This window comes from Giraffa tippelskirchi, chromosome 14, assembly GCF_054371585.1.
Source record: "Giraffa tippelskirchi isolate mGirTip1 chromosome 14, T2T-mGirTip1v1.2.pri, whole genome shotgun sequence".
NCBI lineage: Eukaryota > Metazoa > Chordata > Mammalia > Artiodactyla > Giraffidae > Giraffa > Giraffa tippelskirchi.
In genome coordinates, this window is record NC_137288.1 from 45,744,793 (window position 1) to 45,888,971 (window position 144,179).

Below are 144,179 nucleotides of genomic sequence, written 5' to 3' on the forward strand. Positions count from 1 at the left end.
ATTCTTGTCTGGAGAATCCCATGGACAAGGGGGCCTGGTAAGCTACAGTCCATGGGGTCGCAAAGAGTTGGACACGACTGAGCAACTAACACACAGAGAGAGATGCAGACATACACACACATTACCCTCACTGTGATTGTCAGCTTACTTTTTTTTTGGCTGTGCCACACTGCATGTGGGATCCTAGTTCCTGATTAGGGATTAGACTTGTGCCCCCTGCATTGGAAGCATGGAGTTTTAGCCACTGGACCATTGGGAAAGTCAGGAAGTTCCCTCTTCTGCTTACTTTTCAAAGCCTCTTAGCTCACTTGTTGCAGAAGCACATTTCCGCAAAAGCCCACAGTCCACCAGAGCCCAGAACTCTGTCTCACGTCAGCTATGAAGGCTGCTCACACCCGAGATGGTGGCAGTCTGGACTTTGGGGCTCCAGATTCATTCTCCCAGCTGCACAGAAGGGAATGTGGGGAGAAGGCCCCACCTCAACTGAGAGACCTCGAGTACAGCAGGTCTGGAGCGACACCTGAAGTCACCCTGGCTCTGGCCTCTCCACTTTCTCAGCTTCTCTGTTTTTATCCCTGCTTGAGACAGCACATAGCTGGTTGGGCTTGTGATTCAGACAGACCTGCCTAGGAAACCTCCTCTCTTGGCCACTTCATGGCTGGGTGACTGGGGGCAAGTAAATTCACCTTTCAGAACCTCAGTTTCCTCATCTCTGAAATGGGTGCACGATACCTGATTTTACAGTTTGTTTGTTAAGGGTTAAATAAGAACATGGACTTTAAGTGCCAAGCACAGGGCTGGCAGGTGCTGTGTGGTTGGTGAATATTCAGTCCCTTTGATAAAAACTGTGTCCAAGGGATTATCTGTGTCTGGTGGCTCAGGTGGTAAAGAATCCACCTGCAATGCAGGAGACCTGTGTCAGGAAGATCCCCTTGGGAAGGGAATGGCTGGCTACCCACCCCAGTATTCTTGCCTGGGGAATCCCATGGACAGAGGAGCCTGGTGGACTACAGTCCATGGGGTCTCAAAGAGTTGGACACGACTGAGTGAATGTAGTAGAAGTTCTGGCTTCTCACCAAGCTGTCCAGGTGCCCTGGTAAGGAGTCCTTGATTTCATCCTGTCTTCTTGATCTTCACTCATTAAAGCAAACAAAGGCTCTAACTTGCCCACCTTGTCACCTGTGTGCCAGGCTGATTTCTGAGTGGCAATTTCTGATCCTATGGCCTTAGGCATTCCAGGTCCATCCTGGGCTGTCCCCGCTCTGGAGTGTCCTTATTGTTGTGGGGAGTCCCTCCAGAGAACAGTCCCATGGCACCTGAAGAGGTTGTCTTCAACTTGCCTCCAGTGGTCTCTCTTCAACCTCTGGAAATCCCTCAGGGGCAAGCCCTGGGGGTCCCTGCTGTCACCCACAGAACCCAGAATAAGACACGTCTTATAAGATGCTACATGGATCTCAATGAAGGTCAGTCTGGAAGCAAACTGGAGATCTTTTCATTATAACGTTCTGAGGCCATGACCGTATAGCTCCCCCGCTCTGGTAGAGGGGGCCATGCTCCAGCACCCTCAGTGGCCCTGACCCTCCACCATCACAACGTCCCACCTGTGCGTGGACCCGAGAACCTGAGATACAGGCCTCATCTCTGTGCAGCGGGCCTAGTCAACATCCAATAAAGTGATGCCTGTAAGCGAGCTCTGCACTTGAGACCTACAATGTTTAATAGTAGCTTCATCCACTTTAAATCTTTCTGGCCACACATATCCACAAAATGGTAAGATGAAGCATATAGGTAAACAGGTGTCAAAACTAACTCTCAGTGAGAGACTGGCACTGTTGCTTTTGGTATTAAAAACAATCTATAGTTCCTCTGTTTTAGACAACTCTGTACATGAGTAGTATCTTGTTTTCAAGCAAAAAATTTATTTCCTATGCTTATATTAGGGCTTCCCTGGTGGTTCAGCTGGTAAAGAATCTGCCTGCAATGCAGGAGATCCCAGTTCGATTCCTGATTTGGGAAGATCCCTTGGAGAAGGGATAGGCTACTCACTCCAGTATTCTTGGGCTTCCCTGGTGGCTCAGCTGGTAAAGAATCTGCCTGCAATACAGGAGACCTGGGTTTGATCCCTGGGTTGGGAAGATCCCCTGGAGAAGGGAAAGGCTACCCACTCCAGTATTCTGGCCTGGAGAATTCCGTGGACTGTATAGTCCATAGGGTCACAAAGAATCAGACATGACTGAGTGACTTTCACTCACATGCTTATATGGAGGAATTGTACCTCTCAGATTTTAATGCATACAAATGTCCGCGGAACCTTTCTGAGATGCAGATTCTGCATGTGTCACAAAGTCCCAGGGGATGCTGATGCTGCTAGTCCTCAGACCACACTTTGAGTAGCAAGATGGAAGTAGGAGATGATACACAGCACCATCCTCGCCAAGTATGTCTTCAGGGTTCAGTCAGCCCTGTGTTTGCAGACTTTCTAGAATATCTATTTAGAAGTCTTTTTGCAGTGTGGGTTGTCAGAGCTAGCACTCCCTGCTTGGGCAGTAAGAGGACCATGCCCTTCAATTATCATTTTCTTTTCTTACAGCTTTTTGGCTCATCTCTTGCCTTGCACTTGCCCTCCTGGAAGCCATGTTTACATTGGTGCTGACAATGTGTGACCCAGATTTATCATGTGGATGTTTTCCTCCCCAGTCAGGCCCTCAGCTGGGACCTGGCCAGCAACTGTCCTGACAGCCCCCAGATGAACTCAGGCTGTCTCTGGAGGAGGGGAGAGAGACCCTGGACTGCTCCCCCAGAAACCTCTCTCTTTAAAGAATTCCTTCTATTGCTGGACAAATACTGCAATTAATGGGTAAGGAGACTACTTGGCTCAAACCTGCTCTGTCCCAGCCTGCCCCGCCTCCTCACGTGCAGATTGCAAGGAAGACGAGAAGGCTTCAGGGAAAATGAGTTATAGTGGCAGCCAGGGTGTGGGGGCTGAGGGCTGGCCATTCAGCACTGCACAGGAAATGTCTGGGAGAAACAGTTCAGCAGTGAGGGCAGTAAACAGACCTACGTGCTTTTGGGGTATGCAGGGTACTGGCACCTTCTGCCATCCCTGTGCCCATCAGCAAGGCAGGATTGTTCTATGGAACAGTTTGTGTAAGGTAAGAGGTGGCCCCAAATGGGCCTGCTGGGTGGATCACAGAAGGAACAGAGGAGTTTCTGATCAGGAAAAAAAGCCAAGGAAAATAAACAGCTTTGTGTTATGTGTGGGTTGCTTGCTTGAGGGTAGGTTTGACTGAGGAGGGTGGGCGGTGCGGGTAGAAGGGAAAGGAGGAACCCTACTAAGTGTCACTGGGCTGAGGCTCCAAGGCTTTTAGGGGGTGGGAGATTGACCCTTCCTGGCAGGGCACACAGAGGGGTCCAGGGCTTCGGAACAGGCAGGGAGCTTCGCTGGTTTCCAGCTCTAACAAGACTTCACAATCAGGCCACCAGGAGAGAGGCACTCCCGGTCCAGCAGGCCAGGCTGGGGAAACTAAGGTGGAGCGGCTTCCGGCTGTCCTGAGGGGCACGTGGTTGCGGTGGGCTTCCCCACACACACGGCCTTGGGGAGAACTGCAGGGGCTTCAGGCAGCCCTTCAGGGAGCAGGGCCTGCAAGGGGCCTGAACTTGCCCCTGTGGTGGAGGGTGGAAGGGGGCAGAGTCTCAGGATCTTCTAGAATAGTCTGCCTTCTCTCCACACAGGCTCAGGCCGCCTCCACGACTGCACCAAAGGCGGAAGATGGGAAGTGACTGGAAGGCGCCAAGTCACAGGGAGGCTCCAGCAGTGACCCTGGTCCCCCAGCCCCCACCTGGTTCTCCTTTCCCTTTAGAAAGCTCATGAAATGGACAAGAAAAAAAGAGAGCTCTGGACAACATCTTTCGTTCTAAGCCTCTCTCCCAACTAAATTAAAACCAATAAACTCCTCACTTAACAGACCCACAGGTCAAAATAAACTTTTAAATAGTCTTAAAAAAAATAGACCCACAACTTCGTAAGTCTACCTCCTAAATGCCAAAATCCAAACTGCCCCAAACCGAAGAGTGTTAGCCTGACTTTAAGACGGGGGAAGACACAGGGTGTACCCCAATACACATCTGAGCTGGTGGCCCATGTCACCCATTGGATGTTCCTCCAAGGTTGGCAGGAGACTCAAGGTGGATGGACGGCAGGGAGCCACCTGCAGGCAATTTCTAGATGCTAGTGACCTGGCTTCTAAGTAAGGCCTTTCACCTACAGGCCTTCACTGCAGAATTTCCCTGGTGGCTCAGATGATAAAGAATCCACCTGCAATGCAGGAGACCCGGGTTCAATCCCTAGGTCAGGAAGATCCCCTGGAGAAGGGAATGGTTACCCACTCTAGTATTCTTGCCTAGAGAATTCCACGGACTGAGGAGCCTGGCGGGCTACAGTTCATGAGGTTGCAGAGTCAGACATGACTGAGTGACTAGCACATTCAACTATTTGTTGAAACTAAAGTATTTGACAAATCAGACCAAAGAGGTCATGTTCATTGTACCTCCCAACAAAATCATCTCACAACTGAATGCAGCTAAGGAAACCTGTTTGCAAAATATTTAAGACTAAACTTGGTTACGTGTCCTGTCTGCTCTCTCCCCCGCCACTCCTTGAATTCCTCCAACCTGTGACTGTCAGATTCTTTCAAACTCTGCTAAGTAAAGCTGGGTATACTCTGTTCCCCCATCATCCCTTCTTTGGGATGAGAAGCTCCGAATCTGTGTGTGGGATTGAGGTGGAGGTGGTGGCAGACACATCCGTAATGCATGGTGAGGGGTGACTGCTGAGACTTATGTGTCTACACATACACAGGTATAGAAATCATAAAATATTTTAATTCTCTTTTTACAGGGCCACAGGCTTCCTTGTGTCAGGTGAATCCCAGCAGGCACCTCTCTCTGGCAGCTATGAGGTGATGACATGTTGAGAAGCCTCCGTACAGGTTGCCCCAGTAAATCGGTACAAGTTGCAATGAAACCTCTGCACCAACAGCCCTGGGCACATGATGATACTAAGAGTTGCTGCCTCTTTCAGTGACTCAACCTCAGCTCAAGACGCAGTTTGTCCCAGCTGTCAAAAAGTCTCAAAACACCAATCATGTGTCTTAACCCTATTCTGGATTTTATAAAACACTTTATATATATACATATATATATAGATAGAGATAGAGAGATAGCACAAGAAATGTGCCTGTGATGCACTCTAACATAGAGCACAGGAATACACACCATGGAGCCCAACCCCAGCGTGTCCACAGGAGAAAAGTGCGAAGGTTCGATGCGCACATAAGGTGTGACAGTGGAAAGGTACAGAGTGCCACACACCACACCTTTCCACGCAGCCCACCCGACAGTGATCGCTTGTCGCCTCTGTCCCATTAGTGGTGATGGGAGCATGAGCAGAAACTATATGATTTTCTAAGGGCAGAGGATATCCATCTGGTATGGAGAGAGTGAAGGTTATCCAGAGATTTATCTAGAAATAATTGCCGAAGGTCAGTATGACTCCAGGCTGGGGTCCGCGGGTGCGGCTGGCTGTGCAGGTGGAGGCTGATTCGGCATCTCTCAAACACACAGACTTTCACACATCTCCATACACTCCTCCAAGGAAAAGTGCACTTCCAACAGCGGCTACAAAAATAGATTGGCACGCTTTTTTGATACAGTGAGGGAATCTTCTAGAAGCGTTCCCCCTACTTCCATGAATTCTCTTCCCCATCTGCTCTAGAACTTCGCACTCCGAGTTGGAACAGGTCCAGAGAGAAGGGCCTGGACCACGCCTGCAAGGTCTGGGTGTGGCTGCGAGGAAGTCCCAGTGGGGCCAGCAAGGGACTAGTACTCGTGCTGGGGGGAGCCATCTTCTGAATGGGTCTCCCCTTCCTGGTTGAGCAGTAATCAGCTCACTGCCCATCTCATCTGGCCAGATGGAAGACTCCCTGAAAAGTTCCTGGTACAGCTTCTGTACAGAAACAAATGTTGAGAGGAAAAAAAGTTTGCTATGTTGAGTTCTAGTTTTGCATTTCCAGTAGTATGGCACTACCACTCCGGGCTCAGAAGAAATGGTCCCCGGCCCTCCCAGGAGGCCTGTGCTAGGAGCTCTGGACCAGGCGTCTGTAGTGGGGCATAACTTCGTGCTCTGGGAGGTGAAGGGCAAACTCCAAGGCCACCAGCACTGGGAACTCAAAGGCAATCAGTTCTCGTCGATTCAACCGGAACTTCTCTTCCAGTTTCTGCAACAAAACGGAAGAAAACCAAAAGCCTTTTAGCCTTGAAATAAAAATCCTAGGTTTTCTCCATGTGTAGCCTCTATATCCATCAGCCAGCATTTACAGAGAAACCCGTTATGGGCAAGACTGTGGAGGAAGTAAGGGAGGGGTCAGCTGTGTTTCCTGCTCAAAGTCCTAGGGCAGAAGGAATCATACCTTCTGAGGATCCACAGGCTGCTGAGAGCCTGACGTACATCCCATGACTTCATTTAATCCCTCAATAATCTTACGATGTCAGTGGTTTTTAAAATTATTTATTTATTTATCTGGCTGCAGCAGGTCTTAGTTGCAGCATGTGGGATCTAGTTCCCTAGCCAGGGATCGATCCACAGCCCCTTGCTGTGGGAGCATGGAGTCTTAGCCACTGGACCACCAGGGAAGTCCCTGAATACACTGAATTTTAAAACAGGCTTTCTTATAACTGTCCAAGAAGACCAGTGTTTCCTTGCTTTGATGACATTCTACTTTAAAAGCAAGGACATCAAAAAGTCTACAAATGATAAATGCTGGAGAGAGTGTGGAGAAAAGGGAACACTCCTACACTGTTGGTGGGAATGTAAACAGGTACAACCAATATGGTGAATAGAACGGAGGTTCTTTAAAAAACGAAAAACAGAGCTACATTAGATCCAGCAATCCCATTCCTGGGCATAAAACCAGAGGAAATCATAATTCAAAAAGATACATGCATCCCAGTGTTCACTGCAGTGCTATTTACAATAGCTGAGACATGGAAGCAACCTAAATGTCCATCAGCAGAGGGATGGATAAAGAAAATGTGGTACACATGTACAATGGAATATTACTTAGCCATAAAAAGAAGGAAATAATGCCATTTGCAGCAACATGGGTGGACCTAGAGATTGTCTTATTGAGTGAAGTTGGACAGAGAAAGACAAGTAACATATGATATTGCTTGTAAGTGGAATCTAAAAAAAATGTACATTATGTACAAAACAGAAATAGAGTCACAGGTGTAGAAAACAAACCTATAATTACCAGAGGAGACATATATACACTACTGCATATAACACAGATAAATTACAAGGACCTACTGTATAGCACAAGGAACTCTGCTCAATACTTCTGTAATGGCCTATATGGAAAAAGAATCTAAAAAAAGAGTGGCTACTATGTATATGTGGGGGCTTCTTAGGTGGTGCTAGTGGTAAAGAACCTGCCTGCCAATGCAGAAGACATAAGTGACGCAGGTGCGATCCCTGGGTCAGGAAGATCCCCTGAAGGACAAAATGGCAACCCACTCTAGTACTCTTGCCTGGAAAATCCCATGGACAGAGGAGCCTGGTGGGCTACAGTCCACAGGGTTGCAAAGAGTTAGACATGACTGAAGTGACTTAGCGTGCACACACACACAAACTATGAATATGTATAACTGATTCACTTCGCTGTACACCTGAAACTAACACAACACTGTAGATCAACTATACCCAGATAAAAAATTTTTTAAAAATAAAACAAAGATATTACCACTCAGTCAAGCCTACGCCCTTCCCCAAAAAGGAGGTGGCCGAGGTCACAGGACCAAGGTGTGTTGAGCCAATGTGACTAATGGACACTGTTGGTCACAATGCCCATAAGACCCTCGACCATCACAGTGGCTTCTGTGGCTTTTGAGCATAACTTCAACCCTCTTGGTGCCTGAATATGGATTTTTATGGCCAGACCCAATACTAGGGATCTTCAGTCTTGTCAAAGGGACCCATCCCTCTGTTCTAAGACAGCCCAAGATATGGGGACTGACATTTGCTGCAGGAGGGCCAACCTCACAGTCCTGGTCCCTCAGCTGGTACTAAGGATCAGAATTCTCCCATGCAGGGTCACCAGTCAGGCTTTTCTGAGAGACCAATGCTGGCCTGGAGCATGTGCTCCCACTCCAGCGAATCAGGACTCAGGCCACTTACGTCAATTAAATGCTTGACTTCATGCTTTTTGAGGTCGCTTCCGATTTTGGCCGCTAAGAGCACGCAGGCGCCAGCACAAAGTTTCCGGTTTTGTTTGTTCAGTTTTCCCTTGAGGGCGAGCTTCTCAAAGTAGACAAAGGCCATGGCCACTGTAGGCTCCTCCAGGCCACAGTCCTCCTGGGCGAGCTTCCGCATCTCTCGTTTCAAGCTAAAGAAAGGCAGGAAAGAGGGAAGAGTCTTGTTGATTGTGGAGTTTCAGGGGGCTGAAAAGAAAAAGACTATCCTGTCTTGAAAGCATCTTCTCTTTCTCAGTCTCAAAAGGGTGATGTGGAATGGGAGTCGATCTCTGTAAGCAAGATAGTTATATGTGGCCAACACGCTTAAGAGATCAAACCAGTCAATCCTAAAGGAAATCAACCCTGAATATTCATTGGAAGGACTGATGCTGAAGCTGAAGCTCCAATACTTTGGCCACCTGATGCAAAGAGCCAACTCATTGGAAAAGACCCTGATGCTGGGAAAGATTGATGGCAAGAGAAGGGGGCGACAGAGGATGAGATGATTGGATGGCATCACCGACTCAACGAACATAAATTTGAGCAAACCCAGGTGATAGTGAAGGACTGGGAAGCCTGGTGTGCTGCAGTCTACGGGGTTGCAAGGAGTCGGACACGACTTAGTAACTGAACAACAACAGACTTAAGTCACTGGGACTTTGAACCCTTCTCTGCTGGTCAGGCTGTATAGACCATGTCAGTTCAGGGCTGTGGTGAACTCCAGTGGACGGCTGAGGTCTGGAAATGGAATAGAGCCGTTCACAGAGACAGGAGGAAACAAAGGTCATTCCAGAGAGATAGTCACTGAGATAAATTAGGTACTTGGTATCAGCTCTGCTGAAGATCACTTACGGCCACTAACTATGGCAGAAGAGGGGTTCAACTAAGAGTGCAGCAACCAGGGGAGGGAGGCCTGCAAGGGAGGGGATGTATGTATACCTATGTGATTCATATTGATGTATGGCAGAAACCAACACAAGATTGTAAAGCAATTATCCTCTAATTTGTTCTTGTTCAGTGGCTCGGTCATGTCCGACTCTTTGCGACCCCATAGATTCCAGCATGCCAGGCTTCCCTGTCCTTTACCATCTCCTGGAACTCGCTCAAACTCATGTCCATTGAGTTGGCGATGCCATCCAACCATTTCATCCTCTGTCGCCCCCTTCTTTCCCAGCATCAGGGTCTTTTCCAATGAGTTAGCTCTTCTCATCAGGTAGCCAAAATTAAAAATAAATTAAAAAAAAAAAGAGTGCAGGAACCAATCTTCTTATGAGAGTTGCCTGGCCAGCAGACCAAGTATGAATACTTAATTTTTCTCACTTCTTGGCTCGGAACATGCCAGAATCAAATCAGTTATTAGGATACGTACTCACATGTACGTTGGCACGTGTTCCAACACTGTATTTGTGTATAATTTAGCCTCCATTACCACAGACACACAGACACACACACACACATTGAAATATTGCTGTCCTGGCACACAGTCACCACAACACAGGTCAGCTTCTCTCCAGCCCAGCAAGACCGGCAGATGTGGGTCACTGCAAGGCCAATCCAATCTGCTGCAGGGGAAATTGGGGCCTGATTTTGCTTTGGCTGTTTTGCTGATGGCTTACAGATAGGGCTTGGCTGTCACCTCTGGGTGGACGACTGTGGGTAGAGAGTTTTCTCAAACCCTATGATGCCAGCTCTTCTCTGTTTTGCCTGCATTTAAGGAAGCAGGGGACCGAATGTTTCCTATTCTGAGTTTTCCATAACGTAAATTTTACTGAACTGTGAGCCACAGAGAGTATGAAATGATTCCTTCATGAGCAACCTCCTCCCCCACACCCAGATCCTTGTCAGCTCATGTCCAGCCTCCCTCGGCTCTCACACTTCCGGGTGCTGGTCAGCCAGCATCGGACGAGCCTCTTTAATTAGAGCTGAACATGACCTGTTTCACTTCCCCAGAACAACAGAAGAGTTGGCGTACAAAGCATGAGCTCAGGGTGTGCTGGGGGAGGGGCCTGGGGGGAAGTTCGGGGGGGGCCCAGCCCCAATGTGTGTGTGGCAGTTGGCTGTGTCCGACTCTTTGCGACCCTCTGGACTGCAGCCGGCCAGGCTCCTCTGTCCGTGGGATTTTCCGTCCCCACCTACCTCCGAATTTTGCTGAGTGTTAACTTAATGTGAGGGAACTTCTCCTTGAAGGTCTCATTCATGTCCTTCTTGAGATCAGAGGGCTTCACGTAGTCAATCACTGTGGTCTGAAACAGATCAGGCCACACAAGTCACTCCTTAAAATATGGGTCATGGGTCATAATCACATGTCACAGCCATGTGTCACATGTCACAGCCAACTTCTAACACCCCCACCACCAGCTACGGGAAGCCCAGACCAGAGCCAGCTCGAGGGCTCTGCCGGACGCAGGAGCCCGTTGGGGCAGGACCCCTGTAGGTGGATGGAAACGAAAGCCCAGTCATCAGCAGGACCCGGAGATATTTAGAAACCCTGGCCACCAGAGTCAGTGCCTGGCAGACAGTCACGAAGTTTGTGATGATGTGAGCAGGTTCAAGCAAAGAGACTCCATCTTTTGTTGGGTGCCAAAGCCGGGTGAGCCCCCAGCGAGGATATTCCAGGGGCTGGAAGTGGGATGGGGGATGACTGGATCTCACCCAGGGGCAACCACAGCAGCTCTGTTGTTTTCTGCCTTACATGTAGATATGTGCAATGCTTCTTTCCACCTTTTTTTGGTGTGTGGGATACTAGTTTCCTGATCAGGGATGGAAATCGGGCCCCCTGCAGTGGAAGCATGGAGTTTTAACCACTTGAACTGCCAGGGAAGTCCCAGCAAAACACTTCTCTTGAAAGAAGCCTCCCACTGCCAAAAGAAAAGTTTGCAAGTGCCTTCCAGGCACCCTAACCTTATGGAGGAGGAAACAGAGGGTCAGAGAGGTGACCAGTCTTGTCCGCAATGAGGAAGGGTGCACTGCTTTCCTGTTCTGAATCAGACTGAAAAAGTAGTGGTTAGTAGCAGCTGGGAGCAGCTCCAGACGGCTGAAGGTGGAAAGGGTTGGGAACGGAGGCTGGAGGCTCCATGTCCAGTGAGTCAGGCAACTTGCAAAACGTGGCTTAACCTCCCTGAGCCTCACCCTCCTCTTTGCTGCACAAGATAAGAATACCCGTCAGGCTGCTTCACAGGTTTCTCTCAAAGATCAAACAAAGAGAACCCAATGTATCTAAAGCACACTGGAGAATTTTATCGAGAAGACAACGGGGAGACAGCAGCCAACTGGGCTGTGCTCCTGTTCCACTGAGTCAGTGTCTAAGGGTGGGGCCTTGCTCTCAGCACTGTGATCTTGCCCAGGTGGTTTTTATGCAAATCAGATCCTCCTTTGCCTTGCCTGCAATGTTACTTCTGCAGGATCATCTTCCCAAAGTCCCCTGGTGGACTTGCCTAAATCCCAGTCATCCCCCTTCGCTATATACACTATGGCTTGGATAGCCAATCCCCTTCCAGACGGAATCCTTGCAGCTAGGATTCCACACACAATTCCAGTTCCTCTGGGGTGACGCACTGGTGTCAGAAAGCAGGGTGGAAGCAGAGGCTGGGCTTCTGTTCTTTCTGCTGCCAAGAGGAGTGATGGCAGAAACCCTGGAGTCCCAATTTCCATTTCGTGGGTGTGGACCACAGCAGGGCAGCATGGATCCAGAGCTGGCAGCAGTGGCAGCATCCTGACTGTGGAGGTGGCAGGACTGTCATATCTGGAGCTGACGGCTGGTGCACATTCCCCTGGTGACCTGGTTCTGCAGTACAGTTTGGGGATCATTCCTGAAATCCCAACTCAGGCTGTTTCATCAGTCTCCCCAGTGACGACAGGCTGTTAGCACCCTGTAAAAAATGCCTTTCTTCTTAAACTAGCTTGAGTGGATGCTGCGCTTCATAACTGAACCAGCAGACACTGTCTTTGTTGATGGCATTTACCCCTATTGTAACAGGACATCTTTTGGGGGACATGGGATGACAGCAGAGCTGTTTCCCCTAAAGGCACTAATGTCGTCTCTTCACCGCAGCCCTGGGGGCCTCCCACGCCACTTCCTGATCAGCCCCAGCTTTAAAACAACCCAGTGAACAGCAACAACCCAGCCCAGCTTGCAGCCTTAGAGGTGGGGCCAGGAGGGCTCAGGCCATCCCAAGCCTGGACCTCACAGGAGAGGTCACAGGAGAGGTCCTTTATTTTTACATGCAGCCTCGTCCTAGCTCTTGGGGTACAGAGCTAGGGGCTTATTTTTCCTGGCGGCAGGATGAGTGGATGTATACTTGTTTCCATGCTGGACACTTGAGAGGAAGGCAGAGGGAAGGCCAGTGAGCTGCTGCTATGAGACCCTTGGCTCAGTACTTGGCCCCCAGCGAGGGATGCACATGATCGAGCCCTCAAATTCATTTTCTCGGTGGCAGAATTCTGAATCCCAGCTCTGCCACCCGGAGTTGCAGAGGTGGCCTTCTCTGAAGCCTTCTGGGGAAGGTTTCCAGCCACTTGACATCTGGGCACTAGTGCAGGCGGTTTCAGCTCTCTGTGCCTGCTTCTTCCTCTGGCTTCTCTGTCATGTGCTTTATGTTGATGGTTGCAGGGCACCAGGTGTGCAGGCTGCTCACGATCAGGTGCTCGGGGCACACAATCGTGGTGGCTGAGTGGGCGGCCCCCAAAGTGACAGTCTGCTCCCAGGCCCTTGCTCAGACAGGACCTTGCACACACAGTGTGCCTGTGGTCCACTGTTCCAGACCAGCCAGGCACCAAGTAAGGGAAGACTTGCTCAGAGCCCAGGAAGACCCTGCAGTCAGATTTCAGAGGACGACAGGGCTCACTGTCCTCAGCTCTGGTTCCCTCGAGGGAACACTTTCTGGGAACATGGCAGCTACGGCTCCTCTGCATGGTCCTGTGTGTCTTGAGGGAGCCTACGACATCCTCTAGAGGCTGACCTGCCCACATTCCCTCCCCCTCCCGAGAGACAGCTGTCCTCTTCCCAGTGATGGGGGTGAGCCGAGGGGGCAGTACTCAAGGCTGAGTTGCAGTGCGACCCCAGCCACTCACTTGTTCTGGCTCATGTGTGTGGTGTGTGTATGTGTGTGTCTGTGTGCACACACATGTGCACTCAGTCGTGTCCGACTTTGGGTCCCCATGGACTGTAGCCCTCCAGGATCCTCTGTCCATGGAATTTTCCAGGCAAGAATACTGGAGTGGATTGCCATTGCCTTCTTCAGGAGATCTTCCCGATCCAATCCAGGGATTGAACCCTTGTCTCTTATGTTTCCTGCATTGGTAGGCGAGTTCTTGACCACTAGCGCCACCTGTGATGCCGAAGGCTCAGGAGAGAATGAACTAACTGGGAGGCCCGCGCTTTGTTCCAAGTCCCCTCTCCCTCTAACTGCATGGTTTATGAAGACCTGTACTGTCTGGGTTTTGCCACTGCATGTGCGTTCCTAGGAATCAAACTGCTAGTAAATGGGCTGTGGGCCCCTCCTGGCCTGGGACAGAGCGGGTGGCCACTGTGTTCAGTGCCACCAAATTCCCGGCCAGGGGATTGGCCAAGTGTAGGGGTCCTTGTGGCCCCCAGCAGTAGCCAACAGCTGGGCCAGGCAGGCTATGTGAGGGACAGGCAACTCCATCCTTGGTGCCTGCAATTTGCGGAGGATGGGTGAGAGATGGCTTCCACGTGCTTTCTCACAGCAGCCTGGCTACAGGGACGCCGTGTGTGCACAGATGCAGAAAAAAGAGGGGAGGTCAGCTGGGAGGAGGCGACCATTCAAAACGCAGAAGGTCCAGGGGGATGCAATTCAGAAAGGAGCCCTGCTGGGCCTGCCCTGCCGGGGAGAGAGGCAGAGTTAGGGAGGCCACCCTGGGGGCTGATGCCCGCACCCCTTCTGAGATAACAGGCAACAGCTGTTAAGCCACAACCTAGTGATCCAACTGGAAGTGTCTACCACATCTACCGGAGACACTGAGACACCTTTGCTTTATTCAGAAACAAAGGCTTGACTCATCCTGAGAGAAGGGAGGGAGCCTCCATGGAGGAGCTGAATGTGGGCCTGGTTCTGGCCCACGGCAGCTGCCACGATGCCCCAAGGTGAAGGCTTCTCAGGGTGGGGGTAGGGGGAAAGCAGGGGGGAAAGTGAGGCAGCAGGAGTGTGTCAAGGGGGACACGTGCGCCCCAGTAGCAGTACTGGAATGAGGGGCATGGAGCTGACAGGTTGCTGATCTGATTCCCAGAGAAACAACAGAAAAGGTGCTTCCACCTGGGGCCTGGTAGGGTTCTTCTTCCATCCATCTGCATTTCCGGGCCTCACATCTCCCTGGGAATTCTTAGGGCAGCTCTGAACAGATATGCACTTGCAATCAACTCTGCTAGTGCTCGCCTTTGGGTCAGAGGAGCCCCCGGGGGCAGGAACATTCCAAAGGAGCCAGGTTCCAGCCGCAGGGCTGCCTGTGACCCGGGAGGCACGGGGAGCCCAGGGAGCCGTGCAGCCACCCCTTCACCCTGAATCTTACTTTCCAGGGCCTGCGATGCGGAGGATACAGGCAGTGATGGGTGCAGCTCCTTCGACACCTAGAGCCACGGCCTCCACGGCACTCACCCGCCGTCCACGGGGCTCCGAGCCCAGCACGGGGCATCGGAAAGCAGACGTGATGTGCTCGCTAAGGAAAGCAGAGCCCCAGCCCTCCATGAAATCTCTAAAGTCACACACAGCTGGGCATTCCGGCTGTTCTCTGATTACTCCTTTTCCTGTGCTGTGTGCTCTGCGTTCAGTCCTGTCTGACTTTCTGTGACTCTATGGACTGTAGCCCATCAGGCTCCTTTGTCCATGGGATTCTCCAGGCAAAAATACTAGAGTGGGTTACCATTTCCTCCTCCAGCGGATCTTCCCTGATCCAGGGATCAAATCCACATCTCCTGCATTGGGAGGCAGGTTCCCTACCACTGTGCCATGAAGGGAGAGGAAAGCAAGTCACAAAGAAACTTCGGGAATGAGTGCACGGACAACACGGCCTGGGGCTGCATTTGTTGCTATTTCCACCAACCGATTCCAAACACAGGATCCTGGATCTAACCTCTGTCCCATCCCCTAAGGTGAGCAGCTCTTCAGATTCTCTCACTGAAATGAAATGCGTTGCTTCGAGGAGAGCCACACAGGGAAAGCTGACTTCATCAGAATTATACCACCACGTGGACTGCCAGGTGTGCAAAGCATGTCCACAGTCACAGAAACTTCTAGAGTCCTGTCTCCACCCACCTGAGCTGACACTGGGGGGATGTGGCCCCCGAGGTCACACATAGCCAGGTCGCATTTGGATGCACTTCTAAACACTCGCTTCTTAAGACGGTGGTTTCAGAGCACGAGCTGATGCCCGTGTGTGCAGTGTCACATTCAAACTCATAATGTGATCATCGAAAATCTGAGACAAATACAGAGAAAGGGAGCAGATGCTACAACACCTTGGGTGAAACGTAAAACAATGTTTCACATTAATTTTACAAGAAAAAACAAATTAAAAAAACCCCAAACCACAATACTGATGCATGCCGCCACATAGATAACCCTTGAAAACATAAGTGAAAGAGGCCAGAGGCAAACGACCGCATAGTAGTGCATGATTCCATCTTCATGAAATGTTCACCACAGGCAAGTCTATGGAGACATAAAGTACATTAGTGGTTGCCTGGGGCTTTGAGGATGGGGTCGGGTGGTTAAGGCTACGGCGGCGGGGGGGGCTCTTCTGGGGGATGATGAAAACGTTCTGAAATTGACTGTGGTGATAGTTCCACAATTTTGTGAATAAACTAAAAACCACTGAACTGCACACTTTAAAGAAGTAAGTTGTACAATATGTGAATTACTATATAACTAAGAAAGCTCTGGGGCTTCCCAGGTGGCTCAGTGGTAATGAATCCACCTGCCAATGCAGGAGGCACAGGAGACTCAATTTTGATCCCTGGGTCGGGAAGATCCCCTGGAGGATAAAATGATAACCCACTCCAAAATTCTTGCCTGGAGAATCTCATGGACAGAGGAGCCTGGTGGGCTATGGTCCATGGGGGTCGCAAAGAGTCGAACATGACTGAGCAACTGAGCAAAGCAAGAGCGATAAAGCAAATAAAGCTCTTACCAAAAAAAAAAGAAAAGAAAAAAACCCAAACCCAAAGTAGAAAACAAAACCCACCATGATGCAATAAGGCATTTTAACACTTAAACCAAAAGCCAGCAGGCCTCAAAGCCCCAAAGCCCAGTATCTATGCAAGTGAGTGGCGGGGAAGTTCCAGGGCCTCTTCCAATCTCCAGAGAGGCCCAGCAATGGTGTGTTGGTGATGCCGAATTACTTTTCTTAGAGAGGGTCTCCCAAATTAAATAAACTCCAGGCACTCTGAAACCTGGGGGCCTGGAAAGAGCCTTGCAAGGGAGGGGCCCTTGGACCCAAAACTGCTTTAGCTTCTCAATAAATCCACCTGCAGACAGGTAAGTAAGTGCCACATTACCCAGACAGCTTTCAACGAACAAGAAATAAGGAGGGAAAACAGAATCCAATCTCATGGAAGGCTGAGTTAATCTTCCTTTTATTGCTTTCTATTCCCTCCTGCTCAGCATCTCACACACTGTCCTGAAAAATTAAGTTCTAAGATATATTCCCATAAACCTGGGGAGATGCTGAGATGGGAGGAGGGGCTTTTCTGTGAGTCTTTAGAATGCAATATTAAGTAAATCAAAGAACAGGCACTTTACCACAGAGGTCAAGCCAAGGGATGTCCTCTTGAGATGCAAATATGCTAAGTCACTCAGTCGTGTCCAACTCTGCGACCCCATGGACTATAGCCCGCCAGCCTCCTCTGTCCATGGGATTCTCCAGGCAGAAATACTGGAGTGGGTTGCCATTTTCTCCTCCAGGGGGGAGCTTCCCAATTCACAAATCGAACCTGCGTCTCTTGCATCTCCTGTATTGGCAGGCAGATTCTTTACCACTAGTGCCACCTGAGAAGCCCCTGAGATGTAAATACCTACAGATATCATAAAGCTTGTGAGTCAGCTTTCTTTCTGATGTCAAAACAGTTCATGAGAGCTACCTTCCTGAGAGAGGAGAAGGATCCAGAAGTCCATTCACAGAATGTTAATTTTTTTGGCTTTATCTCAGTCAGCTCTTTCACTCACTTTCTCCTTTGAATTGCTCTCCACACCCATAAAGAGGAAAAAAAAAAAGCCCACTACCAACTTGGCTGCCAGGTTCTAATGATAAATAACCACTGTCAAGTGAAACGTAAATTACAGGCCAGGAGGTGCACAGGGCAGGAAGCACTGGTTTGGGGAGCCAGAGAAACCACCACGAAGCTCAGGCCCTACAGGAACCTGCTTGTAGCCAGCAGACTTGACAGGCTTTCTTTCTTTTAAAACAAACTTTTATTTTATATTGGAGTATAGCCAAATAAAAATATTGTGATCGTTTCAGATGAGGACAAACGGACTCAGCCATCATGTACACAAACATATCCATTCTCCTTCAACAAATTTTCATGTTCTGGGGTCACCTTCTAGAAACTTTAAGGCCAAAACCCAGGGACAGCTGAAATCTGATTTCCATACCTGCCCTAGGAATTTTTTTTTTTGGTTCAAACTTCTTTGCGCTTTCACAGTGGCAAGTAGTGGGAGTGACTTGCTTGGATCAAAGTTAAAAAATACAACTGTAACTAGGAATGCAAGGCTGGCTTCAAAGGGTTCCTCTTAAACTTTGTAAATAACAGCCTTCTTTCTCAGCCTCAGGGAACGTTCAACTCTGGAACCCTCCCACTTTGAGGGATGTTCACTGGTGGTAATCAGTGGCCCTTTTATCGTCTATGGAGAACAAATGTGAACCTTCAACTACACCCTGGTTGGTAGACATCACCTCCACTATGACTCAGAAAGCCCACTCCCAGGTATTTACCTAAGAGAAATGAAAATGTACATCCACAGAAAGGCTTGTACAGGAATGTTCATAGCAGCAAGATTCATAATACCCCTAAATGTAAATAATGCAAGTGTCCATCAAAAGCAGAATGGACAAATAAGTGATGGTCTATCCATACAATGGAACCCTTCCTCAGCAATTAAGAAAAACAACCTGCTGATTCATGCAACATGAGTGAATCTTACAGATATTAAGTTGTGTGAATGAAGACAGATTTTTAAAAAAGCACATATTGATAGGACACAATTCTGTTCCTATGAAGTTCCAGTAGAGGCAAAACCAACTTTGGTGACAGAAGTCATAATGGCAGTTGTCTTTGCTGGGAGCAGGCATGATGCAGAATAGGATGGAAAGGAGAGAACTTTCTTTTTTAAAACATTTAATTAAAATGTAAAACGTTTTTTGGCCATGACACATAGCATGGACCTTAGTTCCCTGACTGGGGGTTGAACCCATGTCCCCTGCATTGGAAGCACGGAGTCTTAACCACAGGACCACCAGGGAAATTCTGAGGGAACTTTCTAAATGGACAGATGTGGTCAGAGTGGAGGATAGAAAATTCATGGAACTATATACTTTCAATGGATTCATTTGATTAAAATTATATCTTAATATGAAAAGAGAAAAACAATGACTGCTGCAGAATTTGATGGAGTAAAAGGGCTAGCTCGTCACTGTAAAGGTGGCTTGATTCTGTAGAGGCCACACCAACACCTCAGACCCTGAAATTCCACAGGTATAGGACCACCCCCAAACCCAGAACAGTCCTTGGTTCCTAAACCTGGGCCTCTGCTGGGCTGACTAAACTTAAACTGCCCTGGGGGCCTAGCGGGGACAGGCCTAGGATAGCCGGACCTCAGAGGCCTTGGAGGCTGATATTTAGGGAGGTGGGTGGTGTTGCTCAGACTGTGGGCCTGTGAGGGACTTGCTAGTCCCTTCCCCAAACTCCACAGCTGGAAGCCAGGGAGCCGGGCAGAGGGGCTTGGGCTCACAGGACTCACGTCTGCCTGCAGGGAGCGCCCTGCCAATCACGAGGGGTCACGGGCAGCAGGAACGCTCCAAGCTGTGTCAGCTCTTCCTGCCCACCTACAGACAGGTGACCCACACCCTCAAAGAGGGTCCTAGGCAGCCTGGATCAGGTAACCCCGTGGCTCCTTCCGTCCACCTTGCTGCGTGCGTACTCAGTCGCTTCAGTCAGGTTCAACTCTTTGCGACTCCATGGACTGTAGCTTGCCAGGCTCCTCTGTCCACGGGATTTTCCAGGCAAGAATACTGGAGGGGGTTGCCATTTCCTCCTCCAGGGATCTTCCGGACTCAGAGATCGAACTTGCATCTCTCATGTCTCCTGCATTGGCAGGCGAGTTCTTTACCTCTAGCGCCACCATCCACCTTGGTAGTCGGCGCCTAGGAACGAGCGCAGCTCTCTGTGCATGGGGTCAAGTTAGTGGAGTAAACTTGTCAGGATCATCAGTCTATGGACTTCCCCATGTGTCTGCTTGTGGGTGTGCGTGGGTGTGCATGTGTGTGTTAAGGGTGGCATCTGTTACGGTTCAAAATACCCATTTGACACAAGGTCAACCTCACACACACCTCAGACTGTGGCATGTGGGGCCTCCCTCCCAAGGCCCAGCAGGCCGGCTCCTTCTCTCACCTCAGCGTTCATTTTTGATCCACTTCCTCAGGGCAGCCTTCCTGGAAATCTACATCTAAGCCTTGAGCCACCCTGGCAGTCATTTCCCACCACTTTTCTAAGATGACTCTCTCCTCGCCCTCCTCACTACAGCGACTTGTCTGACTTCTCCACTCACTCTAAGGTTGAGGAGAATGGGGGCAGTGGCTGGTTTTTCCTCCGCTGTATAAGGTAGCACCTGGCCTGGCACACAGTAGGGCCTCACAGTACTGGTCGAATGGACACATTCTATACCTGTTACCCAACACCCAAAATAAAGCGAGCAAACCAAAATCCAACCCCCCAGCCCCAACCCACTCCTTCTCCTGCAAGTTCAATGCAAAAATTCTGGGTCTAGCAGACCTAGAATCTATGTCTACTAGAGAAGAAGTCTCTCGGGAGCCAGGCTGAGGTTCTTTATAACCCTCCACATGCACGTCAGGGCTGCAAAGTAGATGTGCCATATTTTATTAAAGATATTATCAATATCTGTGGCCAGATCACAAAGACATATAGGTCTTCTGAAGCTGATCAGGCAAGTACAGCTCATGAGCAATTTCATTCCCTAAAAAAATGGATGGTTACAGGAAGCACAGGCTACAGACTCAACGTGGTAAACTGAAAAATGACCCACTTGGGATCATAAAACGAGGGTAGGATATATTAATATATGCTGACCTGGCAGGTCATCTAACACACTGTCCAAGAGAGGGCAAATGATCTGTGTGTACAGGTGTGCCCACATAGACTGTAGCCCAGAACCTCGAAGCTCACAATTAAATCATTTAAAGAAAAACAAAAAATCAGAACCACACTGGCCACACACCAGACCTATAAAAGTAAAATTCACGTGGTCGTGACCAACTCTTTGGGACCCCATGGACTGTAGCCCACCAGGCTCCAACGTCCCTGGGAATCTCCAGGCAAGAATACTGGAGTGGGCTGCTATTTCCTTCTCCAGGGGATCTTCCCGACCCAGGAATTAAACCCCCTTAATGGCACCCCGCTCCAGTACTCTTGCCTGGAAAATCCCATGGATGGAGGAGCCTGGTAGGCTATAGTCCATGGGGTCGCTAAGAGTCGGACGCGACTGAGCGACTTCACTTTCACTTTTCCCTTTCATGCACTGGAGAAGGAAATGGCAACTCACTCCAGTATTCTTGGCTGGAGAATCCCAGGGACGGCGGAGCCTGGTGGGCTGCCGTCTATAGGGTCGCACAGAGTCGGACACGACTGAAGCGACTTAGCAGCAGCAGCAGCAGCTCCTTCACTGCAGGCAGATTCTTTACAATCTGAGCCACCAGGGAAGCCCAGACCAATAAAAGGAGTGAAAGTCACTCAGTTGTGTCGGACCGTTTGTGATCCCATGGACTATACAGTCCATGGAATTCTCCAGGCCAGAATACTGGAGTGAGTTGCCATTCCTTTCTCCAGGGATCTTCCCAACTCAGGGATAGAACCCGGGTCTCTCGCATGCAATTTCCTTACTGTCTGAGCCAATAGGTCATAGGAAAAAAATAATCATACATGGCCCTGGTTTTGCCTTTTGTCTTATGAGTTGGAGAGCAAGGATGGGACAGAGGAGCTGGGGCAATTTTAAACAAGATGCCTTTGGCAATTCATCCTGGCTCAGTGTAGCATTTTAGAATGATCTGTGAGCTATTTGCCAAATTATTAATACAAGAGGATCTATGTTGAAAGTATCAATGTGGGCTTGAGTTCTGCCTGGTGCTTTTCTGACATCAGCTACTTGCCAGATGCTGGCCAGATGGACACACTGGGGGGTGGGGGTGGGGGCTTCCACTGCTAACGATAAGCTAAATAGCGAGTGCATGGGCTGGGGTCTGACTCTGGCCTCTGCAGACATAACAGCCTAGAATAGAGAAAGGACCCTCTGCCCACTCCTGGGGCCAGGGCTTCTGACATCAGGCCGGGCTTGGGGGGAGAAGGGAAACAGAGCTGGATGTTTTTAGCTGTACCCACCCATCTGAGCCTGGCAGGGGGTGGTAGGGGTATCCTGGGTCTGTGCTCTCTACCTGGAGGCACACGTGGCAGGCCTGGCATGGGCGAAGGTTCCCACAAAGCCCGGCTCCCCTCCTCCTGCAATACCCTGGGCTCTGCCCACCTCTGAGTCAGGGCAAGTCTGCCCACTAAAAGCACATGGGACCCCGTCAAGCCCCATGGGTGTCTGGAGACCCAGTGGCTGAAGTGGTGGGAAACGGTGGTCAGCCAAGAGCAGAAACCGAATCACCCAAAGGGAAAAACAGGAAGAGCCCGTGAAACAAAAACAGCATGGAAAGGTTTTGCATTTAACACCCACATTGTCCTACTTTCACTTTCCCAGGAGATGATTCTGTCATCCGGAGCCTGGTGCCAAATGTTTGCTCAGAGCGCGGACAGCAGCCTACGGTCACCAAGGAACCCCAGCGAGCTGAACTTGAACTCAGCGCTGCCGGTGATGGGTGGGACTGGTTGTCCCCTACCCACTGAGGTCCATGGACATGCAAACTCAGAGGTGTGGTTCCATCCTGAGCTGGCAGCATTCACACACACGGGCCATTCAGCTGTCTCACGCCCTCTAAAGGGGTGTACCTGGGCCAGGTGGCCGGAAGAATCCTGGATATGATGCATGTGCTGGTCCTTCCCTGAGTGACCCATCCTGGGCAAGGGGCGGAGGGGTTGTTGAGAAGAACCAGGTGGAGCAGTGTTTGAAAGCCCCAACCCCAGGAAGAACCACCGTCCACAGGAAGAGCATGGCACCTCCGAGTTCCCTGAGGAGACTGAGGGGGTCAGCTCCCTGACAATCCCTCCACCACCACTCACCATGTACGAAGGGAAGATGAGAACTCGCTTGTGCTTGCCGCAAGGCCACTGGGGGTCATCCAGGAGATTCGGGTCATAGTCCAGAAAGTCTCCCAGGTCGCTACCTGAGGATCAACGCAAAATGATAATTAGAGCCCTGACCTCCTGAAGCAGAAGTGGCCGGGAGAATGCCTGGTACAAAGTTCGACGGTAGAAAGGCTGGTTTCAGGTTTCTGAGCCCAGTCACATCACTCGCTCTGACCATCGGTAGATGTCTCCGCATGCCAATGAAGTGTGTCCCACCCGTGTGCCCACCACCCCTCCCTGACCTTGGTAAAGGAGTTCATCAAACACTTCACATTCTGACATTTTTTCCATTAAAAAAAATTATATATTAATCTTCCTGACCTGGCAGAGCACAAAACCTCATAAGCATGAACGCTGCTGTGAACACTCACAGATTTCAAAACAAAGCACAGAAAAGGCTCACTTTCTAAACCTACAGATTGAACGAGCCTCAAGTTATCACATGTGAGAAGCACGTTCGGTGTGACTAATTCCGGGCAGGCTCTGGGGGTCTGAATGCACGCAAACCAGAGCAGATACCAGTGCAAACAGCAGTCAGTGACTGGAGGAGGCCGAACAGCACCTGGACAGGCCTGAGGAATTCCACATTCACCTGGAATTTCTCTGAGAGTGGAAAGAATCCTGCCTCATAAAGCATTTTTCCTCCCTGTGTCAACTCCCACAAAGGCTTGTACAGGAGAAGCTGGAGTCTTCTGTCAGTGGCTGAGTAAGCTCACCTGCTGTGAGAGTCACTAAGGGAGTTTTCACACCTGACTGTTCATTTATGGTCCAATTATTTGAAAAAAAAGGCCAACTTAAAAAAAAAAACATTTATCTGGCTGCACCAGGTCTTGGTTGCGACTTATAGGATCTTTAAGCTGCAGCATGTGGGATCTAGTTCCCGGACCAAGGATCAAACCTGGGAAGGCAGAGTCTTAGTCACTGGGCCACCAGGAAAGGCCTGAAAGGCCAAACTTGAGCACTAGGAGAATGTAGGTAAGAAGCAGGTAAGTGGAGAGATGAGGAGCTGAGAGGCAGAAAGAAGTCAGGGAGCCAGGCCTCTCTGCAAGGTGGTCTGGGCATGTCTCCTCCTGGAAGCTTAGGGGCTGGCAACTGAGGCTTCTCATTAGAGAACCTACCCTGTGGCTTGGTTGTGAGCCTGCCCATTCACCAAGGCACACAAGGAGACCCAATGCATGCTGTCCACTGAGGCACCTCCTGTGGCTAGACCCCAGCTTACCTGTGTCGAGGCTCCCCTGGGTGCTGCTCGCCCGGCCAATGGAGAGGCTGCGGTGGCTCAGGGTACGGAGCTGGGAGAAGGAGGACGTGGAGTCTAAGGTGTTTCTCCGTGTTCCGAAGGCATTCGTGGGCAACAGAAACTGGGTGTAAGAAACAGTCTGAAAGATGAAGACAAAAACAGGTCAGTGATTAACCCCCAGCAATGAAGGGGACGACAGAGGATGAGATGGTTGGATGGCATCACTGATTTGATGGACATGAGTTTGAGCAAGCTCCAGGAGTTGGTGATGAGCAGAGAAGCCTGGCGTGCTGCAGTCCATGGGGTCACAAAGAGTCGGACATGATTGACTGAACTGAACTGAATGTGAGGTTTGCATTCTGACCAAGCTGCGTTGCCATGCCAAGTTCAGGTCCACATTCTCACAGCTGGGCAATTCTAAAATCCAAGAGCTGAAAAATGAAATTTGTTTTTGACATGTTTGTGCCAAAACCTAAGCTGGACTGACTTGAGGCCATCCTAGTTTTAATTTATCCCACTCAGTGTAAATATTCATGTTATGGGGCAGAGATAATCATGTGTCTGATAGCAAGGGACCATTCCCAAGCTGCTGGGATGTTGTCTAACTCAGAAGGCATATGTTGCAGTGCTTTGTTTAGTCCACCAAGGGTTGAATTCCAGAAGATCAGACCTCAAGAGTCTCTGATAAGGGCTCTGCCCTCCCCCATCCCCCTGGCAGATGCTGTATCTAGGGTGCTTATCTCACTCCATCTTCTCTCCTTCCCCTCTGAACACTTAGTCTTCAGGAATGAAGCTGCAACACGTATTTTTCTTTTCACCTGCTTGGCAGAGATGTGGCTCATGACGCCAGTCGGGTGCAGTGCGTGTGTGTGTGTGTTAAGTCGCTTCAGTCGTGTCTGACTCTTTGCGACCTCATGGACCGTAGCCCACCAGGCTCCTCTGTCCATGGGATTCTCCAGGCAAGAATACTGGAGTGGGTTGCCATGCCCTCCTCCAGCGGATCTTCCCAACCCAGGGATTGAACTCACGTTTCCTTCATTACAAGCAGATTCTTTACCACTCAGTCACTGGGGGAGCCTGGAAAGCCCCTAAACACTGTCTAGTGGTGGGATTGCTACTCACCACAGTTAGTACATGTTCAAACCACCCGCCACTCCATCCAGGCACACGCATGTGTGTGTATGCGAGATAAAGCAGTTTCCCCTCACTCACAGTTTGTTACTCATGGCCCAAAAAGACTACATGGAAAAATCTAGAAATAATTCCTCAGCTTTAAATTGTGAGTCAGTCAGAGCAGTATGATGAAATCTAGCGCCGTCCCACCCAGGACATGAACCATCCCTTTGTCCAGCGATCCCACCCCTTAGTCATGGAGTAGCCGTTTCGGTTATCAGATGGATTATCGTGGTATCACAGGGCTTGTGCTCAAGCATTGTTTTACTTACTAATGGCCCCAAAGCACAAAGTAGTGACAAAGTACAATTCGGATAGTCTCTTACTGTGCCTAATTTAAAAAGTAAACTTTATCAGCGGTATGTACGTATAAGGAAAAACATAGCATATATATAGGGTTCTGCCCTACCCAAAGTTTCAGGCATCCACTGGGGGTTCTTGGAACATATCCCCTGAGGATAAGAGTGGGTGACTGGACTACTCAGGATGGGCATTCATGGAGAAACAGAAGGGCAGTTATTTAACCCATCTGCACACCTGGATAGGGGGCTTCCCTGGTGGCTCAGACGGTAAAGAAACTGCCTGCAATGTGGGAGACCCAGGGCCGATCCCTGGGTCAGGAAGATACCCTGGAGGAGGGCATGGCAATCCACTCCAGTATTCTGGCCTGGAGAATCCCATGGACAGAGGAGCCTGGTGGGCTACAGTCCATAGGGGTTGCAAAGAGTAGGACACGACTGAGTGACTAACCCTTCCTTCTGGATTGGAGTCACTCACGCACCCAGGCTGCACCCCATGTCAGGTTTTCCAGCCCAAAGGTGGTTCGTAGTCCATCACAGCCTCTGTTTCCTGACCCTTGTGGTGTCTGTCGCACAAGCCAGAGGTCTGGGAGCCAGGTGGCCTTACCTTCCCGTCGGCACCCAGCTCCACGCCTTCCAGGCCGATGATCTCTTTCAGGCTCACGGCTCCCGCTGATTGTCTCCCTCCGTCCAGCTTCAAATCCCTGCAGGGACAAGCCAAGGATAAAGATGCTTCTGTTTGCACCCAAAGGAGCCACGGAGATGTTTACTGTTGGAACACCAGAGTCACTCTCACAATAATGACCAAGGAGGTCCCGCCATGCCTGACAGGATCCTCTCTTTGTCCCTCTTTCAGGGCTTCTTGATAGTTCTACCCACTTTGATGTAACAAAATTACATTCAGAGAGCCTGAAGATAAGAGTCAAGCTCAGTAGCCAGTGGATTACCAAAGTCCCTTCCCGCTCAGCAAGGCTGTCTGCTCTTAGATGGTCAGCTAACAGGAAGCTGGGGGGAGGTCACCTCTCCTTGCCACCCCCTTATTAGACAAGAGGAAGAAATTCTTACCCTAAACAGTTCTCAGCTTTATTACTAGTAATGAAGGAACTAATGCCACAACAGCCACCCCAGCTACCTTACCGGGCCGCTCAGACAACGCCCATCTCTATAAAAGAATAATGTCCAGTACTACCAGCAAGGTCTTCCTTGTCACTCAAATGGTAAAGAATCTGCCTGCAACATAAGAGACGCGGGTTTGATCCCTGGGTCAGGAAGATCCTCTGGAGAAGGGAATGGCAGTCCACTCTGGTATTCTTGCCTGGAGAATCCCAAGGACAGAGGAGCCTGGCAGGCTACAGTCCGTAGAATCGCAAAGAGTTGGACATGACTGAGCGAATAACACTATTACCACTACTACCAGCAAGCATTTCCTAATTTACACAGACTTTCACACATCCTCCTTTTCATTCTTTAAGATCACCCTATTGGACATGCGTTGCTATTATTATCCCATTTTACAGATGAGAAAAACAAGGCCCAGTGCAAGTAACCGGCTCACCAAGGTCCCCACTGACAGTGGGCTGTAGAGACTGGTTTCGTGTCCAGTGCAGCATTTTGTGCAGCATGCTGCCCTGGGTCTGACTGTGGCTCTGCTCGCAGGTAACTGTTCACATTTTCAAGGCCAATACCCCTCCTTACAGGAGCTCTCAGACTTTCACTGCATATTAGAATCGCCTGGGATCTTTGACAAACTACAGGCATGTCTTCAGAGATTCTGCAGGTTCAGTTCCAGATGACCCCAACAACACAGATATTGCAACAAAGTGAGTCACACAAATTGTTCAGTCTCCCAGTGCATATAAAAGTTATGCTTGCACTTTAGTCTGTGAAGTTTGCAATAGCATTATGTCTAAAAAAAAAAAACAACAATGTACAAGCCTTAACTTAAAAAAATACTGCTAACAAATGCTAACCATCATCTGACAATGCAGACTGCCACAAACCTTCAATCCGTACAAGGGGGGGAAAAAAAAGCAGTGTCTGTGAAGCACAATAAAACGAGGTGTGCCTGTATGGTGTCTGGCCCCTGTCCCCAGACGTGCATTCTGATTCAGTTGAATGGGGCGTAACCTGGTCGGCTTGAGTTTTAAATGCTCCCAGGTGATTCGGATTGGAACTGACTTTGGAAGCTCCCTCTTCCAGCTGGGCTCCACATGCAGCCTTGTTAGTCAAAGCCGCCCCAGGCCGGCGCATTCATGCCTTGTGGCCCGGAGGGAACTGCCACACTCTGAGACGTCTCCTACAACTTAAGCAAGAATAAACACCATGTAAAGGCCAGACTCTCCAGGCCAAAGGTGACGCAATCACGGAAAGAGAGAACGAGAGCCAGGTGTGTGGTGGGGAAGAAAGACAAGAGGCTGTCCCTCCCACCTTCTAGGAGGGGAAAAAAAAGTATCTTTTCACTTTGTTGAGCAATCATCCTTGTCTATGGGCATTCCAGGCATGGACTGGCACCCTAATCCTATCTGATTGATGACAGTTTTCAAAAGAAACACCCAAGACTTATACCTAGGAAGAACTGCACTTTCTAAGGTAGTCTCCTTGGGAGGCCATGGTTCTGCCAGAATCAAAAGGTCTCTGCAGCCCCTTTTGGAATCAACACTAACATCACGCAGAATGAAAAAACCAACCAACTCATCCTAGTCTTCAAACTTTATACTTATATATATAGTGCATGTGTATGTATGTGTGCATGCATATATATATATATATATATTAGTGTATATATATATATATATATGTTAGTGTTAGTCGCTCAGTCATGTTCCACTCTTTGCGACCCCATGTAGCCCATCAGGCTCCTCTGCCCATGGAATTCTCCAGGCAAGAATACTGGAGTGGGTTGCCATTTACTTCTCCAGGGGATCTTTACAATCCAGGGATCGAACCTTGGTCTCCTGCATTGCAGGCGAATTCTTTACTGTCTGAGCCACCATATATATATATATAATTTTTTTCTTTTAAAATATTTTTTATTGGAGTATAGTTGATTTACAATGTTGTGTTAGTTTCAGCTGTATAGCAAAGTGAATCAGTTATACATATACACATATCCACTCTTCTTCCGATTCTTTTATATGTATATAATTATTTTAATCTTGAACACTTACCACTTCAATCAGTGTCCTAACCTCTCTCCCCATTGACCAGGTTTGACTGTAAAGGACTTCAAGTACTTCCAAACATCAAACTCACCCCTTCAGGACAGTACAGAACAGGAGAATCGTAAACAGTCAGAAGGTACATACTACTGCATTGAAAGTGAAAGTGTTAGCTGCTCAGTAGTGTTTGCAACCCCATGGAGCCCGCCAGGCTCCTCTGTCCATGGGATTTCCCAGGCAGGAATACTGGAGTATTCTTCTCCAGGAGATCTTCCTGACCCAGGGATCAAACCTGGGTCTCTTGCATTGCAGGCATACTCTTTATCATCTGAGACACCAGATAAACTGCATACAAAGTAATTGCAATTAGCTTGCTACCGAGAATGAGTGTTAGTCGCTCAGTCATGTCTGAATCTTTGGGACCCCATGGACTGTAGCCTACCAGGCTCCTCTGTCCATGGAATTCTCTAGGCAAGAATACTGAAATGGGTAGCCAGCCATTCCCTTCTCCAGGGGATCTTCTCGATGCAGGGATGGAACTCAGGTCTCCTACATTGCAGGCAGATTCTTTACTGTCTGAACCACCAGGGAAGCCCATTGAAAGCCCCCAAATATTCTGAGTCATAGAAATGCCCTGGGGAGGTGTCTGAGTCCACCTCGGGTGCCTCCTCTGCTGGGGACCACACTCCCTGAGGGCTCTGAGGTCCAGGCTGATTTAAGTCACATCACCTTATGAACATGCCACGCCAACAGAGAGCCCCGCTTCCCAGTTATTGACCTCAAATCCAAAGCTGGAAGGACCAGGTGGGCTGGAGCAGAGCGGGGCTCAGCAAGACCATGAGAACCTCAGGTTCCCTGGAGACCATGTGCGCGGCTGCCTCGCCTCTTATGTGAGCCACCAGGGGCGACTCTCAGAAGATTTCCTCAAGCAATAGCAATATTGCTATTAATTAAGGATTAAGATGATGACTGCATAAGGGCCCTAAAAAGGGAAATGCCTTCAGAGCAAGCACCAGAACAACAGGCAAAAGTAGTCGTGGTGGGAAAGGATGGAGTGGCCCAGAGGTGGAAGACCAGGAGGTGAGCTGGCACAGAGAAGCAGAATCTGTATTTTGTTAAAGGACCCACAACATGCTTCCTCAGACTTACTGTTTTCCCAAAGTCTAACCCAGTAAGCATGTGCCTCAAATACCCAGCTCCTAGATAACTGTCTCCTTGTTTCCACTTCATCCAGATGGAGAATGTTTCTTAGGACTGAAACTAATACAAGAGCAGGGAATATCTTTATGGGATGAGAAGATTAAAAGAAATAAGGTGTATTCAAATAGGTCCCTATTAAGAGTGTTCCTGGACACAGACATAGAGAATAGACGTATGGACACGGTGGTGGGGGTGGGGAGGAAGGAGAGAATGGGATGATGGAGAGAGTAACATGGAAACATACATTACCACATGTAAAATAGGCAGCCAGTGAGAATTTGCTGTATGACTCAGGGAACTCAAACCAGGGCTCTGTAACAACCTAGAGGGGTGAGATGGGGAGGGAGGTGGGAGGGAGATTCAAGAGGGAGGGGACATATGTTTATCTATGGCTGAGTCATGTTGATGTTTGGCAGAAACCAACACAATGCTGTAAAGCAATCATCCTTCAACTAAAAATAAATCTTAAAAACTTAAAAGAGTTTTAAGTTAAAAAAAAAAAAAGAGTGCTCCTTCATGGAGAGCTGGCTATAGGTAGGAACGGAGTCTCAGTCCATGTCTGTAGACTGTCTACCTAGCGTCTGATGTGTAAAGATGCTTAAAGAAGTATTTGTTGAGCAGAGGTCAACTGACTTCTTGTTGGTTCATAAAGACGGCACAGATGGTGGGGGTTTTTCCATTGTGCCCCTTTCCATCTGTCTCAATTTGCTCCCAGGCTCAGTGCTTCCCTGGGGCAGCCCTGCCTCTGCCAACTTGCCCCTCGATGCTGGAAGCACAGATCCCAGTTTGCAGAACCAAACCAGCCACTTTCACTCCACACTCCCCTTCTTTTTAAAAAAAAATTTTGGCAGCACCTAGTGGTATGTGGGATCCTAGCTCCCTGACCAGGGATCAAACTCACGTCCCCTGCATTGGAAGACAAAGTCTTAACCACCGGACTGCCAGGGAAGTCCCTCCACGCTCCCACACACTACCTTTCTTGACTCCTCCCTTGGGAGAAATGGAGCCAAGACAAAAATTATACTCTAAGTGCACATAAAATGCAAGACTCCTCTCCATGAGATAAACCCCAAGCCCTGTTTAAAGGAACAGGGAGGACTTCCTTGGTGGTAGAGTGGATAAGAATTCACCTGCCAATGCAGGGGGACACAGGTTCGATCGCTGGTTCGGGAAGATTGCATATGCTGTGGGGCAACTGAGCCTATGTGCCACAACTTCAGAGTCTGTGCTCTGGAGTCTGCGAGTCACAACTACTGAGCCCATGGGCTGCAACTACTGAAGCCTGTATGCCCTAGAGCCTATGCTCTGCAACAAGGAGAGGCCACCGCAATGAGAAGCCCGTCATCGAAATGAAGAGTGGCTTCCACTTGCAGCAACTAGAGAAAGCCGGTGAGCACCAACAAAGACCCAGCACAACCATAAATAAGTGAATAAAATTTTAAAAAATTTAAAGGAACAGGGGTTCTTAGCCTATCCAAGTGCCTCACGGACACTTTGGACCACATGGAAGAGAGAGCTCTATGGGCAAAACTCCACCACCCCTGACCGCAGGAACCCATCTCTGGAGAATTACTGCGCCCCTTGCATACCACAGCCACCACTTTCCACCCCCGGTGCTTCACCTGTATCATTCTACTTTCTAAATAACTACGGCACGCTGAGAATGAAAGTGAGACAGAAGAGACCGTCCACCCTCGACGGCTACTGAGAAAACACACACTGCTCATTACAGTCCAACAGAATCTCCCTCAGCGATGGATGGTCCTCCATCTGAGCCGTCCCACAGGGCAGGCACGAGCCACACGTGGCAATGGAGCGCTTGCAGTGTGACCAGTCGACCGAATAACTGAATTCTTACTTTTGGTTAATTTTAGTTAAAATTTAAATAGCCACGTGTGCCTACTGTACGGGATTAGTAAGTCGGCCTTCCCGAGGTGGGCTGGCCACTTTCTGCCTATTGTCTCCAGGGATGTCTCCGACCCAGGCCCCAGCTCAGAGAATAGTCCATGTTAGGAGCCCTGGAATGAATGGGAGAGAGGCAGGACCCTGTGGACGGAGCCAGTGCAGCAGGTCTACCCTCAGTGGGTAGTGAGGACTGTGATGCCCATGATTACAGGGGACCCATGCCCTGCACCCCATCAGCACCCCAGGAACAGAGCTCCCAGCTGAGATAAAAATTCACATCCTATACAAGGCATAGAGTGGCACATCCTTTTGCCCTGAGGGGTGTGCGGACAGGGGGGGTGGCAGTGGGGGTTTCGGTGATGCCAGGGCACACAAAGGACAATGAGCAACGGTGCTCCCCAAGTTCACAGCATTCCAGGTCCTTTGTGCATCCTGGAGAGGAGAAGGGTGGTGCCCAGTGATAATTAAGTCTGAATTTCCTGCCAGTTTTGTAGAAGGGAGTTTATATTATATCTATTAACTAAAAAGATATTTCTTGCAGACTGAAGCTGCTGCATCAATATTGGCTATATTCACATTTCAGAAACTTCACTGACATGGTTATAAATATCACAACTGCTCTAGAAAAACTGACTGCTTCATGCTGATGGCTGAGGGCACACTTGTTCATTTTTTTCTGCCTCATTTTCAGGAAGAGGTTGTCACTAACTTCAGGGGTGTTGTTTTGGTAGGACTGAATTAAGAGCGCCCACGTATACACATCCACTTACACAGCCATGTGTGTATGGAAAATGAAACATATCTCATCTATATCAATAATGTCATCTCTTTAACAGCTTTTGAATTTGTTCATATTGAGACTCTTGGGATCTTAAAAAACACATCTTTTATAAAGAGGCTGACACACTTCTCGAGGTGCTTTAGCTAAGTGTTCTTATAAGAGTTACTGAAACCATATACAGTCATCCCTCCATATCCCAGGTTCTGCATCCATGGATTCAACCAACCTTGGGTCAAAAATACTTGAAAAAAATTCCAAAAAGCAAAACTTGAATTTGCTGGTGCTGGCAACTATTTACGTAGCATTTACATTGTACTGGGTATGATAAGTAACCTAGAGATGATTCAAGGGGCTTCCCAGCTGGTGCTAATGGTAAAGAACCCACCTGCCAGTACTGGAGATGTTGGAGACAAGGGTTCGATCCCGGGTCAGGAAGATCCCCTGGTGGAGGGCATGGAAACCCACTCCAGTATTCTTGCTTGGAAAGCCCCATGGACAGAGGAATCTGGTGGGTTACAGTCCATAGTGTTGCAAAGAGTCGGACACGACTGCAGTGACTTAGCACACACATACGCAGAAATGATTCAAAGTACACAGGAGGATGTGTGTAGGTTATACACAAATACTATGCCATTTTATGTAAGGGACTTAAGCTTCTGTGGATTTCAATATCCACCAGGGATCCTGGAATCAGTCCCCTGTGGATACCGTGGGATGACTACATTAACAGGAACCATATGAGATTGCTGTTGTCTGTCTGACTCACAGAAACAGCAACTTCATATAGCGGCTCCTAATTTATAGACGCAGCAACTGCTCAGGGCTCACACGTGGGTGTAAAGCAAGCAAGAGACCCATGGCCCTTGATGCCCTGCTGTTTTGGGATTCACGGGTTGAAGTCGACCTCAGAAAGGAGTTCTGAATGATGTCGCTGGTTTACCCAAAGAGAGTCCTCTAGAAACAGCAGTGGAAAAGAATTAAGCAGAAGTCCCAGAGGAGCAGTGATAAAATCTTGATGTTTTCTTTCTAAGATCATCCTTCTGAATTCTCATCAAAATTCCGTATGAAAATAGAAATATCTTTTCAGCTCAAATGCCAGCATTAACCCTCCAGTACCAGGAGACTGAGCTGGATAACAAAACTGCAGTGGAAAGTAATTAAAAGCAAACTGAAGGTGGACATTTCTATTTCTATGAAAAGCCTAGGAGATTATTTTTTTCCCAGGTATCTCGAGAGTTCAAATGTCCATTTATTTATGTTCTACCTGCTTCTGAAAATGAAATGAGGCAGGTTCAAAAATACCAGATGTGGATATTGTCCAAAATTGTATGCATTAAGGTTGAAATGCTGTTGCGTGCACTCAGAGACAAACAAGGCCAATCAGATTACAGAAGAAAACCTCATTTGGGCAGATGTGCGGACAGAAACCACTAGTTAAGAAACCGCGGACAATGCAAAGGTCTGATTCCTTCTCTCCACAGGCCTGGGGGATGCTACAGCTCGGACTAATTTTGCTACAAGAGCTCATTTCTCATTCTATTCAAGTTTGTTAACTTTTGCAGAAGCTACAGGCAAGAAACATGCTTTGAAAACTCAGCACAGATTTTTTTATACAATGTCTGGCCAATGGAGATGGGGAGTGGATGCTGTCAGTTCAAGGAGGGGGAATGGGGAAGGGGGAGGCTAAAACAGAAGATGAAAATGCATTTGGGGACGCATCCAATCAGCAGTTGTACCCTTAAACAAGGAGTAGAAATACAGCCTGGTTCTTTTGGGGGATGTAAACCCCTCCTTCACAGGATAGCACTGGAAGTCATTCAGTGTAGCTCTCCCGAAACCTCCACGGCTGGAAATCCCCTGGACCTCTGTCTTAGTTTTGGCTCCCACGGCATAAAGTGAATGTACATGATTGCACAGTTGCAAAGTCAACCGGCAGAGCAGATGGCCAATCTAGATATTCTGATGCCCAAAGGGGGTTACCCAGGTTGCTATTAACCATACAATGGCCAACTCCCAATTTCATCTTATGTAAATAGGCAAAATGATCTTTCGTTTCCTTTTTTAAAGCTCATTGAGCCATAGTACACGAAACTGATCAAACAAGATTCCCTACTAGATAACAAGAAATTCAAGTGAAGACCCTTTCCTTAGGGAGCATATGAACCAATATTCCTCTTACTTTTAAAATAAAAGGGTTTAACTACTTAATACCTGGGAAGTAGAGGAAAAAATTGTGTGTGTGGTCAATTAACTGTTTTCCATGGCTTTCTGCTTCCAGAGTGGGGATGGCCTTTTATCCCTAGTCATTCCTCTCACGGTGCTCTAAATTCAAGACCTTGGAATGCCAACCTGGAGCTCCACTGGGCACTTGCTCTTTAAAGGATCACAATAGGTTGAACATTGATGTGTAAATAATTTAAAAGCCAATTAAATATTAACAGGATTTCCAGATCCTGCAAAAACGAGAGAGCTTTGTGGTGCAGAAAGCAAAGGTTGAAAAGCTGGATTAGGAAATAAAATACCACTTGTGGGCTCATGTTAATTAAGAGCTCATACATCCACTGGAACTCAACCACACAGCATTTATCATCGTCTAGGAGGTCCTATTTGTCACCCTGTCAGATATAGTACAGCCACCATCTTGGATTGGGTCTGCTCCCTTCTATCGGAGCAGAGCGCTATAGAATCATGGTTTAGTCGATGGAACCACGCCCAGGATTGACAGGAAAAAGTGAAATCAAAGCAGCTTTTAGTCCAGAAGTCCAGCCTCTTTCACACTCAGCACTTCATTGATAAACCACCCCTCCTCCCCACTTGGGTAACTGGCAGACAATGAAGGGACCTTAACACAGCTTACACCAAAATCTTTGTCTAAACGCAGTGCCTATAAACAGCGGGGTGATAGCATGATTCATCCATGAGATCATTCCTGAATCTGTCTCTGTGTAGAAATATGCTTGGTGTGAGGAAAGAAACACAATTTGTGAATGTGCAGTTTTCCACAACGAAAAGAGATGTTTTTGGCGAAAATGGGTGGGGAGGAAAGGGGGATGGGCCGGGAGCAAAGCAGGCAGCACTTAGGCTTGGAGGCCCTCTCTAAGAATAGAAGAAGCTGTTCTCTGTGTTACAAAATGATCAACTCAGGAAGTGGACCCAAGAGGATGACCTCATCTGAAATGCCCCAGTGCCAAAAAGCTAAGCACATAAACACCATGTGGAAGCTGCTATTTTATATCACACCCCCCCCTAGAGGTACCTTGTGCTCTGCTGGGAGGCCATTTTCTTCATCATATAGTCTCTGATACATTTACTATTTTTTTTAAAGTCTTTATTGAATTTGTTACAATATTGCTTCCACTGTTCTGGTTTTCTGGCCAAGAGGCATGTGGGATCTTAGTTCCCCGACCAGGGATGGAACCTGAATTGGGAGGCAAGGTCTTAACCACTGGACCACCAGGGACGTTCTTTTGATACATTTATCATAAAATTAACCCAGTGACTATCATTCAATCAGGTATGGCTATCTGAATGAGTCTGTACCCACACATGTCTCAGAAACTGGTTTCTGCTGGAATCACTAGTTTGGTTATCTTCTTACATAGCTCTGAATCACAAGTTAATTGGATTCATTCCTACTTCGTTTTGGTTGGAGCCATACATATAGAAGCTTCCCAGGTGGCTCAGTGGTAAAGAATCTGCCTACCAATGAAGGAGACACTCGTTCGATCCCAGGATCAGGAAGGTCCTATGGTGAAGGAAATAGCAACCCACTCCAATGTTCTTGCTTGGGAAACTCCATGGACAGAGGAGACTGGCAGGCTATAGTCCATGGGGTCATAAAGACTCAGACGCAACTGAGCACACACAGACACACATATCATACATACAGAAATACCTATGGATGTCCACATGTTTCAGGAAGTAAGAGTATGTGGGCACCCACATCACTCCCCTTATGCACAGGGACAATCCCCGGACGGGTCCCCAGTACAATGCCTGCATCTCTCACTCACCAGCGGGTTGTTATCCAAAAGCTTTCGAGTTGGCCCTCTGGACTCAGAATGCATTCTCTACTGATGCAATGTTATAAATGGCAATTAGCCCACACAGTGCCCTTTTGGCCTGCAAGGTGACTCAACTAGCCCAACAGTACCAGCAAGAGCTATGGTTGCAGGAGCAACAGCTCAGAGGGTGAAAGAGGGTGAAGACATAAGATGAAGCTGCATTTCTCTTGTGGTTTCCTGGTTTGGGGCTGACCCTCCATAATATTTTAAAAGAAGTCAAGATTGCATTATTTCCACCTCCCTCTCTGAATTTGCTTTTTCTTCTCAGGACTGCAGGATCCTTTCTCCCAAGCTGTTTCTATGTTTCACAATTTCCTCTCTCTAATTCTGAACTCATAGATTCCTTTACAGCTCCCAGATTTTCCACTCCAGCTGCCATGGTGATGGCACACCAGCCCAGAGGATGGGGTGTGAGCTGAGAAACAAGAGGAAGGGCAATGGTCTTAGAAGTGTGGATGAGCTGTTTATCAAGTAGGATCTGCCTACTCAGGAAAGTTGGGCATCTTGCTTACGATTCATTTTATAAGTGGAGGGTCGCCAAGCCAAACCACAAATCCATGCTAGAAAGAGAAGGCAATGAGTAATGTGGATAAAAAGCAACAAGACTCAGTTGGGCCTTGGCAACTGGTTGAGAGAAGAGGAGCTGGTTTAAGGCTGGGACTCTTCCCAGAAAATGGCATAATTTACAAGCTTAATCTGAGAAGAGTGTTTACAGCTATGGGAAGGTTTGATGTTTCAGTTATAGTGAAAAAGACAGGCAACATCTGTTCCTCTTCTAGCAACCAGCTTCCAATAGCTTGTTTTGAAAGGTGGGATCTGGCAGAGCCTCTTACCACCAGCAAGAAAGATCAAAACAGAACAATCATCTTGTCATATTCCATACAAGCACATGTTCCAATGGAGGAAAAAAAAAAAGACTGGAAGGAAATAGACCAAAATATTCATGATGGCTTTGAGGTGAGGCTCAGTAATTTTCATCTTCATTTTTATGTACTTTCCAGATTTTTTTTTTTCTTTTTGAAGTGTGTTATTTGCTCACTTCTGTCTGACTCTTTGCAACCCCATGAACTGTAGCCCACCAGGCTCCTTTGTCCATGGGATTCTCCAAGCAAGAATACTGGAGTGGGTTGCCATTCTCTTCTCCAGGGGATCTTCCTGACCCAGGGATTGAACCCGGATCTCCTGCATTGCAGGCAGATTCTTTACCAACTGAGCCACCAGGGTCCTTTTAATATTTATTTATTTGGCTGCACTGGGGCTTAGTGACCCTGAGGCATGTGGGATCTTCCCTGACCAGAGACTGAACCTGCATCCCCTGCATTGGAAGGCGAATTCTTAAAATCACTGGACCACCAAGGAAGTCCCTGATTTTTAAAAATAATGATGTATCATTGAGGAAAACAAAGACCAAGTTCAAGAGCAGATGACTCCCTTGGGTTTGTGTTTGTAGGCACCGGCTAACTCACCATGAAGAGGACTGAGAACTGCCGTATAAGGGCAGATCTAGAAAGAGTGATGAAGTAGCTCTGTGACCAAACAAACATGTTCCCAAAGTTAACATTTAAGGAGTATCTATTGTAGCCTGGCAGGGTACTCAGAGTGTTCATATGTTAATCTTCCACTTAATGTTCTCAAAACTCTGAGGTTGACATTGTAGCTGATTTTACAGACAAGTAAGCCTGGGCCCAGAAAGGCTGGTTAACTTGCTGGGACTGAGGATCCAGCCTGATCCAGCTCTCTCCCATGCACCCGATGACTCCCTGGCTTGAGGGATGGATAAAGACTGTGGTTTCCCTAATGGGGCCACGAGGGACAAAGTGAACATGAGTGGGCATCTCATCCTCACTCCCACTTTGCTGGAATAACTCTGCTGTTAGGGATTTTATTTATTGGTAGTTTGTGTAAACTTGCATTGGAAGAATGGCTTCTTCAGCTAAAAAAGAAAAAGCCTACAAACCACAGGACTAGACAGTCTCCAAGTTCCTTCTAGCTCAAAAGTCTATCTTGGTAGCTGAAGAACGGTCCCTGTCGCTGAGCTCACGTGAGCTGGTGTTAGCTGGCGCATTGTCCACCCCAGATGACCTTTAATGAATTAGCTGGGGGATATCCGAGGAGAAATCTCAATGCCCTTATGCCCAGGAAGAATTGATGCTTTTGAACTATGGTGTTGGAGAAGACTCTTGAGAGTCCCTTGGACAGCAAGGAGATCAAACCAGTCAATCCTAAAGGAAATCAGTCCTGAATATTCACTGGCAGGACTGATGCTCAAGCTCCAATACTTTGGTCACCTGATTCGAAGAGCTGACTCACTGGAAAAGATCCTGATACTGGGAATGATTGAGGGCAGGAGGAGAATGGGGACAACAGAGGATGAGATTGTTGGATGGCACCATCGACTCAATGGACATGAGTCTGAGCAAATTCTGGGAGAGACTGAAGGACAGGGAAGCCTGGCATGCTGCAGTCCATGGCATCACAAAGAGTCGGATATGACTGAGCGACTGAACAACAACAACAACAAAGAGTAAGGTTATTATTGTTCTTAAGGTGGCACGAGTGGTAAAGAACCCGCCTGCCAATGCAGGAGACATAAGAGATGCAGGTTTGATCTCCTCCTCCGGAGGAGGGCACAGCAAACCCACTCCAGTATTCTTGCCTGGAGAATTCCATGGACAGAGGAGCCTGGTGGGCTACAATCCATGGAGTCACAAAGACATGACTGAAAGTGACTTAGCACTAATAATAGTCAGCATTCCATGAATAAGATGCATGATGGAGGTTCTGGTGTAGAGTAAGAATAAAGATCAGAGTGAGTTTAACAGGCTGGAAGTCTGACAGGTCTGTGGGGGGGCGGTGGGGGCGGGGAAGGGAAGATCACGGTGAACGGGGAATGACCAGGCAGAGCCCACGGAAGCGGGTGGGAGAGGAGTGAATGGTCAGGGGCATAACGCCCTCCGAAGGGGCAACAGTCGGGTGTCATTGTTACAGTGACCAGAGGGCAACACCAGATTTGGTCTGCAGAAACCAGACCTGCCACCTCACAGTGCTCCTGTCATCCTCCACAGGGACCTGTCCTGCCCTAAATAATACCAACAGCTCCCTGATGACAAATAGTGGATGCAGTGAACAGGTGAGGGGGCGAAGGAGCCAGACTCAGGGTGGGGGGTGGAGAGGAGAAACAACACAGGGATGCAGAATGAGGAGGTGGGGCTTTGCCAGGTCAGAGCCTCACTTAGTTCTTTTTAGAGCAAAGGAGGGGCTTGTTGATCAAGAGACATTTGCATTTCTCCATCCGAATCACACAGGTCTGTTCCGATACCGCTCTGCTTTAATATTTGCTGCTCCTCACTGGTCATTGTCCAGCCCCCGGGTCAAGGGCAAGGATGCAGGAATGCCACCCGTTCGTCTGATTCCTTTCTTGACCTACCTTTCTCCAAAAGTTGACAAGGCCCTGCAGAATGGGTGGGCCCCAGGTTGCTCTTGCCTTATAGTATTGCAAGAGATTTAGAAACAGCAGGCAACATACACACACACACAAACAGCAACAACAAGGAAGCTTCTTGGCTGAAAAGAAAGTGAAACATTTTTTTCCTTTCAAATTTACAAATGCTGAATTGGCAAGGCAAGCTCTTTGAAAGGTAAAGCATGGCCACATCACACACAGGGTGTCAGAAGTTTTCGCCCAGAGGGCTACAAAGCAAGCATGCATATACATACCCAACTTGGGTACTGTCCCGATACGGCAGCACTGAAAATATACTACAGAAGGATCTTCTGCCACTGATAAGGACTATTCTAAAAAATAAAAATAAAAAACACAAACACAAATAAACAAACTAAATGCAAAGCATCTTAAATTAAAAAAAAAAAATTCTATAGCAATTCAGCATTCATGGAATTCACAGCAGTATCTGCACCTTCCCGCCACCTCCTCTGACAGATGGTACTCTGTTCTGCTTGCAAAAACGCAACCTCAGAGCAGCACAAGTACGCTGCCACTCCTCATTTCAGTGTTAAAACAGTGAGACCCCGGCGAGGGTCTCTAAGGAACACATGTGCATGAATCCATTTTCTGGTGGGAAGGGCTGGCTGTGGGCAGCACAGGGCAGATGGAGCTATGAGTCCGGGGTGCCCTATGCTGGGTGAACAGTCCTGCCACATTTAAACCATCAATTTCTACTTTGCAATGAGCGATGCAAAAGCAACAGTGCCAGAAACCGTGAGCAGGAAAGACACTCAGATGCCATTGTGATCATCGGGGCTTTTCATATGCTGGCGGTGTGTTAGGTTCTGAGAATAAATTGAGGGAACAATTACATAATCAGTCTTAGCCTCCATTCCTGCTAAAAAGATACTACTGGAAACAGTTCTACATGACGCTCTTATGCAATCAAAGGCACTTAAAAAAACATTAAAAAAAAAAAACAAACTCCCCAAAGTACTTATCTTGGCATCTGCGAATAACTTTTGCCAAAGAGAATTGCTGATGAAAAAATGGAGAAACAGTGAGGGAGATTAAAAACCAACATTCTTCAGCATGATGGTAACACACATCAGATATGGAGCTTACTGAGTTTGATTATCTTTTCCTTCAATAATCATTATCAGAGAATAAAGCAGGAGTACTCAGGTTTTTGTTTTAAAACTATGATATTCAATTGCCTACATGCCCAGAATTAAGTCAGGTTCCCTGGCATGGGGCTTCCCTGGTGGCTTAGACGGTAAAGAATCTGCCTGCAATGCAGGAGACCCAGGTTCAATCCCTGGGTCAGGAAGATCCTCTGGAGAAGGAAATGGCAACCCACTCTAGTATTCTTGTCTGGAGAATCCCATGGACAGAGGAGCTTGGTGGGTTACAGTCCACAGGGTCGCAAAGAGTCGGACACAACTGAGCGACTAACACTTTGATACTTTTCCTGGCATGGCAGGTTCCCAGGCCCTTTGTTGTCTGGCTCTTTCTGCCTCTCTGGTCTCAACATACACAATATTTTCCCCTGTGCTTTATCACTCATCCATGATAGAAACACTTGCAGTACACACACTTTTTTTTTCATAAGGTCCCTGGTGGGGACTTTTTTTTGGTCAAGCGGCATGCATGTGGGTGGGATCTTAGTTCCTCGACCAGGGATTGAACCTGTGCCTTCTGCAGTGGAAGTACAGAGTCTTAACCACTGGACTGTCAGAGAAGTCCTACCTTCATCTTTTAAAAAATCCCTGCTGTTTCATATCTCTGTCCTTTGCATGCTATTTCTTCTGACTGTTGTGTCTTACTAAGTATGCTGGGTGAACTCCTATTTAGTCTTCAAAATCCAGTTCACAAGTAACCTCCCCGGGAAGAATTTCCTCCCCTTTCACTGAGTTACTCTTCCCATTTATGATGTGGCCTCCACTCTGTTTTCACTTCCAGGAACATCCTAATCACAAATTGCTGCTAAACATTTGCTACCCGCTTCTTCTCCATACAGGACAGCTGCTCCAGAAACACAGTCTGGGCAAGGCGGTGCTTCAGAGCAGCCCCTGAGTACCCATCACTGGGAATGCAGGACCAAAGCTCCAACCTCAGCCTCAAATACCACCTTGGTCGTCTTTCTGTGACCTCAGGCAGCTCACTCATTCTATAGTTTCCTCATCCAAAACGATGGCACAAAAGTCAGTAGCCATTTCATTGGAATGTTGTAAAGAGTAAATGAATCCCCATATTGTAAAGCCTACAGAACAGGGCCAGACAAATAACATGAGCTCAATAAATACTCACTATTTTTACCAGGAGCTGCCTTTTTGGGTCGAGGTAAGTTTTCTCAAGTCTGTGGATTCAGACCCTAAAATACACAGGCCTGCTAAAGGCAAAAGGCTGAGAAAGGACAGCTGAAGGCCGACACACGCGGCCTCACAAAGGTGAACAGGGACACAGAAGTCCATCTCTCCTCTCTCCAGGGAGATGTTTCTCATCAGATATCACAGACTCAAACCCTAGCCACAGCTCTGAGAACAGAGCCAAGAAAGCTTACTCAGGCAGACTGAACGCACATCTATTAAGTGTCAATTAGGTGCCTGCATGCTAAGTCGTTTAGTCATGTCTTGACTCTTTGCGACCCCATGGACTGTAGCGCACCAGGCTCCTCTGTCCATGGGATTCTCCAGGCAAGAATACTGGAGTGGGTTGCCAGGTGTTCCTCCAGGGGATCTTCCTGGTTCAGGGATCGAACCTGCATATCCTGTATCGGCAAGCGGATTCTTTACCACTAGTGCCACCTGGAAAGCCTGTCAATTAGGTGGTGGTGGTTTAGTCGCTAAGTTGTGTCCCACTCATACTGAAGGAGGAAACAGAACAGGCTCTATCTTCAAAGCAGGACTCCATCTTGGGCTGGACTGTGGACTTTGAGCTATATGCCCATCATCTATGGAAACGACATACCAACTGGAAAACCAGGCCCCTGGAAGGAAGAGCCCCAGGGCTCTCCATCAGCTAAAAGAATACCCTAATTATCTGTGTGACCGAATAAAATCATACATTCTACTATGCTTATTGGGGTATTACCACAAGCTATTGATAATTGTCCACTGTTAACTACCTAGGCTTAAGGCATATGAACCACTGGTTAACTTTGATTGTATCTTTCTTTTTCCTTTGTTCAGACTAGTTTTAGGGAATTTGGGGAGGTGGGTTTAGGCGTACGCTTAGGGTATATAAGGTTTTCACAAAAACTGGTCGGGGTTAGGGTATATAAGGTTTTCACAAAAACTGGTCGGGGTCCTTGACTAAGAGAAGACTCTGCCTTGGGCCCACCGGTGTAATAAACTGCACTCCACTACCTGCATTCTCCTTCTGAGTGAGTTTGTTTCCTGGAATGCGTGGCTACAACATTACGACCCCATAGACTGTAGCCTGCCAGGCTCCTTTGTCCATGGAATTCTCCAGGCAAGAATACTGGAGTGGGTTGCCATTTCCTTCTCCAGGGGATCTTCCTGACCCAAGAATCAAACCCGGGTCTCCTGCATTGCAGGCAGATTCTCTACCGACTGAGCTACAAGGGAAGTCAATTAGGTATCAGATTCCAAATGCTTTAACTGATGAGGCATGAATGAGGCAGTGACAGACGCACTAGCTGGTGTGACTGTCTGGGGATTTGAACCATACACTTTAACATCCTAGGCCTCAATGCCTTGCTCTTCTCTAAGACTTACTAGAAAAATCTGCTCCTGCAGGTTTGACTGGGCACCCATGGACGCTTTTGTCAAAGATTTTCTAGGGTGGCTTTCCAGCCTGGCCCTCAGGTCACCAGGAGTGTGGGGTGGGGCCAGAGGGTGACCGATCACAACAGCCCTGATCATAATCGCACAGGAGGTGCAGGAGGCCCACTCCGCTCAGCCTGGACCCTTTTCCAGATGGAAGGATAGAGGTTCTCCACACATAGCCCTACCGCCAGCGGGGGCACCCACCCAGGCAGGAGGAAAGCCCGAATCCCTCTTCATCCTTCCACATATGGAGGAAAGCATGTGTTTTGCACAAACTCAACAGGCTTAGTTAGTGGTCCTGCACTTCCTTCATTACTCACTGCTGATGTGGCCTTCCTTCCCACACACAGAAACTGCTTGGACATTTTTTGAAAATTCATTTATAATTGGAGGATAACTGCTTTACCATGTTGTGTTAGCTTCTGCCAAACATCAGCATGAATCAGCCACAGGTATACACATGTCCTGATGTGTCCACCTGATACGAAGAACTGATTCATCTGAAAAGACCCTGACGCTGGGAAAGATTGAAGGTGGGAGGAGAAGCAGACAACAGAGGATGAGATGGTTGGATAGCATCACCGACTCGATGGACATGAGTTTGAGTAAGCTCCAGGAGTTGCTGATGGACAGGGAAGCCTGGTGGGCTGCAGTCCATGGGGTCGCAAAGAGTCGGACACGACTGAGTGGCTGAACTGAACTAATGATACACATGTGCCCTCCCCCTTGAACCTCCTTCCCACCTCCCACCGCATCCCAACCCTCTAGGTCATCGCAAAGCACCAGGCTGAGCTCCCTGCACCATACAGCAGCTTCCCACTAGCTAGTTACTTTATACATGGTAGCTATTCTCTCAATTCATCCCATCCTCTCCTTACCCTGCAGTATGCATAGGTCTGTTCTCTATGTCTGCATCTCTATTCCTGCCCTGCAAATAAGTCCATCAGTACCATTTTTCTAGAATTTTTGGACATTTTTCACAGAACAAGAAAACGTGCTTAGTCGCTCAGTCATGCTTGACTCTTTGCGACACCATGGACTGTAGCCCGCCAGGCTCCTCTGTCCATGGGATTCTCTAGGCAAGAATACTCGAGTGGGTTGCCATGCCCTCCTCCAGGGGATCTTCCCAAACCAAGAATCAAACCCAGTCTCCTGTGGATTCTTTACTGTCTCAACAAGGGAGGCCTGAACAAGAAAATGAGAGACTATAAATGCAAACCTTCTTTTCCAAAGTTTCAACCGGGATGTACCCATAGTTAAATGGTACATTAATTCAATTGCACGCTGCTGCTGTGTGGTCCTCACTTCGAGGTGTAGGAGAGGCTGGCAGCATGGGTCCCATTCAGAAAAAAAACTGTTATTCTAATGCCCCGGTCAAGTCTAGCTCCTGCAAGGTGATTGTTTCACATCAATTACAGGAGAGTCGGTCCTCCTCTGGTTGGCCATTCTTGAGCAGCTGGAGGAGAGGGCAGGAAGGAAGGAAAGAAAAAAGACAACATCTTGGGGCACCTTCTTTCCATTCCTGGTTCCAACAACTCCTAGACGCCCACTCTTGGCAGGGACCAGAGGAGGAATCCAGAGTAGGGACCCGCATGGCACCCTGCAACAGGTCTGCAACTCTTCACGCCCTGGAGAGCTGAAAGGAGCCAGCTGAGCTCCCAGGAACACATCCTGCATGTTTCCCAAAACATCTTTGGAGTCAAGGAGGGACTTGAGGTCTTCGCCAGAGCACACAAGTATCAACAAGTGGCCAGCTCTTGACAGTTTCTTGCTCTAGTGACTTCAAATAGCGTGAGTCTCAAGATGGGTCCCACATGACCAACTGCTGTGTCTAGAACCTGGAGGGCTCACGTGAATTTGCAGCTTTGCTTTTTACAAGCATCAGGGCAATGTTCATCATAACTGAGATGCTCACAAAGAAAGTCAGATTTGTTTGCCTCCTTTGAGTGCATTTGTGAAAGAATTAAATCACATGCTAGTTGTCAGGAATGATGTTAAGACAGCCAAACTCCATTTCCAACAGGCTTTGGAAATTCACCATGTTTTCCCCTCCAGCGCTACAGTTATCTTCTTCTGGGCCCAAATGTCATGCAAGAAGCCCACAGAATTTTCCATCTGTAACGTATAACACTTGGAGTCAAGATGACCAAAAAGCATTACACAAAAGATTAGGACTTCAAAAGAGGGATTAACTCCAGGGAGATGGGTCTTTAAGGAATTAAAGATCACATTTCCATACAAACATCTGCTGGAGGGGAAAAAAATAGCAAGCGGAAAAGTTCCCCAGGGCTGCAGCTCACAAGGGCAGAGTTCCCTCTGGACATACCTTGTTTTCTAAGCCCTTAGGAAACATTGAGTGTGCTCAGCTGCTGGAACACTGTCTGATCTTCTTCTTTATGTAGCTCCATTTCCGGGCTTAGGAAAGTGTTTCTGGTATGAGGGAATTGACAGCTTCAGACCACAAAGCTTCCAAAGGCATGCTTTGCCTGTGAGATGCTGGAGCCCTCAGAAACAGCATGGAGATGCATGAGGGTCACCACAGCTGACCCAGGACTGTAGACCACTTTCACTGCATCTGCTTTCAAAGTGTCTGACCAGGCAACATCTAACACCACCCAAGATCCTTAAGTGTTCTCTCGTATGCCAAAAACTGGCTTCTTGTTCTATTTCCAGCCCCCTGGGGAGTCTCTGTTGGCTGTGAGAAGTTTTGATCTCTTCCAGGTGGAATATTCCATGATAGCAATGGTATTCACTTAAGGACATTAAAAACAGGCAACCAACTTTGAAAGTTTAAAGCAAAGAAAATCACATTTGCAACAGCGGTGTGTGAGCACAGTGATATATGAACACAGCCTGGGGTGCCCACCACCCAGAGGTCCATGGTGGGTACTCGTCACCGTGTAGAAGCACATTCTCAAATTCTGTATTTCATTCTCTACAGGCCAAGGAAGCAAGAGAGAACACACTTAAAAATGCTGGTGTTGTGGGTTGAATCGTGTTCCCCCAAAAGACATATTCAGGTCTTAATCCCTGTGGATGTGGCTTTATTTGGAAAGAGGGTCTCTGCAGATATGATCAGTTGGTATGAGGTCATACTGGATTGCGCTTCTCAGGTAATGCCAGTGGTAAAAAATCCGCCCGCCAATGTAGGAGATGCAAGAGATGTGGGTTCGAACCCTGGTTGGGAAGATCCCCTGGGGGAGGAAATGGCAACTCATTCGTGTTATTGCCTGAGAAATCCCATGACAGAGGAGCCTGGTGGGCTACAGTCCATGGTGTTGCAGAGTCAGACACTACTGATCAACTGAGCACACACACAAGGCTGAGAGGAGGAGCAGAAGGCCCAGTGGAGGAACAAAGTGTGCAGTGAAACTCCCTTCACTGACTTCCCTTGCTTGATGCACCATGGTCTCCACTCCCCTCTGTAAATCACTTTAACCAACGACCACGGCACGCCCAAAGCTCAGCCTGGTAGGCTGCTCTCCAGCACACTGTGTGAACAGTGATAGCATTTTCCAGTGGTCATGTATGGATGTGAGAGTTGGACGGTGAAGAAAGCTGAGCACCGAAGAATTGATGCTTTTGAACTGTGGTGTTGGAGAAGACTCTTGAGAGTCCCTTGGACTGCAAGGAGATCCAATCAATCCATCCTAAAAGAGATCAATCCTGGGTGTTCATTGGAAGGTCTGATGTTGAAGCTGAAGCTCCAATACTTTGGCCACCTCATGCGAAGGGTTGACTCATTGGAAAAGACCCTAATGCTGGGTAGGATTGGGGGCGGGAGGAGAAGGGGACGACAGAGGATGAGATGGTTGGATGGCATCACCGACTCGATGAACCATGGGTTTGGGTAGACTCCGGGAGTTGGTGATGGACAGAGAGGCCTGGCGTGCTGCAATTCATGGGGTCGCAGAGAGTCGGACACGACTGAGCGACTGAACTGAACTGAACTGAACTGAACAGCTCACTCTGTTCAGGAGCCTCAATGCCAGAAAGACCTGGCATCACACACCTGTGGAATGGCTGATCACCAATGTGCCTGAAATGAAATCGAGGTATTTAAACTACATAAGTTAGGACTTCCCTGGTAGTCCAGTGGTTAAGACTCTGAGCTTCCAAGGTAGGGGATGTAGGTTTGATCCTTGGTCAGGGAACCAAGGTCTCACATACTTGTGTGGCCAAAAGTGAAAACTACATATATCATTTTATGAGCATTTTTCCCCACTGTTTACTGACCTCTTCCCCTTAACCAAGCAGTTACTGTAAATAATTTAGCAGAGCTGGACCTGGGGCTTGGGGAGCCTGGGGCTGTTAAGATGGCGATGGTGACTGAGCCTTGGTTGGGTGAGCACCCCCAGGGCTGGGTATGCAGTGAGGAGAGGGGATGGGAGAGAGGAAGTGACAAAGCCTGTAAGACTGCAGCGAGAGAGACTGAGGGAGCGTGTGAGTTCGCCGGGGCTGCTGTAACAAGGAGCCTGTGTGCCCTGCTCCGTGGCTGTGGCTTCCACAACAGAAATCAATCATCTCATGGTTGTGGAGACACCAAGGTGTCGAGGGTCAGGCTCCCCCTGAGGGCAGGATCTGTCCCAGCTTCTGAGAGCTTCTTGTCTTGGGGCAGCAGGATGGGAGGCTTCACAAGGCCATGTGTGCACGTCTGTCCCCAAGGTTCCCTCTTTTATAAGAAGACCAGTCATTAGATGAGGGGCCCACCTTCTCCCAACACAATCTCCTCTTAACTCATTACATCTGCCACAACTCTATTTCCAAATAAGGTCAAATTCTGAGGTACAGAGGGTTGGGGCTCAGCATAAGAATTTTGGGGGGACATCATCCAGCCCAAGAGAATGATAGGAGGAAGACCAGCTGAGTGCAGTGTCACGGAAGTCCCCTCTGGGGCCCTCTGGTCCTTGCTCTTCCAGGACAGCACTGGCATCCATGTCCTGGGTGTGGTTTGGGCCTCCCACCAGCCCTAATGATGGTTTCCCTCTCAGACGGCCAGGTACCACTGGTGGAGACCAAGGTCTGGTCTCCCCCAGGCTCCCAGGCCCTCTCATCAAGCAGTGTTGAGACAGAATTACCAAGAGAAGGCCCTCTCCAACCCCTTACACTGTTTTTTTCTGCATCTCACTTTATTTCCTGTAAATCAAACTGGTTGGAAAGAAGCAACAAGCATTCCCAGGCTGAGCGCTCTTCAGTAAAGTATTAATACATCTGCTCAGGAGAACCATGGTTGCTTACATTTGAAAATCATTTTCTCAAAAGCCTCGGGCATCACAGAAAAAGCCAGCATGCCTGCTGTGCTTCTTAAAGAGGTATGGACAGGGACTTCCCTGGCCGTCCAGTGGTTAAGACTCTTGCGCTTCCAATGCAGGAGGCATGGGTTCGATCTCTGGTCAGGGAACTAAGAGCCCACATGCTTCAAGGCATGGCCAGAAAACAAAACAAAACAAAACCCTTAATTAAAGAAACAAACAAACAAGAAATATGGATAATAAGACTGTAATAAACCCTGCATGCAGTGCTGAGCCAGTGCCAGCCCCAACTGGTCCCTGGTGGCTATGGTCCAGCTCCTCCTTCCTCCGGTGGCTCACAGAACCAGAGAAGAAGCCGAGGAAAATTAATTGATCAGTTTGAGAGCATCTCTGGGAGACACTTTGGTGGCAGAAGAGGCTGGGCCCAGGAAGTCTCAGTGAGGTCTGGAGGTTACTAAAGGCTTCCTCAGGGTTTCCCTGGCGGCTCAGACAGTAAAGAATCTGCCTGCAATGCAGGAGACCTGGGTTCGATCCCTGGGTCAGGAAGATCCTCTGGAGGAGAGCATGGCTACCCACTCCGGTATTCTTGCCCGGAGAATCCTATGGACAGAGGAGCCTGGCGGGCTACAGTCCATGGGCTGGCAAAGAGTCAGACACGACTGAGTGACTAACCCTTGCTTCCACTTCCTTCAAGTCTATCCACTCGACGTCCTTTAGGTCTGAGGTTTTGCTGACAAATGGTTATAAACACAGATGATGACATGGATAAAGATGCTTCTCTTTCAGCCTACTGCTGCCGGGGGATGGAGGGGTCTAGTCTTTTAATAAAAAACAAAAGTTTTGGGAGGAGAAAAGTGTGCTGAGGAAGAAGCAGACATTTCACGGAGTCTCACAGAAGATGCCATGCACCTATCGAATCAGAAGGCTTTGTTTCAGGGAGAAAAGGCAATGATGACATATTTCTGCTTTCTAGAAGGCCCGTTCAGAGCTGGTGACTAGCTGTTTTGTTTTTTGAAACGTGCTACTTCCTCCAACTCATCTTTCAAACTAAACGAAGCTGACAGATCGGAACTGATGAGATGACAAACAAGGTTTTAATTTAGTTATTACCCATTCGCCTAGTTCCTGCCACAATTTTTAGTATAAAATGAGAAGTGACAACTTGACTTCATTTACTGCACGTTTTTTTTTTTTTAACATCTTACTTTACAAAGCTGATGAAAGGTGTTGGAATCTTTCATATTTTTGTTTTTTCTACTGAGTTCGCACTTTAGAGAGACAACCCTCTGGCACACATCTTTGTCCACTATCTCAAATCTTTTTAAGTCTCTTTGAAAATTTCTGTCAACGGACGAGACAGACCAGTCCACGCACTGCAGAAAGTATTTCTTTGCCTGGGCAGAAGGCAATGACTCCCACGGCAGACATCGACTGTGTTCAAGGGAGACATTCGAAAACCAGATGACTTCAAAAGGACGTGAAATAATGTTTAGGGGAGGGTGATGCCCACTTGAGGCCATGGCTCTTGTCTCCTATCGCTCTCAAACATTTTGAATCCTGAGGCTGGAAGTGCCCAGAGGAGAGGTCCTGTCCTAACAGGACCATGAGGGTCACTGGGCATGAATGTGTCTTTGGCCAGTGGCTGGTCTTCAGTCTTCACGCTCACCTTCCATTCCGATGACCCAGCTCTACCTGACCAGCAGTCAGCTCCCTGTTGGCATCTGCTTTGGCCTCATAATTTTTGTCATTTTCAAGGGTGTCTCCTCCCCGGGCCGAGATCTGTCTTCACTTCCAGTTAACGTCCTCATACGGGTGAGAGTGGATGCTGACTGGCTCTTCTCTACTAACCAAGCAGCAGCTCCCAGTCCCCACTGACCATCCTCAGAATCTTCAAGGGTCCCCTCCAGACGCCAGGACACGGGGCCCTGGACTCCTTTCTACCATGACAAATAGTTTGCTCACACATATGTGAACAGTTTTTTTAAAGACTTCATGTCATTTCTGGAGAAGGACATGCCAACCCACTCTGGAATACTTGCCCGGAAAGTCCCATGGACAGAGGAGCCTGGTGGGCTACAGCTCACGGGGCTGCAGTGCTGGGCACAACTGAGCACGCATGCGCTGTGCGGCATGTGGGATCCTAGTTCCCCGGCCAGGAATCGAACCCTCATCTTTTGCATTGGAAGCATGGAGTCTTAATCACTGGACCCTCAGGGAAGTCCCCCTTTGAGTTCTTTAATGACCATCTCCAGGCTTCTCTGCAAAGCCTCCTTCCTCCCAACATGGCAGGAACCTGAGTCGAGGGGCTCCAACACTGGGCTGCAAGAAGCAATAGGTGTGGTGTTGTGTGTGTGCCATGCATGCCTGAGGTAGGGGATGAGACCCCCCACCTCCCTAGCCATCTTCCCAGTCCCTCCCTCCTTAGAGCACACTCAGGCCCCCTGCTACCCAGCACGGCTGCCCTGAGCTCAGCCTTGCCCCTGGCCACCTTCAGCAGGACATGCTCTGCCTGCTCCCTGGCTGTGGTGGGGACCTCTCCTCACCCTTTTCAAAAGGCTGGATCTTCTCCTCCCACTTAACAGCTCTTGACCACAATTTCCTTCTGTCACCTCAGAAATTCTAGTCTCTTCCTGGTGTCCTCCTGAGTTCTTCCTTTCATCTATCTAAGAACGGTCCTTCCTTGCTAATAAATCAACTGGAGGGCGGAAGGAGAGCATCTCCAGCCCTTTCATCTTTGCTGGCAAATAAAAAGCAGTTCTCACCTGGGCAGGTATGACCGGTTGTCATCACAGCCTATAGCCAGTGCTGAGGGTTGCTTTTCTGCCCGAAATTCCAGTTCTTAGATCTTCAGATGAGCTAAAAGTCCTTCCTGGTTCCATCTGAAAATCCCCCAGCGAGACTACCAGCAACTGAATGGTTTCTGGGCTATTTATGTTTTTCCTGGGTTAAAAGTGTGCCAGGAAAGGCAGCTTCTGAATATACTAGGCACTGGTGATCCCATTAGTCCAAATCTTTTAACTACATTCCTTCACTGCTTCCCTGGTGGCTCAGACGGTAAAGAGTTTGCCTGCAATGCAGCAGACCTGGGTTCGATCTTTGGGTTGGGAAGATCCCTTGGAGAAGGGAATGGCTACCCACTCCAATATTCTTGCTTGGAGAATTCCATGGACAGAGGAGCCTGGCGGGCTACAGTCCATGGGGTTGCAAAGAGTCAGACATGACTGAGTGACTAACACAACACTCACTGCAAACCACGCCAGGTGATTATCTGACTCTATCCTCAGCAGCATTGAAAAGTGGGGAATACTATTAATTTGGCTCACTTTTTGGCTTTGTCATTGATTTTATTTAGGAACTCACGGTTTTATATGTTTGTTTATGGTTCAAGAGATTATGAACAAAAACACCAACATAAATAAATGAAGTAATTTATACTAAAAATGGTACAAGTAAGGTTCAGATTCAGTAGGTAAAAGCCAAAATAGAAAAGAAAAACACGGTGGTTAAATGCATAAGGCACAGTAATTGTGACAGTGAGAGCTGGGGTGAGAGAAAGAAACCCAGAGTGTATTCTATTTCACAGATGACAGTTGGGTTCATTTTAACTAAAAGCTTTGTACTTAAAATAGGAATACATACTGACTACGTAAAAATTATTTGACGGAAGAATTCAATTGTGCCGTTCTGAAATTGTTGAACAGCTATCTATTCAAGAGAGGTTTAAAAACTTCAAGAAAATAAGTCTTTACACACTGTAATTGTTAGTGTTAGTTATTCAGGTTGTACAGTGTATTTTACACTAAATTACAGTGATGCTGGGCCTTAATCGTGCCATGAATCTAAGTTTTTAGCAATTTTCATTTGGCATAGATTAAAAAAAATTAGTGGGGCCCATATGAGCTTCTGAAAATCAGGAGGAGATCAAATGAAATGGTCTTGTGGCAGGAACTCCACTCTGGGACGGGTCTCTAGCTACGATCTAGGTCACAGATCAGAGAGGAGGAGCCACCCCCAGGGAACAGAGCTTCAGGGATCCCAGGAGGTCTTTAGAGCCCTATTCCCAGCACTACTGTGAGGCTACCATTAAAGGGCTTCACCATTCAATCATAATCAATGCTGGCAACAAGGATTCATGTCCACTTGTCACCAGGACAGTTTTAATACCAAGATCATATTGAAAGTTCTTTCGATTGCAAGGAGATCAAACCAGTCAATCCTAAAGGAAACCAACCCTGAATATTCATTGGAAGGACTGATGCTGAAACTGAAGCTCCAATACTCTGGCCACCTGATGCAAAGAGCCGACTCATTAGAAAAGGCCCTGATGCTGGGAAAGATTGAAGGCAGGAGTAGAAGGGGATGACAGAGGATAAGATGGTTGGATGGCATCACTGACTCAATACATGAGAGTTTGAGGAACTTCCAGGAAATGTGAAAGGACAGGGAAACCCAGCATGCTACAGTTCATGAGGTCGCAAAGAGTCGGACACGACCGAATGACTGAACAACAACAACATATACATGTTAACCATAATTTTCATTTAACAGCGCTTTCCCGAAGAGCATCTCTTTGCTGGAGAAACACATGCTCCAGACTTCAGCTGGCCCAGGAGTCTGAACTGGCGCCCAGGACGAATCTGCTGGCAAAATCAGGATCCTGCTCTCTTAATGAATATCATCAGAGAGAGAGAGCCAAACCTGACTTTAGGCCCAAGATGTAGCAGGATATTTACTGACCAGAGCACAGAGCCCTGGTAAAAAAAGAAAACAAAACCCAACAAAGCAGAGAAAAAAACAACGACAAACCCCCACAAAAAAAAACTCAACTGTTTTTCTGTTCAAAGTTTCCTAATAAAAATATATTTCAGTACTATTGAAAATTCAGTTTTAGTCTAAAAAAACCAAGCCTTGGGTTACCATTAGAGAGCAGCATTTTCTACAGACTTCTTTGCATGATTCTAGTGGGAGAGGGGTGAAAAGAATGGTCTGTTTGGGAAGGTTACATGAGATCATGTTCATCTTTACAGTGGGCTTCACTCCGTGAGGTTTGGCCACGCACAGGGTCCCCCCCTTCCTTCCCTATGGGACCCGCCCCCTCCCAAAGCTTCTGTTAGTAGGGTACCTGCCATTCCTGGTATCGTGCTGCCGCATATTCTTGATAAAATGAATCTTCTTAAAGTTCTTTGGTCTGGGCGAACCGGAGAGAGTTCGACATCTGAAAAATAAAGCCATTTCAAAAACACAGTCAGTTGGTCTCGGATAGCTGAGACATCTCCACACAAAGACAGGAAGGAAAGACCAGACAAACGGTTTGAGTCACTCCAAGGATAACGAGGATCTTGCGGCTGGAAGCGAGGAAGCTTAAAAAAAAAAACAAAAAAAACACCCAACAGACAGACAACTTCCTTGATAATACTGATGATAATTTATATGGCTCTGAAGAACCAGCTAATGAAAACTATTGCCCTCAATTGCAATAACAAAACCTACATGGATTCCAAAGACATTATTTGTTCCTGTCATCTTAAAAAGAATCCTCCCGTATCAACACAGGTATCGGGAACGGAAAACTGCAAATTCAATGAATTCAGAGGCAGGAAAAAACACTGGCAAATTCAGTTTAAAAACAACCCTGAATCATTTTTCTTCTATAGCAGGACTCTGGCTTGAATTACCTGGACTATTGCCTCAACACTCAACTTGGCTATGCTTGGAAGTCACAGCTTTACTTTGAATGAGAATCATAGACCTGGCTAGTGGCTGTTTGTTTTTGTTTTTTTTAGATAATTTTTAAATAAATATTTGTTGAACAAATTGACTTGGATTCTAATTAATTTTCCCTAGAATATATGAAATGTGCGTGCACTGCAGGAATAACAGAACAAAAAGGTTTTATTTGTGTCTATTTTTTCAAAGTTACCTGGCAAAATTCTAAGACATATAAACTGCAACAATGGCTAGGATAAAAAGCAAAATCCCAACAAATGAGAATCTTAAGTTTGGTCTTGTCTTGAGAAAGGGAGCAACGTCCTCTCTAGTTGGGTTTTTGCTGCCAAAATTTTTTTACTTAAACCTTTCTGACCATGGACCCCGAGGGCTGGTTTCTGGGATCAAGTCAGATGTGGGTCCCAAGAAGTGGTGCCCAGGTTCCCAAAGCCACACTAAGTGTCTGAGCTGGGCTGTCACCTGAATTCTGTCAGTTCTGAACTTGGAGGCTTCAGGTAAGAGAATAACAAGGTGACCCAAGGAGGAGGTAAAGCTGAGGGCAGTGGAGTATGGGGGCCCTTTGTGGGGAAAAGAATTAAGGAATGTTCACAGTCACATACCTGCCCTAGCTCTGATCTTTACTCTCCCCCAGGGGCCTGAAGGGGGCTTCTCAAGTGGTACTAATGGTAAAGAACCCACCTGTCAATACAGGAGACATTAAGAGACGTGGGTTCGATCCCTGGGTTGGGAAGATCCCCTGGAGAAGGGAATGGCTACCCACTCCAGTATTCTTGCCTGGATAATCCCATGGACAGAGGAGCCTGGCGGGCTATAGCCCAGGGGATCGCAAAGAGTTGGACATGACAGAAGCAACATAGCACGCACGCAGGCAGGGGCCTGAAGGGAAATTAGGGGACAGCCCCAGTCTAAACCTCAGGGTGTACATTCCTCTGAAACCCCCTTACTTGCCCTCCAGTAAGGGCCCAGTCTTCCTAGAAGCCCCTTCCTAGGGAGCACTGAAAATTATTATTTTTTTCCCATAGAAACAGCACCTTAAAATAGAATTTATCTTGAAAAAAATACAGTGAAGTGAATGAGTGGCCAAAGCAATGACATGGTAGCCATATCTGGTGACTTTCATCGGGAAAGGGGGTTCCCTGGGCATTGGGTCTAGAGGCAGGAAGACCCCTGCCAGTCATGTTCACTTCACCGGAGTGAAGTGTCCACAGCTCACGGCCACAGCCTGAGTGGCCCTGCCAGCATCCACCCCAACTCACTACCAACCCTAGTGATCTATCACTAGTAATATCCCCTGGAGCTCTTGTGAGAATTACACGTGAAGATTTCTATAAGAGCTTCATACACTGTCAAGTCATACGTTCAAATACACATGTTCATGTCCATACATATGTGCGTGTGTTAGTCGCTCAGTTGTGTCTGACTCTTTGGAACCCCCCATGAACTGTAGCCTACCAGGCTCCTCTGTCCATGGAATTCTCCAGGGAAGAATACTAGAGTGGGTAGCCATTCCCTTCTCTAGAGGATCTTCCCAACCCAGGGCTCGAACCCGGGTCTTTGGCATTGAAGGTGAACTCCTTACCATCTGAGCAATCAGGGAAACCCACTCTTTGGGACCCCATGGGCTGTAGCCTGTCAGGCTCCTCTGTCCACAGAATTCTCCAGCCAAGAATACTGGAGTGGGTAACCATTCCCTTCTCCAGGGGATCTTCCCAACCCAGGGATCGAACCCAGGTCTCCTGCATTGCAGGTGGATTCTTTACTGTCTGAGTTACCAGGGAAGGCCCATATGTACACACAGGTAAATATTCATATACACATTTCAAGTGTTGTGATTATTATTAAAACTTTTAACTACAAAGAGTGCATATTTTGTTACTATTTGCCTCCCATATTCTTAAAACTGCAGCCCTGGGACTTCCCTGGTGGTCCAGTGACTAAGGCTCTCAGCTTCCAATGCATGGGGTGTGAGTGATCTGATTCCCGGTTGGGGAACTAAGATCCCACCTGCTGTTCAATGTGGCCAAAAAAGTATTTAAAAAAAAACAAACTGCTGCCTTTATTAAGGGTCCTGATTTCTTGGTTTTAAATAGATTCTTTTCAAGACAGGCAGTACCCTGCCCGAGGGCATTCTATAGATGTTTCCTGTGGACCTCAGGAAGGGTTTGAATCAGGAAAGACACTCACCCATCCCACTCCTCACTCTGAGCTTCCAAACCCAGATCCAGCCTTCCTGGGATCCAAGGAGCTACAGCCTCACTCTGCCTTCTTGAAGCTGCACTCGGAAGCAGACCCAGCACCTTGAAGGGTCTCAGTTCTACCCTCAGAATGACTGTTAGAGTCTGCAGGCCACTCAAGGTCCCCCACTGTCTCTCCCACACACGGCAGAAAGTTCTAGAAATATGTAATCACTGGAGAGAGAAGGATCCTTGAAGGCATAAATATGTGCTTCCACTGGTTTCTGAACAGGCATTCAGGAGCATCCTCACACGCTTACCCTGTGAACCGCCCCCAACCAGATGCAGAGTTTCCCGGTCCCCGGGTCTAAATGAGGGCAGTGGGCTAAGAGCTGGGCTGTCACGATGCCCTTCTATGACCTCGAGCTGCTCCTGGTCTCCACACCTGCAGAGAGAGGTGCTGTTACCCTCGGATTTAGACACAAAATCTTTCAGCCTTCAGCTGGAGCTGGAAGTTGGCAAAAGGGCACAGGAGTGTGTCGGCACTGGTAATTACTGAATGGTACAGCAGACGGCACCCCTCAACCCAGATAGGCTGGAGACCAGGGCCGGTGGTGATGGCTGCCGCACCTGAGGTAGCTGAACAGAGGATTTTCTGGACACCTAACAGACAGCCTAGGTTCTGGGAGACCAGGTAACCACCAGACAATGTGTAAAATTCAATCTAAAGGTTCTCATGGTTAACGCTCAAGTCTTGGAGCTCAAGGTGGACACAAGAAACTAACTTGTGATGTGCAAGAGAAAAGCAAAACTTTTAAAAAGATAACTGAATGCCAAGTCACTTCAGTTGTGTCCAACTCTTCGTGACCCTATGGACTGCAGCTCGCCAGGCTCCTCCGTCCATGGGATTCTCCAGGCAAGAATACTGGAGTGGGTTGCCATTTCCTTCTCCAGGGGATCTTCCCAACACAGGGATCGAAACTGTGTCTCTTAAGCCTCTGCACTGGCAGGTGGGTTCTTTACCAGGCTCCACCTGGTGCTTTATTTCTATATTAGCATACAATTCTAACTGCAAAGGGACTTCCCTGGTGTCTCAGAGGTAAAGAATCTGCCTGCCAATGCAGGAGATGCGGGTTAGATCCCTGGATCAGGAAAATCCCCCGGAGAAGAAAATGGCAACCTGCTCCAGTATTCTTGCCTGGGAAATTCTGTGGACATGTCGGAGCCTGGCCCACTGTGGTCCACGGGATCACAAAAGAGTTGCACACAACTGAGTGACTACACAACAACAACGCTACTGATCTAGCCCTTGGATTAGCAAGCTGTTTGTTGTCTTGTGTGTGTGTGCGTGTGTGTGTGTTTAAAGCATTCAGCTACCACCCCCGACCTAAGAAACGCTTTAAGAGAACTGTGGCGTTGGCAACAATTGCCAAGGAAACCGGAAGACTGAGCGCTCAGGTTAAAGCAGGTTAAGCAAGGAAGAAACTAATTTCAAAGCCACCTGCATTAATGTGTAAATACCCATTTAAAACCATACATTTTAAGTGACGCAAAATTAAATTAGGATAGAATTAAATTAAAAACTAATTTAATGAAAGATTAGCTCTTTCTTGTTAGCACTGATTACAGGATACACCTAATTATGCAAAAGGTTTTTAATAGATGCCTTGGAGCAGTTTGTTCTGAGTGCTGACTTTAAAACCAAGTTGGGCTAATAGCCTTCCACCCCCGCAGTTCCCAAAACACTTTGGCGTCATTACTGGTACATTCATTTCATAGAATGGAAAGGCTGGTAAGGACCTCAGAGATCAGTCAATTTGTCCCTTCCATTTTACAGGTGGGAAAACGGAGGCCTCAGCATAAGTAAATGAATTTCCAAAGCCATGTAAGCAGTTAGTATAAGAATGGGGCCCAAAATTCAAATCCCCTGACTCCCAAACTATTGCCCATTCTGTGATTTTTATTTCTTAGGGACAAGTTTCTAAGTATATACCAGAATTTTTTATTGAAGTATAGTTGATTTACAACTTTGTGTCCGTTTCTCGTATACAGCAAAGTGATTCACATATATGTGTGTGTGCGTGTAAGTATTTATTCTTTTCCATTATGGCTTATTACAGAATATTGACTACAGTTCCCTGTGCTCTACAATAGGATCTTGTTGATTTTATACATAGTTGTTTGCATCTGCTAATCCCAAATTCCTAATTTATCCCTCCCCTACCCACTTTGGGGCTTCCCTGCTGGCTCGGTGGTAAAGAATTTGCCTGCCAATGGGTTCAATCCTTGGGTCAGGAAGATCCCCTGGAGTTGGAAATAGCAACCCACTCCAGTGTTCTTGCCTGGGAAATCCCATGGACAGAGGAGCCTGGCAGCTATAGTCAAAACAGTTGGACATGACTTGGCATGTTTAAAAAGAAGACAACCTCCTTCAATAACCATGAGTTTGATTTCTCTGTCTGTTTCAATGGTAAACATCAGAAATTTTTTAATTAAAGAAAGTCCACTAGGGAAAATCTAGACTTCTTAAACTGCTCAACACCCTTGATTTTGACTTATTTTTTAAACTTTGTATTTACACAAGATTTGTTGGAAATTAAGTACAGCACTCTGTAAGTAGAAGCTGGATGCATTTACAGTTAAGGCAAATCAGCCATTCCATTTTTATTCTGACCGTTTGTGCCATCATAGGCCTGAGAGCCAGAGGACAGAGGACCAGCCTGGGCGATGCTGAGAGAGGGTACCGGGGTGATGGGGCACCTGACCAGGAACACAGCACCCGGCTCCTCCTCCGCCCCCTCTTTACCACAGGAATCCCTGAGGAGGTAACATTTAGAGCCTGAGATTTGTTTAAACCTGGTTTCCTTGGTCACAGCTACCACATTGCTCGAATGACTGTGCTCCCTGCAGCCTCTCCAAACTCCAGGGCCTTTGCAGTTCTGTTCACTGATTGGAATCAATTGTGCCCAAATGCCGAAGCCACTTGGTGCCACCCGAGGACATTTCTCCCCCGCACTCGCTGATTAACTTGGGCCACTTAATAGAGACTGACAGAAGAACACTTGCCCCTGGGCCACGTGGATCACAGCCACACGCCATCAGCCTGACGTGGTCCCAGAAGTTATGTACATTTGCCTTCTTTCAATATTTATTTTATTTATTATTTGTTTGGCAGTGCCAGGTCTTAGTTGTGTATCAAACCTGGGCCCCCCTGCATTGAGAGCATGGCGTCTTAGCCACAGAACCATGAGGGAAGTCCCTTGGACATTTTCAAAAAGCCCTCAAAAGTGGAAATCAACTGTCTGGCCCTGACTTTCTGTTTACAGTGATGTCGGTGATGAGACTCACAGTCACAGATGCTTCGGAGCAGATCCCAGGCCTGTCTATGCTCCATGCTTTATCCAGGTGGTCCGTGGACATGACCTGTGGCCTGAGAGTGAGGCTCTGTGCAGGGAAGGGGCCGACTCCAGGGGGAGACTCCCTCCATCTTAGCATCCTCCAGGCTCAAAGGGAGGAGCCAGGGACTGCCGAGTCCTTGCTAGAGGTCAAAGCAGGAGGGATGAAAATGTGGGTTCCCGGAGGACCTGTGTGAGGGCATGAGAGCACACGCCCCCTCACAGCCTGCCAGCATCCCCTGTAAACCCGCAGCATCCCATCCTACTCGCCCTCTGCCCCAGCCCCCTGCGCTGACCCCGTCTTCCCTCAGCCTCTCCTCCATCGGCGAGCCCAGTTGGGGCTACAGTGAAGACTGAGGGGGACATGATGCGGGTCCCCTGCACTCCAGGAGGGCCAGGGGGACTGAGGACAGAGAGGAAGGAGAGCTGCCAGTCAGAAGCCAGGCACAGCTCCGCAACTGCTGTCACCCCCACCCCCCCAAAAAAAAGATGCCTTGATAGCACTTTTCTAATCCGGAGGGAGAAACGGCATGCTTTCAGCCCTGAGGGAGCACCCACAGACGTCTTAACCTTGTCCCAGCACCTGACCATGGAGGAACGTAGCGGCCCCCGTTAACGAAATCAGAGACTGCAATGCCTGTGTTCCCTCCAGGAAAGCCAGAGCAGGGACGTGTTCTTCTCCATCGAGCAACAATTTTCCAAAAGGAAGGGTCACAGCACCCGAATTCACATGCAAACTGGGCTATTCTGGTACATGGTTGGGATTTCACTGCGTTCTCCTTCTAATATTCCAAAGGGTTGGGGTTTCCAAACTGAGTCTGGGGATCAGATTGTCATTTTTAGAATTTAATTCTGTAAATCAAGAACTGGAAAAGAAGAGCAAACTTTGGCCTCCTTCTTGTATTGCAGGTCATTCACATACACATAAATGCAACCAGAAAACTGACCTCCGTAGAGGGGCATTCTCCTCAATGTCTTCCAGGGTCTCCAAGGATGATCGCTGGGAGATGAGGCGACGTCTGCAGAGAGAGGGAAAAAAATCTGGGTGTTAAAACTGCGTCATGAAATGGATCAGGAATTTCCATAATGCTAAAACTGTTCTAAAAAATCAAGTCTGTTAAAAAAAAAAAACAAAACAGACAAAAGGTGTCTTTAAGAGGCTGTTGTATTCCTGGACTACACCCTGAATGCCAAGCCCATCTTGCCATGCTGAATCCTGACGTTCTCCCTGGGAAGAAACGAGACGTGATGGAGACATTTTATGCTGCCAAATAACAAAACCAGACAAGGCGCCTCTTACAGCATATAAGTTTGGTACTGTGTGTGTACTTGTGTGCTCAGTCGCTAAGTCGTGTCCCACTCTTTTGAGACTCCACGGACTGTAGCCAGGCTCTTCTGTCCATGGGATTCTCCAGGCAAGAATACTGGAGTGGGTTGCCATTTCCTCCTCCAGCGGATCTTCCTGACCCAGGGATCAAGCTTGCATCTCCTACATTGGCAGGCGGATTCTTTACCACTGAGCCACCTGGGAAGCCCATTGGTACTGTGTGCACTTTTTCTAAAGCATTAGATATGTTTTTACTATTAAAATACTATTAAATATTGAAATATCAGTGGTCTGAACCAGCTTTAGCTGATAAATATTAAATTTTAAAATCATACTAAATAAAATATCAAAATCATTAGGAGGCAATAAATAAAAACTTATGGTCTCAGGGACTTCCCTGGTGGTCAAGTGGGTGAGACTCCATGCTGCCAATGCTGGGGACTCAGGTTCCATCCCTATTTGGGCAGCTAAGGTCCCCTTGCGGGACAGCCAAAAGATAAACAAAAACAAACAAACAAAACTTATGGTCTCTGGATGGCCATGATTTCAAAAGCAACTAGAAACCAGATGACATCATTTCCCTGGGAGAATTTCTCAGCGATCATTAAGAATATATATCAGGACATAACTAGGCAAAACACAAACGCTTTCCAGCTGCTAAAGAACTGAAAACCACCTGCCCAAACCTCCTTGATCTTCTTTTGTCCTACTGAAATAGAATGGGTCCTAGATAACTCAGAATATCTGACACAGGAACCAGGTTGGGTGATGGTTGGCAATTTCACAGTAAATCCATTTGAACAAAGACCATCACTTCATAGTAAAATAGGTGATTTGGCTGATGGGGGGTGGGTGGTAAACAGAAAAAAATCTGATTCAGTCTTTACCTTGGAAGGGACTAAAATTAGAAGGATAAGTCTATGTTATATTCACTTGACAACATTTAGGTTAAGAACGTGCAATTATAACCAAGGTCTAATTTGTCATAAAGAAAAAAAAAATGAAATGTTTTTTGCTTTGTTCTGTGTGTATTGCTTCTGACCAACCATGTGGCTACCTTTTTTTTTCACATTTTATTTTTAATAAGACAATCAGAAAGGTCATTTTTGCAAACCATTTGAGGGCTTCATCGATTTTCTCAGAGCCTGTCTTCATCTTTTTAAAAAATATTTATTTATTTGCTATGTCGGGTCTTAGTTGCAGCATATGGGATCTTTGATCTTTAAGGTGGTATTCAGGATCTAGTTCCCTGACCAAGGATTGAACCCGGGCCCCCTGCGTTGGAAGTGTGGAGTCTTAGCCACTGGACCACCAGGCAAGTCCTGTCTTCATCTTTTGACATCAAGTCCTTTCTAAAACACTCAGCACGTTCTCCCTGCTTTTCTCTCCAGTGCCCTTTATCTGTCCATGTGTGAGAACTGGAAGCACTCCGACATCACCTTTAGTGTCTTCATGACATGCTGACCTTTTGTAAGATATGCAGTTTTACTCCACAGTTAACTTACACTGAATTTCCATTTCTCTAATGCTGCCAGATTTCCAACAGTCAGCCCGAATGGAGGCAATGGCCTTGGGGAGACACTGATCTTAACTGAGGGGTGGGGAACTGATTTTATAGGTGGGGATTTGAAAGGAAGCCAATTCTTGAGTAAGCAGGACCTCTCTATGCAGCCCCATATGTCCAGGGACTTGGCTCACCAGGACCCCTGTGACCCTGTGGTTGAAGGAAGGGTCCAGGCCATCCACTGAAGTGCAGTTCCTCCAGGTGCCAGGTCTGGCTGGAATATAGTTGCAGGCTGGGATGGGGGCCTAGTTAGTCCCACTCCCATCCACCAGAGCTCTCAGAGATAGGTGTCCCATGCTCCCCACCCAAGGGACGGTGTGATGCTACAAGGAGCATGCGTGCTGTGGCAGACAGACTCAGATTTCAATCCTGGAGTCTGGAAGCTTTGGGACCTTAGAAAACCTTAATCCTTGAGCCTCAGTCTCCTCATCTATGCAATGGGGAGATGAGAGAAACTAAGAAACAGAGAGACATAAAGTCCTTGGTATAGGACAGTTTGGACCAGGAGCTCCTGGGTTTTCATTATCACTCCAGTTCCTGCCACTGGGGCTGCACCCTGACCCGCCGCCCTCCCCGCTCAGTTGACTGGGGTCAGCTTGGCTCTCTTAGCTCTGGCAGCTCCTCCAACCCCAGCCAGTGGTGAGGTTGCTCCAAACACCCTGTGCCTGAGTCAACCGGTGACACATGCTTCCCCCACGCCTACCCCTCCTTCTAAGCAGAACTAACTTGGTGTCACATTTGCTGATGCACTGGCCCCCACACTTCTGTGTGCTGCTTCTCACTTAATACCAACATCTCCTCCATAGTTGTGATTAAAATGATAATTTACTCTGTCTACTTCTGGATAATGAAATACTATTTTAGGTACGCACCTCTAAATTGTCATTAGACAACCTATTCACAGGCAGAAATAAGTATATGGGTTTCGGACTCTGAAAATCCCAACAAATTCTGTCAAACTCCAAGCCTTCCTTTCTAGAATAGCATCATCAGGTGACAGGCAAACAGATATTTGATGTTTGGCTCAACCTGCAACCAGGGTGACTATAATGACTATACAGCTTCAAGCTCTCCCTTCCTTCAATCATCCTGACAGAAGTCAATCAGGAAGCCCTGCGGTCAGCCCTGGGCAGCAAAGATACAACCGAGGTTGCAGCAAAGGCCAGGCAAGTGCACTCTGCCCACCCTCCTGACCACACCAACAGTGAGCCTGGCCTGTTGGGACCACAAAGCTGACCCCAGCTTGACTCCTGTCCTCAAGGAGCTCATATTCAAGGGGGAATCCGTGGGACCACCAGCAGGGAATTCCATTAACAATCACTCGAGCCCCTCTGGCATTTGGGGCTGCCCCTCCTCCCACCTCAAAAATGGTGAGGCCAGTCCTCCAGTTGCAAAAGCCAAGTGAACCCACGGAGGACACACAAAGCCCCGCAGGGCACCCTGGGGCTCAGAGGCTCCAGTCCAGCATTCAGACCTGGAGGTTCACCCTGGAAAACTAGGTCCATTCCCACAAGCATACAATCTGACAGTCTCCTAATCTAAAAGCCACACCCAGCATGCTCTTTGGAAAATAATCAAATTAAGATACAACTTTCTATAAGGATTTGTTTTCTAAAAGCTATTGAATCAGATATTCTCTTCATGAGTTGAACAGCTATAAATTCTCTCTTTCTCTCTCTCACACACACAGAGGCACTCTTAAGATCTTCATTCCTTAAAGGGAAAAAAATCCAAAACTCAAATGCCCAACTGTTCCTTTAAATTCAGCAAACGTGCCTCCCATCTTCTTGAACAGAACCAAGCTATATACTCTTTGAGATGCACATATAGAGCTTGGAAAGAACTACCATGGATCCTTATAAAGAAACCATCATATGCATGTACACACTGCTATATTTAAAATGGATAACCAACAAGGATCCGCGAAATAGCACAGGGAACTTGGCTCAGTGTTATGTGGCAGCCTGGATGGGAGGGGAGTTTGGGGGAGAATGGATACATGTATACGTATGGCTGAGACCCATACATATGTGTATATGTATGGCCAGTGGATATGCTGTCCACCAGCATATCACAGTGTTAATCAGCTATACTCCAATATAAAATAAAAAGTTAAAAGAAATTGTCATATGGCACCAGGAAAACAAAGATGTGATCCCTGCCCTTCCTGCCCTGTGGTGGTTGCTCATCTCTGTCCCCCACCACCTGGCTACATCCTTCCAGGCTGTGTAAGAACCTCTTCCCTTGCCTTCTATCCTCAGAAAGCCCCAAATGGAAGGGAAGGCTAAGAATAGGTGGCCAGCCTTCACCAGGCACTTTTCACACTGCAGTCTGCCTCATAAACCAAGTCCATGACTGTGCAGACTCCTAACCATTGGGCACAGTTAACAAGCAGAGGTCTTTGCATATTTTAATGACTGATGAGGAATACTTAGCCTTGGACCAAAACAGCATGCCCCCTTATTAACCAAGCAGACATTCAATAACAGCCCAAGCATTCTATGCCGACATCACTACATGGATGGCTGAGTCCTCAGAATTCAGGGTCCCCTGTGATGTCTGACAACTATTATCTGGGTCCTTCCACACTGACCACCAACACTTTTGAGGCCGATGTGGTTCACATTCAACACTCATAGGTGAGTCAGCCTCCCTAAAGCTCCCAGGCTCATTTTAGAATATTATCCTTTGAAGGCTGGACTCTGCCGGGGCAAGGAAATGCCAATCCATGATGCGTTGGTCTATCTAGATATACCTACATGGACCGAATAATTCACTTCTCGTTAGGGCTAATGGTTGACGGTGGTGCAAGTCACCTAGGACCCAGGGCTGGTCACAGTGGGAGTCCTGGCAGTGGAGCCTCATCAAAGTGGACACTCGACTCACTGATGTCCCTGCTGACCAGTGAGGCCAGGGCAGGGTCATCCTGGGTCCCTCTGGCTCAGAGTAGTTCCCTTATGGGGTGACCCGGAGCAGCAGCTTGGCCCCAAATCCAGTGTCAGGTAGTGGGCACCACCAGGGACAGCTCTGGCCCCCAATTTAGGACCAACAGGGGATAAGGAAGGTGGTCCCTGGTCCGACAAGTAAGTCGGGTTGGATCAATGCTCTCCACCCTGGCTGCACCCAGGGAATGCTCACAATCCCTGGGAAAAAAACTCAAGCTTTGAGAGTCAGAAGGGACCCTGACCACCTGGGCCAACACATCGCTATCTTGTGTGGCTCGGGTTCTCCCCATGTAAGGAACCCCCTTGCCGGCTATAAGACGGCACAACTGTGAGGGACATGAGGGCCCCACGGATCGCTCAGCTACACAGGGGATGTGCCAGCTGAGGTCATAATTACTTCAAATTCATCTAGACAGTTATCATGATCAAAAAACCCCAAACAAACAAAACTTCCAACCACAGAAAGAACTTTTTCCTCTAGTCACCAGCCACCCACACCCTTGTAATTTATTTGCTTCGTTACTTGTGTCCTTTTCACACTGACCACCTCCTTCCCGTTGGAAAAAAAGTGACCACTCCAGGGGACTTCCCCAGTGGTCCAGGGGTTAGGACCCCAAAGGTCCCAGTGCAGGGGGGCCTAGGTTTGATCGCTGGTCGGGGAATCGTGATCCTGCATACATTACAGTGTGACCAAAAAAGAAAAATTAAAAAACCGAAACAAGTACGGAGAGAATGACATGGAAACATATACATTACCATATGTAAAATAGATAGCTAATAGGAATGTGCTGTATGACTCAGGGAATTCAAACCGGGGCTCTGTGACAACCTAGAGGGGTGGCAGGAGGTGGGAGGGAGGTTCAGGAGGGAGGGGATATGTGTATCCCTATGGCTGATTCGTGTTGATATATGGTGGAAACCAACACAATATTGTAAAGCGTTTATCTTTCAGTTACAAATGAATAAACTCAATTATAAAAAACAAAAACAAATGGCCCCTCCCCACAGTGAGCTCCTCAGGGAAGCACTCACTCCCCTCACCAGTGCAGGCTCAGGGGTGGAGTGTACTTAACCAACAGCAGATACTCGATCAAGGCCAGCTGAATAAACTCACAGAGTTCTCCATCAGCAGATGGGTGTTTGGGGAATCTTCCCAGACAGCGTTTTCCTGGCCTTCTACTCAAGGCTTCTCTATACACAGTTATTACTGGGTCTTCTCTGTTCAATCCATCAGATCCCAGTCTGATCACCAGAGCCCAGAAATCATCCTCGGAAAGCATCCCATAGCCTCACTACAGGGAGAAGCAGTAGACGGCAGAAGACCCTCCCCCTGCAGGAGGTGGGGGGGCGCAGGGGGGATGGGGAGAAGGGTCAGTGCCCCTAGCACAGCCCAGCAGTGTGCAGGTAGAAGGCCTGATCTGTTTAATATGGATTTCTTCTGAGTTTATTAAACATTCATTTCCCCCCTGCTTTTTGACTGTAAGACTAATATGTTTCATTGTTAAAAAAAAATTTGAATCAGGACATGTGTGAAGTAGAAACTGAGGAAATGACCTGCAAACTCCAGGATCCAGAGAGCACCCTCTAAGACTCTGGTGTGTGTCCTTTCAGACTTGCTCCTAGTTTAATATATACTTGTAAATGTACACACACACACACACACACACACACACACACACACACACACACACACACACACACACACAGCCTCCTCTGTCCATGGGATTCTCCAGGCAAGAATACTCGAGTGGGTTGCCATGCTTTCCTCCAAGGGATCTTCCCGACCCACGGATCGAACCCACATCTCTTACGTCTACCTGCATTGGCAGGTGGGTTCTTTACCACTAGAGCCACCTGAGAAGCCCTTTCAGACAAATACTTTTTACTTATCTGGCTGCATCGGATCTTAGCTGCAGCACATGGGCTTCTCTAGCTTTGGTGCACGGGCTTCTCTCTAGTTGTGGCACACAGGCTCAGTAGTTGCAGCATGTGAGATCAGTTGTTCCGAGGCACGTGGGATCTTAGTTCCCTGACCAGGGATCGAATCCAAGTCCTCTGCATTAGAAGGCGGATTCTTAACCACTGGACCACCAGAGAAGTCCCAGAGATGGACTTTTTAGCAGGTAGAGAATCCCTTTGCAAAATATCATAAGATTCCATCCCTTGGTCAATATATCTCACCTACAAGAGAGGGCTTATTACTTCATTAAGCCATAAAGAGAAGAACACCTATGAATCCAAGAATCATACTTTTTTTTTTTTAAGAATCATACTTTCATTGATACAGCTTTTGTGAAAATGCTGGCTTTCAAATACCAGGCTCTCAAGGTCAAGTGCTAACATCCCACTGCTCCTTCCTTCATTTCCCTCACACGGCTTCTGATTGTTGGGCTCACAGCACCAGGAGCTTGATCTCCAGACTCAGCATCTAAACTGGGATGACTTTGGTCATGATTTGGCAAATTTTAAAGCCAAGATCCCAGATGCTCCTGTAGCAGAAGTTAAGTCAGATTGCGCTCCTTGAAGAAGCAAACTGTTTTGCACCAGTACATATGTGTTCACAGATGAAGCAAGAGAAGTCAGCTGCTACCTCTCAACAGAAGCTACAGAGTCTTAGAGCAAAAGAGCCCTGACTTCAGCCTGAAGACATGTTCATTAGACGCATGCTCAGTTCTGCTTTCCACGGATCTAAAGCGATCTGTCTCACAGCAAAGGTGCTGATGGAACTGAGTGAGGCCCTAACTTGTTCATGTGGTAATGGCTGCTTGTTAGACCAGGGAAGAAACTCCAGAGGAGAGCTGGGGACTCTGACATCCCAGTGTGGCTGGACCAGGCCACTAGGCTGGGGTGACTGCAGAACCCCGGGCCTGGACCAGTCAGGCCCTGCAGGGGTATTAGGCAAAGAGCGCATGGCTGGTTTGCTTGAGCAGGGAAAAAAACCCTCTCCCCTGTGGCGGCATAATGCATGTATAGCCAGATCCATCCTCAGAATAGTGATGGACACAGTTCACACCCCCAGAGGATCATGGGAGGTTTCCTTGCAAAGGAAGGAAATAGATTATCTTTAATAAAAGAAGAGCTGTGTGGATCCAGAAACAGACAAAAATAAGGAAAGGCCAGGCAACTGATTTTGAATCTGACTACATTTTAAGAGTCTCTAGTTGATGAGATGGGCAAAGAATCACACTGAAATCAATACACTGAGCTGCCAATCAGCTTGTTCAATTAAGATCTGTTTCTACACTTAAAAAATTCAGCCATTTATTTCCTATTTTTGCAAACATTTATTTATTAATGGAATATCAAACAGCAAGCAGCAAGCTGGATGCTGAGACAGCAGGGTATAAATACTGTCCCCTCCCTCAAGGAGTTTAAATTTACTATCAGGAAGACAGAAAAGAAACAAGTAAAATAACTCTAGTTGTGAAAGAGATTAACACAAAGGGGGAAGAATACAAATGACCTAATAATACTGTGGGGCTACTAGCAAGATGGACTTCCCAGGGGGCTCAGTGGTAAAGAATCTGCCTGCCAAAGAAGGAGTTGCAGCAGACACAGGTTCAGTCCCTGGGTTGGGAAGATCCCCTGTAAAAGGAAATGGCAACTCACTCCAGGACTCTTGCCTGGAGACTCCCATGGACAGAGAAGCCTGGTGGGCTACAGTCCACAGGGTTGCAAAGAGTCGGATGTGACTGAGCAACTGAGCACACACACACTCTCAGGATACATTTAAGTCATCTGTAAACATATTTAGTTCTTGTTGCCACATTTTTATATTCCTGTCAACAAAGCAACTCCAAGCGTTTACAGGGAATACAGAGGCACTCGGCTTGTCCGAGTCTACTTTTGTTTCAAGGTTCTCATCAGACTCACCAAAACCTGGAAAACCAAGCTGTGAGGTCATCTTGGCATGGAGGGCTGTGCACAGACTTGTGGGCAGGGTTTAATAACTGGCCAGGTATTTACGCCTCAGATTCCCAGTCCACCCTACCCACCGGGCCCTGCTGACCTTACAAAATCCCCTTTCTATCATGTCATTCCCTAATTTGAAGATCCACAATGATTCTCTCTGGGAACAAGTTCAAACTCCTCTTAAAAAGGGACTAGACCTCTGACTAGAGGTCAGAGGACAGAGCAGACACAGCATAAAGGGCCATCCTGAAAGCAGGTCTCCTGGGGGCATTCCTGGGGTCCCAGGGAATTGGTGGCAGAGGGGGGGAGCTCAGCCAGGGACACGAGCTGACAGTGCCACATTCTAATTCCCCCTCTATCCTATCCTGGAGGGAAGGGCCTGGCACTGCACCTGGAGGGAGCAAGTTGGCCAAATGTGCAGAACAGGAACCAAGAGCCGGTGTTTTTCTTTTTTTTACATCAGGACCCAGAAAGGTTTTGGGCTTTGTGTGACTGATGAGATAAACAGTTCCCTTCAAAAGAACATGCCAGATATGCATGGAGGGTGAACAGCGGGGCCCAAGCCAGGACAGGGTGAGGATGGAAAGGAGACATGAGCAATAAAAAGACCACTCAAAATAAAAAAAAATCGGCTTCATCCTAGAAAGGAAAGAGGCCTATCGACTGAAAAGAACCAGTTCAAGAAGTCTGAGGCCAACTCACGTTTGTTCTGGGTAGGAACCAGAATCTAAAGAATCAGATCCAGGCATTTCTGTGTCAGGCTCGGAGTGTGTGCGAGGCAGGGGAGGGCACTAGTGAGTTCAGACAAGAGCCAAGATTTAACTGGGAGAGGACCTCCTGGAGAAGGAGCAGCTGGTCTATCATAGGAGGTTCAAGGGTAAACTCAGGAAGGACAGACACACCTGCCTCACGGGAGCTGGAAAGGACAGAACACCAGGTTTTGCAAGACATAGAGGCATTCCCTGAAGCAACGTCAGGGAAGAAGCCCAACAGAAGCCAGGAGCCAGACAGGTCCCAATCAGATGGTAGTTCCAGGAGGAGCTGGTGAGACCCCAAAAGTCAAGTGAACACACAGATGGGTGGGCTGGGAGCTGCACCGCAGTGCAATGAAACAGACATGTGCACCCAGAAGCATGCGTGCACTTATGTGTGCATTTACACAGTTGTTGTTGTTCAGTCGCTAAGTCATGTCCGACTCTTTGTGACTCCATGGACTGCAGCACGCCAGGCTTTCCTGTCCTTCACTATCTCCAGGAGCTTGCTCAAACTCATGTCCATTGAATTGGTGATGCCATTCAACCATCTCATACTTTGTTGCCCTCTTCTCCTTTTGCCTTCGATCGTCAAACATTTATATGGTGTTTCCTTCTAGAGCACAGCAACAAAGGAGGGGCAGGAACATCTGCAGGACAGGGGTGGGGGAGTGAGGGGCAGGCAGTAGGCTGGAGATGCTCCCTTAGACAGAGGTTGACTGCAACCTGTTCTGAGCCTTCCAAAGGCCTGCAGGCCCCCGAGTGGTGTCAGATGGACCCTTGGCCTTCACTTCCCTCCAGCCTCTTCAGGAAGCGTGTCATCCTGGATCCTCTTTTTGGTAGTACTCAGCACGGGGTCTTCTCTTAAACAGCTCACCCTGACAACAGCCCCAGCATCAGCGACCTCACCTTTCTTTCCCAATCCTTAGGAGGACTTAACTGTTGCTTTGCAAGGATGTCTTTACATGCTAAAAACCTTCTGGGACTTCCCTGACGGTCCAGTGGTTAAGACTCTGAACTTACAACACAGGGGGCAGAGGTTCTATCCCTGGTTAGGGAACTAGGATTCTGCATGCTGCACAGCCAAAACAACAAATAAATAAGAAGGCCTTCTAAGCCATTAGAAGACAGAATGGGGGCCCTCTATGCCCAGCGCTATGAGGTCTGCAGCACAAAGACTGGAGATGGATAGGAGGAAGTCAAGCCCTACCCTGGGAGATGAAGTCTGCTCCCTGACTCTCCGTTTGAAGAGCTGAGATGTCAGTGGAAGCTGATTTAATTAGAACCAATAGAGACAGGCGGGGCGGGTGACTTCCATGCTGGTATTTCACAGAACCTTTCGAGGCCGCCTTCCAGCATAATCGTTCCCCTGAGTTTCTCCTTTAGTTTCCAGCTTGACCTTTCTCTGCTCCGAAGGGCCTTCAATAGAAATGGATTCTGACAGCTCGGAAACAGCAGGCAATTATTTATAGCAAATTTGGGATGGATGAGGTTTCATCCATCTTTATTTTCTGGTTTTCCCGATTAACCACGGCCTGCACTCAGTCACAGCGTACAGAAACGAAGACAGATGCGCCCTTGTCTTTGCAGCTTCAAGTATCAGCCTCCTCTTGCCCACTGAGGGCTCAAATGATCTCATTTGTCTCTGGAAGCCTTTTTAAAAATCCCTTGTTTCTCCTTGGCTGCTGAGGTTTAGTCTCTTTATTGAAAGCTAATGGGGACTGGGCACAACTGAATCGCTGGGCTCATAAGGGGCTTATAAGGGGTAAGGAATGTGCCATGGTGACCAAACCTTAATTCAAAAGAAAACACAGAAGCTATTTCACCTGCTCTTCATTCGAATCCTACCATCCTCCTAAGGCACAGCACAGTGTCACCTGCTCTGCCAAGCTGTCTCTGACATTTTCTGAGCTCTTACAACATTTCTGAGTTCTTACAACCATACTACAAGGAAATATTGATATCTAGATACTTGTAGAATGATTGATTTTATTCTTATTATGCCCTGTATCTCCATGATGCATGCATGCTTAGTTGCTCAGTCATGTTTGATTCTTTGCGACCCCATGGACTATAGCTCTCTAGGCTCCTCTGTCCATGGGATTTTCCAGGCAAGAATACTGGAGTGGGTTGCCATTTCCTTCTCCAGGGGATCTTCCCAACATAGGGATTGAACCTGCGTTTCCTGTGTCTCCTCCATTGCAGGTGGATTCTTTACCTGATAAGCTATCAGGGAAGCCCATGTATCTCCAATCTGACTGAAAATAACTGTTAAAGATAATTATGTCTTCCCATCTCTATTTTTTATTTTTCTGGCTGCGCTGGGTCTTTGCTGTGGCATATGGACTGTTCATTGCAGTGTGTAGACTTTGCCTAGTTGCAGCCTGTGGGCTTAGTTGTTCTGAAGCATGTGGAATCTTAGTTCCCCAAGTGGGGATTGAACCTGTGTTCTCTGCATCGGAAGGACCACTGGACCACGAGGGAAGATCCTGTCTTCCCTTCTTTGAAACCTCCTTAATGACTAGCACAAAGCCTTGTCATAGTAGGTGCTCAATAAATTCTTAAGTACAGCATGAACAGCTGTCTGCAGCTACATCAGGCTCACAAGAAGCAAGGATAGATCTTAACTGCTTCAAGGAATCAGATGAACACTGCTCAGGGGGAACTCTTCTGAGACCCCTCAAAAAACCAGCAGAGGCCCAAACCATATCATGAATGAGGTCCAAATGAAAGCTGGGACCTTGGAGATCATCGGTGGTCAAACTTCTTCTGAGCAGCAGAATTTTTTTTTTCAAACTAAATGTTAAATCAAGTCCCAAGATATAAAACAGATTAGAGTAACAATAAGTTTTACAAGTAATTTTTTTACATTCAAATGTATAACTCCATCACTATTAGAGCAGTGAAGCTATTTTGATGCACAAGCAAACCTGAAACGAGGAGTTACGGATGATATTTCTAACCTGAGGTCAGTGTCAGCATCTAGTTTATGTCTTTTTAATCTTGGTTGTACAGTATGGAGATTATCCCAGTTGATACACATAAGTAGGTACCTATGGTAACCATTTTCAAACATCTCAAAACTCACTTCAATTAAATAGATGTGGCCAGTTAAACTTAGCTGCACAAAATCAACTTTGGCAGCATAATTAATGCAAAACTAATGTACAGGCAGTCACCAGCATGATAGAATTTGGTATAGAAAGCTACTGATTTTGTATTTTTCAATAGTTTTTAAAAAACACTTTATATATATGTATACATTTATAACATTATACCTCAAAATGTTAAACACAGAATTACCCCATATAAGTGGCAATTCCATTCCTAGGCATAATCCAAAAGACATGAAAGTTACATTCACACAAAAAGTTGCATGTGAATGTTCACAACAGCATTATTTGTAACAGCCAAGATGTGAAAACAACCTAAATTCCATCTGACTGATGAATGGATGAATAAAATGCAATATTCATCAGCCACAGAAAGGAATAAAGTACTGATAGAGGCTACAAAACAAACGGACCTTGAAAACACTATGCAAAGTGAAAGGAGATGGCCGTAAAAGACCACATAGTGTGTGATTCCAATTAAACGAACTCCATAGAGGCAGAAAGTGGATTAGAGGTTGTCTAGGGCTGGGTGTGGGAAGCAGAAGGAATGGGAAATGACTGCTGATGGCCACAGGGCTTCTTTTTAGGGTGACGAAAATGCTCTAAATTAGAGCATGGTTGCACAACTCTGTGAACATACTAAAACCCATGAATTGTTTGCTGTTCAGCCACTAAGTTGTGTTCGACTTGTTGTGACCCTGTGGACTGTAATCCTCTAGGCTCCCCGGTCCTGCACTGTCTCTTAGAGTTTGCTCAAATTCATGTCCATCGAGGCAGTGATGCCATCCAATCATCCCCTCCTCTGCCGCCCCCTTCTTCTTTTGCCTTTAATCTTTCCCAGCACAGGGTCTCTTCCAATGAGTTAACTCATCCTGTTTTCTAGAAAGGACAGAGCCTGGGGGCAACTTCCAAGAAGAAAGACAAAACACCCTCCGAGGTGCTTCTGTCAGCGTCTGGGGAAGTAGTTTAATTTTTTAACAGCTTATTCAGAACCCTTTGAAAATACATTATTAGCACATCGGTCTCACTGTCTACCTAATTAGCAACTGCAGCAATTACCAGGCTGTTCAGGAAAGGTTTCCAAAGTGAATGTGCAGTCGGAGAGCTGTGCTGAAAACCACATGGACATTCACTTAAGTGTCCTGTGGATCCAACTGCTTATTGGATGCTCTGGCAAGAGTCCAACCCAGAGGTCTGAGCAGCAATTTATGCCAGCGCTTTGGTGTGATACTCCATGGTTATTATGGGAAATAATTTATTTTTATTAAACATTTGTATTGAGGGCTTCCCAGGTGGCGCAGTGGTGAAGAACCTGCCTGCCAATGTGGGAGATGCAAGAGATGCAGGCTCAATCCCTGGGTCGGGAAGATCCCCTGGAGTAGGAAATGGCAACCCACTTCAGTATTCTTGCCTGGGAAATTCCATGGACAGAGGGGCCTGGTGGGCTACAGTTCATGGGGTCCCAAGAGTCCGACAGGACTGAGCACGTGCATACACACACACATAGTTGAGTTATTATATTAGTTTCAGGTGTACAACATAGTAATTTAACACTTTTATAGGTTATACTCCATTTAAAGTTATTATTAAAATATTGGCTATATTCCCTGTGATGTACAATATATCCTTGTAACTTATTTATTTTATACACAGTAGTTTGTGTCTTTTAATTCTCCTACCCTTATCTTGCCTCTCCTCTCTTCCCTCTCCCCACTGGTAACCACTTGTTTGCCCTCTATACCTGTGAGTCTATTTCTGTTTTGTTATAATTCATTTGTTTATTTTTTTAGATCCACATATTCAGTTCAGTTCAGTTCAGTCGCTCAGTCGTGTCTGACTCTTTGCGACCCCATGAATCACAGCACGCCAGGCCTCTCTGGCTATCACCAACTCCCAGAGTCTACCCAAACCCATGTCCATCGATTCGGTGATTCCATCCAGCCATCTCATCCTCTGTCGTCCCCTTCTGCTCCTGCCCCCAATCCTTCCCAGCATTAGGGTCTTTTCCAATGAGTCAACTCTTCGCATAAGTGATCACATATGGTATTTGTCTTTCTCTGACTTATTTCACTAAGCACAACACCCTCCAGGTCCATCCATGTTGTTGTAAATGGCAAAATTTCACTTTTCTTTATGGCTGAGTAGTAGTCCATTGTGTCTATGTGTGATATATCACAAATAATATATTCTTAACAACCTCCAAGGTGAGGGATATATTATTTTCAAGTAATGTTTAGAGAAAGCAATGGGCTAAAATAAATGCAACCGGTTGCCATTTTATCTTCCTAAGGATGTTCGCTAGTGTTCTTTAGGGCAGGATCCTTATACAGGATCTCTGGGATCTCCTAGGGGGTCTGCGTACCTTTAAAATCAGATGTAAGGCACGCATGCACATGTGTGTGTCCACACTCTCTCTTCTAAAAGAGAATCTAGGAGATCCCAACAGAAGATTAGAACCCACTGTTATCAGGCAAAGAATGATGCCAGCGGGGGTGACAGGACAGAGTCCCAGATCCAGTTCTGTCCCTATTATGTGACTTGAAGCAAGATATCATTATCACCATTATCAATGTCATCAGTACATACACACAAATATTCAGCCCTAGGTGGTGGAGATACAGAGAAAAGCAAAGAAATGTAAGACGTGGTTCCTGTTCTGTGTGGTTCATGACTATTATGGAGACAGGGCAAACATAACTCTGAAGCTTGGAGAATTTGATCAAGTATTCACAAGCCGGAGATGAAATGCAGGTGAGCTCTGAGCCACACCCACTTGGCAGGGAGGCAAGGCTGACGGGCTTGTGGGGAACCAGAGTTCCACTGAGGATGCATGGAGAGGGTGACTCTCTGCAGAACCTTTGGCTCTGCTTGATGAGGGAGGCGTGGAGCCCAGGTGGCTAGGGTTTCACTAGGTGGCAGGAATCTTGGAAAAAGCTGAGGGATGATGGTCAAAGCAGAGATGAGGGTAGACTATGAAAGCTGGGTAGACTCTAAAGATCGCAGGAGAAATAATAACACTTTGATCTAGCGAAAGGAGAGTAGCAAAACAGAAGGATTTTGTAAAACGTTACCAAGAAGGGATGCTCAGGACTTCCCTGGTGGTCCAGTGGCTAAGACTCCACGCTCCCAATGCAGAGGTCTGGGTTTGATCTCTGATCAACGTCCACTACAAACTGGCACTTGCCAAAAGCATTGTCAGTGACTGAAAAACAAGGGCGTTTGCCATCTGCCTCTGTGGAGATTGAACCCTATGTTGCAGCAGCTGTTGACCTTCAACACCCGCTGCGGGAGTTCAGGGTGGAGTGAGGCACTCTGTGCTCCAGGCAATCTGGTGGGACAGGTCTTTAGATAGCTAGATATCTTCAGGAACTGATTTCATAATCCCAATCCTTGCATCTCCTCTTATCTAGAAAAGCATTAAATCCATTCATGATGAAGTCAGCTCCTCAGGACAAGCAGAAAACCTTTCATAAAATGAGTACTTAATTACATTGAATTCCTCCTACACCAAAATCTTATATATTGATCTTCCCCCAGTGCCTCTTTGGAGCAGTCTCTCAGAGCTATCTGAGGTGCTGCCTCCCGGGCTGCAATCCTTATTTGGCCCCAACTAAAACTAAACTCCCAGCTCTCACGTGGTGCATCTTTTTTAGTCGACATCAGGGACCTAGATCCCACATGCCGCAACTAAAGATCCTGCATGTTGCAACTAACAGCCGGTGCAGCCAAAAAAAAAAAAAAGAAATGGAGGTATGAATCAAGATACGCAGAGCAGACAAGAAGTGTGCATATACACTATGGGGAGGTTCCACACACATGAACCTACTCCTCCATCACCTGGACAAAGCTCACCTGAATTATAAACTATTATTCATTCGCACATTCAAACGTCCATCCAGCATTTACTAAGTACCCACGACAAGGAACTGGGGGATCAAGGATGAACGGAGCACAGTCCCCACCTCCAAGGACAAACTGATGGAGAGACACCTTAAGAATGATTAGGGACATCCCTGGTGGCCCAGTGGTTAAGATTCTGAGATTCCACTGCAGGGGGCTCGGGCTCCATCCCTGGTTGGGGAAATTTCACATGACACGAGATGTGGCCGAACAAAAAGAAAAAAAAAAGAGAGATTATAAAAAGGGAGAGGATGTGTTGTGGGGGCAAGGGGAAGGGGGAACCCCAGGGCAGGGCCAGGGAGGAGACCTGGGAAGGCTTCCTGGGTGTCAGTGCTGGGGCGGACCCTGCAGATCACTCATCCAGGTGAGGAGACCACGCACGGTCCGGCTGCAAGAGTCACATGTTAGCAAAGTCCCAGGAGGAGCTCCCAAGGATGTACCACACCACCCGGTCATCTCCAGAGGGAACAGCAACTCTGCCCTTCTCTGCAGCCAGCATGTATGAAGGTTAAGAAGGCAATCTTAACTGTTTCTCCGCAATGCAAAGCATCCCCTCAAACTGCGCCCCCGCTCAGTCTGGGAGATTTTGTGTCTGGATTTCAACCTGCGTCCTTTAAAATGGAAGCTTGTCAGGCATCAGGACACGCGAGGCTCACCCCGAGGCTGGCCTGCGCCTATTAAATTGGTGCCAAGGTTTAATACCTCATAATCATCAGGAGCCCACTTTCCCAGGTTCATAAACCCAGCAGCAGTCTGGCTTCTGAGTTTAGACTAACAAAAAGCACGAGGCATAAAGGGACCCACGGCCCGGCACAGGAAGCCCGAGAAGCTTGGGGTGTGTGGTTCTGGAAACCAGAGACACCTCCACCACCCACCCTGCCAGAAGCCAGAGAGAAGGTGTGAAGAAAGCAAGCATTCCTCCTGTATGGCTGGGATGGTCCCTCCAACAGCAACCAGGCTCTCAGCAGGGACGTCAGACCAGACCAAAAGGCTGGCAGGCCCTTGCTACAGGAATATCACATCCTAAGTGCTCCAAGAGCTTTATAGACATTCTCTGTCCATGGGATTCTCCAGGCAAAAATACTGGAGTGGGTAGCCATTCCCTTCTCCAGGGGATCTTCCCGACCCAGGGATCGAACCAGGGTCTCCCTCATTGCAGGCGGATTCTTTACCATTTGAGCAACCAGGGAAGCCCTTAAAGACATCCCTGCATTTAATTCTCACTTTCTCTACAAGGTAGGTACTGTTCTGACTCCCATTTCACAGATGAAGAAACTGAGGTTCCCACATGGTATGTAACTTGCCCATGGCCCCAGAACTGGGAGGTGGTATTGATAGATAAGGAACTTTCATATTGAACACTCTGAGGTGGTGCTTTGCAAAGGAGATAGATTCCTGGATCTCTTCCAGAAGGAGCAGCTCACAGCCTGATGGAGGAAGGAGTGGGCTGTCTTCCAGAGGGGATTCGGGAGGGATGGAGGGCTGCTCAGAGGTCCCCCTCCCACGGGGCTGGCGGCCCATTACCGTCACCACCAAGCCCAGCCAGGAGCCACCGCCCTGAGGTCTCCCATGATCCCTCAGGGCTGGCTTCAATCTGGGAAACCCTCAGGTTTCAAAGGAGTCTGGGAGAGCCTCTGCAGGTCACATGCAGCTTTAAACCCCCTCACGTACTTATCTGAACACTAGGAAACATCTGCCCCACGGTCCTTTCAGATTCTGATGCATTCTCTAGATGCTTGTTTCAAAAGAAGTGAAGTTCTAACAGTTTCTGCTAGGTTTGAAAGAAAGCTCTTTTACTTCAAAGTTTATTTCAAATGAAGGCAATGTTATCAAAGAAATAAGACAGCTTTACCAAACTAGGTAGGAATGGTGGTTTCAAAAAAAAAAAAAAATTCACTTTGGAACCTTGATTGGGCATAGAAGAGCTTCACTCTTGGAACTCCAAGGCTCAATTCACATTAGGAATAACTGAGTTTTCCTCATAGATTAGGCTTTTTATTTTTATTTTTGGTCACCTGGGTTGTGGGATCTTAGTTTCCAACAAGGGATGGAACCTGGGTCCCCTGAAGTGGAAGCGCGGGGTCCTAACCACTGGATCGTCAGAGAAGTCCCTCACAGGCCAGGTTTAATGTGTCGAATCATTAGATCAACACATCAATAGACCAATCATTAGACCTCAGAGGCTGGAGTCTAGTGGAGATCCTGTACTGTGGGCGCCTGGGAGGGGGCCCCCCAGCGCAGGTCTGAGCACTTGTCTCCTGCACTAAGGACCTCATCGTGCTGGCGGCAGGGCTGAAGTGTAGAGGCGGGGGGCTCTTCTTCCAGGCTCAACTGTCAGTCCCACCCTGGGGCTCAGCTTTGCTGAGTGGTTTTTCCCCACTACAAAAATTTTTTTTATTCTGGTAATATACAGGACTTCCCCGGTGGCTCAGATGGTAAAGAAGCAATGCGGGAGACCTGAGTTCGATCCCTAGATCGGGAAGATTCCCTGGAGAAGAGAATGGCAACCTACTCCAGTATTCTTGCCTAGAGTATCTCATGGACAGAGGAGACTGGTGAGTATAGTCCATGCGGTCGTATATACACAATCTAAAATTTAGCATTTTAACCATTTTTAAGCATACAGTTTAGTGGCATTAAACACATTCACGTTGTTGTAAAACCATTACTATCCTCCAGCCTAAACTCTGTACTCATTAAACGCTGACTCTTCCCTCCCCACAACCTCACCCCAGAAACCACCATTCTTTCTGTCTCTGTGGATTTGACTATTCCAGGTCCTTCATCTAAGTGGAATCATACAGTATTTGCCCTATTTCACTTGGCATAATTCATCCAAGTTGCATGTGCCAGAATCTCCTCCCTTTGAAAGCTGAATAGTAATACAGATTACATTTTGTTGAGTTTCATCCATTATAGGGCTTCCCCGATGGCTTAGTGGTAAAGAATCCACTGGCAAGGCAGGAGACAAGAGTTCAATTCCTGCATCAGGAAGATCCCCTGGAGGAAGCAATGGCTACCCACTCTAGTATTGTTGCCTGGAGTATCCCATGGACAGAGAAGCCTGGAAGTCTATAGTCCATAGGGTCGCAAAGAGCCACTGAGCACACAAACACACATCCATTGATGGATACTTTAATCGCTTCCGAGACTTCTGGCTATCATGAATAACGCTGCTATGAACATGGGTGGGCAAATACCTGTTCCAGTTCCATGCCTGGCTTTTTTGTTGTTTGAACTCTGAAAGGGCAAACTGGCATCAGTCCTATCAAATGCCCCGGGATTGCCCCTGGCTGGCCTGGAGGGGCCTCAGGGGTGAAGGAAGGGAGGTAGTCCCCAGGGGGTTGCCCACACAGACACAGGTGTCTCCCAGGAAGCTGCCAGTGCTGCTCCAGTATTCATGGGAGCCAGCCTGGTGCTTTTAAGTGTGGGAATGAGCGGAAAGGCACAAGCCCCTGCGTGCCCATCTCCTTCCCTGCCCCAAACATACCCTTCCTTCCAAGAAGGGAAAGCCACCCACTGAGCCCCCAGGGCACATGTGGGCGGCTGGAGCCCTGGTGTGGAGCATCTCCATCCTCCCTCCTTCCCCCTTGTCCCCTCTGCAGGCAGAGCCCCCTCCTAGCTCCCGTGACATCCTGGACCCGGCTCTGTTACCGCAGCCCTGCACCGTCCTGGTGGATTTCCCATCTGGCTCTCTTAGGGGACTCAGGGATTCCTAAATCCAGGACTAACACATATTACCAAAGGTGGTGGCTCAGACGGTAAAGAATCTGCCTGCAATGTGAGAGATCCGGGTTCGATCCCTAGGTCGGGAAGGTCTCCTGGAAAAGGGAATGGCAAGCCACTCCAGTATTCTTGCCTGGAGAATTCCATGAACAGAGGAGCCTGATGGGCTACAGTCCATGGGGTGGCAAAGGGTCTGACACAACGGAGCAACTAACACTAATGCATATTAGGTGCACAATAAATATTTGTTGAAATGTTAGTCGCTCAGTCATGACTGACTCTTTGCGATCCCATGGACTATAGTGTGCCAGGCTCCTCTGTCCATGGAATTCTCCAGGCAATGTTGAATGATGGAACAAGGTAAAATAATTGGCTTCTCAAAACTCCCCAAACCACCCCAAATGAACACCACATAAATGATCACCGACAGAATCAACCCAATACGTGTTTCCTAAGGATGGCACCTTGCTAGCCTTTTCAAGTATATTTTGAATGAGCTAACACAACTGCAAAAAAGGGGCATCTGGCAAGTAACACAGACCCTGAATTTCCAAATAACTTTTTGAAAAATTAGTCTGCAGCTGGACCATCCGGAGCTGGAAGATTCTCGGTGGGGGTGGGGGTGGGGGGGTAGGGTCCCAGGCTCTGTTCTGAGGCCCGGTTTCCTGACATGTGAGGGGAAAAATCCAGGAAGTCTCCCAAAGAAGCCTGGAAAGTTTTTGTTTTTTTTTAAGTGGAAAAGAAAATAGACGCGGAATTGAAATTAGCATTAAGCAAACATGAAAATATGAAAGCACACTCCCAGGAGAATAGGGAAAATAATTTCCGCTGATAGTGATCTTGAGGTCAGTTTTATGGAGTGAATCAGGCACCAGGCAGAGAGCAAGGGATCGGCTTTCTATTCCCAGCTTCCCGCGCCCTGGTTCAGTCATTCAGAAATAACTCCTACTCCTTGCTTTTTCTACTTTACAATGAGGGAACTGCCGCCCTTCCTCCTCTGTTAAGACTGTCAGCAGAGAAATTGTGCCCGACACAGAACCTGGAGGATGCCCTGACTTCTGACAGCACAGGGAGAATTCCATGAGCGCCCACAAACACAGCCACCAACAGACACGTGCAGGATGCAACCTCATAACAAGAGGAGGTGTTCGTAACGTGATACTTAGTGACGAAAGGAAACTTGCAAAATCATATGTGCAGTTTGGTCTCTATTAAAAAAGAAAGAATATGTACACACACCATAACCAATTGACAGACTGTAAAGCAACCAGCTCTGTGTATTCGAGCATGCTCAGTTGTGTCCGACTCTCTGCAACCCCGTGGACTTGTAGCATGCCAGGCTCCTCTGTCCATGGGATTTTTCTAGGCAGGAATACTGGAGTGGGTTGCCAGTTCCTCCACCAAGGGATCTTTCTGATTCGGGGATCAAACCTGCATCTCTTGTGTCTCCTGCATTATAGGCGGATTCTTTACCACTTGAGCCACCTGGGAAGCCCCATGCTCTACACCAAAAACAGTAACTGGTCATTACTGGGTAATAATAGACTTATGGGTAATTTGAATTTCTGGCTTTTTTCTAAATGTTTCACACAAGTATTCCTTTCTGTTATCAGGGAAAAAAATACAGTTTTTAAAAAGATGTATAATTACACAGAGACATAAATATATATTCTATGTGTGTGTGTGTGTGTGCGTGTGCACATGCGCATGCGTGTGCACTGTGATTGTATTCTGGGTGATAGGAAAGAGTCAACTGGTGCCATTATTGAAGAAAATAGGTGGAAAGGCAAGAAATTAAAGGTTGATAAGACAACCCTTAGATTAAGTGATTTCTTGGCCACTGGCTTGCACACACATCAAAAAAATCCCTAGAATTGCTTCTTTCCAGCAGACAGGAAATCACTCATTTCCCCTGAATTGTGAACTTTCAGGCACCAAGTCTGATGAGGAATCACTGCATTCAAACCAACCTTCCTTTTCCTTCTGTAAATCACCTCTAAGTGAGAGCTTGCGTCCAGACAGTTTGGGCAAAAACAGCAAAATCTTCAGTTGTGTCTACCCAGGTTTACAGCAGTACGAGTCACAATAGCCAAAAGGTGTAAACAACCAAGCGTCCATCAACGGATGAACGAGTAAACAAAGCGTGAAATACACACAACGGAGTATTATCTGGCCTTTAAAGGGAAGGAAATTCTGACACATGGTACCGCATGGATGAACCTTAACTGCTAAGGGAAATAAGCCAGTTATAAAAGCACAAAACACCACGTGATTCCACTTATACGGGGCTCCTAGAGCAGTCAAGTTCATAAAGACACGAAGTAGAATTCTGGTGTCCAGGAGCTGGGAGAGGGGGGCATAGGAAGTTATTGTTGAATGGGTACAGAGTTACAGTTTTGCCAAACGAAGAATGTTCTGGAGATCAACGGCAAAACACTGGGAATGTTGAACACTACTGAACCGTACATTTAAAAATGGCTAAGAGGGTTGTGTGCGTGCGTGCTAAGTCACTTTAGTCGTGTCTGACTCTTTGTGACCCCACAGACTGTAGTCTACCAGGGTTCTCTGTCCATGGGGATTCTCCAGGCAAGAATAGTGCAGTGGATTGCCATGCCCTCCTCCAGGGGGTCTTTCTGACCCAGGGATTGAACCCGAATCTCATGTTCCCTGCATTGGCAGGTGGGTTCTTTACCACTAGCGCCTCCTGGAAAGCCCTAATGTAAAACTTGAATGTGGTGGGTTTGCACTTGACTTGGTTTGGTTTATGAATGCAGGGAACAATTTCTGGCACAGAAATCCGTTTCTTCCTGGGTGGAAGGGTAGAGAGGTAGACGGGTGGAGGGAAGAGAGAACCCGACCCTAGGAGTAAGTGCACCAAATGTTAACTGTGATGGGGTTACAAGAGGTTTTACTGGCTAATTTTTAATTGTCATCTATTTATTTAAGACAACTTTAGAGACAACTTATCTGAAACACATTTCCAAAAAGCACCAGTAGAATGTTTTAGGAGAAAGTATGAAGGAGGTGAAATATGACAGATGAAGTGAGACTTGGTGATTTATTTATTTGTTTTCATGTTCAAAGCAGGGTTTTTACGACAGTCAACAAGCCAGTTTGCGTTGACATGGGGCCTCCACTGACGGCGGGGGTCTCAGGATGAAGCGCAGACAGGAGGACATGTGGCCCCTACAGAAGATATTAGAGGGACAAATGTGCGTGCCCACCTCCCCTCCTCCCCATGCTGGGTTTTCTGTTTCAATAACATCAGACAGTGGATGTGCCTGAGGTCCCTCCTGGAAGGGCCTGCTGGACAGACAGGCAGGCCACAAAGGCATCACCCAGCAGTGCCCCTGAGAGTACAGGGCATCACAGCCATCCACTGTTTCATACACCATGCACTTGAAATTGCACTTGGGGCAGAGGGTCTTACAAAAGAAAACTAGAGGATGACTTGGCTGCTATCTCTTCCCATGTGTCAATTTAAGACTCTAGTAACCCATCCCCTATTCAAATGGCTATCTGAAAATCAACACATCTTTCTGAAAGTCCTCCCTTGGGAAAATTTCCTTCTATTTACATCACTTCAGGCAAGTAGACGGAAAAAGTGGGAACAGGGACAGATTTCATTTTCTTGGGCTCAAAAATCACTGCGGATGGTGACTGCAGTCACAAAATTAATAGACACTTGCTCCTTGGAAGAAAAGCTATTACCAACCTAGACAGCATATTAAAAAGCAGAGACATCACTTTGCTGACAAAGGTTTGTACAGTCAAAGCCAACATCTGTTGGATCATAGAAAAAGCAAGAGAGTTCCAGAAAAACATCTACTTCTGCTTTATGGACTATGCCAAAGCCTTTGTGTGGATCACAGCAAACTGCAGAAAATTCTCAAAGAGATGGGGATACCAGACCACCTGACCTGCCTCCTGAGAAATCTGTATGCAGGTCAACAACCAACAGTTAGAACCAGACATGGAAAAATGGACTGGTTCCAAATTGGGAAAGGAGTACGTCAAGGCTGTATATTGTCACCCTGCTTATTTAACTTCTATGCAGAGTACATCATGTGAAATGCTGGGCTGGATGAAGCACAAGCTGGAATCAAGATTGCCAGGAGAAATATCAATAACCTCATATATGCAGATAACCACCCTTATGGCAGAAAGTGAAGAGGAACTAAAGGGCCTCTTGATGAAAGTGAAAGAGTGGAAAAGCTGGCTTAAAATTCAACATTCAAAAAACTAAGATCATGGCATCTGGTCCCATCACTTCATGGCAAATAGATGGGCAAACAGTGGAAACAGTGACAGACTAATTTGGGGAGCTCCAAAATTACTGCAGATAGTGACTGCAGCCATGAAATTAAAAGATGCTCACTCCTTGGAAAAAAAACTATGACCAACCTACACAGCATATTAAAAATCAGAACAGTACTTTGCCTACAAAGGTGTGTCTAGTCAAAGCTATGGTTTTTCCAGTAGTCACGTATGGATGTGAGAGTTGGACCATAAAGAAACCTGAGTGCTGAAGAACTGATGCTTTTGAACTGTGGTGCTGAAGAAGACGCTTGCGAGTCCCTTGGACAGCAAGAAGATACAACCAGTCAATCCTAAAGGAAAACAACCCTTAATGTTCATTGGAAGGAATGATGCTGAAGCTGAAGTTCCAATACTTTGGCCACCTGATGTGAAGAGCATACTCATTGGAAAAGACTCTGATGGTGGGAAAGATGGAGGGCAGGAGGAGAAGGGGACGACAGAGGATGAGATGGTTGGATGGCATCATCGACTTAGTGGACATGAATTTGAGCAAACTCTGGGAGATAATGAAAGACAGGGGAGCCTGGCGTGCTGCAGTTCACAGGGTCACAAAGGGTTGGACATGACTTGGCGACTGAACAAGAAAGAGAAGAGTAGCCACAGACAAGTATTACTTGATTAATTCTCTGGAGACAAGAAAGAATCCTAGCTCTCGGTGAGGCTATCTTAATGGTGTAACTTGACAATGAGTTTTTAAAAAAGAGTCAAACCTTTATCATGTTCTCTACCTACATTTTTAGGATGAGATAAAAAATAGGAAAAAAAATCATAAATTCTCTTGAGAAAAATATAAAGAGTCTTTGGAATAGCAGACTGATTTTAATCTCGCTAGCAGCAACCGACTTTTTGTCTGTACGTGTGTTTTAATTATTTATTTTTAAACTTCAACAGATGTCTTTTATAAGCTCACACAGCCAGGATCATCTGACTGGAATCTATTTAGCAGCATATCTCGCACTGATGCCTTGGGCTGAATAAACACTGACATGGAAGAAAGAATCACTGTTCACTGATAAAAGTGTACACAGTAGAAAAAAACCATCGAGGGGAAAAGGTCTACTTGAAATGTGTCACAAAATACTTGCTTATAGGAAAGGCGTCCTTTCCCCTTAAGGAAACAGGAGTTTTCTTTCTTTTTAAAAAACTTTTACTGAAATATAGTTGATTTACAGTGTTGTTAATTTTTGCTGTACAGCAAAGTGATTCAGTTTTTACATTTTCTTTTTCATATTCTTTTCCATTGTGGTTTATCACGGGATACTGAATGTAGCTAGTTCCCTGTGCTATACAAAAGGACTCTGTTGTTTATCCATCCTATATATTACTAGTTTGCATCTGCTAATCCCAAACTTCCAATCCTTTCCTCCCCCTGGGCAACCACAAGTCTGTTCTCTATGTCTGTGAGTTGGTTAGTTTCGTACATACACTCATTTGGGTCATATTTTAGATACCATATGGTATTTGTCTTCCTCTTTCTGACTTACTTTGTTTAGTATGATAATCTCTAGGTCCATCCATGTAGCTGCAAATAGCATTATTTCATTATTTTTAATGGCTGAGTAGTATTCCAGTGTGTGTGTGTGAGTGTGTGTGTGTGCGTGTGTGTGTGTATCACACCTTCTTTATCCATCATCTGTCAGTGGACATTTAGGTTGTTTCCTTATCTTGGCTATTATAAATAGCACTGCTATGAACAGAAGGGTACATGTATCTTTTTTAGTCCCGGTTTTGTCTGGGTATATGCCCAGGAGTGGGATTGCTGGATTACATGGCAACTCTATTTTTAGTTTTTTAAGGAACCTGAAAATAGGAGTTTTCTAACAAGAGAATGTCGGCAAGCTTATGTTATGAAGGCAAGCAGGTTAGGCCAAGTTTAATATTCCATGCAAATACAAATATGAATTTAGGGCTGAAATTTTTTATAGGTAAATAACAGAAAGCCCCACCCCAACGCCCCAGGACTGAAAACTTCCAAACTCTGCTTCTAGAGAGCAAACAGGAGTTTCCTACATCGCTCTCACAGTCAGCTGCTGTCTGTCCTTGCGCCGCCCCCCTCCAAAGATTAATTTTGTGCTACTCAGCTGTGAAGCCCAGGTCTGTGGAGGGAGGGAAGAGATGCAGAAAGTAACTTGACTGCGCAAGATCAGAGATTTTGGAGAGGGAAAAAAATCAATTTTCCAAATCACTACCATATCGTGATTACACAGATGTGGAAATGAAGCTACATCCTTTGTTTTTATCTTCTGCTGGTGACATGAAACGCATTACCAAGGAAACAGGCAGGGTCTGCCTGGGGTCTGCTTAGAAAGGTGCATGTGTGATGGGTCCTGAGATGACTCCAGGTTGAGGGGCCCCATAAGATCTGGTCTCCCCCTCCCTGTGGGACACAGGATTTCTTTTGACTAACATCTGTACCAGATGCTGAGTTGCAGATGGAAGGGAAGGAAAACTCTGGTGGTTTTAAGTACACTTGAGTTGCTGTAAAGATGGAGGTTTGGGGGTGACATGGAACTTTGCTGTTTACGTGCCTTAATTATGTTCTCCCCATGTGACATCTCATATTCTTGTCCTCTGCCACTTGAATGTTCACAGACAGTGACTATCAAAGCCAGCAGGGTGCCTGGAACCCAGCAGGTGCCTGCTAATACGTGCTCATCTGATTAGCTGCCCACTCATCAAAAATGGTGGGGACTTGACAAAAGTCTGTTTAATCTGCTGACTGCTGACAGTCAAACTGGATAAATAAAGCTCTAAAACAGATTTTCCAGGTCCGAACTACATAACCCAAATGGATCAAAAGGACTGGAAAATTGCAAAATCTCCTCTTGGCTCTGGGCCGTGCAATTACAAGCAGACTTGACCATTTGCCTAATTTAAGAGCCATCGTTGATGACCGGACACTCATTTCCTGAGCACCTGTCAGCTCGATAATCATCACGGCTAATGCACAGAGGGTCTAAGGCAGGCGCAGGTCTAAGCACGGACTGTGAATGAATTCACAGAATTCTCACATTAACCACACACACTGGGTGTTCATACTATATTCGTTTTACAAAAGAGGAAACCAAAAGCCAGAAAAGGTTTTACTTTATTTAAGAAATTGCCCAAAGTCACGCAGGTAGGGAGTAGCATAACCAGGATTTAGTTTTTAGGCTCCAGAATTTATGTTCTTAGCCACAGTGCTACATTGCCATTATGTACTTAAATCACAGAAAAATCATTAGGAAGATAACTTTTTCAACAGTATTAAACTATGATGTCAGCATTTCAATTCTGTTGTTTAAAGCACTCGTGCCCTGATGAAGGAACTGGCAACCCACTCCAGTATTCTTGCCTGGAAAATCCCAGGGACAGAGGAGCCTGGCAGACTATACCCTATGGGGTCGCAGAGTCAGACACAACTGAGCGACTAAACAACAACAAACATAGGTGTTAATCTCTTTTTTTTTTTACTTTTATATGTTTTAGAATTTTCCATAATAAAAACTTTAAGAGGAAAAAAAAAAACTCTTGTACTGTGCCTGCCCTGCAGAGTGGGAAGAAAATGGCCAGAAAATCAGGCTTCACTTCTAGGGGACACCCGAGTCCTGTCTGCTCTGTGGTTCTTGGTTTCCTCATCAATAAAGGGAACACAGTAACTCCAGCCCTTCCCCACTCAATGGTATTATTGGGAATAAATATGAGATGGATGGGGCAGGCGTCTGTAAAAGAGCAAACAGAAAAACTCCCCCCAACCCACCACCTCCCAAGACAGACCAGCCGTGGGAAGCCCCCAATACGCAGCATCTACTTATACCTGAATAAAGTACAGGCGAATCTCATTATTCACAGATTTTGCAGCTGTGCATTCATCTCCTTGCTAACATTTATTTGCATACCTGTTAATATTTATTTGCAACCCCAGGTCAATACTCACAGGACTTTCACAATCATTCATGGACATGTGCACGTGCAAAGCAGGGAAAATTTTAAACAGCTGAGGTGAAAAGGAGGGCTGGCCTTCCTGTTTTCAGCTCTCAGACTGCAAACGAGTAACTCAAAGTACTTTGAGTGCCTCACTTTTTGCACTTTTGTGCTTGCTGTCGGTGATCTCATCATTTAAAACGGTGTCCAGGCCAAGTGGCCAACGGGGCAAATTTGTGAGTGAGAAGTTTTGTCCAGGAATGAGTTACTGCTGGCTGTGAGTTCAATGCTAATGAATTAACACTATGTATTAACTGTGTATCTTGCCTTCCCAGGGCTTCCCAGGTGGTGCAGTGATAAAAGAATTCATCTGCTAAGGCAAGAGACACAAGAGACTCGGGTTTGATCCCTGGGATGGGAAGATGCTCTGAAGAAGGAAATGGCAACCCACTCCAGCATTCTTGCCTGAAAAATTCCACGGACAGAGGTGCCTGGTGGGCTACAGTCCATAGGGTCGCAAAGAGTCGGATAAGACCGAGCACGCAATGCAATATACACCCAAGGCATCTTCAACCAGAGACACACGTAAAACCAGGTTATGTATTGACTGGATGATGAAAATATGACAAGAGGTTGGCAAGTGCCCCCCACTCTGTATTTCCCTGGGAGCAGTGGTCCAGTGGTCAGTGTTTGCGGCTGATTCGGGGTTCATGGCCGCATGACAGACATAACTTTGTACCACCATACCAGTTCAAAGTTTTATATTAATAATACAAATTATATTAATAATATAAATAATACACATTTACTCCCTTGGAGTAGAGGCAGCTGACACAGGAGGCCGAAGTTGAGTTCTAAAGAGTTAAGACTTAAGTACTTGGAGCTCAGTCTTGGCCCCTCCCCTGGGTCTCCATCCATAGACCAGGAGTCTCTGGCCAATATTAGACTCAGCAAGCAGGGTCGAGGGCTCTCATCCTTTCATTCCACAGTAGCCTTACCACTCTGGGCCTCCTCAAGGCCGCTTTTCGTCCATCTGAAAGTCTAGAGCCCGGCTGCTGTAGGAAGCCCCAAGGCCTGGAGGGCGTGGAGCCCCTCTGCTCTAGGTGACCCCCCTCCACTCCACTCCTGCAAACCCCCAAGCCACCAGGCTCTGACGGTCCTCTCTTCCAGGCTGAGAAGGATTCTCATCCAAGTCTGCCAGCGTCCAGGTTGAGGACCCAGAATCAGACTCGGCCTTCCTGGTCATCTGGGAGACTCTCCAACACCTCGAATGGGAAAGTCAGCAAACATCCTTACACAGAGGCACCTTTAAGAAAGCATTCAAGGAATGCAGCAGAGGTGTCAGGCTACTCAAGACTCTGTGAGTCATTCCCAGGCCAGCGCCAGGGAGAAAAACTGCCCGGAGGAGAAGGGATCACTGTTGAGACCCAAGTAAGACTCAAAACAAAAAGCCACTTTTTTAAGCCACTGGGGGGAGGGGGGGAGGGAATGTACGAGTCACCCTATGAGCCTGGGGTCCTGTGGAGACCACACGATGCCAGCTGCACTGGACACAGCGCTCTTGTGTTCTTCCTCCGACCTGAGGTGGAAGTAGGATGGGAATGAAGCTCCCGGCTCTGGCCATGGCTACACAAGGCTGAACTAGCTCCCAGGGCAAGCAGGAGATGCCAATACTAATAAAATGTCACTTCGATCACGTCTGCCAGCGTTATAATAAGAAACTGGAGACTTCCTCCCTTGGGCATCCTCTGTTAATTGCCATTTATAAAAGTTCTGTTTGCCGGGTCTGGAATATGCATTATTTTCCCTTTGAAAACAAAAGAAAACTTCTAAAATATCAATTGGCATTCCAAATGGCAAAGTGATTTGTTTTCCAACTGACACTCTGAGATCAGCTTGGGAGTCTGTCCGGAAGGCAGGCATCTGGTATCAATTTGCAACAATATAAAATCAAAGCTGAACTCCCATGTAAATACACTTTAAAAAAAAATTCCACAAGTCCCTTCTCTACATCTATGTCTCCATTCCTTCCTTGCAAATAAGTTCATGAATATCATTTTTTCAGATTTCATATATATGCATTAAATACAATACATGGCTGTTTCTCGTTGTAGTATGGCTGAAACCAACACAACATTGTAAAGCAATTTTCCTCTAGTTAAAATAAATTAATTTAAAAAATAGATTAACAAAAGATTTTAAAAACTCCATATTTCACCAGCCAGCATGTATCTTATCCATTTCCTTATATTTCAGTCTTGACTTCTTTTTTTTTTCTTTTCTGGCTTCAAAGAACTAAAGTTATAGATAACAAATGTTACACCTCTTAATAAAGATCTACCGGCTAAATTCTTTCTAGCTCTGTGAAATACAGCTTAGAAGGAGGGTGTATCTAGATGAGTGACTGGATTGAAATAGTCCCTTACCTTCTCCTCCAATCTGCCTGCTTGTGTTTGGAGCTAACAGGGTCAGATAAAAAATCTGGCTGAGTCACTACATACCCAGGGCAGCTCCCCACAGACACGTCCACAGTCAAACATGCACTGGGTATGCACCTGCACATATTCTTGGACAGTTCAAGTGTCCAGAAAACCATCCGGACCCTAAAGCAAAACCTGTTTTGCTCAGGAAGGTCACAAAACTTGTTTGGATGAACTTTTAACACATGACAAAGGCAATCAAGCTCAATGGCAGGAGTGTGGTTCAGGATTAGACAGGATCCCAGCTCTGTGAACTCCATTGTGCATTGGAGAGAAAAGTAAGCCCCACGGAGTTCAGTTCCCTCATTTACATAGTAATGTCAGCCTCTATGAAAGAGCATCAGCAGAGGAGTTGGGATATAATAATCACATTGAAAGTTACTGAGAATTATGGTTTTTCCAGTATTCATGTACAGATGTGGGAGTTGAACCATAAACAAGGCTGAGTGCCAAAGAATTGATGCTTTCGAACTGTGGTTCTGGAGAAGACTCATGAGAGTCCCTTGGACAGCAAGGAGATCAAACCAGTCAACCCTAAAGGAAATTAACCCTGAATATTCATTGGAAGGACTGATGCTGAAGCTGAAGCTCCAATACTTTGGTCACCTGATGCAAAGAGCTGACCCATTGGAAAAGACCCTGATGCTGGGAAAGATTGAAGGCAGGAAAAGAAGGGGATGACAGAGGATGAGATGGTTGGATGGCATGACCAACTCACTGGACATGAGTTTGAGCAAACTCTGGGAGATGGTGAAGGACAGGGAAGCCTGGCGTGCTGCAGTCCATGGGGCTGCAAAGAGTCAGAGATGACTAAGAGACTGAACAACAACAATATATGTACCTAGCATTGTGCAAAGTGCTTCAGAGAAATCAGATTTAACCCTGGCTGTTATGCCATGAGTCTGCTGTTGTTTAGTCACTGAGTTGTGGCTGACTGTAGCCCGCCAGGTTTCTCTGTCCACGGGACTTCCCAGGCAAGAATACTGGAATGGGGTATGTGATTATTAATATGTCCCACTCTTACAGAGATTCTGGAATCTGCCTATAGGCACACCCGGGAAATGGCAGATTTGAGATGTGAAGCTATTTCCTTATGGCTCTGCAGCTCATAACGTTAGTGTGCAATAAGCACACCATGATTATGAAAAACCACCCGTAAAACAAGAAAAAGATGCGATTGCTGCTGGAATGTTAAGACTGCATCCTGGGACTTTCCTGGTGGTCCAGTGGCTATGACTCCGTGCTCTCAATGCAGCAGACCCAGGTTTGATCTCTGGTCAGAGAACTAGATCCCACATGCCACAACTAAGATCCGGCACAGCCAAATAAATAAATAACTTAAAAAAAAAAAAAAAAAGACCGCATCCTGGCCTTACTTTGAATAACAGAGCAAGTACAAAATCACTAGACACTGGGTGCTTGTTTAGTTACTGCAGCAGACTATTATGCAGCTTTGCAAAGGCATGTTTTCCTTCTCTTGAGAACATATCTTTATCCTCCACACTCGAGATCACTCAGACTTCAACACCTGGTTATTAGTTGCAAACATGCACAAGCTGAACCCAGGAATTGTTTGAAAAAAAATCCCATGATCTTGTTCAAGGGTACTTTTTTTCTTTAATAAAAAGAAACTATATGTCTTAACTGAAATTAAATGCACAAAATCTGACTTTTTTAAAAAAATCGACATGCTCAGCATTTACCTTAAAAGATAACTTGAGAATTTTTAGACCAGAAGACCAATGAGCGTAAAACTTGGTTTTTCTTGAAGCTGAAAATGTATACATCCTCAACCAAAACGTTATTTACAACCCTATATACATCACCTCGAAATATCTGGAGAGTAAAGGCACAACGTTATGAGAAACAAGACAATGAGAAGAAACAGGGTCAGAACTTTCTTGGTGGTCCGGTGGCTAAGACTCTGAGCTCCCAATAGAGGGGGCCTGGGTTTGATCCCTGGTCAGGGAACTAGATCCCACATGCCACATCTAACAGTTTGCATGCCACAAGTAAAGATCTTGCATGCTGTAACTAAGACCTGGCACAGCCAAATAAATAAATATTAAAGAAAGAAAGAAACAGGGTCATCTTCAGGTCTGTAATTTTTTCTTCTAGAGAGTAGCTCTTAAATGCATAGCACTGGATTGTGCTCACATCCATCCTCTCTGTCACTGAGATGGCTCTGCTGTCCCATCAGTCCACACACTGGAACCTGGGTGTGTGGGGGGGGGGGGGAGTCCCTTGATGCCTCTGTCCCCCGCCCTCCACAGCCAGCCCATCTCCAAGTTCATTCTGCTGCACCCTAAATCTCTTTGGGATACACCCCCTTCTCCCCACCCCCATCACTGCCATTCCAGCCCAGTTGCCACCATCCTCTGCCAGGACACTGGCTACAGACTGTGGTTTCCTCCCATCTGTGGCTTCTCTCATCTACCTGTCCTTTGACGCTGCCGCCGGCCCAATCATTTCAAAACACAGGTCTCTGGTTCCACCTGGCTGGTGATGTCACATTGCTTTGCTGATGAGCATCAAAATCCTCCCCGTGGTCCTCATTTTACTCTGTGGCCTGCCCTTTTTCTACTTCCTTCACATCTTCCTGCTTCTTCCCACCAGAGACCCTGCCCAGGCTGGTCCTGTGGTCTACACACTCCTCCCAGCCCGTGTTCACCCTTTAGGCACCTCAGAAGCCAGCCCTCCCCACCACAAGCAGGTCAAACCCACTGTGGCGCTCATCGCAGGCCCCGACGGGACCAAGGCCCTCCCCTCTGTCCACGCACCACAGTCGCAGCCCTATACCTGTGGGTGATTATTTCAGAGTCTCTAACTGGACATAAGCTGGCAGAGACCACCCAAGTCACGCATGTGCATGCATGCTCAGTTGTGTCTGACTCTTTGCGACCCCACAGACTGTAGCCCGTCAGGCTCCTCTGTCCATGAGATTCTCCAGGCAAGAATATTGGGGTGGATTGCCGTGCCCTTCTCTGGGGGATCGTCCCAACCCAGGGATTGAACTCATGTCTCTTACGTCTCCTCCACTGGCAGGCAGATTCTTTACAGAATTGGCGCCTGTCAATTCTATCTCATTTTTGAGTCAGTCATCCCCTCACTGTCTCCACCCTAGTCTGGAATTGAACCTGCAGTATCTCCGAGGTGCACCCATATTTCCAAATAAGGTCACATTCTGAGGTTCCAAGTGGGAACCCCAAACCCACAAGAGCTGCAGAGACGGGTGACCTGAAGGACTTCAAGGAGCATAGGCAGCGCCCCAAATCCATGTGGTCACCAAGCATCACCATGAAAAGTTAGTGCTGGGGGTTAGCGACATCAGAGGCCTCAGGTCTCCACTTCTCTCTGGGGCTCCTAACGCCAGCTTCCTCATTTCCCTCCCTCCAGGAGAAATTTCCAAGTGTCCATGAACCTCCTGAAATTCTTTCTAAAATTCTCTCTGTATAAAAATAGATGAGCTCCCAGAACAGAAAATTTTTCATGGGCACGAGTTCCTCTTTCTGAAGTGACAACTAAGATGTCAGAAGGGTTAAAACCAAAAGGCACTGCTCTCCTTTCTCCAGCCAACCCGCCTTCAGTTTTCAAAAGCCCCGCTCTGTTTACACCTGTCCCTGCTCACAGGCCTGCCTCCCTCCTTCCTCTGAAATGAAGTTCACCTCCATCATCAGGCGCTGAGCACTGGGTCGCCAGCCCCTGCAGGCTCAGCTCTGAGGCCACCCCCAGAACAACCGCCCACTCCAGAGGGGGGCCAGGGAGCCCCGCTGCCTCGGCCTGTAATTCTCCTCTCTTCTGGAAGGTAGGTGCTGGTCCACTGATCCCTGAACCACCAAGCGATCTGATGGTTCACACACAGGCGTGTGAACAGCCTGGCACGTGGAAGGGCGTGGGTTGCTGCTGACCCCATGCCACACGGGTTACACTGGGGACCCGGACAAACCCCACCTCTGTCTTCCCAAAGGGGTCAAAGAGCAAAGGCAAGGGTCAGGTGCAGAGAGACCTACTAGCAGGGGGAAGATGCCAAGTCCATCAGCAAAGTAGCATTCAACCGACTCCATGGTCATGGCCACAGGAACCTTTGAGGGTGCCCCAAGAGCCCTCACACTCCAGGGGTGTCCTGCCTAGAGAAGGTGGCTGAGCAGGCAGCAGGCAGACCACAGGAGGAGGGCCACAGCTTCTGCAAGGGGAGGGAGCAGAGATGCATCTTCCAGAATTGTCTTGGCAGGTGGCACTCCCCTCCTGCAGCCCCGATGAGCAGAGCAGTGTCTTGCATGCCTGGGTGTGGACTGGACGGGCTATTGCTCTAAGCAGATGACACTGAACATGTGATTCACCCCTTCTTGCTGCCCTGTCCTCGAGACTGTTCTTTTCCAGGGTACAAAAGGACAAAAACGCTAGGGAGGGGGTGGTGGTATCCTCAGCTGCTCTGGTCTTATTTTACTACTATTTATGAAATTGAACTGATGCCGTAAATCATCTGGAAGCAAAAAGCTCCACTCTGGATGATCTAAGCAGACCCTGTCAGGTTTCTCAACTGCTTTTTGACTGGTGGTGTAGGGCAGAGCAAGGCAACTGTGCACAAAACAGGTACGGTCTTACCGGTCAACCACCAAGGACCAAACCTCTGCTAGGCGCTCCTCACGATCATGCTCACAACACCCCCAAATGGGCGAGAAGTTTTTAAAAATTTATTTCTTTATTTGACTGCACTGGGTCTTAGTTGCAGCATGGGAACTCATAGCTGTGGCATGTGGCATCTAGTTCCCTGACCAGGGATCGAACCCCGGGTCCCCTGCATTGGGAGAGGGGAGTTTCAGCCACTGGAAGTCCCCAGGAAGGGATTATTATCCCCATCCCACAGGTGAGGATGCTGACGCTCAGAGGGGTTACAAGAGTTTCCTCAAAAGGTGTCACTATGTGGCAGAGCTGTCTGACTCCAAGGTTGGTCCATCCACTCCTGAATCTATTCACTCAATTCTCTGGGAAGGAGGCAGAGCAGCAGGGGTGTGGGAAAGGAGGAACCGACACCAAACTACTGTTTGGAGAGAGCTGTTGTTATTGGGAAAATTTTCCACGACTCGGGCCCCAAACCAGGGTTCTCTGTTGGCCTGTCCCTCGAGGTTATCATATGAAAGTCAGAATCCCTGCTTGATGAGAAAGCGTTGCCGGCCAAAAATACAGCACAATATTTCTTTGTATTTGAACATCCTGACTTTGGTTGACTCTAGCCCATAGGTCTGAAATACATGAGGCCCTAGCACTTTTGTTCTCTGGAGGTTAACTAATATACAAGTTGAAGTTGCGGGCAGGAAGGAGAATAAAATTCTACAGCATTTAATAGAGTTCTTTGTTTTTCTTAAGTGAAACAACTACATTATAGTTTGTGGTTTATTTTTAAAACTCTTGGCTTGGAACCAGAAAACCCAGGTTTCAAAATTCCAGCTCTGCCACACATGGGGTACGTGACCATGGACATGACCACTTTGTTCTTCGTGGTCTCAACTTTCTAGTCTATAAAACAGCTACCACATTGCCTTTCTGAAAACAATTTAGTATATACGAAAGCGCTTTGTCAATTGTAAAGCCCCAAACAAGTAAGTAGAACTTAATAACCAGAAGTTTGTCTTGTGGTGGATAAACTGAATCCTCAAGGACTTACACAATCACCTTTATAATTTGCAATCTCATCTTCCTTCCTCACGACTCGCTCTTTAATAGCAAACTTTATTTGATTCAATAAAACATAAAAAACTTCATCAAGAACCACTTTTCCACATCAGATCAACCACTTATTCCCTAACATCCCAATTTTTAAAATTATTTTTGATTGAAATATAGTTGACATACATTACATTAGTTTCAGGGGTAAACCTAGTGGTTTGGCATTTAAAAACATGGAAATGTACACCTCTTAATTCTTTCACCTATTTTGCCCATCCCCACCCCTCATGCCAACATGCCAATTTTAGTCCTTAAACAAAACATTGTCGACTTTGGCTGTTCTCCCTTCTCTCACAACCCCCCCCATCCCATTCCTAAGATGATCAAAGTAGACACTTTGCTTTATAAATCATTGGGTCAATGAGTAAAATGCTTTAAAATAAAAATCAGTGTGCTAGACACACAAATCTTTGGCATTCTCGAATATTTTGTTAGTCTCTTCCTGAATGGCTTGCCATCTATTTGTCATGGGTTAAACTTAGATTTAAGTACATTTCTACCCTTTAAATTGGGGATAAGATTGTATCCTTTCACGCACACACACATTATTGCAATATTCCAAGTCCTAAACCTCTAGTATTTCCAAGCTCTGTTTTATAAGCTTTTGTCTTTGTGACCAAATGTTCAGCAATAAACTCCAAACCATATTAATAATAATCCCATTAAATATAAACTAGTGTGCAATTATCCAAAATGCTAACACAAACAAAAAGGGAAAAAAAAACAGGAAACCCTGATTGATTGTATTATCTCAGAGACTTTTAAAAACCAAACAAAAATAAATACGCGTCACACAGTTTGTAAAGGAGAGTAACAGGTAATGATTTTATGATTCTTACAGATAATACTAAGCAATCTGTTTGAGACTTAGTGTCTGAAAGTTTAGTTTTTAAATGGCATGCAGGTTTAAACTTGAGGTGGGGGGTTGTTAGATATCTTTTTGAGGTGTAAAATGGGTGGTGGTGGTGGTGGTGACCCTTTGAGAAATTCACAGAATCATGTCAAGTAACAGATTCTGATAAAAATGTTTGGTTTTTCACTCTTCCTCTGATCACCGCATTTTGCACAGCCCCCCAGGGGAGAATGGAACCAAGAGACGTATGTATGGTGAGGCCCTGGCACACATGCTGACAAACCAGCTCTCTGAAAAGGAAAAAGCAAAACCCTGGCTTGTAATAACCACTGGCTGATTCCTGTGGTGTAAATACTCCCACCATGACTGATTTCAGTTACCGATCAGCTCAGATTCCTTGGTCGCCCTGTCCCTATGGAGTCAGTCCAGTATACTCTCAGTTCTGGCAGAAACCCAGATCAGGAGCCAGAGAGACCAGGGCTCAAATTCTAACTCTAGATTCCAGCTATGAGGTCTCTGGCAAGCTTCCTTAAGCCCTCCAAGCCTCACTGTCCACAGCTCTAATATATGTATAAGCCCTATGTCTTAGAACTGCCACACAAATAAAACACAAGAATGCATATGAGGGGCTTCCCTGGTGGCTCAGTGGTAAAGAATCCACCTGCCAATACAGGGGACTCGGGTTCACTCCCTGGATCCGGAAGATCCCCTGAAGGAAGAAATGGCAACCCACTCCAGTATTCTTGTCTGGAAAATCCCATGGACAGAGGAGCCTGGTGGGTTACAACTCATGGGGTCTCAAAGAGTCGGACACAACTTAGGGACTAAACAACGAATGCGTATGAAGCCCACTGCACATAGGAAGGTGCTGCTTCCCCTCCCTGTAGAGCGGGAGAAGCCAACGTGGGTGGGCTGGGGTTGGTGGATGGGTGGATGATGCAGGGGGAGAGGAGAGACATTCCAGGAGGGAAGTTCGTTGCTGCAGGACTGAGGGAGGAGGTGGTAGAGTGGCTAATTTACCAAATAAAATGTTGAGAGTGAATTCTGGTTAAAAATAAAAGACCTAGAAAGTTGGGGGGGGGGCACTCCCAGGCCTGTCACCAGCAAGTCCCCCAACCACCAAGGAGTCGGGGACAGATGCACTCAGACCCACAGAGAAGGAAGAAAGTCATCCCTAGGAGGGCGTGCTCAGCGCCATACCTGGGGCCTCTGCAGGGTGATGGGTCTGAAACTGAAGAAGCGGTGTCTGGTGGGGAAGCATCCCATGGAGAGGCCAGTGGGTGCCAGAACCCAGGTGCCCTTTGTGAAACCGGCGCAGAAGACAGGCGTGCAGGGGAGCAGGGAGCATGCTGGCCGCACATGAAAGAAAAGGAATTTAAGACTGCCGGGATCCAATGTGGGTTTCAGAAAGGTCCCTCTGCCAGCTGGGAAGAAGGGATGGCAGGTCCAAACAGAAGACAGGCGTTTCCAGGAGACAAGGATAGGGAGAGACCAGAGGACCAGCCCACATCTCTGGGGACAGAGCCCTGGGCGGGGGCACAGGTCTTGCCCATTTCTGTAAGGAGTCAGAGAACAAACAGTTTAGGCTCTGCAGGCCATGTGGCCTCTGCTGCAACTACTTTACTCTGCCTGTAGCACAAGGGCTGCCCAAGACAGTACAGAGATGAACAGAAGGGGCTGTTTCCCAGAAAATCTTATTTATAAACAGCCCCTGGGCCTGAGTGTGCCAAACCCTGGGCTGGAGAAAAGGGATGATGCTGAGAAGACACCAAGGGTCCAAAAAAAGGAAACACACCCAGGAGGGAGGTAGTATTATTATCATTCCCATTTCATGGATGAGACCCTCAGCACTAAGGAAGTGGGAGAACTACTGCCATACACCCAATTCCTGGGGGCGCCAGGCTCCTGATTCTCCTCTACCTCCCTGTGAACCATGGAAGTCACAGAGCCCAGGTGGACTAAACAGGTAACAAAGGTGACGGGAATTCGGGTGCGGCTGAGAAACGGGGGCGTGGTAGGGAGCAGGCAGGCACTGGGCAGGACTGGATCCTTGTAGACATGGACAGAGAAAAGACACCTAAATAAGGAAACCGCAGGGCCAGACCTGCTCTTAGAGGTCAGGGAGGCCACGTTCACCCCTGTCCAGCTGAAGCCAGTCAAACAAGCATTTAGGAGCCTGACTCAAACCACAGCAAAGCAGAGACAAGTGGGTTCGGACACATATCCTGGAGCCAGACTGCCCACAAGCAGGATGAGGGACCCTGGGCCAGTAACTTAACCTCTCTGTGCTTCAGAATAGGGGTCATGCTGTGTATGGGCTGTTATAAATGTGAACTGGCTTATGCGTTGTTCCCTTAGAACTACACCTGGGACATGGGCGTTAAATACAAATACTGCATCAAGGCACTGAGCCAGGTCCCACGATGGGCACATTAAGTGCCTCTGCCATGGTGGGGCTCAGACAATAGGCTCAGGTCTAACCAAGCTCTCATCACCGGAAAAACCATCCTGTTGATGTGTGCCTTCCAACAGACAAGGACCATGTTCACATCTGCAGCTCCCATAACTGGTACCTCTTACTTGATATTCATCACGTTCATGTTTGTTGAATAAATCATACAAGGCATTAGGTCCCCAAACTAACATTTCCTCTATGACATAAAACACAGCTCCTAGGGTCACCCTCTGCTCACTCTATGACCCTGGATTCCTGCTCCTCCATGCTGTCAGGACCTGAAATCAACATCTACTAAAGCACTGTGTAAACCTGATGGCCTTTCGGTCCATCCTCCCCAGAGGAGGGGACCACAGATCACTTCCGTGACAGGGCTCATAGAGATGGGGCAGGACTGCCTCAGTGGCTGTGGCTTCCAGCCTGGATGGAGCGGGCAGGCCAGCTGTGACACCTCTGCAGCCAGAGGAACACAGCTGACCCTCCCTGCCACCCGGGGAAACCCATTCTTTCATCCATTAGTGCACGTCCTGCCAACCAGAGCCACCTGGGATAAACTTAGCTCTACCTCTTCATCTGACAGTGAGGTTCAGTTATCCACTTGTCCCCAGGCATTATGCCTGGCCTCCAAGGCAGGTCACAGGGCACTAGCCTGGAAGAACACACCACTCCACTGTCCCAGCACTTTCATCCCTGAAGAAAACTGAGGCGGGGAGGTGAAGCCACCTGCCTGTGGTTACCAGCCAGGGCAGGGACTGGCTCTGAGCCCAGGGGGGCAGGGTACCGGCTTGGCATTTCTGATTGACCTGCTGTCACCTCATCCAGCCTCACCTACTGCTCCTTCCCAGTGTGTTCAAAGGCCACCCACCCTTCGCCCTCTCCCTACCTAATAACTCTCCTTCCCGGGGGAAAAAAGTCCAGGCATGTGGGGCTCCCCAGCGTGGCTATGCGGACACAGTGCAGAGCCAGGTTGTGGCTTCCCCACCCTCCCTGGAGGACAAAGGATCACATTTGAACTTGCTGCCTCCCTGGCCACTTGTCAGCAGTGGGCAGGCTTCCAATGCACTTCCCCTTCCGAGTTCACCCACAACCTGACAACCTGGTGAGTGCAAGGAAGAAGCTGGCGGGTGAACCTTGGGCTCTTGTCTCAGGACCTGGGAGGAGGTTCAAGGGAGCATCCTGACCAAGGCCTGGACCAGCCCGGGGCTGTACCCTTGGCATCCACAATGCACATTGCTGGAAAGATGGCTCAACAATAACTTGGGTTCACTTATTGCTAAAATCCAGAAAGGTCAGGTGGCTTACAGCTAAAACACAGGGTTACAAAGTCACAATGCAGGGAGGTGACAAAGTCGGAGGATTGCAATCCAAGGCTTGGGGTTCTTCTGCACCACGGGCTCTTTCCATCTAAGACCGGAGTCTCCATAAGGCACACTGCTAACAGAGATGTTCTAAGAAACAGAACCTGCACCTTGTTGGAAATGAATACCCTGGTCCCTATGCACCCCTTCATCAGGCCCCATGGTGCACACGTGTTCACCTGGGCCCCATTCTGCAATTCAGCAGCACCAGGAAGTGGAGGAACCCAGGACTGCTGCCAACTGCTACCTAAGGGGAAATTTTAAAGTGAAAGAAAGCCTTGAAACACACTCCCTTTCACCTATTAACGCCTTCCTTGGGCAGAGAACACAACATGGTGTCAAGCTAGAAGGCATCTTTCTGGCTTCCCCCTGCTGACACCCAGCCACAGAGCAAACCCAGCACAAACCCCAGCACACTGGCTTCCCATCCCTGGTCCTGGGTTCTCTATGCACTTCAGTGGACCGGTAAGTAGCAGCAAATCCAGGGACCCCAAACAGCAAGGCTAAATGTGGGGAGGATGACTCAGAGAGGGTGTACAGAATCCCACAAGCACTATTGGCCTGCTGTGTGTCCTGGACAAACATCTATGGTCCACAGCTCCCCAATTCTCCTTGGGCCTACGCATGCCTGGCACAGTGATCCGTGCAGGGGCAGAAGAAGGGCATCAAGTTCAGTACTTCCTTGGTGGTCCAGTGGCTGAGACTCTGCGCTCCCAAAGCAGGGGGCCTGGTTTGATCCCTGGTCAGGGAACTAGATTCCAGCTAAGAGTTCACATGCCACAACTACAGATTCCACATGCCGGCATTAAAAGGATTCTGCATGCTGCAACAAAGATTGAGGGTCCCACATGCCATAGCTGGGACCCAGTGCAGGCAAATAAATAAATATATATAAAAAAAGAAGAAGAAGAAGAAAGAAAGATGTCAGGTTTGGATCTCAAAGATGTGGAGTCCTATCTTGGCCAACACTGGGTCTGAGAAAGAATCTACACATAAGGAGGGTGTGAGAATTCACTGTGATAAATATCAACTCTCCAGCCCAGAACACAGAAACGGTGTCATCAATTCATCAACACATCTGTGCCAAGGTCTGGGCACACACATTTTCCTGCCATATTTCCAGATTTGGAAGTACAAGTCATAAATGTGATTAGTCTTACAAGTGTCCAGATGAAAGTGACAAAAAAAATAAGATTTTGGATCAGGAGATTCTGATTTTTGTATGCCCATAACAAACTGAATGTGTGAAATTCTGAGTTCATGGGGAAAAAAGAGGCAGATTTCAGATGAACTATGGCAGCTTTTTCCAAACTTTCACTTGAATATGAATCATCTGGGGATCTTGTTAAAATGCAAATTTGTACTCAAGTAATCCAGAATGGGACCTGAGGGTTTGTGAAGGTCCAAGAACTTACTTTTGAGCAGCAAGGTTGTTTGGAATTCTTTAAATTGCAAGAAGCAAATCCAAGGAAAATATATGATTTAAAAATGACACCCCAGGAGAACATCCATGAAATAGTATATGGAACCACCCAGGCAAGCAGCATTTCTTAAAGCGAGGCACACCAGGAAAGTAAATGACATTCTTTAAACTGCTCCGAGTTCTTTAAGTTGGCCCTGGCCCTGATTCAAATGAGTCTATACTCCACATCACAATTCATCTAGGCATGTGAAAGTTCTCTCTAGCGATCAGAAAAACAACACACTTGCGACAAAATTCTTGTAAGCAGTGCAGTGTAGGAAACAAAGTGTCCTAGGAGATTTCAAGTTTCTGGCCATGAGAAGTGGCCATGCTCACTCTTCAAGGCCTTTCTTCAATCTTGGTCTCACCGATTTATTTCCTCTCTGCACATTAAATTTGACAAGGTTTCTGTTGACAGCTGTAATTTTTTAAAAAGCCTGTCAAGTTGCCAGATATAGATAATTCCAAAGTCATAAGATGAATGTGACTGTCAAGTAAGGAAGCATCACATTGACTCACTCATCTTAATGTGTGTGTTGGGGGAGCGGATCAATAAAACATCCACGGGGTTCATCTTTATAGGATCAGCAGTTAAATCTGGCTATTTGGGGGATCAGAAATATTAACACACAAGATGGTCTAAAGAAGATTCTTGGAGACGAAGTGTGAGATCATTTGATCTCCAGCTGTTGCGAGCAGGGGAACACATCTGTCAAGCATGAGACACAGGCCAGTCTGGCACACGGCTTAGAATAACACCTATGTTTATCACCACTCCTGCCCTGACCCACTGGACAAGCTGGGCTCAGGCTCAAACTACAGAGTCATTAGGAGCCAGTGCGTGATGTCAAGATGCTGGGAAACTGCTGAGTCTGAGCCACTCACCCAGAAAGGAATGGGTCCCCCTCCCCTCTCGCCCACTGGCCTGCTATGCTATCGGGGAGATGCGAGCCCTAACAAGAAACTCAGGCCCAGATGGCCACCTTGCCCAGCATCGCTAATTACCCAGGGAAGTCACAAGGCTGTCTGACAGGTCCACATCCCTGTCCGCATACATGTGCACTCAACTAGGATGCTGCACACCAAACAGGGTCCTGATTTCAACACCTGGGAGGAAAGAGACTCCGGACAAAATTCCGAAGGAGCCTGGTCCATTCATCACCATCTGTCCATTGGGAGAGGAAGTTAAGTTTTTCAACAGACCACCTTCTTAATAGACCAGAAAAAGCCTAAGAGTTCAGAGGAGCATCACAGGAGAGAGGCTGTAACAGAAAAGGCTCTCCTTTCTCATCTGGAGGCCTGCAACAGGTTGGCAAGGTCCCATCCCAGAAGGGGAAACTGAGGCCCCAGGAAGTTGACATAACTGAGCCATAGGAGGCCTTCCTAACTAACTAGCCTGGACGTTCCCTCCCAGGAACCAGGCCTGCACTTCCTCCCGGTTGCTCACTCCTGTTCTCTCCCCATCCCACCCGCCTGATGCAGGCAGAACTGCCCAGGGTGCCTGGAACAAGCTTGAGCCATTTCCTGAACGGGCGAGTGTGCAGCATTTCACGGTTTTGCTAAGATGCTTGAGACCTGGAGATGACTTAAGCTACCAAACACAGTCTTTTGAAAGGTGAAAAACTTTTCACTCATTTCAGCGAATTCACTTTGGGATGGAAAAAAGAATCCTCAAGCCCCATTTCCTCTCTGTCCCCCACCCTCAAGGCCTTCAAAGGCTCGTAAGAAGGAAGGGCTTTCCTTTTCTTAGGAAAGTAAAAGGAAAATGCCCAGTGCTCCCGGGACACTGGAATACTTGGAGCGCAAGCAGAACTTCTCAGAAGGCATTCGCGGCGGCATGTACGCGACAAGTTAAGGCTCACACGCACCGCTCGCCCGGAGGCCGGACCCACTGCTGGACTCTGCGTCCCGCCTAGTCTTGCCGGGCGCGAGGAGAGTGCTTCTCCGGGTCCGGCCCGGCATTCTGAAAGCTCCTGCTCCCTTCCTTGCAAAGAGAGGTTTTGATGCCACTTTTTTTGGTGGACTCCCGCAACCTCTAACTCCAAACCCACTTGCATGAGCACGATGTTTCTGCTTGGTGAGGGCCGGGCTCATGCACACACGTGTGAACACACACACACGCTCCCCAGAGACCTTCTTTCTTCCGCGTGCCCTGGCTGTTTGGAATTCGCGCCAGAAGCCCAGGGATCCGGCAGGGCGCGGGAAGTGGGAGCGCCTGGTGTCCCGCAGCAGAGCGCCGGCCGGGCGGGGTTAGGAGAGGCGCGCGCCTTGTCCTGGATACTCACCGGGACCTCTGCAGCTGCTCGAAGGCGCTGGAGCCGCTCCCCGGGCCCGCCTGCTCCAGCGAACAGTAGTTCTGCGAGGTCTGCCTGGAGAAGGCAATGGGCAGGATTCCCTGAGTGAACGAGTTGAGGCGGCCCCGACTACCGCTCCCGCCCCCGGGGGCCCCGGAGCCCAGGAAGGCGGCCGCCGGCACGTGCACTCCGGTAAAGGCATCGTCCTCCTCCAGCTCCTCCGGCCCGGCGTCCCCGGGCCCGTCTGGCGGCTGCGGCTGAACGCCTGCAGCGAAAGGCGCGGGCCGGAGCGGCTGCCACGGCTCCCCCGACGCCCGGCCGGCGCCCAGGGGACTCGCGAACCCCCGGGCCGCCCCGGGGCCGAGCACAGTCGCGTGGCCGCCGGGGACGAGCGGCGGCAGCGGCGAGGGCGGCGGGTGGCAGGGGCCCGATCCAGCCGCCAACGCCGCCGCCGCCGCGCCAGCAGCGGAGAGCGCGCCGCAGCCGCCCCGCTCGGCGGCGGCGAGCAGGCTGAGCCGAGTCCTCGCGCCGCAGCCGCTGCCGGGTTTGGCCGCGCTGCTGTCCTCGCCGCCGGCCCACTCCTCGTCCTGCAGCGGCGGCCGGCCGTCCAGCGAGATGTTGGTGAGGAAGGAGAGGGCAGCCTGGCGGCGCCGCGGGTCCATGCGCGGCTTCCTGGGGGGCTCGGGCGGCGGCTGGGCCGGCGCTGCGGCCGCGGGCCGGGGCTGCGGCGGCGGCTGCAATCTGCCGGTGCCCGCGGCATCGGTGCCGGCGCTACTGGTGCTGCTGCTGCGGACGGCCGTGCCGGCGGTGGCTGCCGTGGTGGCGGCAGTCGCCGCCATTGTGTCCGTCTGCGGCGAGATTTCCGCGATGCCCCCGGAGAAGCGAGCGGCGCCCGAGTGCTAAGCGGCGGGCGCGAGCGCCGGTGACCCGGGCTGGGCAGGGCGCGGGGCGCGGGCGGCGTGCGCGGCGGCCCGGCCCCCCAGCGGGCGGGCCATGCTGGCCCCTCGGTGCTCGGGCGGGGGGCGCCGCCGCCCTGGCCCACGCGCGCGGCTGCTGGCTGGCTCGCTGGCCGTCTGCCCGCCCGACCGCGGGATCGGTGCTGGGCCCTCCGGGACCCCGCGATCTCCGGATCCCCGGCCCCCGGGTCGATATTTATAGGTGCGCGTGCCCCGCGCTCGCTCTGCGAAACGCTCTGTGCAAAAAAACACAGTATCACGTGTGGGGGGTGAAACCTGGGAGGAAAACAAAGCCGCAGGCGGCAGCCGTGCAGGCAGGCGACGGGAGGCGGGGGGCCGGCGGAGGAGGAAGAGGAGGAGGAAGGGAAAACCGAGCGGGTGGCGGGGCGGGGATCGGCCCGGCTGTCCAGGTAGTCCGAGCTGACTGCGGAGAGAGTTAGTGGCTCCCTGCCGGGGCGCGCGCCCAGGTGCGGAAGGCGAGCACGCTTCCCCGTCGCACTTGGACTGGGAATTGCGGGCGCGAGCAGAGCCCCGAGTCCCGCGTGAGGATATGGTCCCGGGAGGGTCGTGGGTCTGCGGGACGAGTCACTGGAATTGAAGCGATTTGGCCCGTGAACTTGTTAACTGGATCCTGCGCTGCCCTTGTTGGGCCCCGAGAAATAAGTCCTTATTAATAGTTACACGAGTAGGGCCACACCCCTTTATGTGGACAGTCCCACCAGCAAGCGGTCTCTGACCGTTGAGTTTGTGTCTCATTCATTTGCAGGCTGAGGACGCAGCTCCTGTTGTAAATACACACTCTGGGGTGCACAAGAACCCCAAAAGGATGTTTAGCGCTTCCAGTGTCTTCTATTAAATAAGTATCTGTCCAAGGATGCAATGACCCTTCCAGAGCTGCAACGACTGTACCCCAGCCCCACTGCCAACAACTGTCTGTTCTAGGGTAGAGGGGGCTTTACCGTGAACCATCTGAAAATGCCTGCAGATTTCCCTCTGCGGTTTGGGTGACTTATCAAAGGCAGTACAAACAGTTGTCACATTGACTTGAGTTCTCTGACATCTAAGAAACCTCTCTGCACTTTCCTGAGGGAGAAGCAATGTGTTTAAGATCAAGTGATTAATTTAATTAAAGGTTTAAATTTAGCCTTGGAGCTAATGGGTAACTCTACATTGAAATTCCACTCCATTTCAAGTTCAGCAAAGTAAATTGAGTAATGCAGAGCAAATACACCCTTCCAGAGACATGCAGCCGGCCTGGAGGAGGAGATATGGGCAAGTTCAGGTTACAGTGGCTTAGGCCAAACTTGGCACATGGCCCTTTACATGAACAATTGTTCATTTTTTTATTTTATGCCATTTTTAGGCCTTTTGAAAAAGTGGAAGGAAGAGTCTAGAGCAGCCTTATTGCAGCTAAGTGACCAGCTCTGTGTAATTTCATTAGGATTTTAATTACTCTGTTTAACTTCTTGAAACTCCCAAGTTACTCTGTTACAACTAAGTTAATTTTCTTGACTGTTCTGGTTGTGCTGGCAGGCAGTGTTTTAAAAAACCACCTCCACTGCACATGTACAAGAAAAACTTTTTTAATCACAAAAGTGATACATATTAATTGCAGAACATTTACAGACTAAGATAAGCAAAGAGAAGTAGGGGGAAAAAAGCTTCGTTAACAATCCCATCTCATATGGAAATAACTATTACAATTTTGATTTCTGTCCTGTGTTTATTAAACAAGTTAAAGCAGGCTATTTGTATCTTGTGATCTTTACTTGCTGTGTTTCAATTATCCTCCTTTTAAGAATATTTTTCTATAGCATCATTTTATTTATTTTTTTATATAGCATAATTTTAATAACTGCACAGTGTTCAATTTGATGGAGAAACTATAATTATTAAGACTATGCCCTACATTGCACATTTAGGTTGTTTCCCTTTTGCTGTTATAAAGAGAGATGATGACATCCTCTATTTTTCTAAATCTTGCTACTTATCCAGTATTATTTTCTTAGGATAAATAGATGCTGGGGCAAGGGCCAGATGTTTTTAAGGCTTTCTATCCAGAAAAGTTGTTACAATCTACTTCCTCACCCTTGCCAGCATTGAGTATTACATTTTTTCATCAATATCCATTTATTTGCCCATTAGGCTATTTTAAGGGTTAAATATGCAAACTAATATCAAATATTTGGTAAGCATCAAACAAGAATTAACTGGTTCTGCGATCTTATGGCAATCAGGAGAGATACAATTTATTGTTTACCTGCTATGTGCTGGGCTTCCCTGGTGACTCAGATGGTAAAGAATCTGCCTGCAATGTGAGAGACCAGGGTTCGCTCCCTGGGTCAGGAGGACCGCTGGAGAATGGAATGGTTACCCACTCCAGTATTCTTGCCTGGAGAATCCCATGGGGAGAGGAGCCTGGTGGGCTACAGTCCATGGGGTCACAAGGAGTCAGACATGACTGGGCAGCTAACACACTTACTTTACTATGGGCTAGCCACAGAATATTTCTAATTCTTATGCTTATGACCACACTGCAACGGGGGGAGGGGTGTTATCATCAATAGTTTACAAATGAGGCTCAAAAAAATTAAAGGATTAGCCCAAGGTCAGTAGCTCTTAAAGACGCTGGTCCAGAATGCAAATTTTATTCCAAGACCCATGCATATTCTTGCGCCCTCTGCTGGTGAGCATGTTTTCTAGGGGGGTGCTGTCTGCACATTTCATTTCATATTCTTACTGAAGGTCAACTGTAATGGCACTAAAACAAGCTTTGGAGAAAGGGATCCGGGTGTCAAGAGCAAGTCTCTAAGCAACTTCTATGTGCACAGCACCGTCCTGCTACAAAAGGGATAAAAAGAAGTATAGCTTTTAACCCTTGTGCCCTTGACACTGAAAGTAGTGAAAACCAAAAGCTCAGGACACATTGAAGTAAAATTGTAAGATGGACTCTGATTAAGTATCAAATGAGCAATCTGACTGGACTGTCTATACATGTTATCATAGTGTGAAGAAGTAGTTTTTATTTGAGGGGACGCCTCAGGCAAGAGCCCGGATTTAAGCTGACTTGGGAAATGAAGGAAGGAAGGAGAAGTTCAGTTCAGGAAGAGAAAATTCTGCAAATTCCTCATAGATTGCAAGCACAAAAAACTAGAACTTGAAGTCTAATTCTTTCTGGTTTGCCAAGGTCTTTTTTTTTTTTTCCCATTTACTTTCATGTTGCCCCTTCCAAGCACCCATTCTGAAAACTAATTGCATGCACAAACTGTTTTGATTGACATATATGGGAGTCAATTAAAAAAGAAAAAGAACCTATTAATACAAGTAATCACTGACCCTTTAAAAAAAAATAATCCAGCAGACCAAAAAGTCTGAAAATTTGCTTTGAGATGACTATGTTAAGAAAATACATTTCACATGCTTCCCCGAGGTGTCCTCAGTCTTCCAAAAGGAGATTGTTTATGCCCATCATGCTACCTACAATTGCAGAATTTTTATGATATTGGCATTTTTAAAAAATCAATGAATTTTCTTTGTATTACTTTGAAACTTGAATTATAGCAAACTCATGATTTTATTTTGTTTGAAATCAACCTGTTTTTTTTAAAAATTATACTGATTATGCATGAACAAGCATGTCATGTACAGGAGACGATCCCTCGGTGGGGAAGATCCCCTGGAGGATGGCTATGGCAACCCACTCCAGTAGTCTTGCCTGGAGAATCCCGTGGACAGAGGAGCCTGATGGGCTACAGTCCATGGGGTCGCAAAGAGTTGGACACGACTGAAGAGACCAAGCATGCACACATGTACAAAGAAAGCACTTCTCATGTAATTATAACTCCTGAACATGCAAATTACATATGATGCCAGCTTCTAGATGAAGTCTGCCTAGAACAACAGGCCTAGAAGGCTGTGTGTCTCCCAGTATAAAAGCATTATTTTACAGTGTTTGTGTTTACTCAGGTCACTCTCACATCAGAGTGGGATGAATGTGGCCAGATTCTGAGGGAAACATCACCTCTTTGCTGCTGGGAAGATCAGCTGGGCTAATTAGTGGTCCATAGTAACCTTCACTGATAGGTGGGTAAACTACATGAAGAGACAGCTCAGAGCAACTGAAATGCAAATGCCTACCAAGCATTTGAAAGAAGAAGAAATGAGTGATGGACATTCTTATTGGAACAGCCTTTCTGGAAAGTCATTTGGTAAAGGTATCATGAGCCTTAAGAAAATTGTGCTTGAGAGCTTGGGCTTAAGAGTCACAGTGTCCGGGTTAAATCTGGGGCCCACGATCACAGTTTTGAGAACATTGAGTATGCTATGCTTTGTGCTTCAGTTCTGTCACCTGTGAAATGGGAATGGTAATATCTACTTTGTATAATGATAGCATTGTTACTAGGATTCAGTGTGGTAATGGTGCAGTTAATGCATGGAAAAGGTAACCACTCAAGAAATGTAGTTACTATAATAATTCTCAGGAGCTATTGAGAAACAAGGTCATATATGTATGCACAAAAATATTCATCACAGCATTGTTTAAAGAAAACTTGGGAAAAGGAAACTCTAAATGTGGAGCAATGGAAAAACTAAGTAAAAAATGGTTTTCTCAAACAATGGGATATTGTGCTTCTATTTTTTTTTTAAATTATCTTACCAAGCTTTCTTAATGACATGAAAAATGTTTTTTTGAAACAATGCTAACACAGACAGAATAGAATAGAAACTAGACAGATCACAATATCTCAACTTTGTGAAAAAATAGAATCGTTTTAAATATTAGTATGTGCCTAAAGGGTACATGTGACCAAAAGGTTAAATAATTGGCTAAGATAGTAGGATTATGGTGATTTTTATTTGCTTCTTTTTGCTTATATAAATAGAAATAAGTGTGTGGTCATTATAGAAGCTGCTTTCCAATGAATACTTTTAAAAATATTTTTTAAATGCCTGGAAATAAAGCTTGAAAGAAAATATCGCCAAATGTCAACTGGTGGAATTATTGGGGAACTTTTCTCAATTTCTTTAGGGATAATGGGAAGCAACTAGCTTTCTTTGCTACAGATGGGTAGGAGGTGGTTAGCCAGAGAGAAGGAAATTCTTTTAGGAAGGAAACCAAGTATGAATGAAGGTGCTGAGCCAGGGATAAGAAAGGAAAGGACTTTTTGGAACTGGCTGGCAATGAACAGACCTCCCAGAACAGACACTGAAAGGACTGTAGCAGGGGCTTCTCTGGTGGTCCAATGGTTAAGATACCTTGATTCCAATGCAGTGGGGGCAGATTCAGACACTGGTCAGGAAACTAAGATCCCACATGACCCGTGACCAAAAGAAAAAACACCTGCAGCAGTGAATAATGGGAAATAACACCAAAACACAGTATTTAGGGCCAGATCCTGAGGGATCCGTAATCTAAAGGAAGAAATGTGAACCAATGGGTACTGGAGACCCATAGGTGATTTTTTTTGAACAAGAAGTGACACGTGTGTTGAGAGCCAAACTGAAGGACTACAAGAAGGACTATTAATTTGGCAAGTGTGCACATGGGGTTGACCAGAGAGTCCAGAGTGGAAAGGGTTTTTTCCTTGATTCTTCCATTTACGTGTTTATTCACTCAGCATGCTTTGAGCTCCTGCTTTATGCCATGCTCTCTGCCAGGCACTTAGTAATGCAAGGTTCCAGGTTTCGAAGAGTTAGCAGTCTGGTGAAAAAACTGGCAAGAGAGAGCAAAGGGAACGAGGATGGGTTCCCTTTTAGGTGCAAGCCCCGAGACGGTTATTTCTACTCACTAGTTTGACTGAATTCTCATCAAAGCCCTGCTGTTGATTCTATTGAATATATACAGAAATAGAGGCTCAAACAAGCTAAGCCTTTGGGGTTGTGCTTAACTGGATAATTAAGCTGGTCCCTGGATAATTTTTTCCGTAACATCTTAGGGTGCAGGTCCATGTCACAGGGAGCGGCTGAATCCTAGAGGTCAGAGAGGCCCCACGGAGAAGGTGGTATTTGAACTTGGACTTTAGTGTTCATGTGAGATGGGGCATTTCAGGCCACGCAAAGGCACAAGGACAATAATGTTAGGACTCTGTTACAACAATTTGGGCCCAAGGCAGTAGCACTTGGAATTGGCAGTGAGAATGGAAAAGAAGGGTCAAGGGCATGAGGCATTGAGGAGATTTCCAACCTGGGGGGCAGCTGTAATTCCTGAAACAGGCAACAATACCCTGGGAAGGGAAGCCCAGATGAGAAGGGAAGACGTTGGCTGCATTCTGGCAGGAGTTCCTGGTCTACACTCTCATACAGGGGCCCAGGGAAAGGTAGGAAGGTCTCATTTTACTAAATCATAACTTAATTAGATGGAATGAGAAGAAGACTCTGTTTGCCTTGTCACAACCCCCCAATCTGATTATAGATAGGCTCGCATGCAGAAGACACTGGTCTTTGGAGCCCCTACACTGGCCATAATCACTCACTCATTTGCCGTTTGAGACACAGCTCAGAGTCAAAACAGGATCCTAGCCCCCTTTTGTGATGTACCCTAGAGAAGGTGTTAGAAACAAGCCATTCTAGAACTGGGCTCATTTCAGCCACATTCAAGGATCCCTTTAATCACAGGTGACCGAAACCCAAGTCAAAGTGGCTTAAGGAGAATTTACTATATTTATAATATCTAAAGGTATAAGAAGATCTTGGGACTTCCCTCGCAGTCCAGTGGTTAAGCCTTCACCTTGCAACTCAGGAGAAGTTGGAAAGGGGTGTGGGTTCAGTCCTTGGTTGGGGAACTAAGGTGCTGCATACTTCTCGTCAAACAAACCAGCCATAAAAACAAACAATATTGTAAAACATTCAATGAAGACTTTGAAAATGGTTCATATAAAAACAGTCTTAAAAAGATAAAATAAGGATATACGAAGGTCTCAAGGAACACAGAAATAGGAATACAGCTGGGGCCCGGCCACAGAGAGTACGTGGATTTGAACACTTGGGAGCCTGCCTTTTCTTGCCCCCTTAACCTTTTCTAGCTCCTGGTTCACACACTCCCTCTGCAGATTCTGTTCCTTTAGTCCACTGGGCAAGCAACGGGGCCCTGGACAGATTCTCACCTTAATAACCTACAGAGTCTGGACCCTCTGGGTTTCCATCTCAAATTTACAAAGGAAGACTGATTGGCAGAGCTTTTGTGGAGCAGGCCCTGGACTTCTCATCTTGGATAAGAGGCATTCACTTCCAGAGGCAGATGGATGGTAACAGGGGGAGGGCCATTCCCAGAAGAAGGGAAGTGCGGGGCAGGTAAAACAGTCTAGCCTACTGAGTAAAGTCTAGCCTACTGGGACACTTTTCTAACTTCTCCAGGTCTAATTTCCTTGCTTGGAAAATGGAGATACACGCTCTATCTTGGAGGTTTCTACTGTTAAAAGTAAAGAGGATGGGACTTCCCTGATGGTCCAGTTGTTTAGAATCCACCTGCCAATGCTGGGGACATGGGTTCAATCCCCAGTCCAGGAAGATTCCACATGCCGTTGACTACTGAGCCTGTGTACCTAGAGCCTGTGTTCTGCATCAAGAGAAGTCACCGTAATGAGAAGCCCTCGCACCGCAAAAAGAGTAGTCCCCACTCACCACAACTAGAGAAAGAAAGCCCTGGGCAGCAAGGAAGACCCAGCGAAGAAAAAAAAAAAAAAAAACTTTAAAAAGAGTAAAGAAGGTGAAAAGGCTTCCCTGGTGGCTCAGATAGTAAAGAATCCCGTCCCTCCCTCTCCCAACACACACACAATGCAAGAGATCTGGGTTCGATCCCTGGGTCAGGAAGATCCCTGGAGAAGGAGGGAATGGCTACTCACTCCAGTATTCTTGCCTGGGAAATCCCATGGACAGAGGAGCCTGGCAGGCTGCAGTCCATTGGGTCGCAAAGAGTCGGAAACAATGGAGTGACTAACACTTTCAGAGAGGGTGAAAAGATATTGCAGGTACTCAGGCTTCCCACCAAGTGCTCCTTCAGGTAAAAAAGAGACTAGGACTTCCCTGGCGGTTCAGTGGTTAAGACTTGGTGCTTCCACTTTTAGGATGTAGGTTCAATCCCTGGTGGGGGTAGTAAGATCACACACGCTACACCATGATGTCAAAAAATAAAATAAATAAATAAATAAGTTAGAAAAGAGAAAACTGACAGTTTGAGGGGTCTGTTGGTGAAGCTGAAAGCAGAACATTTATTTGAGGCCTTTTTAGCATAAATATATGTGAGCTAGAGGAATTTAGCATATGATAACTGACATCTCAAATTAGTAAAGATAAGATAAATTATTTAGTCAGTAATGTCAAGATTGACTGGGTTGCCAGTTGGGAAAAAAAAGTAGATCCCTCACAGTTTATACCAGGTTAAATTCCCAATGGAAGAAAGATTTAAATGCAAAAAAATGAAATCATGTGAGTAGTCAGGAAAAGTGCTAAAAACCTTAGCAAAAGAGCTCAGAACCTGTACTCATGGTTTGCTTTGTTCAGCACTGAAACTCCAGCCCCTAAAGCGGTGCTTGGGACAGAGTCAGAACTTAATAAATTTTTTGTGGAAAGAATTAATGAGAGAATACTTTAAAAATCAGCTCAAATGGGGACAAGCCTTTGTAAATATGACATAAAACCCAAGAGAAATGAAAGTAAAGGTAAATTGAGACTTCCTTGGTGGTCCAGTGATTTAGACTCTGTGCTGCCAATGCAGAGGGTACAGGTTCAATCCCTGGTAGAGGAACTATTATAGAATCCCACATGCCACGTGGCTTGGCAAAAGATTATTTTAAAAAGATTTTCAAAATAATAAAAACAAAATGGGTAGGGAATTCCCTGACGGTCCAGTGGTTAGGACTTGGTGCTCTCACTTTGGTGGCCTGGGATCAGTCCCTGGCCTGGAAACTAAGATTCCACAAGTGGCGCACTGCGTCCAAAACAATACTAAATATTGCTTTAAAAAGGGCAAAGGAAAATTTAGCTACTATATACATATGTATAAAACAAATGAGGGGGGGCGGGGCAAGGGAACCAGACTAATCGAAAGGTAACCATACTGGAGGGAAATATTTGCAATTCACTTTGCAAAAGGGACCTTTCTTTAATATTTAAAGAAATCTTAAATGTCAGTTAAAGAAAAGCCAACAATCCAGGAGAAACATGGGCAAATGATATGAAGAAATAGCTCCCAGAATAAGAAAGACAAGTGGGTCTTGCACATTCAGAAAATAAAAGGATACTCCTCCTTCTGCATAATTAAAAAACAAAAATGAAGACTCTTAATGGGATACAAGATTTCACCAATCAGATTGGCCAAGGTCAGAAAGGTTGAAAACACATTGTCTGTTGTGCCTTGGTTAAGGGATCAGAAACAGATACTCTGATGAAGTAGACTGGGAGCACTCTTCAGAGAGCACGTGGACCATGCACTCTGCCCTGTGACCTACTTCCAGGAATCTGCCCTACAGATATACTAACACATGTACAAATGAAGAATATTCAGGTCAGGATTATATTTGTTGGAATGTTGCTTATAATAGGAAACTATTGGAAATAACCATCACAGGGCTGGTTAACAAATTTTGGCACATCCACATAATGAAAAATTGTGCAGCTGTTAAAAGAATGAAATCACTCTTTATGAATATTTATGAAAAAGTCTCCAAGATGTAGTGTTATTTGAAAAAAGAAAGCTGCAGTGGCAATGGTATTTTATGCTCCTTATACTAAATAACAAATAACCCACAGATACACTTACTTGTACTGTGTAGAGATGATTTCTTGGAGAATTCCCAAGAATATGGGAATGGTGGTTGCTTCCTGGGAATGAAGCCAGGTGGTTGGAGAACAGAGGGGTAACTTTTCATTCTCAACTCTTTGATACCTTTTGAATTTTGCTTCACAGACATGTATTATCTCTTCAAATAGTAAATTAAGAACAATGTGGGTTAGTTGAGCATTCTGCCCTGAAATATATCCACAATTGATTTAATGTGAAAAGGTTTTAACTGACTTAGCTTATGCTAATGAACTCCCCTCCCAAATCTCTGAAATTAAAATTCAGGAAAAGACGCAGCACATTTATCCTGGGACTTGGTCTGCTGGGCACACCAGCAAGTGGCCCCTTTCGGAAGAGAACAGAACTTTGCAGGGTGTTTGGCACATCATGAAGCTGCCCTACAAATGTGAGTTCCTGTTTGTGGGAAAGGAAATGCTCTGGGAGAGGAGCTGGAGGGAACCTCCGCTCCCCTGGCAAGGACAACAGGCTGATGAACGGCTGGTGCTGGGAGCAGCGCCTTGGGAGACCAGGAAATCCAAGGTCATATAGGGTCCGCATTCTTCAACCTAACACAGTCCCCTGCACACAGTAAACACTCAAAAAAAAGAAAGCATTCGCATTTCCAGAGTGAATGAAAGTACCAAGAGTTACTGGGATCTTGCCTAAGGGTGGTGTCAAATGCTGTTGGAAGGCTTTGGGGAAGTCCCCTAAATAGATGACATTTAGCCTGGGGCTTTAAGGAGGAATCCCCCAGACTTCCCTGGCGGTCCAGGGCTTAAGGCTCTGTGCTTGCAATGCAAGGGGCATGAGTTCTATCCCTGGTTAGGGAACTAAGGTAGACCAGAAATTAAAAAAAAAAAAAACCACACACCTGGCGGACAAGGGGGATAAAATGGGATTTTAGGGAGAGATAACAACTTACCTTTGGGCAGAAGAGTGGAGGGAGAGAAGCTCATAGAACACCTATCTGTCCTGCTTAGCGGGCTCAGTTGCTCCCTGCTGTCTGACTCTTAGCCACCCCATGGACTATAGCTCACCAAGCTCCTCTGTTCGTGGGATTTCCCAAAGCAAGAACTTGGGAGTGGGTTGCCATTTCCGTCTCCAGGAGATCTTCCCAATCCAAGGATCGAACCCAAGTCTCCTGCATTGGCAGACAGATTCTTTAGCGCTGAGCCACCAGGGAAGCCCCCTGGTGCTTGGAGCAGCCATCATGTGGTCAGTTACCTCTGGGGGCACTGCATGTGTTGGCAGCTACCTGACAATGTGAGTTCAAAAAGGTCCAAAACTGACAGACAGGAAAGAGAACAACCAAGTCCCATTTACTCGAACAGAGAGGAGGCTTCAGGAAGCGAGGGCCTCACTTGGAACCCATCCCCACCTCAAAGGCTAACTGTCAGATGTGGGCGGAGCCGAGCTCGCAGCCTATCAGATCCAGTTCCTCCTTGGTAAACCGCCCCCTTTATTATAAATATTATCTCTGAGAGCCACAGATGGAGGGCCACGATCCGTAAATGCTTTCAAAATCCTAAATTGGTTTTTAAAATTTTGTCAACAAAACCCACCCTGAGCTGATCTGAAGCTACTCATAGACTTAACTGATCGCACTCCACGTGTCTGTATATACGTTCTGCTGTGGCAATACGTGTGATTGATTATAGGATGCTATTCTAGACACTGCTGAGGGGTTCGATAACATATCCTAGGTGCACCATGCTGCTTTTCTAAAATTTGGAAAATTCTGAGTTCTGAAACACATTAAATCCCAAGAGTTTTGCCAGGATTTGTGATCTAAGAGGCCAATACAGATAATGTCTAAAATAAAAATAGTATAATGCCCTGGGTATAAAAAAAGAAGAAATCAAAGAATAGAAATGTATAAAAATAGAATGTATATTTCATTATGTAAATGCTAGGGCAGGACTACACCAGAAGACTTAACACAAACTGGGGAGAGTGGTAGACACCCCTCCTATGGGGTGGGAGTGGCCCTTAAAGTGGACTTATTTTTTAATAATAACTTGTTTGTGTGCTTTTATTATTTATCCATTTATTTACTTGGCTATGCCAGGTCTTAGTTGTGGCATGCAGAATCTTTAATTGAGGCATGTGGGATCTAGTTCCCTGACCCAGGCCCCCTGCATCAGAGTGCAAGTCTGAGCCACTAGCCCACCAGAGAAGTCCCAAAGTAGACTTTTGAAGGTAGCAATTCAAATGAAACTGATAAAGTCGTATCAGTTGTATTTTTTTGCAACTCAAATACTAGGAGTGACATTGTCGTAATTTTCCAAAATGGTGAGTAACTGTAGGTAAAGTTCTGATACCAAAAAAAAAAAAAAATACAGTCTCCCTCAATTTACTCAATAGCTGCATTCCTGGAAAATCTAGTGCATATAAAAACCATGCAAAATTACTTTCTGTTCCTTTGTAAAACATAATTAGATTTTAGGCCCAGATGATTATAATGAGGTTTTTTTTGTTTACTTACAATATATGTTTTAATGACAGGTTAGGAAGTGATTCAGGATGCAGGACAAGTCTTTGTCCTGGGCGACTGCCTCACACGTGGCAGGCGCTTCTCGTCTCTGGCCCCACATGTTAAATATCAGTAGTGTTCCGCATTCAGATCATTATGACAACTGGAAATGCCCCTCCCATTCCTAAAACCCTTAAGATGGTAGCCTCGAGGGGGAGCACTGCTCATCTGCAGCCACCCTCAGAACCACCAAGTGGAGGGCAAGACTTGGTGGATGAACAATGGAGTCCTGGGGCACGCATAGTCCAGCTGGGGAATCCTGCAGTCAGGTCTGGACTGAGCAGTTTGGAATTGAAGAACCTTGATTTTCCCAGAAATGAAGGCTCAGGAAACATATAGGCATTGAATACCTAAGTTCCTCATCAGGTGTGCCAGCATGGCACTGTGGCTCTCCAATTGATGGCCAAAATGCAGGAGGTTTTGGCCTCCGGCATCACTCTCCTCCGACCCCACGACCCCTATCAGTGAGGTGGCACCTTTTCCAAGGGCCGACGGGCCACGTGGTACTTGGCTGATCTGCCCAGGTCGGGGCATGTCAGGCAGTCCATGGCTGCTCATCTTCCTGTAAAACTCAGTCTCCAAGTCTCAATATATCTTAAGGGTGAGGAGTTAAACACAGCAGTCTGTTCACCATAGCCAAAAGGTAGAGGCAAACCAAGTGTCCTTCCATGGATGAATGGGCCCAAAAATGTGGTCCATACATATAGTGGAATATTAGTCAGTCTTAGGAAGGAAGGAGATCCTGGCAGATGCTATAACGTGTGAATGAAACTTGAAGACATCATGCTAAGTGAAACAAGCCAGTCACAAAAAGACAGATACTGTTGGATTCTGGTCTCTAGAGCAGTCAAATTCAGAGAGACAGGAAGTGGAATGGTGGTTGCCATTGGCTGGGGAGAAGGGAATGGGGAGTTATTGTTGAGTGGGGACAGAGTTTCAGTTTTGCAAGATAAAGAGAGTGCTAGAGGTGGACGGTGGCCATGACTGCACAACACCGTGAAAGGTATTTAATGCTCTTGTACTGCACTCTACTGTCCTTCATGCTACTTAAGAATGGTTAAGATGGTAGATTTCATGTCAAGTGTATTTTAGCACAAATAAAAATTTAAAAACAAAGAGTGAAGGCACTGATGGAAAGACTGGGAAGCAAGGATGAACTCTGCTATTGACCAGGTTGTTGTGGATCTTGGCCAGGTTAACCTCTCTGGGTCTTAGTCTCCATATCTGTGAAACAGGGATAGCAATATACTCTTCTTGGGGTGGGAGTGCACTACCAGTTTCCCCCAGGATCGTGTGTGTAAGCCACGGGGCACACTGTCTGCACTCAGGAAACGTGGTTGTTATTATGCATGCACGTTTCACTTACTGCTCCTGAAAGCAATCTTTTCCCCTCAGACACTCGCCTAGAAGCATTTGGGGTATCCAGACCAACAGCAAGGTTAGATGGACATTAACAAAGAAGAATGACTGGAGACCCAGGGAAATGTGAGTATAAGCTTCCTGGGTCTTCCTGCCTGGGGATCAGCATCCTTCTCACCCACAGCGAACCTTCCTCAGAAGTGTTTTAGGCAACTTCGCTGTATCTAGAGAAAGCCCTTCTTAACCAAACCGTCCTCCCAGAAGGACACTTCTCCTGAAGTGTAAAACCTTCACTATTCCCATTTAGACTCTCAGGGAGAGTTGATAATTGTTGTTGACAGCAGCAAGTGTTCATTTTCTTTTGTTTTGGTTAAACAATAATTTGACTGGAAAAATTCTTCCTGGTGCAGTAATTAATGATCGGCTGGAGCTGATAACACCAGAGGTAAAGCAAAAGGCACTTAACCCAGCTAGTCATTAGCTACCAGGAAAAATGTTAGACCTGGAGGGTTATCTGTGCTGGTACAAACTCTAAGATTGGTAGGAAGAAAGAGGGGGGAAAAAAAAAACCTAAGCAATTTCTTTTTGTGAAATGAAAAGTTTAAAAATGGAGCGTTTTGTTGCCATAGACACCATTCCTGGCTCTGGGCTATCCTCCACGCCTGAATCCAGCCACACAGCAATTAGACACAGTTTTCAGCAGGGGAGCAGAGCCTCCCAAGTGCCTATAATGAATATCTGCAGCTCCAGGCTTCCGCGGAAATCCTCAAGCCTTCACTTGTCACCGGAATTTCCTTAGGAAGTGTTTCTAATTACACATTTCTTGCTGCCTGCTCCAGGTCAAGTCTTGTTGTGTACAATATACGAATTACATAAAACCTCAAAATGGTGAGGGGGACCCTGGAGTGGTCCAAAGTGCTCTGTAGTTGTTTTTTAACTTAGTAGTTAAGCATTACTGGGTGTAACAGGGCATCATTTGCATGAGCAAAAATAACGTTTAAGAGACAGCACGTGCCTTGTTCTTTATAAATCTCTGTAGAGGTCAGACCCATTTCAGCAAGACGTTTATATAGTAACAGAATCTCCAATGCCAACACATGGTCTGCTTCTTTTAAGTGTTATAGCGGGGTCCATGTGAAGCGGAACTTCATTCTTTTATATCATCTCCTGGGACCTGCCACTTAGAGGCCTCCTGGCAGTTTAGTTTCCTGAAGTTGGACTCTTGGTTTTGGTAATTCTCCAAGATGTCAGTCTTTGCCCACTATTCTTAGAGAAAATTGAAGTCAAATTAAATCTCAATCCAGATGCTACCGTATGGACGGTAAATTTTCTTTGGATTTGAACAAATTGGAGGATACTCTAGCTCTTGAAGAAAAGGCAAAAATAGGTTTTCTAAAAGGGTGGGTTTGCTTGGACTGGGGGTTCCCCTCCTCACAGGGGAGCTCTAAGTTCCAATAACATCTCTAACTTGCCTTGTGTCATGAAAGATTAAGAGTACTGAGTCAGTGCTCACAGGTAGGGACTCTCTGATCACCTTGGTGGGGCTGAGGAGTTGGGCTTAGCCCCCAGGCAGTGTCCACTTGGGGAGGGCTGGTCCTGGCCCCAGCTTGCAACTGATGCTGATGCAAGAACATGCTCTGACCCTGGTCCCTAAGGAGTCTCAGCAGAAAGTGGCAGCTGCTGCACGGTATGGCATTTGCTATAGGCTTGCTTCTGCCTACTGGCCCCTCCTCCCAATCTCTAAATGTTGATAGCTAAGGCTCAATCCAGGACCTCTTTTCTCTGCCTACACTCAATTCCTAAGTGACCTCATCCAGTGACAAGGCCATAAATCAATACTGTCTGTAGAAGATTGTGTTTTCCAGAGTTGGCCCCAACAATAATGTTTCCATCCTCTATGTTCATCTACAATGTGGTCTTCACACTCTTTCCATGGAGAGAAGGGATCTATATCCACCACCCTCTCATCCCACCTTGAATTCTGGCAGGCTCTAACTCTCCTGTAGCCCAGAGAATGAGGTGGGAATGATTTCCGAGACTAAGTTAGGAAATATCTTGTTTACTGATATTCTCACCTTTTGAAGCCCTGAGCTGCCATGTAAGTAGTCCAACTACCCCAAGACTGCCATGGTATAAGGAGATCAAGCCACATGGAGAAGCCACTTTAAGTGTTCCAGTTGACAGCCTCTGCTGAGGTCCCAGTGATTAGCCAGCATCAACTGCCAGATTTATAAATGAGGACATTTCCAGGTGATTGCAGCCCCAGTCATCATGTTGCTCCCAACCCTTGAGTGTTCCAAGCTCAGACCAAAAAATTGTAAAGTAGGAACTAAACTTTCCTGCTATAAGCTGCCTCTGAATTTCTAACCCCAAAATTGATGGGTAGATGAAATAGATTTTTAAAGTTATGTTTTGGGGTCATTTCTTTTTAAAAACAATATTTATTTATTTGGCTACACTGGATCTTAGTTGCAGCATGTGAGATCTTTAGTTGCAGCATGTGCGATCTAGTTCTCTGACCAGAGATTGAAGCTGTGCCCCCTGCAGTGGAAGCATGGTGTCCTAACCAATGGAACTCTTTTAAATCTTACTTCTCTTTAATCCTTCAAATATATTTATATATACTCTTGAGAATATATGGAGTTGCCCAACTCTCTCTATATATATTTGGAGTCCAGTGACTATAAATTTCTCAAGGAACAGGACTTTTTCTTTGATTCATCACTGTTGCTTTCCTGCCCTGGTCTTTGCACTATTCACATGTGTTCATTACACAGTGTGTGCTGGTGGAATTCACGAAGAAGCAATTGTGTCCAGTGTGTGTTTTATCTATATTTAATAACCCTGGAATGTAGTAGCTGCTCAATTAATACATGTGCTTAGTGACTGGATCATGATTTACTAACTGCAGGACATGTAAGGGGGACGTAAGCATAAGTGCTGGTCTTGGCCTTCAGTTACTGTTTATGCCTCGCCCAACAATGAAAGAGCTATCACAAGGCAGTATGTGATTATGATTTGTTGACAAAAGTTTGTGGGATGTAGAGAAAGCTTTTCTAAGCCTATATAACCAAAGTCATAAAATATAAAGGGAAGACTGTACTACATAAAAATGAAACACTTCTGCACATTAAAAAAAAAATCATAAATATATTTTTAAGGCAAATGGAAAGCCAGGAAAAACTTGTCAATATATTAGCAGAGATAAAAAATATCTTTAATATTTAAAGAGATATTCTATGTCAATAAGAAAAAGATGAATACTTTTTAGTTAGGGAAACAATATAGACACTCAAAACCCTTCAACCTCATTAGCAATCATAGAAATTCATAGTAAAACCATATTGAAATAACATTTTTTTAATCAAATTGGCAAAGTATTTTTTTTAAGATAATCTGCAATGTTTGGCAAGATTAGGAAGGCTGAAAATTGATGTTTAAAGTTGCATGTTAAAAACCTTTCAAATGGGCATGATTTGTGACCCAGCATTTCAACATCCCCAATTTTATGCCTAAGAATTTATTGCTGAGTTTTGCCAAGATCTGTACACAAAGATACGTCATGAAGTACTGATCTTCATAGCAGAAAATTGGGATTAATGTCCAGCCATTGGGATTTAATTGGTTAAATAAATCATAACACCACCCTATAATAAAACATTATATAATCATTTCAAGTACTGATCTGAAATAATACTTAGTGAAGCAGGAACATATTCATGTTATACAGTTAAAGATTCCATGTATCAAGCAAATGTAGAGTCATGTTCTTTTTCATCATATATATATTTCCATCATCAAAAAGATGCATAGAAGAAGCCTAGAAAGATTTACACCAAAATTTTTAGGGTTCTGTGATTTTATTTTTTCTTACCTTTTTTGTGTTTTTAAGTTTTCTACACTAATCTTTTATAGTCAGGAAGAAAAATACCATTATTTCTTTTAAACTGTATAGAAGGTTGCTCCTGCAGAGAAGGTGGAAATGCCAGTTCTGATTGCTTTCTTTGAAAATCTCTCAAGGCGCCAAGGGCACACATTTATAAGAGCCCATTCTGTCCTGAGCATAGGGTGGGTGTGGGAGGAATTTGGGTGAATGTTTTGTACTTACAGCTCAACCTGTAGTACATCTTTAAGACTGTGGGGATAGGTGCTTCGCACTCTGTAGAGCTGACGAATGTATGTGAGGTTTCCTCTCTGTCTGTCTCCGTCATGTGAAAAGATCTGTGAATGGAGGGCTTCATTAATCTCAATGCATGTCCAACCCCATCAGGAGATTTTCAGTTTCATGGGCAAGTGATTTTCTTTTTTTATTTGGCTACTGATAGAAATAAAGGATTGATACAATTAGTTGTGTGTACTATATATACTTGAGGGTGGAGCTGCAGTGAATTCCAACATTCTACAGCCAAGTAAAACTGAGATGGGTGTGAGAAGTGGGACAGTCACAGGGAAGCAAAGTTGACTGATTTTCTCCTTCATCTGGCCCTTAGTTTTACAAGGATACACAAAAATCATACAAAGAAATCTGATGGGAATAGTCTCTAAAACTAAAAAGTAACATCACCAGTGTTTCAGCCTTCATGAATTCCTCTGACTGTATTTCCAAGTGTAAATCTCTGATATAAAACCTATATAAAACCTCCCTGTATAAGACCATCCCTTTACACTTTGGGGACCACTAAAACAAGTGATTATTATAGTACAGAAAAAAGGAAAAGGTTTTTAAAATATGTGTGTTTAGATGCTCACATCAAATGTGAAAAACCATCAATTCACAATGCAGAATACCACCTGCGTATAGATACAAACAAAAGCATTTCCTTTGCTCCAAGAGATCTTTTCTCCATTTTATTATAGCTAGTATAAAAGATCCCTGGGTTTGGAAGATTCCTTGGAGGAAGAAATGGCAACCCGCTCCAGTATTCTTGCCTGCAAAATTCCAAGAACAGAGGAGCAGTCCATGGGGCCACAAAGAGTTGGACACAACCGAACAACTGAGCACACTATAAAAGTTCAGGAAATGTCTTAAAATGCACGAGTGGCTTTGCTGACTTTTTATGAGATTTCTTTTGGATTCAGGAAGCTTTGAATGACTCTGTACAGATGTTTCTAGAAGGTTTATGGCTCTTTGAGGTTCGCAGAGAGCGGTCAGCTTCACATCACACCTCATGGGACCCAAGGCCCATGACAATGAAATCAAAGGAGGCTTTCTGTCAGCCTTCTTTGGGCTTGAAAACTGGAAAAACCATGAAAGACAATGAATTCAGTGACACATCAGACTGATGTCTTCCCTGTGCCGGCAACCACACCCGCAAGCTGTCATGACTTTGACCTGCTGGAGTTTATAGCTGGGGGTGAGGATGGAGCCAGGGAGGGGACATTCATTTTAATAGGCTTCTGGGTGTTTCCATTCTTATTTCAGAAGAAGGAAATGGTTTTCAACAACCTCTGTGATAAAACTATTTGCTTATTCAACTCAGCTCTAAAAATGCTAAAGGACAACTTAATGGTCACACAAAGTCCCCCAACTATCTCTCTCTAAATATAGTTCACATATACGAGGCAGGAATCTCTCCTGCTTTCCTCCACACTCTCTCCAATTTCCCCCCAGCCTGGCCTACCTTGGCTCTTTTCTTCTCTCTCCTTTTTCTCATCATTTTCCATTGGATTTTTCCTTCTTCCTCTGGTGACTCTCTGCTCTTCCCCTATAAATCAAATCAGCCTACCTTGGCCTTTCTCAATTTCCTCCTTTACCCTAACACCACACACGAAGCCCAGTATCTACCAGGAAAGATGAAATTCTCTTGCTGGGTGTGGTAACTCCAAGTATTAGATATTGTTAACTCACCAGACAGATGAGAAACCTGGAGATAGAGAGGGGAAATAACTTAGCCAAGGTCACTCAGCCTGCAAGCAGAAGAACCAGTCTTCAAAATTCCTCATTCCAAGGACTTCCCTGGTGGTCCAGTGGCTGAGACTCTGTGCTCTCAATGCAGGGAGCTGGGTTCAATCCCTAGTCTGGGAACTAGATACCACATGTGGCAACTAAGAGTTCACATGTCACAACAAATGATCATGCTTGCCACAACTAAGACTCAGTGCAAGAAAAGAAAAACTATCAGTTCAGTTCAGTCACTCAGTCACATCCAACTCTTCGTGACCCCGTGGACTGCAGCACACCAGTCTTCGCTATCTATCACCAAGTCCCAGAGCTTGCTCAAACTCATGTCCATAGAGTCGGTGATGCCATCCAACCATCTCATCCTCTGTCATCCCCTTCTCCTTCCGCCTTCAATCTTTCCCAGCATCAGGGTCTTTTCCATTGAGTCAGTTCTTCACATCAGGTGGCCTAAGTATTGGAGCTTCAGCTGCAGCATCAGTCCTTCCAATGAATATTCAGGATTGATTTCCTTTAGGATTGACTGGTTTGATCTCCTTTCAGTCAAAAGGACTCTCAACAGTCTTCTCCACACCACAGTTCAAAAGCATTAATTCTTCAGCACTCAGCCTTCTTTACAGTTCAACTCTCACATCCATACATGACTACTGGAAAAACCATAGCCTTGACTAGACAGACCTTTGTTGGCAAAGTAATATCTCTGCTTTTTAATATGCTGTCTAGATCAGTCACAGCTTTTGTTCCAAGGAGCAAGTATCTTTTAATTTCATGGCTATAATCACCATCTGCAGTGATTTTGGAGCCCAAGGATATAAAGTCTGTCACTGTTTCCACTCTTTCCCCATCTATTTACCATGAAGTGATGGGACTGGATGCCATGATCTTAGTTTTTGAATGTTGAGTTTTATGCCGGCTTTTTCACTCTCCTCTTTCACTTTTATCAAGAGGCTGTTTAGTTCTTCTTCACTTTCTGCCATGAGGGTGGTGTCATCTGCATATATGAGGTTATTGATATTTCTCTTGGAAATCTTGATTCCAGCTTGTACTTCATCCAGCCCGGCATTTCTCATGATGTACTCTGCATATAAGTTAAATAAGCAGGGTGACAATATACAGCCTTGATGTACTCCTTTCCCAATTTGGAACCAGACTGTTGTTCCATGTCCAGTTCTAACTGTTGCTTCTTGACCTGCATACAGATTTCTAAGGAGGCAGGTCAGGTGGTCTGGTATTCCCATCTCCTGAGGAATTTTCCACAGTTTGTTGTGATCTACATAGTCAAAGGCTTTGGCATAGTCAATAAAGCAGAAGTAGATGTTTTTCTGGAACTCTCTTGCTTTTTCGATGATCCAGTGGATGTTGGCACTTTAATCTCTGGTTCCTCTGCCTTTTCTAAATCCAGCTTGAACATCTGGAAGTTCATGGTTCACGCACTGTTGAAGCCTGGCTTGGAGAATTTTGAACATTACTTTGCTGGTGTGTGAGATGAGTGAAGTTGTGCGGTAGTTTGAACATTCTTTGGCATTGTCCTTCTTAGGGATTGGAATGAAAACTAACCTTTTCCTGTCTTGTGACCACTGCTGAGTTTTCCAAATTTGCTGGCATATCGAGTGCAGCACTTTCACAACATCATCTTTTAGGATTTGAAATAGCTCAAATGGAATTCCATCACCTCCACTAGCTTTGTTTGCAGTGATGCTTCCTAAGACCCACTTGACTTCGTATTACAGGATGTCTGGCTCTAGGTGAGTGATCACACCATTGTGCTTATCTGGATCATGAAGATCTTTTTGTACAGTTCTTCCATGTATTCTTGCCACCTCTTCTTAATATCTTCTGCTTCTGTTAGGTCCACACCATTTCTCTTCTTTATTGTGCCCATCTTTCCATGACATGTTCCCTTGGTATCTCTCATTTTCTTGAAGAGATCTCTAGTCTTTCCCATTCTATTGCTTTCCTCTATTTCTTTGCACTGATCGCTGAGGAAGACTTTCTTATCTCTCCTTGCTATTTTTTGGAACTCTGCATTCAAATGGGTGTATCTTTCCTTTTTTCCTTTGCCTTTAGCTTCTCTTCTCATAGAAAAACTATGACCTGGTGCAAATTAAAAAAAAAAAAATTCCTCATTCCAATGCTTGGACTGTTTCCAAGGTGCAAGGGGAGGCCTTAAGGGAAGGCTCTAGGGGGCGGGGGTGGTGAGGGACAGAACTAAGTCATATTTACCGACAGCCACTTCCTCTCAGCTTTGCCAGGCGGCTTCTGCGCCCTGGACAGGAAACAGCTCTTCTCCCAGGAAGCTCCCTGTGGTGTTAGTCTCAGGCAACACAGACACTGTGGAAAAAAGCATTTTTTTGTCCTCAGAGGTCTGTATCTGCCTAGTTCCAGGGGGACACTCACACGGTTTTCCCATGAATGGTGCCCCCTAGAGTTGTGTGAGGGCTCAGCCTTGTCTTTACGGTCACTTTATTTCTCATGGTGCTTTTTTGGGAGATCTTTAGAGGAGGACTGTGACATCTGCTCTTGGAATGTTTTCAGCCCTGCTGAGGTTCAAAGCCCACATCTGTTCTGGGGTCTTTATGTTTTAAATTTTTGGCAGCACTATGTAGCATGTGAGATCTTTGTTCACCAACCAGGGATTGAACCTGTGCCCCCTGCAGTGGAATCTCAGAGTCTTAACCACTGGACTGCCAGAGAAGTCCCACGTTCTGGGGTCTTCTGCTTCTGGATCTCCCCAGTTCTCACTGACACTTTGGGTGGGGACCAATAACCTAAGCTTAAAACTCAGATTGTCTTAAGAACCTAGAGGCAACCCCTCCTGTAGAAGGAAGTATTTCAAAGGCTCTGAGAAAAACAAATCCCAAAGTGTACGTGTGAGTATATGACCAGATCCTCTAGAGGTTACTGTCATATAAAATTCAGAAATGACCACTTTCAGGTGAGAATCTGTGAGTCATTTTGGTGAATGTTGGGAGTGGGGCTGGAAAGAGCAGGAAGGGAGGAGACTTCAAAGTTTCTGTAGAAATAATTCAAGGGAGGGGGCATCTTCTTGCCTTTTGTCCCTTTTAGGTAGGTCTCCTGACTTTGCTGGGCCCATGAGAGTCTAAACGCCACTTTCCTGGGGCTGAAGGGCCACGGCAGTTTTCTAGTTGAACAGCTTGGGAGCTGGTGACCAATGGGAAGACCAGCGTCAATGAACAAAGCAGTCTTGATCTGTGGATGAAGGGTGGCTTTAAATGAGCGAAACTCCCTGTACTTGGGGTTTGAATAAGGCTGGGCACCCTAACCATTTTTAGTACCCATTTTTGATCTGCTTTTAACATGATGACCAATCAAGAGACAACTGACTCACAAGAGCCAGAAGGGAAGGGAAGCTGATGGAGGTTTCTAGAAACCATTTCTCAGAGTCAACTTTCATCTGCCAGCCAGCTTTCCAAGTGAAATTAGAAGTATTGAAGTAAGAAGAAAGGAATTATGGGTTTTGTTCCTATGTGTGTGTGTGTGTGTGTGTGTGTGTGTGTGTAAGTTGCTTCAGTCATGTCCGACTCTTTGCGACCCCATGGATTGTAGCACCTCAGGCTCCTCTGTCCATGGGATTCTCCAGGCAAGAATACTGGAGTGGGTTGCCATGCACTCCTCCAGGGGATCTTCCTGACCCAGGGGTCGAACTCAGGTCTCTTATGTCTCTTACCTGACAGGCAGGTTCTTTACCAGTAGAACCACCTGGGAAGCCCTATAAACCTGTGGGATCTGCACTAATTCAGTGTGGTTAGTGTCAGAACTGAATGTAATGGAATTGTAGGGCACCCAGTTGGTGCAAGAAGAGCTGGAAAATTGGTTGGTGCAGAGTTAAGTGAAAAAAAACCTCATTTAGTGTCAGATGTGGTATGAATGGAAACTGTACACCTCATTAAAAGTGTTCTCTTTTTTTTTGATAAATATCATATGATATTGCTTACATGTGGAATCTAAAAAACAGGCTACAAATGAACTTATCTAAAAAACAGAAATAGAGTTACAGATGTAAAAAATAAACTTATGGTTAACAGGGGTAAGAGGGGGAGGAATAAATTGGGAGATTGGGATTGACATATACATAGTACTGTAAATAAAATAGATAACTAATAAGGACCTAGTGTGTAGCCCAGGGAGCTCTACTCAGTACTCTGTAATGGCCTATAGGGGAAAGAATCTTAAAAAGAGTGGCTATACGTACATGTATAACAGATTCACTTTGCTATCCACCTGAAACTAACACAACATTGTAAATCAACTGTACTCCAGTAACAATTTTTTAAAAAAGTTTAACAGGAGTCCTTTTTTGAGGACTGAAAATTCTGGAACCTTGAAGCAATAATCACTGGGGTTTTGAATAGAGCAGGTAGGGACAATTATTAGCCTTTTGGCTCTTTCTGTTCTTTCACTCTTGGACAAGCAGATAAAGGCAGATGGTTTTGAACAGCCGGTTTGATAAGACTATTAGTTTGTTTGAGGTTTAAGGGGGGTGGTTTTATTTTTTTAAAGATAAAATAACTGTTAACCCTACACCATGTTGTGGGGTTACGCTGGCTGTGTTGTCCTGGCTTGGTCAACAGTGGGAGACACTCTGCAGCCTGGGATCCAGAAGTGACCTGCTGGCTACGTTGATGCCGCTGACAAACAGCTGGGCTGTAGACCACAGGCTTGAGAAATGTTTTCCCAGCCGGGCCAAGGGCGGCTACACACTGCTGTGGTTTGTTCATCTGTTTTCTTCATCCTGTGCAGAAAAGGCAAGTCCAGCAGAGGCTGTTGTCACAAATCCATAATGTGTACCTAACATTCAAAGTTCCTCACATACCTTTAGGCCATATAAAAATAACATTCTATTTGTAATTTATGTTTCTTAGAATCTAAGTATGTTCACTATGCAAAGATGAGTTCATAACATACTCTCTAATCATAGCTGAAGAATGTTTAAAAAACCAGAACAAGATTTTAGACAGAAGCACACTTGCTTTCTCAATGAGTAAAACTCCATGTGCTTGGGGTATGAATGAGCCCGAACTTCATAACTCATTTTAATATTTGCCTTTGATCTGTTTTTTGCCTAATGATCAATCAACAGACTTTTGAGTGACTACTTGAAGAAACTTTGATGTAGAAAATGCTAGGCTAGAATCATTACCTCGTGTCCTGTTGGGACTCTATGGAAAAGTATTCTTTCTAGTTTCGTGTTCAGGAAAAATCCCTTCATCAATTTGAGTCAGTATTATCAATTCAGAATCTACTAAAATATAGAACAGAATAAACGTGGAAGAGCTGAGGATGGTCTTTCTAAAAACTCATCAGCACATTAAAGTGATGTGTCCAAGATATGATCTTCCCAGAAACTGCCTACAAAACAGTCTTCATAGAAACTCTCTAGTTTCCCCCTCCCAGAGTGGTTTTTTTTTTTTTTCTCTCAATGGAAGTACACAAACAGCATCAACTGCTTTGAATTGCCAGTTGTTTTTCCCAAGGAAAACATGCTGTTGTTATCAAGCATCTATGTTGTGAAATGTTTATAGCTTTTCCAAGTCTCTTCATTAAGAGAAATGTGCTCCAGGGCCTCCCTGATGGCTCAGTGGTAAAGAATCCTCCTGCCAATGCAGGAGACACAGGTTCGATCCCTGATCTGGGAAGATTTCACATGCTGCAGAGCAACCAAGCCTGTGTGCCCCAACTATTGAGCCTGTGCTCCAGAGCCCAGGAGCGGCAACTCCTGAGCCCATGTGCTACAACTACTGAAGCGTAGGCACCCTAGAGCCTGTGCTCCTCAACAAGAGAAGCCACTGCAGTGAGAAGCCTACGCACTGCAACCAGAGAAAAGCAACCAGAGAGTAGCCCCCACTCACTGCAACTAGAGAAAAGCCAGTGCAGCAACAAAGACCCAGCATAGCCAAAAATAAACAAATAAATAAAATTATTTTAAAAAAAAGAGAAATGTGCGCCAGCAGGCACACACACACACATCCTATCCTTCAAAAATTCAGAACATTCATGCCTGTATCAACATGATTTCAGATAAATACCCACCCACGAACCCAAACATCATGTTGGCAGCGCCAGTAAACAAAGAAAAAGCACCGTGTTCAGCTTGCCCTCACCTCATCCGCCTCCATGGGCACTATATTTTAATGCATTTTTGTTAGGTGGCCGACCCTGTCATAATTTGTGTCTACTTGGGTGTTTTACTAGGAAGTATAGTTCTGATTTTTAGAAGAAAAAAATGTTCTTTAAATTGCAGAACTGTGAATCGCAGTAACTTATGGCAAAAAAGATATATGATACGTAGTTTTTTAAAATCACATTTAGGGACCTCCTGGCTGTCCAGTGGTTAAGAATCTGTGCTTCCATTGCAGAGGGCACAGGTTTGATCACGGGTGGGGGAACCAAGAACCCATAGGCTGCCTGGAAAGGTCAAAAAATAAAAATAAATTAAAAGTCATGTTTAGAAGAAACACAGTAATTTCTTTCAGGCTATCATGAGTATTACACCCTAATATATACATGAATCACACAACAGGGTCTTTTTGGTTACAATTTGTATCATGACCCATTTAGATTTATTAACTCTTGGTGGAGCTGACATATGAATGCTTTAAAAAAAAAGATAAATTGAACATTTATTTAAGTTCTAAAATACTGTATATAAATAGCACTTTCCATGACTAAAGTCTCCCAACTCCCGCTTAAAAACATGCATAGTATTTTCTCCATGTACATGGATTGACTTTTTGTCTGGACTGTAAGCTTCTTTTTTTAAGTGAAGTATAGGTGCTATACAATATTATATTATATTCAGAAACTAATTATTATATTAGTTTCAGAATCTGAAGCTAATTATTATATTAGTTTCAGATGTGTATCTTAGTGTTTCACCATTTATATACATTATGACTTGATCATCACAAAATGTATAGTAATGGTCTGCCACCAGAGAAAGTTATCACAATATTATTCCTTATGCTGTACATTATATCCATGTGACTTATAAATCACGTCTTCCTTATCTAATTATCTGTCAATGGACACATTAGGTTGTGTTTGTATCTTGTCTATTGTCAACCACATAGGCGTAGGTGTGCAAATTAGTGTTTATTCATTCAGCCACCCTATGTCTTTTGATTGGAAGGCTTTAGTCCATTTGCAAAGTAATTATTATTAAGATGTTATGTATTGCCATTTTAATTGTTTTCTGATTGTTTTTGTAGTTCTTCTCTGTTCCTTACTTCTTCTCCTGTCCTCTTCCCTTGTGATTTGATGACTTTCTTTAGTGTTATGTTTGAATTCCTGTCTCTTTATTTTTTGTGTTTATTCTGTTATAGATTTTTGGTTTGCAATTACCATGAGGTTCATGTAAAACACCCTATGTATTAATGTATAGCAGTCTGTTTTAAGTTGATGGTCACTTAGTTCTGAGCACTTTCTAAAGGCACTACATTTTTACACCCCCTCCCACATTTGTTTTTGACATCATATTTTACTTTTTTTAATTTTGTGTATCACTTAACTAATCATTTTAATTTGAACATTTTTAATATTTATTTTTATTTCTTTATTTGGCTGTACCAGGTCTTAGTTGCAGCATACAGAAGGTTTAGTTGTCACATATGAGATCTAGCTCCCTGCCCAGGGATGGAACCCAGGCCCCCTGCTTTGGAAGCATGGAGTCTTAGCCACTAGACCACCAGGGAAGTTCCCAATCATTTTAAATGTAGAGAATTTTACTACTTTTGTCTTTTAACATTCATACTACCTCTACTATGTGTTTGCCTTTACTGGTGACAATTTTTCTTTCAGAATTTTCTTGTTTCGAGTTATGGCCTTTTCTTTTCTATTTAAAGTTCCTTTAACATTTCTTGTAAGGTCAGTTTAGTGGTGATGAACTCCTTTGGCTTTTGCTTGTCTGGGGAACTATCTCTCCTTCAATTCTGAATTATAACCTTGTCAGGTAGAGTTTTCTTGGCTGTGAGTAGTTTCCTTTCAGGACTTTTAATAAATGGTGACTGTCATTTCTGATCTGTAAAGTTTCTGCTGAAAAATCAGCTGATAGCTCATTGGGGGGTTCCCTTGTATGTAGCTAGTTATTTTTCTCTTGCTGTTTTTAAGACGGTCTCTTTAATGTGTGACATTTTAATTATAATTATTTAATATTAATTAATTAATTAAATATATTTTAATAATAATTATAATTTATCTTGGTGTTGATCTCTTTGAGTTCCTCTTGCTTGGGACTTTCTGTGATTCCTGAATTTGGGTGTCTGTTTCCTTCACCAGGTTAGGGAAGCTTTTAGCCATTATTTCTTCAAATAGGTTTTCTGTCCCTTTCTCTCCTCCTTCTGGGACCCGATAATATGAATGTTAGTACACTTGATGCTCTCCCAGAGGTCCATTAAACTATCTTAACTTTTAAAAATCTCTTTCCTTTTACTGATTTCCACTTCCGTGTTTTCCAGGTCACCGATGTGTTCTGCATCCTCTAATCTGCTATTGATTCTCTCTAGTGTGTATTTCAAGTCAGTTATTGTATTCTTCAGTTCTGACTGGTTCTTTTTACAGTTTTCTATCTCTTTGTTGAAGTTCTCACTGAGTTCATCCATTCTTCTTTCGGTGAGCATTTTTGTGACTGTTTCTTTGAACTTTTTATCTGGGGAAATTGCCTATCTCTGTTTCATTTAGTTATTTTTCTGAGATTTTTTGCCTTTCTTTCATTTGGAAGGTGTTCCTTTGTCTCCTCATTTTACCTAAGTCTTTGAGTTTGTTTCCATGTATTAGGTATATCAGCTACATCTCCAGGTCTTGAAAGAGTGGTCTTAGGTAGAAGGTATCTTGCGGGGTCTTGTGTCATTATACTCCCTGGTCATCAGAGCCAGATCTCCAGTGGGCTGTGTGTGCCCTCTAGTTGTGGTTGGGCCATGATTGCTGCAGGTGCAGGGCGGGGTTGGTTCTTAGCCATCTGGCTGAGTGGTCCTGTCACAACTGCTGCCGGTGTGCAGATGTGCAGTCCTGGCCCCCAGTGTTGCAAGGCCTGGCCGTGACTGTTGCAGGAGCTCTGGTGTGCAGGACTGCCCACAGGAGCTGGAGCCACTCCCCGGAGTGGGCACTGGTGCTGGCCAGGGTGACCTGCTGGGTGGGGCAGGGAGGGAGCCACTTTGGCTGGGGTAAACTGGTTGGGCAGGGTTACTTGTCAGAGGAACACCAGGGCAGAGGCATGGTGTTAGCTAGTTTGATGAATCATGACAGTCATGGCATCATCCAGCACCAGGCCAGCTAGGTGGAAGGAGAATTTTTTAAATGGCACCCGCCAGCACTTCGGTCTTAGAGAAAGTCCCACCCAATCCCTTCCCCTCTAACACATGCCCTAAATTAGTCAATGAGTCACCTTCTCATATGACCCAGGAACTTTCCAAGCTGCTGCCTCTGCTCTGGGACTCACAGCAAGTAAGACTGTGCCCAGGCCCTTCAAGATCAGAGTCTCAGGGGACTTGCCTGGTGGCTCAGTGGTTATGACTCTGAGCTTTCAATGAAGGGTTCCTGGGTTTGATTCCTGGTCGAGAAACTAAGATCCCACATGCCGTAAGGCATGACCAAAAACAGACAACTGAAAAATGATCAGAGTCTCAGTTTCCCACAAGCCTCCAGCTCCCCTGGACATAGATCCTCTGGTTTTCAATGCCAGGTGTTGGCGGCAGGGTGGGGGGTGGTTGTGGGGGATTGGAAGGGTTTCGGGGGATTCATCTTCTCTGTGCAGTCCTTTCTGCATGGGGTTTCATCAGCTCTGATAGCCCTCCTCCTTTGTGGGTGCTGCACAGGGAGGTGTGACTTCCGACTAGACTTCATCTATGCCCCACCAGCCTGTCTCACCGTGGCCTTTCCTTCCTATCCTTAGTTGTAGAAAGTCGTTTCTGCTGGTCTTTAGGTGGGTCTCAGGGCTAGTTGTTCTCCATGCGCTTGTAAGTCTGGTGTGTCCATGGGAGAAGGTGAGCACTTGTAGGTCTGGTGTGTCCATGGGAGGAGGTGAGCTCAGGATCTTCCTACTTGATTTGGAAAACTCATGATCAATGCTTTATAAGCTGATTCCAGATGCCACATTGCTACTGGTTCAGTTACCACTGCTTTAGCAAATATTTTTCCAAAACATTCCAATCTACTGTTCGTGATGCATTTAAGTGAATTTCTCTATCAGGTTTGGTGCCAATGTTTAGAAATAAGAAATGGCTAGATACAAAGATCTGTATCAAGACCTGGAGAGAAATAGAGAACATTTTTGGACAAATTTTCCCTTGGATTTGATTACATGAAAGCACCCAGGGACTTCCCTGGTGATCCAATGACTAAGACTCTATGCTCCCAATGCAGGGGTCCTGGGTTCAATCCCTCAGGGAACTAGATCCCACATGCCACAACTAAGAGTTCGTATGCTGCAACTAAACTCACGCATGCTTCAGCGAAGACCTAAGCCAGCAAAATGAGTAAATACATAAATGGAACATTTTTTAAAAAGAAAGCACTCATAGACCATGATTTCAGTTCCCTGTCCAGATAAAATGCTGTACTCCTTCCCTTTCTTGGGAATGTGTCTGAGCAGTTTGTCCAAGGGTGACCAGTGACGCTTACTTGTATTAGGCCAAGGCACTGAGGCAACTGGCCAGAAGAGATTCTGAGAGATCTGTCCTTCTTCAGAGGACAAGAAGACCCAAGGGCCTGAGCAGTAATGAGTCAGAGGCAGGTGTACTGTAGAAGTCCAGAGCCCAGAAATACCCAGGGGCTGAGCAAGGCAAGAAGGCCACACTCTAAGCACACACCTGCTAGGAAAGTTGGTAGGGTGTCTAAGTCCTAAGTCAAGACATGGTAGAAGGATGAGAGCTTTTTTCATTTTCTTTTTTACCCCCACCCAATTATATGTATGTGTATATATATACACACATACACACACGTATAGTTGTCATTCTGTCGTTAAGTTGTATCCAACTCTTTGCGACCCCACGGACTGCAGTACACCAGGCTTCCCTATCCTTCACCATCTTCTGGAGTTTGCTCAAAGTCTTGTTCATTGAGAGATTCAACTATCTCATCCTTTGTTGCCCCTTTCTCCTCCTGTCCTTAATCTTTCCCAGCATCAGGGTCTTTTCCGATGAGTCGGCTCTTTGCATCAGGTGACCCAAGTATAGGAGCTTCAGCTTCAGTATCAGTCCTTCCAATGAATATTCAAGGTTGATTTCCTTTAGGATTGACTGGTTTGATCTCCTTGCTGTCCAAGGGACTCTCAAGAGTCTTCTCCAGAAAGAATTGAAAGCATCAGTCCTTCAGTGCTCAGCCTTCTTTATGGTCCAACTCACATTGGTACATGACTATTGGAAAAACCATAGTTTGGACTAGATGAAACTTGGTTGGCAACGTGATGTCTCTGCTTTTTAATATGCTGTCTAGGTTTGTCATAGCTTTTCTTCCAAGGAGCAAGTTGCTGTCTGAGCTATGAGAGAAGCTATATATATACATACATATATATATTTGGCTGCACCAGGTCTTACTTGTTGTACATGAGATGTTTGATCTTCATTTTGGCATGCAGGATCTAGTTTCCTAACAGGATTCAAACTCGGGCCCCTGTCTGTATTGGGAGCAGGGATTGTTAGCCACTGGACCACCAGGGAAGTCCCCATACTCCCTAATTCTGTACTTTCCACAAAATGCTCTCTCCTTTTAATGGTTACTTAAAACCTGCCTCTCTCTTAAGATCAGGGTTACATCGCCTTTTGTTTCACCCTCTGCTGACTCGAGCCACAACTCTTCCTCTCCTCGGCTTTTGCTGTTAACGATCTATGCAACTCACTTAGGACTTAACCTGATGGTGTTTTTCTGACCTTCAGAATTGTTGTTTCAATGTGTCTTGTTTCCCCAAACCAGACTAGAAGCTCCTTGAAGTTAGGACCTGATCCACAGTGTGAGAGACCAGACACAGACTTGAAGCCAGGCTTGCTCACCCACTGACAGAGCCACGCATGCTCAGTCGCTCAGTTGTGTCTGACTTTTTGCGACCCTATGCACTGTAACCCACCAGGCTCCTCCATCCATGGGATTTTCCAGGCAAGAATACTGGAGTAGGGTGCCATTTCCTCCTCCAGGGGAATCTTCTTGATCCAGGGATCAAACCTGAATCTCCTGCGTCTCCTGCATTGGCAGGCAGATTCTTTACCACTGAGCCATCTGGGAAGCCTCTGATGGTGCCATTGGCCTGTGGTTTATTGGATTTTTCTGAAAGGAGACAAGATGGCTCCCAGAGCCTGAGGCGAGGGTTGAGTCTTCCTGGTTGAGTAGTCCTGGCACAGCCCCCATGGGGTCTGGGTATAATTTTCTGGTGGTGTTTTCTCATGATTTACCCTCTTACCATTTTGCTCTCCAGCTCTCTTTTAACCATGCTTGTGCTACCTTTTCTAGGTTAAGGGAAATTCTACCTTCTTTCTGTGGTCTGCAAAAGTTAGATTGTTATTGCACCTCAATATAGTGCTGACTTTTGAACTTGACAAGTGTCTAATCATTCCATTTTTGGCTTTCCTGAAACTTTTCTTACAATCCCATGTGAGTCTTTATTATTCATTCTTTACTATTTATCCTTCCCATCCATGGGCCATGTGCTCTTCAGGTCAGGTTAATAGAAGAGTTCCTTGGTGTCCACTTTGGCACTTTGGTTTCAACAGTTCAGTGGGGGTGCAGCTGTCATTGGGAGGACAGTTATATGGCCCTCGGGCTAAAGGACTTTTAGCGTCCCTGGCCTTCTACCAGTGAGGACCAGCATTGCCCCCAGATATTTCAACAAGCAAAAATGTCTCCAGCGATTTCCAAATGGTTCCTTGTTGAGTCACATGATTTGTGATGCTGCCTCCTCACCCCACACTCCAAAAACCCTCACTTTCTCCCTAAATGGGATTGTTTGTGCCTCTGCCAATGCACTGTTTCTTTTTTGAAAGCTTGTCATATCTTTAAGTTATTCTTCCTTTCAGAGGTTTTATTTTTGCTTTGGAATGAGTCATCTATTATTTTGTTTTACTTATTATTATGGGAATTGTCAAACATGCTCAAATGGAGAAAGTAACAAAATGAACCCCCATGGATCTGTCATCTAGTTTCAACAATGATCAGCTCATAGACAATCCTATTTTTTTCTCTACCCCCACCTACCACCCTCCACCCACTTCCTGCTGCCATTAGATAATTTTGAAGCAAATTACAGACATCATTCATTGTGCACAGCGTTTAGATAAGCTTTCAGATATCTTTTTCGATTTTTGAAGACAGCAAGGGTTAAGGTGAAACACTTGCTTAACTCTCCAGGACTCCACCCTTCCACATCCCTGCACATTCCTTCTGACTCAGCTAACTTCCTTGCTTCCTCTATATTCTGAGACAAAAATGCCAAGACAAGTCAAGAATTTATCAGATGCTCTGTTTTTTAGTGAAGGGAGACTTGAAGCAGCTGTTTGGATCATGCAGATCTTATCTCTGCTCTGTGCTTTTTCTGTGCTGGTTTGGTGACTCGTAGTAGCAGCTGACCTCCACATCTTCTCTAACATAGTTTAACACCATCCAAATATCATTTCTATTTCTACCTCCCTTTGTATTCCCTGAAAAATTCTCCACCAGGCTGGGAATCTGAGTGTGTACTTTAACCAGCCCTCCTGTTTTATTTTTTTGTCTCTCCTGCTAATTCGGAAAAAGATATGTCCTTCTACTGATGTACTCGAGTTACAATTCCATCCCAGCGCTTAATGAAGCCAAAGAAACTGCTTGTCAGTTGTGACTCTAAGAATATTTTGAAAATGAGGAGAACACATGTTGAGTCAGTTAATGGTTGAGTGCTAATAGGCAACGGAGATCAGATTGATTGATTCTGTCATGAATGGTTCTTAAGTGATTAAGACAATCAAATGGTCTGTCCTGCTTTCTTCCTTCATAGCCTCGTGGGATGAGTTTGCTGACTATTTCATTGCCCAGTGGTTAGAATTGATTAACCCTGCTGACTTTGGGGCAGCTGTTTGAAAACAAATTGATGAGCCATGTAAGCACTAAGCTTGACCCACAGCACTCCTAAGTGCCGAACCATTGACTCTGAGCCTGCTGGGCTCTTCAGTTTATTTGGGGAGAAATGACCTTGACCTGGAATGCAACTTTTCTGCCAGCCTCTCACTGAATGATGGCTATCCCCTTGGATATTTTTCCCCAAATGTAACTCCCCATCCAACTTCTTGCCTCTAGATGCACATTTAAGAAGGGAGGGTATAGATCTGTGTTACAAACAGCTTGAAGGTCTCCTGTACACCTAGGCTGCAATCAAATCCAGCTAAAGAAAGAGGATGTTAAATGCTCATGTCAGACACTCCAAAGGAATGCTTAGATTATTATATTCAATTAGTAAGTGCAGTGTTGTTTAGAAGAGTCTTGTCAGAATACTTTTTCAAGTTCCACTCCTAAAAAGACGTAATTTTGACTGATTTATCTTCTTCTGTACTTGTAACATTTAGCCCCAGATTTGAGAGCACAGTGGTATTATTATTATCATTATTATTGACTTTGGTCAAACACAGAGGGTGATTTAAGGAACTTAAACTAAAAACAAGCAAGCAGTTCATTAGCACAGAGTCTGGAGCCTATGTCTCTGCTAGACTAGAGTGATTTGCCAAAGTTGTCCACTCATTCTATCTGCTTTTGCCAAAGTTATAGTTTATAATAAATTCAGTCCAGTGTGGCCATTTACACGGTTGGCAGCAAACGAGTAGGTTGCCATCTTGAGCTGCAGAGTGGAAGGTCTTTGAGACAAAAAGAGATGCTCTTCCACAGGACTTCTCTGACAGTCTAGTGGTTAAGACTCTGTGCTTCCAATGAAGGGGCATGGGTTCAATCCCTGGTTGGGGAAATAGGGCCCCACATGCCATTTGGTGCAGGGGCCTTCCCCCAAAAAAGTAAAAAGGTTCTTATCCTTGCCTATCTCTCTGAGATGTTGTGGCAGCTAAAAGAGCATATGTGTGTGAAAGTTCTTTGTAAGCTGTAAAAGTGAAAGTGTTAGTCTTTCAGTCCTGTCCAACTGTTTGCAACTCCACGGACTGTAGCTCACTTTAGGGCTATAGTCCATAGAATTCTCCAGGCAAAAATATTGTAGTGGGTAGCCATTTCCTTTTCCAGGGGATCTTTCTGATCCAGGGATCAAACCCAGGTCTCCTGCATTACAGGCAGATTCTTTACTGTCTGAGAGACCAGGGAAGCCCTTTGTAAGTTACAAAGCCCTATTCAAAGAAAGTTAAGGATGTTGATACTAAGAACGTATGATACCTTTGGGGTATTTTCAGGTAGCCAGTCATTGAGCTGAATTCTTTATGCAGCATCTCTAATCCTCACAACAATTTTGTAATGTTTTTGTCATAATTATTGCTTTTCTACTTATATATCAATATGTATGGTATAATATAATATATCAAAAGTATATATATGCTTAATAAGATAGTTTCTAGAGCTATAAAGACTTCTCTGGGTCAATCTCACTCCAAATCACGAATGTCTTGAGAAAAATTACAAAAGGAACAAGTAAACCCAATGGGTACTCCCCAATAAATCAGGCCCTTAAACATAGCCTTCTTTAGCATTCATAATTCATCACTCACTTTCCAGGGGTTTCTAAGCATCTAAACATATGTGTGTGTATAAATATATTTGTATACACACAGACAGACAGACACATACACACACATATATATACTCTTAAATATACATAAATATATATATGTTCTTAAATATGTCAGCAGTGACCTGCTGTTTATAAAGAGCAAGAACAAAGCTTGTTTTCTTCCAAAGTATCACTTTAATAATTATCCATTTAGTAAGTAATAATTCCATAAAAACATTCCATAAAATATATTCATAAAATAATTTAATAATTATCCACATCTTTGGTCAAGGTCCTCTATGTAAGGGCCTATTTTCTCACTCCTACTCTTCAGTACAACAAAAGGAGAAGCCTTAAATAGCTAGTGTAAAACCAAAGACAGCTAAGGGATAATTAGAGGCAGAGAAGAGGAAATGCCAGCTTCTTTCAAGATGATGTGACTTCCTTTTTATAGATGGAAAACCCAGTCTCTTCATATTGGCTTGTCAAGGTTTAAGTAGCAAAGTGGTTCATAAATGTTTAACAAAAGGGAAATAATTTAATAAATTATAGTGCAGCCATACAATAGAATATTATGAGCCAATTAAAAATATTTTTTTAGATGTGGAAAATTATAGTGTGGAGAAATCCTCAAAATAAAATAGTAAATGATAAAAATCAGGATATACAACTGTGTGTGGTACATCCCCAAGTCTGCTTTACACACACACACACACACATACACACACACACACACTGGCACAAGATAGGGATTAAAATGTTAAGAGAGGTTATCTTCAGATGTTGGAGATATGAGTTTTTCAAAAGCTTTAATATTATACTTTTCCTTATTTTCCAAATATTCTATAACAAACATTTATTATTTTTATACTAAGGAGATGGATGTAAAATAGTAAAGAGGTCATATATTGTGATTTAAATGTAGATGAGAGTTTCAGAAGATTATAGCTTCCAAGTTAATGTGGTTTTAATAGTCTTACTTAGTTATAAATAGAAGTCTGATTTGTCTATGTTGCTTTCCCTTATTCCGAGTGCTTTCTAGCAGACTCCTGTTATACTACATGGTTCTGAGCCTCTCAGAATGCACAGAATTTCCCAGGGGTACCTGCTAAATGTTTTGGGCAAATGACTTTCAGATGACTGGGGCTCAGCCTAGCAAAGGAACCCTGCAGTGCCCTGAGTTTCTTTCTAATTTAAAGGAGATTATTTAAATTTGCCTAAAGCTCTCAACATGCTATTTGAAAGTTCTGCTAAACATAGAACAAAACCAACGAAAAGCTCTAGGGAATAAATGAGGCAAAAGTAGGACTAAGATGCATTTTTATGAGCAGATATTTGAATATCAAGTGTTGCAAAGAAAGACATTTATTAATTGGAGATAAACTCTCGAAAACAACTGAAACATAAACATGAGACATGAATATATGCAGAGGTATTGGTTTCTGCAAAATGGACTGGAATTGGTGAATTTAA

The 144,179-nt window shown here is 46.2% G+C and overlaps 1 protein-coding gene across 2 annotated transcripts; it reads right to left on the reverse strand.

Annotated features, from left to right (window-relative positions):
- Positions 1–5,146: 5,146 nt before the first annotated feature.
- Positions 5,147–107,635, reverse strand: CABLES1 (Cdk5 and Abl enzyme substrate 1). Of its 2 annotated transcripts, XM_081563287.1 has the most exons (10): positions 106,500–107,635; positions 61,365–61,436; positions 54,244–54,336; positions 40,351–40,428; positions 26,133–26,229; positions 24,036–24,192; positions 22,751–22,854; positions 10,426–10,532; positions 8,234–8,441; positions 5,147–6,275 (listed from the first exon to the last, which is right to left on the reverse strand). In XM_081563287.1, exons 1-10 carry the CDS (start codon positions 107,345–107,347, stop codon positions 6,135–6,137), a joined length of 1,905 nt encoding a protein of 634 aa, XP_081419413.1. In that variant the 5' UTR covers positions 107,348–107,635; the 3' UTR covers positions 5,147–6,134. The 2 variants fall into 2 exon arrangements, with proteins under 2 accessions (XP_081419413.1, XP_081419414.1); XM_081563288.1 differs by lacking the exons at positions 61,365–61,436; positions 106,500–107,635 and adding an exon at positions 57,343–57,385.
- Positions 107,636–144,179: the final 36,544 nt, after the last annotated feature.

What these genes read in the sequence shown, in the direction of transcription:
- CABLES1 (XM_081563287.1), bottom strand. Translation starts at nt 107,347, where the DNA reads ATGGCGGCGACTGCCGCCACCACGGCAGCCACCGCCGGCACGGCCGTC. An exon ending in CACGATACCAGGAATGGCAG is followed by an intron (nt 40,429 to 54,243) that starts GTACCCTACTAA and finishes TTTATTTTTTAG; the next exon opens with AATAGTCCTTATCAGTGGCA. An exon ending in AGCTGGGTGCCGACGGGAAG is followed by an intron (nt 24,193 to 26,132) that starts GTAAGGCCACCT and finishes TTCATCTTTCAG; the next exon opens with ACTGTTTCTTACACCCAGTT.